The sequence below is a fragment of the Dromaius novaehollandiae genome, chromosome 23, assembly GCF_036370855.1.
Source record: "Dromaius novaehollandiae isolate bDroNov1 chromosome 23, bDroNov1.hap1, whole genome shotgun sequence".
NCBI classification, from domain to species: domain Eukaryota; kingdom Metazoa; phylum Chordata; class Aves; order Casuariiformes; family Dromaiidae; genus Dromaius; species Dromaius novaehollandiae.
Genome location: NC_088120.1, coordinates 11614700 through 11747018, shown reverse-complemented (window position 1 = coordinate 11747018; position 132319 = coordinate 11614700). Strand labels below are relative to the sequence as shown.

Sequence of the window (132319 nt, the reverse complement as noted above, 5' to 3'; positions counted from 1 at the left end):
AGCAGGACAGCTCCGCACCGTGCCCTCCCAGCACCGCCGCTCCTCCCAGCGGCTGCCTAACCGGCCCCAATCCTGAGCAAAGCTACGACCCCCAGGAGCCCGCAGCACCCCTCCTACTCTCCCCGCCCTCCCCATTTCCAAGAGGGACAGCCCCAGCCCCCGGGGACAACCCTGCCTGGTCACGCTGCTGTCCGAAAAGCGGATTCGTTGCCCGCTGTGCACTAAGCCAATAATGACACGCTCAGGAGAGACATTTGCTTATTTATTTCAGAGTTGTGCAAGCCTGGCTGCTCGGTGTTTTCCCCACAAATCAAGCGCAACTTCCCCCCCCCCCCCCCCGGGCTTTCCAAGTAGCTTTTACACAACTTGCAAGGTTTGCAACTTTCCCTCTTACACCGGTTGGTTAGTGATTTACATACAATTCTAATATTGCTTACACACCATTTTAAAACTACGCATGCTCAGGGGAGGGGTCTTCACCCGGGCGCGGGTCTTTCTGACCTATGGGCGTGATTTTCTTGTATTATAATGAGGACAGTTCAGTTCGGGGATACCTCGAATTCCTTTGCTAAATTGGCAACGTCTACATAGAAAACAAAACATTTTGATTTACTGTTTCTTTAAGGCTTTAGCACTTCTAGCATGGCCTTGATTAAAGAATTATTTCCTCCCAGGACAGAGAGACAGAGAGACAGAGAGACAGAGAGAGATTCTCCTCATCTGCCTAGTTGAAACAGCAGGAACACTCCTTCTGAGCTTCCAAGGTTGTCTTGCAACACCATCGGAGATGGAAAACGCTTCCTGCCCTGTACCGGGGAAAGACAGGGACATTCCACTGTCCCCCGTGACCTGTGGGGACTCAGGCATGAGTGACACACGTCCAGTAAGGAACAGACCCAGCGGGCCACTGCTGCAGGGCTGAGAAGGCACCGGCCCCTGGCACTACAGCTCCTGGCCTGCCACGTGGCCGGCTGCTGGGAACCCCGCTGGCAGGGACCTGCCGCCCCCCCCGGGGCCACCTCGAGAGGCGCAGCATGGTCACCCAGTAGCCCCCACTGTAGTGAGAAGACTACACCTCCCAGCATACCGTGCACGCGAAAATGGCGTCCCGGAAGCCCAGTGCCGGAAGACTACCGCTCCCGGCATGCCGCGCACAGAACAAATATGGCCGCCCGCAAGCCCAGTGCCGGAAGACTACTGCTCCCGGCATGCCGCGCCGAAAGCTACGGCTCCCCGCATTCCCGCACCCCAACTCCCGCCCCCCACCCGCAGCGCTGGGGCACCTTTGACCCTCTGCACATTCCGTTCCTTTCCGTCCCGCCCCCCTTCCCCTTCCCCCCTGTCCCCCCGGAAACCGCCGCAGAGCCCCGAGCGCGGCCCCGCCAGCCCCACCACCGGCCCGGGGCTCCCCCGACACCCCCGCGACCGGCCCCGCCTCAGCTCCGACACTGCCCCCGCCCCTCCCGGGGCCTCCCCCTGCGATCCCTCCTCCCCTCGCTCCCCGACACGCTCCCGAGCTGACACAGGAGACCCCCCCCCCGCCCCGCGCTCCTCCGACCGCGCAGTAAACCGCACCACAGCCCCGGCGCACCCCCTTGCTCCCCCCGCCTCCGGGGCCCCGGGACGCTCCCAGCCGCCGGGACCCCCGGCGCATGCGGGACCCGCAGCCTGCAGCGCGCCTCCCCCGGCCCCGCTCACCTCCTCCGCGGGGCAGCTGCCGGGCCGGTCCCGGCAGGCCATGCTCCACGGCAGCTCCGCTGCCCAGGTCCTGCCCCAGCGCCAGCTCCCCCCACCTGCGGCCCCAGACCCCAAATGTGGGCCTGCCCTTGCCATCAGCCCCACCTGGGGCCTGTCCTGCCACCCAGCTCCCCCTGGCACTCATCCCAGCCCCAGGGCCCACAGCTATGGTCCTGAAGGAACTGGGCAGGGGGCCTGGCCATCAGCCCCTTCAGGGACAGCTGGGGCTGCCAGGGCAGCAGAGGCACCCCCACTCCTGACAGCAGCTTGCTGAGAGCTGAAGGGAGAGCCCTGCCTGGGGTGTAGAGTGCGGAAAGGGGAGTATGCGGAGCACAAGAGAACAAATCGAGAGCTCTGGGTGCAACACGAGTCAAAAAAAAAAAAAAAAAAAAAAAAAACGATAGAGCAAACAGAGTGACTCTGGGGGCACCAAAAGGAGGGCCCTGGGGCACACCCAGAAGCACCCAGAAAACTCCGGGACAGGAGAAAAAGCTAAACAGAGACCTCTGCGGCGTGCCGCAAAACACACACGGGGCCCCGGGGCGCACCGAAAGGCACGCAGAGGGCTCGGGGGCAACCCAGAATGTGAACTGAGGGGTCCTGAGGGCATCAGAGGGCAAGTGCAGGGCTCTGGGGCAGACCAAAATACAGAGGAAGGGCCTTGGCGCACACCAGAGGGCTCACGAGGCACGCTGCAGGGCTCAACACGGCTGACAGGATGGCGCCTGCAGGCCGCCCCACGCACACGAGCGACACTGCGGAGTGCCAAAAGCAAATCCGGGAGCGGTTCGGGGACCTCACGCAGCCCTGGAGGGGCTCTGGCTGCCCTCGCGATGAGGGGAAACACCCCCAAGAGCCCCGAGGGTCCAGGCAAGGCAAGGGAAATTCCCTGCAGCTCTGGGAACAGCACCGGGCTCCCTGGCAAGCGCAGGCACTCCGAAGTACACGGGACTCGGGGACCAGCTCCCAGCCCCGGACACAACGCGTAACCTCCTCCCCCGGGCATCGTCTTCAGGCAAACCGCCCTGGAGCTCGGCACCAGCGTGCCTCCCCTTACCTGCGATACCCAAAGAGTCACCGCCGCACCAGCGTCTGTCTGTCTGTCCGTCCGTCCGTCTGTCCGTCCGGGAAGGGTCAGCTCCTGCCCCTGCCCTCGACGTGGCAGGTGTCCGAGTAGCCGACAGCCTCCCCCCAATGCTTTTTCCTTCGGGGCTAGGATTCAGCTCGGAGAGCTGAGAGGAAAATGCCTGATCCCGCCTGCCTGCACTTCTGCCCTAGCCCAGGCCAGAGCCCCTCAGGTTACTCAGTCCTCAGCGCTGCCTCGGGGAGGCCGAAATAACTACTAACGGTCATCAGCGATACTTACCTTAGTTACCCGTGCCAGAACGCCTCCTCCTGCAGCAGTTCCTGGTGATATCGAGGGGCCGCTGCATTCTGGCTTCCTTGTTTCATCCCGTCCCTTCAGTATTAACCACAAGAAAACGCTTGTCCGTCTCTTCTCTTCGTCAGCATTTGCTGTCCTTGGTTCCATCTCTGTAAGGAAGCGATACACTCGCGTTTTACTTCCAGTGAAACACTTAGGTTTACGCATGATCTTTTTCTCTTTACCCTGTTTTCTTTTTTCCCCTTTTTTTTCTTTTTTTTCTTCTTCTTTTCCTTAAGGGAAAGGTCTTAATACGGCACTTTGCGCCATACGTCACAGGGTAAACAGTCTGGAAACGTTACACACAGCAATTAGGGCTAGGTTATTAGGCAGGCGGGCACGTCGCCTCATACTTACCTGCGCCATCACCCACGAAACCTTATTCTTATTCCGCTTCAGTGTTATTGTTACTGTTCTCAAACCCTCGTATGCATGCGCTTAACCGACAATTCTCTCGGTCTTTAACTACATGGAGGGACGACAGCCCTCGATTTGCCTGTCTCCCTTTCAAACCTATTACCTTTTTGAGACAGCTCCTAGCTTCCTCTTACGCTCGGACGCTGGCCTCACAGGCGACGACCAAAACGAACAACTGGATCGCTAGGTCTAGCCGCCTCTCTTCAAGATGTGCCCTTTCGGTGCGTACCTTTCTTGGTCTCTTCAACTTCAGCCGTGGCAATTAATCTAAAAAAGTAAGGATGACATCTATTCCTTTCCGTAGCTGCCTGTACGATAACAAAACAAAAGAGAAACAGCCAAAGCAAAGCTAAGGCAGATACAGGCAACAGCAGCCACAGGGTAGGAACGGCTTACTCAGTCCTCAGCGCTGCCTCGGGGAGGCCGAAATGACTGCTAATGGTCATCAGCGATACTTACCTTAGTTACCCGTGCCAGAACGCCTCCTCCTGCAGCAGTTCCTGGTGATATCGAGGGGCCGCTGCATTCTGGCTTCCTTGTTTCATCCCGTCCCTTCGGTATTAACCACAAGAAAACGCTTGTCCGTCTCTTCTCTTCGTCAGCATTTGCTGTCCTTGGTTCCATCTCTGTAAGGAAGCGATACACTCGCGTTTTACTTCCAGTGAAACACTTAGGTTTACGCATGATCTTTTTCTCTTTACCCTGTTTTCTTTTTTCCCCTTTTTTTTCTTTTTTTTTCTTCTTCTTTTCCTTAAGGGAAAGGTCTTAATACGGCACTTTGCGCCATACGTCACAGGGTAAACAGTCTGGAAACGTTACACACAGCAATTAGGGCTAGGTTATTAGGCAGGCGGGCACGTCGCCTAATACCTACCTAACGCCATCTTCCACGAAACCTTATTTTTATTCTGCTTCAGTATTACTGTTACTGTTCTCAAACCCTCGTAGACGCGCACTTAACGGACAACTCTCTCAGTCTTTAACTATGTGGAAGAACGATAGCCCTCGATTTGCCTGTCTCCCTTTCAAACCTATTACCTTTTCGACACAGCTCCTAGCTTCCTCTTACGCTCGGACGCTGGCCTCACAGGCGATGACCAAAATGAACCACCGGATCCCCAGGTCTTGCTGCTTCTCTTCGAGATGTCCCCCTTTGGTGGGCTGCCCTGCCAAACAAACCAAAAAGACTGCCGAGGCCGCGAGGGTACCAGATTTTCAGACCGCTTCTCCGAGGCTTTCGGGGTGACCGACGTCACCGCTTCGCTTCACGTTACTCACAGCTACCTTCGTCTATTACTTCGGGCTAAACCTGTTTCTATTTGCAGAGGGGCTTGTTGCTTGTTTAAACTTGACATATAGTCCACAACCTGCTCTGCATGCTCCCTAGTCCCTTCTGCTTTCGCAACACTTGTGGTAATTCAAGGCGGTAATTAAGAGTCCCCATTGTCCCATAGGCTGGAGCGAGACATTGCTGCTGCTCTGAGGAGGTGCCTAAAAGCCACGCTGTTTTCGCTAGCATCACTGGGGCTTCCCAGAGCCCATCGGTGTTCTCTTGAGCTTTTCCCGAGCCTTTTAGGTTTTTTAGGCTATTCCTTAGCCCGCCATTTTAGGGCAATGTTCTCCTTAAGCACTGCGCACAGCACGATTATCCCAGATCAGCCACATCGTGCACATACAGAGGCTTCTCAGAGGCGGCTCAGAAGAAAAGAGAGAAAAATCTCTTTGTCATCTGCGCATCCACCCGTCAACACTCTTCACCAGGAAGTGCTCTAAGTTCCTGTTTCTCTAAAGCGGGACCGAGTCGAGGCGGAGACGCAGATCGCACCCCATCTTTGTTAGAACGCCTCACTGCTGCGGGGACTGGGTCTGGCAGCAGTCTGAGGAATGTTTGGGGCCTTGGACAGAGTGCAGGCGAAGGTCTGGAGTCAGTGACAACATTGCGGCAGGGCTCGGAGGCGTTTTGGGGCCTGTGGGGGCGTTGGGGCTGGATTTGTGGGTGGTTTAATGGCTTTGGAGGGGCTGGTTGCAGGAAGGGTGGGACTCTGTGGGGCCCTCAGGGCAGGGGTGCCATCCCAGATGCGTAGGGAGTGCATAGGGGTGCCCTACGTGGCTCTCAGCTCGGCGGGAGGAGCCACCGGTCTCCCACCCCACCAGACAGGGGAGCGGGGCGGGGGGGGGGGGCAGAGGAGGTGGAGGGATCTATGAGCTCGCAGAGAACGCCAGAGGAGGCAGCAGGGAACTCACCAAGGGCCCCGCATCCCAGAAGAGCTGCGAAGGACCCCGTGTCTCAGACGAGGCTGCCGTGCCGCTGCTGGAGACATCCAGATCCCCGCGCAGACACCCCCCCCACACACACTCCTCCAGGCTGCGTCCGCAGGGGCGAGCGCACGCCCCGGCCCGCGCTGGGGAGGAACCGGGGCCCTGCAAGCGACACACGGAAAAGAGAGAGTCAGAGCCGCGCTCCGGCAGACCCGGCGCCGCGCAGGCGCGGCGCGGCGCGGCGCGGCGCGGCGCCGGGCCCGACTCCCTCCCCCCCGCCCCGCCGCCTCCACACAGCGACGGCCCCGGCTGGCAGGACACAGCCCGACACCCGCGGGCACCCGAAGGCACATGCTCGACTCCAGCCCGCCTCTGCCCTCGCCCGCCGCCGTCCAGCGAAAACACCCACCCTGCTCGCCGCCATCTTGCCCGCCGCCGCACCGCGCGTGCGCCGGCCGCCCAGGGCTCGCGTCGCCGCACCGCGCCTGCGCCGCCCAGGACCGCGCGGGAGGGGCGGGGCGGGGGAGCGGAGCGCGAGGGTCGGGGGAGCGCGAGGGGCGGGGGAGCGCAGCGCGAGGGGCGGGGGAGCGCAGCGCGAGGGGCGGGGGAGCGGAGCGCGAGGGGCGGGGGAGCGGAGCGCGAGGGGCGGGGGAGCGCGAGGGGCGGGGGAGCGCAGCGCGAGGGGCGGGGGAGCGCAGCGCGAGGGGCGGGGGAGCGCAGCGCGAGGGGCGGGGGAGCGCGAGGGGCGGGGGAGCGCGAGGGGCGGGGGAGCGCGAGGGGCGGGGGAGCGCGAGGGGCGGGGGAGCGCGAGGGGCGGGGGGAGCGGAGCGCGAGGCAGGCCAGACCCGCAATGGCCCCACCCTCGCGTGGTCGCAGCGCCGCGCTGCAGCCGGCCGGCTCCCGCGGGCGAACCGCAGCCCGCCGCGCCACCCCGGCGCTCAGGCCGAGCAGCGAGCGCCCCGAGGCTGCTCTGCCCGCGCCCGAGAGAGCGGCGGGGATCAGCGAGCAGGCGCTGGGGCTGCCCCGGGGAGAGAGCGCCGCGGAGCAGCTCCGAGACGGCACTGCCCGTCCCCGCGCCCCCAGGAAGCACCGAGAAGGAAAAGCCCTCTCGGGAAAAGCGCTCCCGGTCCGTGAGCACCGGGCAGGGGGCACGAGCGCGGCCCCTTCGCTTACCCGTCCCCGAGAGAGCGCAGAGTAGCGGCGAACGCGGCGACCGGCAGCGCGCACGTGTGCGCCGGCTGCCCGCAACGGTCTTCGTACGCAGCGGTGGCCGCCGGCGGCTGCAGTGCTGCCTTGTCGACACGCGAGGGCAGCAGTGAGCGCGCCGGAACGCAATGCGCATGCGCGCCCCCCCTCCCGCGTGCAGTGCCGCCTTTCAGACACGCGAGGGCAGCAAGGAGCAGGGCGCAGCGCTTTCCTGCCCCCCTTGCAAAATACACGCTAGACAAAAGTGGCTTGGGCTCCTCCCGAACGCTTACCTGGCTTCATTACTACAGCTATTAGGAACCGAAGTGCATAGCCTTCTAGAAAAGGGAACGACCGTCTTTTAAAAACTTCCCTTGACTCCCCAGAATTGTCACTGCTTTGCATCAGCAGCCAGCTTCTTCCAACCCAGCCGCAAGAAACATTTTGCCTGCCAGGCAGAACTTTCTGCTCCCCGGGGGGGTCCAAAGGAAACCCGTCATTCGCTACTGTCTGTCAAAACGTACCGGAAGCCCTCAAATACAGGACAAGACGCCTTCTCTAAGGAAGCTGACTACTAGCTCTGCTTCACGGCAGCTTTTCCCCAGTATCAGGGTCCACTCAATAAACAAAATAGTACGAGAAATATTTTAATCCGCTCCAAGTGCTTTCGTATAAGAGAACAACATCAAAATGAGGTATTACTGCATTTAGCCTCCACTACACGTGCTACCCCAGCGCCACGGACTTGCTTTAAAGCATCAGTGACGTACGCGGTCTGGCAGTAATATTCACAGAATGAATACGCACTCGATCGAGTACGGGTGTTCATGAAAAGCTTTGCCAGTGCATCGCTAGGTAACAAACCTAGACAAGCAGCTATTTGCCCTGATCCTTCGGCTTGCATTTCTTCTGCCGGATGTAGTCAAACGTACCTGAACGCAGTGGCCTTGCGAGGCAGTGACACGGTGTCCGTGGGGTGGCTGTTCCAGGGTCTCTCGGGCTGTTCCAGGGTCCTCGGACAGCAACGGTGCTGGTCGACTTTCCCTTGTGCTGCACAGCAGGACAGCTCCGCACCGTGCCCTCCCAGCACCGCCGCTCCTCCCAGCGGCTGCCTAACCGGCCCCAATCCTGAGCAAAGCTACGACCCCCAGGAGCCCGCAGCACCCCTCCTACTCTCCCCGCCCTCCCCATTTCCAAGAGGGACAGCCCCAGCCCCCGGGGACAACCCTGCCTGGTCACGCTGCTGTCCGAAAAGCGGATTCGTTGCCTGCTGTGCACTAAGCCAATAATGACACGCTCAGGAGAGACATTTGCTTATTTATTTCAGAGTTGTGCAAGCCTGGCTGCTCGGTGTTTTCCCCACAAATCAAGCGCAACTTCCCCCCCCCCCCCCCCGGGCTTTCCAAGTAGCTTTTACACAACTTGCAAGGTTTGCAACTTTCCCTCTTACACCGGTTGGTTAGTGATTTACATACAATTCTAATATTGCTTACACACCATTTTAAAACTACGCATGCTCAGGGGAGGGGTCTTCACCCGGGCGCGGGTCTTTCTGACCTATGGGCGTGATTTTCTTGTATTATAATGAGGACAGTTCAGTTCGGGGATACCTCGAATTCCTTTGCTAAATTGGCAACGTCTACATAGAAAACAAAACATTTTGATTTACTGTTTCTTTAAGGCTTTAGCACTTCTAGCATGGCCTTGATTAAAGAATTATTTCCTCCCAGGACAGAGAGACAGAGAGACAGAGAGACAGAGAGAGATTCTCCTCATCTGCCTAGTTGAAACAGCAGGAACACTCCTTCTGAGCTTCCAAGGTTGTCTTGCAACACCATCGGAGATGGAAAACGCTTCCTGCCCTGTACCGGGGAAAGACAGGGACATTCCACTGTCCCCCGTGACCTGTGGGGACTCAGGCATGAGTGACACACGTCCAGTAAGGAACAGACCCAGCGGGCCACTGCTGCAGGGCTGAGAAGGCACCGGCCCCTGGCACTACAGCTCCTGGCCTGCCACGTGGCCGGCTGCTGGGAACCCCGCTGGCAGGGACCTGCCGCCCCCCCCGGGGCCACCTCGAGAGGCGCAGCATGGTCACCCAGTAGCCCCCACTGTAGTGAGAAGACTACACCTCCCAGCATACCGTGCACGCGAAAATGGCGTCCCGGAAGCCCAGTGCCGGAAGACTACCGCTCCCGGCATGCCGCGCACAGAACAAATATGGCCGCCCGCAAGCCCAGTGCCGGAAGACTACTGCTCCCGGCATGCCGCGCCGAAAGCTACGGCTCCCCGCATTCCCGCACCCCAACTCCCGCCCCCCACCCGCAGCGCTGGGGCACCTTTGACCCTCTGCACATTCCGTTCCTTTCCGTCCCGCCCCCCTTCCCCTTCCCCCCTGTCCCCCCGGAAACCGCCGCAGAGCCCCGAGCGCGGCCCCGCCAGCCCCACCACCGGCCCGGGGCTCCCCCGACACCCCCGCGACCGGCCCCGCCTCAGCTCCGACACTGCCCCCGCCCCTCCACGACCCTCCCGGGGCCTCCCCCTGCGATCCCTCCTCCCCCCGCTCCCCGACACGCTCCCGAGCTGACACAGGAGACCCCCCCCCCGCCCCGCGCTCCTCCGACCGCGCAGTAAACCGCACCACAGCCCCGGCGCACCCCCTTGCTCCCCCCGCCTCCGGGGCCCCGGGACGCTCCCAGCCGCCGGGACCCCCGGCGCATGCGGGACCCGCAGCCTGCAGCGCGCCTCCCCCGGCCCCGCTCACCTCCTCCGCGGGGCAGCTGCCGGGCCGGTCCCGGCAGGCCGTGCTCCACGGCAGCTCCGCTGCCCAGGTCCTGCCCCAGCGCCAGCTCCCCCCACCTGCGGCCCCAGACCCCAAATGTGGGCCTGCCCTTGCCATCAGCCCCACCTGGGGCCTGTCCTGCCACCCAGCTCCCCCTGGCACTCATCCCAGCCCCAGGGCCCACAGCTATGGTCCTGAAGGAACTGGGCAGGGGGCCTGGCCATCAGCCCCTTCAGGGACAGCTGGGGCTGCCAGGGCAGCAGAGGCACCCCCACTCCTGACAGCAGCTTGCTGAGAGCTGAAGGGAGAGCCCTGCCTGGGGTGTAGAGTGCGGAAAGGGGAGTATGCGGAGCACAAGAGAACAAATCGAGAGCTCTGGGTGCAACACGAGTCAAAAAAAAAAAAAAAAAAAAAAAAAAAACGATAGAGCAAACAGAGTGACTCTGGGGGCACCAAAAGGAGGGCCCTGGGGCACACCCAGAAGCACCCAGAAAACTCCGGGACAGGAGAAAAAGCTAAACAGAGACCTCTGCGGCGTGCCGCAAAACACACACGGGGCCCCGGGGCGCACCGAAAGGCACGCAGAGGGCTCGGGGGCAACCCAGAATGTGAACTGAGGGGTCCTGAGGGCATCAGAGGGCAAGTGCAGGGCTCTGGGGCAGACCAAAATACAGAGGAAGGGCCTTGGCGCACACCAGAGGGCTCACGAGGCACGCTGCAGGGCTCAACACGGCTGACAGGATGGCGCCTGCAGGCCGCCCCACGCACACGAGCGACACTGCGGAGTGCCAAAAGCAAATCCGGGAGCGGTTCGGGGACCTCACGCAGCCCTGGAGGGGCTCTGGCTGCCCTCGCGATGAGGGGAAACACCCCCAAGAGCCCCGAGGGTCCAGGCAAGGCAAGGGAAATTCCCTGCAGCTCTGGGAACAGCACCGGGCTCCCTGGCAAGCGCAGGCACTCCGAAGTACACGGGACTCGGGGACCAGCTCCCAGCCCCGGACACAACGCGTAACCTCCTCCCCCGGGCATCGTCTTCAGGCAAACCGCCCTGGAGCTCGGCACCAGCGTGCCTCCCCTTACCTGCGATACCCAAAGAGTCACCGCCGCACCAGCGTCTGTCTGTCTGTCCGTCCGTCTGTCTGTCCGTCCGGGAAGGGTCAGCTCCTGCCCCTGCCCTCGACGTGGCAGGTGTCCGAGTAGCCGACAGCCTCCCCCCAATGCTTTTTCCTTCGGGGCTAGGATTCAGCTCGGAGAGCTGAGAGGAAAATGCCTGATCCCGCCTGCCTGCACTTCTGCCCTAGCCCAGGCCAGAGCCCCTCAGGTTACTCAGTCCTCAGCGCTGCCTCGGGGAGGCCGAAATAACTACTAACGGTCATCAGCGATACTTACCTTAGTTACCCGTGCCAGAACGCCTCCTCCTGCAGCAGTTCCTGGTGATATCGAGGGGCCGCTGCATTCTGGCTTCCTTGTTTCATCCCGTCCCTTCAGTATTAACCACAAGAAAACGCTTGTCCGTCTCTTCTCTTCGTCAGCATTTGCTGTCCTTGGTTCCATCTCTGTAAGGAAGCGATACACTCGCGTTTTACTTCCAGTGAAACACTTAGGTTTACGCATGATCTTTTTCTCTTTACCCTGTTTTCTTTTTTCCCCTTTTTTTTCTTTTTTTTCTTCTTCTTTTCCTTAAGGGAAAGGTCTTAATACGGCACTTTGCGCCATACGTCACAGGGTAAACAGTCTGGAAACGTTACACACAGCAATTAGGGCTAGGTTATTAGGCAGGCGGGCACGTCGCCTCATACTTACCCGCGCCATCACCCACGAAACCTTATTCTTATTCCGCTTCAGTGTTATTGTTACTGTTCTCAAACCCTCGTATGCATGCGCTTAACCGACAATTCTCTCGGTCTTTAACTACATGGAGGGACGACAGCCCTCGATTTGCCTGTCTCCCTTTCAAACCTATTACCTTTTTGAGACAGCTCCTAGCTTCCTCTTACGCTCGGACGCTGGCCTCACAGGCGACGACCAAAACGAACAACTGGATCGCTAGGTCTAGCCGCCTCTCTTCAAGATGTGCCCTTTCGGTGCGTACCTTTCTTGGTCTCTTCAACTTCAGCCGTGGCAATTAATCTAAAAAAGTAAGGATGACATCTATTCCTTTCCGTAGCTGCCTGTACGATAACAAAACAAAAGAGAAACAGCCAAAGCAAAGCTAAGGCAGATACAGGCAACAGCAGCCACAGGGTAGGAACGGCTTACTCAGTCCTCAGCGCTGCCTCGGGGAGGCCGAAATGACTGCTAATGGTCATCAGCGATACTTACCTTAGTTACCCGTGCCAGAACACCTCCTCCTGCAGCAGTTCCTGGTGATATCGAGGGGCCGCTGCATTCTGGCTTCCTTGTTTCATCCCGTCCCTTCGGTATTAACCACAAGAAAACGCTTGTCCGTCTCTTCTCTTCGTCAGCATTTGCTGTCCTTGGTTCCATCTCTGTAAGGAAGCGATACACTCGCGTTTTACTTCCAGTGAAACACTTAGGTTTACGCATGATCTTTTTCTCTTTACCCTGTTTTCTTTTTTCCCCTTTTTTTTCTTTTTTTTTCTTCTTCTTTTCCTTAAGGGAAAGGTCTTAATACGGCACTTTGCGCCATACGTCACAGGGTAAACAGTCTGGAAACGTTACACACAGCAATTAGGGCTAGGTTATTAGGCAGGCGGGCACGTCGCCTAATACCTACCTAACGCCATCTTCCACGAAACCTTATTTTTATTCTGCTTCAGTATTACTGTTACTGTTCTCAAACCCTCGTAGACGCGCACTTAACCGACAATTCTCTCGGTCTTTAACTACATGGAGGGACGACAGCCCTCGATTTGCCTGTCTCCCTTTCAAACCTATTACCTTTTTGAGACAGCTCCTAGCTTCCTCTTACGCTCGGACGCTGGCCTCACAGGCGACGACCAAAACGAACAACTGGATCGCTAGGTCTAGCCGCCTCTCTTCAAGATGTGCCCTTTCGGTGCGTACCTTTCTTGGTCTCTTCAACTTCAGCCGTGGCAATTAATCTAAAAAAGTAAGGATGACATCTATTCCTTTCCGTAGCTGCCTGTACGATAACAAAACAAAAGAGAAACAGCCAAAGCAAAGCTAAGGCAGATACAGGCAACAGCAGCCACAGGGTAGGAACGGCTTACTCAGTCCTCAGCGCTGCCTCGGGGAGGCCGAAATGACTGCTAATGGTCATCAGCGATACTTACCTTAGTTACCCGTGCCAGAACACCTCCTCCTGCAGCAGTTCCTGGTGATATCGAGGGGCCGCTGCATTCTGGCTTCCTTGTTTCATCCCGTCCCTTCGGTATTAACCACAAGAAAACGCTTGTCCGTCTCTTCTCTTCGTCAGCATTTGCTGTCCTTGGTTCCATCTCTGTAAGGAAGCGATACACTCGCGTTTTACTTCCAGTGAAACACTTAGGTTTACGCATGATCTTTTTCTCTTTACCCTGTTTTCTTTTTTCCCCTTTTTTTTCTTTTTTTTTCTTCTTCTTTTCCTTAAGGGAAAGGTCTTAATACGGCACTTTGCGCCATACGTCACAGGGTAAACAGTCTGGAAACGTTACACACAGCAATTAGGGCTAGGTTATTAGGCAGGCGGGCACGTCGCCTAATACCTACCTAACGCCATCTTCCACGAAACCTTATTTTTATTCTGCTTCAGTATTACTGTTACTGTTCTCAAACCCTCGTAGACGCGCACTTAACGGACAACTCTCTCAGTCTTTAACTATGTGGAAGAACGATAGCCCTCGATTTGCCTGTCTCCCTTTCAAACCTATTACCTTTTCGACACAGCTCCTAGCTTCCTCTTACGCTCGGACGCTGGCCTCACAGGCGATGACCAAAATGAACCACCGGATCCCCAGGTCTTGCTGCTTCTCTTCGAGATGTCCCCCTTTGGTGGGCTGCCCTGCCAAACAAACCAAAAAGACTGCCGAGGCCGCGAGGGTACCAGATTTTCAGACCGCTTCTCCGAGGCTTTCGGGGTGACCGACGTCACCGCTTCGCTTCACGTTACTCACAGCTACCTTCGTCTATTACTTCGGGCTAAACCTGTTTCTATTTGCAGAGGGGCTTGTTGCTTGTTTAAACTTGACATATAGTCCACAACCTGCTCTGCATGCTCCCTAGTCCCTTCTGCTTTCGCAACACTTGTGGTAATTCAAGGCGGTAATTAAGAGTCCCCATTGTCCCATAGGCTGGAGCGAGACATTGCTGCTGCTCTGAGGAGGTGCCTAAAAGCCACGCTGTTTTCGCTAGCATCACTGGGGCTTCCCAGAGCCCATCGGTGTTCTCTTGAGCTTTTCCCGAGCCTTTTAGGTTTTTTAGGCTATTCCTTAGCCCGCCATTTTAGGGCAATGTTCTCCTTAAGCACTGCGCACAGCACGATTATCCCAGATCAGCCACATCGTGCACATACAGAGGCTTCTCAGAGGCGGCTCAGAAGAAAAGAGAGAAAAATCTCTTTGTCATCTGCGCATCCACCCGTCAACACTCTTCACCAGGAAGTGCTCTAAGTTCCTGTTTCTCTAAAGCGGGACCGAGTCGAGGCGGAGACGCAGATCGCACCCCATCTTTGTTAGAACGCCTCACTGCTGCGGGGACTGGGTCTGGCAGCAGTCTGAGGAATGTTTGGGGCCTTGGACAGAGTGCAGGCGAAGGTCTGGAGTCAGTGACAACATTGCGGCAGGGCTCGGAGGCGTTTTGGGGCCTGTGGGGGCGTTGGGGCTGGATTTGTGGGTGGTTTAATGGCTTTGGAGGGGCTGGTTGCAGGAAGGGTGGGACTCTGCGGGGCCCTCAGGGCAGGGGTGCCATCCCAGATGCGTAGGGAGTGCATAGGGGTGCCCTACGTGGCTCTCAGCTCGGCGGGAGGAGCCACCGGTCTCCCACCCCACCAGACAGGGGAGCGGGGCGGGGGGGGGGGGCAGAGGAGGTGGAGGGATCTATGAGCTCGCAGAGAACGCCAGAGGAGGCAGCAGGGAACTCACCAAGGGCCCCGCATCCCAGAAGAGCTGCGAAGGACCCCGTGTCTCAGACGAGGCTGCCGTGCCGCTGCTGGAGACATCCAGATCCCCGCGCAGACACCCCCCCCACACACACTCCTCCAGGCTGCGTCCGCAGGGGCGAGCGCACGCCCCGGCCCGCGCTGGGGAGGAACCGGGGCCCTGCAAGCGACACACGGAAAAGAGAGAGTCAGAGCCGCGCTCCGGCAGACCCGGCGCCGCGCAGGCGTGGCGCGGCGCGGCGCGGCGCCGGGCCCGACTCCCTCCCCCCCGCCCCGCCGCCTCCACACAGCGACGGCCCCGGCTGGCAGGACACAGCCCGACACCCGCGGGCACCCGAAGGCACATGCTCGACTCCAGCCCGCCTCTGCCCTCGCCCGCCGCCGTCCAGCGAAAACACCCACCCTGCTCGCCGCCATCTTGCCCGCCGCCGCACCGCGCGTGCGCCGGCCGCCCAGGGCTCGCGTCGCCGCACCGCGCCTGCGCCGCCCAGGACTGCGCGGGAGGGGCGGGGCGGGGGAGCGGAGCGCGAGGGGCGGGGGAGCGCGAGGGGCGGGGGAGCGGAGCGCGAGGGGCGGGGGAGCGGAGCGCGAGGGGCGGGGGAGCGGAGCGCGAGGGGCGGGGGAGCGGAGCGCGAGGGGCGGGGGAGCGCGAGGGGCGGGGGAGCGCGAGGGGCGGGGGAGCGCGAGGGGCGGGGGAGCGCGAGGGGCGGGGGAGCGCGAGGGGCGGGGGAGCGCGAGGGGCGGGGGAGCGCGAGGGGCGGGGGAGCGCGAGGGGCGGGGGGAGCGGAGCGCGAGGCAGGCCAGACCCGCAATGGCCCCACCCTCGCGTGGTCGCAGCGCCGCGCTGCAGCCGGCCGGCTCCCGCGGGCGAACCGCAGCCCGCCGCGCCACCCCGGCGCTCAGGCCGAGCAGCGAGCGCCCCGAGGCTGCTCTGCCCGCGCCCGAGAGAGCGGCGGGGATCAGCGAGCAGGCGCTGGGGCTGCCCCGGGGAGAGAGCGCCGCGGAGCAGCTCCGAGACGGCACTGCCCGTCCCCGCGCCCCCAGGAAGCACCGAGAAGGAAAAGCCCTCTCGGGAAAAGCGCTCCCGGTCCGTGAGCACCGGGCAGGGGGCACGAGCGCGGCCCCTTCGCTTACCCGTCCCCGAGAGAGCGGAGAGTAGCGGCGAACGCGGCGACCGGCAGCGCGCACGTGTGCGCCGGCTGCCCGCAACGGTCTTCGTACGCAGCGGTGGCCGCCGGCGGCTGCAGTGCTGCCTTGTCGACACGCGAGGGCAGCAGTGAGCGCGCCGGAACGCAATGCGCATGCGCGCCCCCCTCCCGCGTGCAGTGCCGCCTTTCAGACACGCGAGGGCAGCAAGGAGCAGGGCGCAGCGCTTTCCTGCCCCCCTTGCACAATACTCGCTAGGCAAAAGTGGCTTGGGCTCCTCCCGAACGCTTACCTGGCTTCATTACTACAGCTATTAGGAACCGAAGTGCATAGCCTTCTAGAAAAGGGAACGACCGTCTTTTAAAAACTTCCCTTGACTCCCCAGAATTGTCACTGCTTTGCATCAGCAGCCAGCTTCTTCCAACCCAGCCGCAAGAAACATTTTGCCTGCCAGGCAGAACTTTCTGCTCCCCGGGGGGGTCCAAAGGAAACCCGTCATTCGCTACTGTCTGTCAAAACGTACCGGAAGCCCTCAAATACAGGACAAGACGCCTTCTCTAAGGAAGCTGACTACTAGCTCTGCTTCACGGCAGCTTTTCCCCAGTATCAGGGTCCACTCAATAAACAAAATAGTACGAGAAATATTTTAATCCGCTCCAAGTGCTTTCGTATAAGAGAACAACATCAAAATGAGGTATTACTGCATTTAGCCTCCACTACACGTGCTACCCCAGCGCCACGGACTTGCTTTAAAGCATCAGTGACGTACGCGGTCTGGCAGTAATATTCACAGAATGAATACGCACTCGATCGAGTACGGGTGTTCATGAAAAGCTTTGCCAGTGCATCGCTAGGTAACAAACCTAGACAAGCAGCTATTTGCCCTGATCCTTCGGCTTACATTTCTTCTGCCGGATGTAGTCAAACGTACCTGAACGCAGTGGCCTTGCGAGGCAGTGACACGGTGTCCGTGGGGTGGCTGTTCCAGGGTCTCTCGGGCTGTTCCAGGGTCCTCGGACAGCAACGGTGCTGGTCGACTTTCCCTTGTGCTGCACAGCAGGACAGCTCCGCACCGTGCCCTCCCAGCACCGCCGCTCCTCCCAGCGGCTGCCTAACCGGCCCCAATCCTGAGCAAAGCTACGACCCCCAGGAGCCCGCAGCACCCCTCCTACTCTCCCCGCCCTCCCCATTTCCAAGAGGGACAGCCCCAGCCCCCGGGGACAACCCTGCCTGGTCACGCTGCTGTCCGAAAAGCGGATTCGTTGCCTGCTGTGCACTAAGCCAATAATGACACGCTCAGGAGAGACATTTGCTTATTTATTTCAGAGTTGTGCAAGCCTGGCTGCTCGGTGTTTTCCCCACAAATCAAGCGCAACTTCCCCCCCCCCCCCCCCGGGCTTTCCAAGTAGCTTTTACACAACTTGCAAGGTTTGCAACTTTCCCTCTTACACCGGTTGGTTAGTGATTTACATACAATTCTAATATTGCTTACACACCATTTTAAAACTACGCATGCTCAGGGGAGGGGTCTTCACCCGGGCGCGGGTCTTTCTGACCTATGGGCGTGATTTTCTTGTATTATAATGAGGACAGTTCAGTTAGGGGATACCTCGAATTCCTTTGCTAAATTGGCAACGTCTACATAGAAAACAAAACATTTTGATTTACTGTTTCTTTAAGGCTTTAGCACTTCTAGCATGGCCTTGATTAAAGAATTATTTCCTCCCAGGACAGAGAGACAGAGAGACAGAGAGACAGAGAGACAGAGAGACAGAGAGACAGAGAGAGATTCTCCTCATCTGCCTAGTTGAAACAGCAGGAACACTCCTTCTGAGCTTCCAAGGTTGTCTTGCAACACCATCGGAGATGGAAAACGCTTCCTGCCCTGTACCGGGGAAAGACAGGGACATTCCACTGTCCCCCGTGACCTGTGGGGACTCAGGCATGAGTGACACACGTCCAGTAAGGAACAGACCCAGCGGGCCACTGCTGCAGGGCTGAGAAGGCACCGGCCCCTGGCACTACAGCTCCTGGCCTGCCACGTGGCCGGCTGCTGGGAACCCCGCTGGCAGGGACCTGCCGCCTCCCCCGGGGCCACCTCGAGAGGCGCAGCATGGTCACCCAGTAGCCCCCACTGTAGTGAGAAGACTACACCTCCCAGCATACCGTGCACGCGAAAATGGCGTCCCGGAAGCCCAGTGCCGGAAGACTACCGCTCCCGGCATGCCGCGCACAGAACAAATATGGCCGCCCGCAAGCCCAGTGCCGGAAGACTACTGCTCCCGGCATGCCGCGCCGAAAGCTACGGCTCCCCGCATTCCCGCACCCCAACTCCCGCCCCCCACCCGCAGCGCTGGGGCACCTTTGACCCTCTGCACATTCCGTTCCTTTCCGTCCCGCCCCCCTTCCCCTTCCCCCCTGTCCCCCCGGAAACCGCCGCAGAGCCCCGAGCGCGGCCCCGCCAGCCCCACCACCGGCCCGGGGCTCCCCCGACACCCCCGCGACCGGCCCCGCCTCAGCTCCGACACTGCCCCCGCCCCTCCACGACCCTCCCGGGGCCTCCCCCTGCGATCCCTCCTCCCCCCGCTCCCCGACACGCTCCCGAGCTGACACAGGAGACCCCCCCCCCGCCCCGCGCTCCTCCGACCGCGCAGTAAACCGCACCACAGCCCCGGCGCACCCCCTTGCTCCCCCCGCCTCCGGGGCCCCGGGACGCTCCCAGCCGCCGGGACCCCCGGCGCATGCGGGACCCGCAGCCTGCAGCGCGCCTCCCCCGGCCCCGCTCACCTCCTCCGCGGGGCAGCTGCCGGGCCGGTCCCGGCAGGCCGTGCTCCACGGCAGCTCCGCTGCCCAGGTCCTGCCCCAGCGCCAGCTCCCCCCACCTGCGGCCCCAGACCCCAAATGTGGGCCTGCCCTTGCCATCAGCCCCACCTGGGGCCTGTCCTGCCACCCAGCTCCCCCTGGCACTCATCCCAGCCCCAGGGCCCACAGCTATGGTCCTGAAGGAACTGGGCAGGGGGCCTGGCCATCAGCCCCTTCAGGGACAGCTGGGGCTGCCAGGGCAGCAGAGGCACCCCCACTCCTGACAGCAGCTTGCTGAGAGCTGAAGGGAGAGCCCTGCCTGGGGTGTAGAGTGCGGAAAGGGGAGTATGCGGAGCACAAGAGAACAAATCGAGAGCTCTGGGTGCAACACGAGTCAAAAAAAAAAAAAAAAAAAAAAAAAAAACGATAGAGCAAACAGAGTGACTCTGGGGGCACCAAAAGGAGGGCCCTGGGGCACACCCAGAAGCACCCAGAAAACTCCGGGACAGGAGAAAAAGCTAAACAGAGACCTCTGCGGCGTGCCGCAAAACACACACGGGGCCCCGGGGCGCACCGAAAGGCACGCAGAGGGCTCGGGGGCAACCCAGAATGTGAACTGAGGGGTCCTGAGGGCATCAGAGGGCAAGTGCAGGGCTCTGGGGCAGACCAAAATACAGAGGAAGGGCCTTGGCGCACACCAGAGGGCTCACGAGGCACGCTGCAGGGCTCAACACGGCTGACAGGATGGCGCCTGCAGGCCGCCCCACGCACACGAGCGACACTGCGGAGTGCCAAAAGCAAATCCGGGAGCGGTTCGGGGACCTCACGCAGCCCTGGAGGGGCTCTGGCTGCCCTCGCGATGAGGGGAAACACCCCCAAGAGCCCCGAGGGTCCAGGCAAGGCAAGGGAAATTCCCTGCAGCTCTGGGAACAGCACCGGGCTCCCTGGCAAGCGCAGGCACTCCGAAGTACACGGGACTCGGGGACCAGCTCCCAGCCCCGGACACAACGCGTAACCTCCTCCCCCGGGCATCGTGTTCAGGCAAACCGCCCTGGAGCTCGGCACCAGCGTGCCTCCCCTTACCTGCGATACCCAAAGAGTCACCGCCGCACCAGCGTCTGTCTGTCTGTCCGTCCGTCCGTCTGTCCGTCCGGGAAGGGTCAGCTCCTGCCCCTGCCCTCGACGTGGCAGGTGTCCGAGTAGCCGACAGCCTCCCCCCAATGCTTTTTCCTTCGGGGCTAGGATTCAGCTCGGAGAGCTGAGAGGAAAATGCCTGATCCCGCCTGCCTGCACTTCTGCCCTAGCCCAGGCCAGAGCCCCTCAGGTTACTTAGTCCTCAGCGCTGCCTCGGGGAGGCCGAAATAACTACTAACGGTCATCAGCGATACTTACCTTAGTTACCCGTGCCAGAACGCCTCCTCCTGCAGCAGTTCCTGGTGATATCGAGGGGCCGCTGCATTCTGGCTTCCTTGTTTCATCCCGTCCCTTCGGTATTAACCACAAGAAAACGCTTGTCCGTCTCTTCTCTTCGTCAGCATTTGCTGTCCTTGGTTCCATCTCTGTAAGGAAGCGATACACTCGCGTTTTACTTCCAGTGAAACACTTAGGTTTACGCATGATCTTTTTCTCTTTACCCTGTTTTCTTTTTCCCCCTTTTTTTTCTTTTTTTTCTTCTTCTTTTCCTTAAGGGAAAGGTCTTAATACGGCACTTTGCGCCATACGTCACAGGGTAAACAGTCTGGAAACGTTACACACAGCAATTAGGGCTAGGTTATTAGGCAGGCGGGCACGTCGCCTCATACTTACCTGCGCCATCACCCACGAAACCTTATTCTTATTCCGCTTCAGTGTTATTGTTACTGTTCTCAAACCCTCGTATGCATGCGCTTAACCGACAATTCTCTCGGTCTTTAACTACATGGAGGGACGACAGCCCTCGATTTGCCTGTCTCCCTTTCAAACCTATTACCTTTTTGAGACAGCTCCTAGCTTCCTCTTACGCTCGGACGCTGGCCTCACAGGCGACGACCAAAACGAACAACTGGATCGCTAGGTCTAGCCGCCTCTCTTCAAGATGTGCCCTTTCGGTGCGTACCTTTCTTGGTCTCTTCAACTTCAGCCGTGGCAATTAATCTAAAAAAGTAAGGATGACATCTATTCCTTTCCGTAGCTGCCTGTACGATAACAAAACAAAAGAGAAACAGCCAAAGCAAAGCTAAGGCAGATACAGGCAACAGCAGCCACAGGGTAGGAACGGCTTACTCAGTCCTCAGCGCTGCCTCGGGGAGGCCGAAATGACTGCTAATGGTCATCAGCGATACTTACCTTAGTTACCCGTGCCAGAACGCCTCCTCCTGCAGCAGTTCCTGGTGATATCGAGGGGCCGCTGCATTCTGGCTTCCTTGTTTCATCCCGTCCCTTCGGTATTAACCACAAGAAAACGCTTGTCCGTCTCTTCTCTTCGTCAGCATTTGCTGTCCTTGGTTCCATCTCTGTAAGGAAGCGATACACTCGCGTTTTACTTCCAGTGAAACACTTAGGTTTACGCATGATCTTTTTCTCTTTACCCTGTTTTCTTTTTTCCCCTTTTTTTTCTTTTTTTTTCTTCTTCTTTTCCTTAAGGGAAAGGTCTTAATACGGCACTTTGCGCCATACGTCACAGGGTAAACAGTCTGGAAACGTTACACACAGCAATTAGGGCTAGGTTATTAGGCAGGCGGGCACGTCGCCTAATACCTACCTAACGCCATCTTCCACGAAACCTTATTTTTATTCTGCTTCAGTATTACTGTTACTGTTCTCAAACCCTCGTAGACGCGCACTTAACGGACAACTCTCTCAGTCTTTAACTATGTGGAAGAACGATAGCCCTCGATTTGCCTGTCTCCCTTTCAAACCTATTACCTTTTCGACACAGCTCCTAGCTTCCTCTTACGCTCGGACGCTGGCCTCACAGGCGATGACCAAAATGAACCACCGGATCCCCAGGTCTTGCTGCTTCTCTTCGAGATGTCCCCCTTCGGTGGGCTGCCCTGCCAAACAAACCAAAAAGACTGCCGAGGCCGCGAGGGTACCAGATTTTCAGACCGCTTCTCCGAGGCTTTCGGGGTGACCGACGTCACCGCTTCGCTTCACGTTACTCACAGCTACCTTCGTCTATTACTTCGGGCTAAACCTGTTTCTATTTGCAGAGGGGCTTGTTGCTTGTTTAAACTTGACATATAGTCCACAACCTGCTCTGCATGCTCCCTAGTCCCTTCTGCTTTCGCAACACTTGTGGTAATTCAAGGCGGTAATTAAGAGTCCCCATTGTCCCATAGGCTGGAGCGAGACATTGCTGCTGCTCTGAGGAGGTGCCTAAAAGCCACGCTGTTTTCGCTAGCATCACTGGGGCTTCCCAGAGCCCATCGGTGTTCTCTTGAGCTTTTCCCGAGCCTTTTAGGTTTTTTAGGCTATTCCTTAGCCCGCCATTTTAGGGCAATGTTCTCCTTAAGCACTGCGCACAGCACGATTATCCCAGATCAGCCACATCGTGCACATACAGAGGCTTCTCAGAGGCGGCTCAGAAGAAAAAAGAGAAAAATCTCTTTGTCATCTGCGCATCCACCCGTCAACACTCTTCACCAGGAAGTGCTCTAAGTTCCTGTTTCTCTAAAGCGGGACCGAGTCGAGGCGGAGATGCAGATCGCACCCCATCTTTGTTAGAACGCCTCACTGCTGCGGGGACTGGGTCTGGCAGCAGTCTGAGGAATGTTTGGGGCCTTGGACAGAGTGCAGGCGAAGGTCTGGAGTCAGTGACAACATTGCGGCAGGGCTCGGAGGCGTTTTGGGGCCTGTGGGGGCGTTGGGGCTGGATTTGTGGGTGGTTTAATGGCTTTGGAGGGGCTGGTTGCAGGAAGGGTGGGACTCTGCGGGGCCCTCAGGGCAGGGGTGCCATCCCAGATGCGTAGGGAGCGCATAGGGGTGCCCTACGTGGCTCTCAGCTCGGCGGGAGGAGCCACCGGTCTCCCACCCCACCAGACAGGGGAGCGGGGCGGGGGGGGGGGGGCGAGGAGGTGGAGGGATCTATGAGCTCGCAGAGAACGCCAGAGGAGGCAGCAGGGAACTCACCAAGGGCCCCGCATCCCAGAAGAGCTGCGAAGGACCCCGTGTCTCAGACGAGGCTGCCGTGCCGCTGCTGGAGACATCCAGATCCCCGCGCAGACACCCCCCCACACACACACTCCTCCAGGCTGCGTCCGCAGGGGCGAGCGCACGCCCCGGCCCGCGCTGGGGAGGAACCGGGGCCCTGCAAGCGACACACGGAAAAGAGAGAGTCAGAGCCGCGCTCCGGCAGACCCGGCGCCGCGCAGGCGCGGCGCGGCGAGGCGCGGCGCGGCGCCGGGCCCGACTCCCTCCCCCCCGCCCCGCCGCCTCCACACAGCGACGGCCCCGGCTGGCAGGACACAGCCCGACACCCGCGGGCACCCGAAGGCACATGCTCGACTCCAGCCCGCCTCTGCCCTCGCCCGCCGCCGTCCAGCGAAAACACCCACCCTGCTCGCCGCCATCTTGCCCGCCGCCGCACCGCGCGTGCGCCGGCCGCCCAGGGCTCGCGTCGCCGCACCGCGCCTGCGCCGCCCAGGACTGCGCGGGAGGGGCGGGGCGGGGGAGCGGAGCGCGAGGGGCGGGGGAGCGCGAGGGGCGGGGGAGCGGAGCGCGAGGGGCGGGGGAGCGGAGCGCGAGGGGCGGGGGAGCGCGAGGGGCGGGGGAGCGCGAGGGGCGGGGGAGCGCGAGGGGCGGGGGAGCGCGAGGGGCGGGGGAGCGCGAGGGGCGGGGGAGCGCGAGGGGCGGGGGAGCGCGAGGGGCGGGGGAGCGCGAGGGGCGGGGGGAGCGGAGCGCGAGGCAGGCCAGACCCGCAATGGCCCCACCCTCGCGTGGTCGCAGCGCCGCGCTGCAGCCGGCCGGCTCCCGCGGGCGAACCGCAGCCCGCCGCGCCACCCCGGCGCTCAGGCCGAGCAGCGAGCGCCCCGAGGCTGCTCTGCCCGCGCCCGAGAGAGCGGCGGGGATCAGCGAGCAGGCGCTGGGGCTGCCCCGGGGAGAGAGCGCCGCGGAGCAGCTCCGAGACGGCACTGCCCGTCCCCGCGCCCCCAGGAAGCACCGAGAAGGAAAAGCCCTCTCGGGAAAAGCGCTCCCGGTCCGTGAGCACCGGGCAGGGGGCACGAGCGCGGCCCCTTCGCTTACCCGTCCCCGAGAGAGCGCAGAGTAGCGGCGAACGCGGCGACCGGCAGCGCGCACGTGTGCGCCGGCTGCCCGCAACGGTCTTCGTACGCAGCGGTGGCCGCCGGCGGCTGCAGTGCTGCCTTGTCGACACGCGAGGGCAGCAGTGAGCGCGCCGGAACGCAATGCGCATGCGCGCCCCCCCTCCCGCGTGCAGTGCCGCCTCTCAGACACGCGAGGGCAGCAAGGAGCAGGGCGCAGCGCTTTCCTGCCCCCCTTGCACAATACTCGCTAGGCAAAAGTGGCTTGGGCTCCTCCCGAACGCTTACCTGGCTTCATTACTACAGCTATTAGGAACCGAAGTGCATAGCCTTCTAGAAAAGGGAACGACCGTCTTTTAAAAACTTCCCTTGACTCCCCAGAATTGTCACTGCTTTGCATCAGCAGCCAGCTTCTTCCAACCCAGCCGCAAGAAACATTTTGCCTGCCAGGCAGAACTTTCTGCTCCCCGGGGGGGTCCAAAGGAAACCCGTCATTCGCTACTGTCTGTCAAAACGTACCGGAAGCCCTCAAATACAGGACAAGACGCCTTCTCTAAGGAAGCTGACTACTAGCTCTGCTTCACGGCAGCTTTTCCCCAGTATCAGGGTCCACTCAATAAACAAAATAGTACGAGAAATATTTTAATCCGCTCCAAGTGCTTTCGTATAAGAGAACAACATCAAAATGAGGTATTACTGCATTTAGCCTCCACTACACGTGCTACCCCAGCGCCACGGACTTGCTTTAAAGCATCAGTGACGTACGCGGTCTGGCAGTAATATTCACAGAATGAATACGCACTCGATCGAGTACGGGTGTTCATGAAAAGCTTTGCCAGTGCATCGCTAGGTAACAAACCTAGACAAGCAGCTATTTGCCCTGATCCTTCGGCTTACATTTCTTCTGCCGGATGTAGTCAAACGTACCTGAACGCAGTGGCCTTGCGAGGCAGTGACACGGTGTCCGTGGGGTGGCTGTTCCAGGGTCTCTCGGGCTGTTCCAGGGTCCTCGGACAGCAACGGTGCTGGTCGACTTTCCCTTGTGCTGCACAGCAGGACAGCTCCGCACCGTGCCCTCCCAGCACCGCCGCTCCTCCCAGCGGCTGCCTAACCGGCCCCAATCCTGAGCAAAGCTACGACCCCCAGGAGCCCGCAGCACCCCTCCTACTCTCCCCGCCCTCCCCATTTCCAAGAGGGACAGCCCCAGCCCCCGGGGACAACCCTGCCTGGTCACGCTGCTGTCCGAAAAGCGGATTCGTTGCCTGCTGTGCACTAAGCCAATAATGACACGCTCAGGAGAGACATTTGCTTATTTATTTCAGAGTTGTGCAAGCCTGGCTGCTCGGTGTTTTCCCCACAAATCAAGCGCAACTTCCCCCCCCCCCCCCCGGGCTTTCCAAGTAGCTTTTACACAACTTGCAAGGTTTGCAACTTTCCCTCTTACACCGGTTGGTTAGTGATTTACATACAATTCTAATATTGCTTACACACCATTTTAAAACTACGCATGCTCAGGGGAGGGGTCTTCACCCGGGCGCGGGTCTTTCTGACCTATGGGCGTGATTTTCTTGTATTATAATGAGGACAGTTCAGTTAGGGGATACCTCGAATTCCTTTGCTAAATTGGCAACGTCTACATAGAAAACAAAACATTTTGATTTACTGTTTCTTTAAGGCTTTAGCACTTCTAGCATGGCCTTGATTAAAGAATTATTTCCTCCCAGGACAGAGAGACAGAGAGACAGAGAGACAGAGAGACAGAGAGACAGAGAGAGATTCTCCTCATCTGCCTAGTTGAAACAGCAGGAACACTCCTTCTGAGCTTCCAAGGTTGTCTTGCAACACCATCGGAGATGGAAAACGCTTCCTGCCCTGTACCGGGGAAAGACAGGGACATTCCACTGTCCCCCGTGACCTGTGGGGACTCAGGCATGAGTGACACACGTCCAGTAAGGAACAGACCCAGCGGGCCACTGCTGCAGGGCTGAGAAGGCACCGGCCCCTGGCACTACAGCTCCTGGCCTGCCACGTGGCCGGCTGCTGGGAACCCCGCTGGCAGGGACCTGCCGCCTCCCCCGGGGCCACCTCGAGAGGCGCAGCATGGTCACCCAGTAGCCCCCACTGTAGTGAGAAGACTACACCTCCCAGCATACCGTGCACGCGAAAATGGCGTCCCGGAAGCCCAGTGCCGGAAGACTACCGCTCCCGGCATGCCGCGCACAGAACAAATATGGCCGCCCGCAAGCCCAGTGCCGGAAGACTACTGCTCCCGGCATGCCGCGCCGAAAGCTACGGCTCCCCGCATTCCCGCACCCCAACTCCCGCCCCCCACCCGCAGCGCTGGGGCACCTTTGACCCTCTGCACATTCCGTTCCTTTCCGTCCCGCCCCCCTTCCCCTTCCCCCCTGTCCCCCCGGAAACCGCCGCAGAGCCCCGAGCGCGGCCCCGCCAGCCCCACCACCGGCCCGGGGCTCCCCCGACACCCCCGCGACCGGCCCCGCCTCAGCTCCGACACTGCCCCCGCCCCTCCACGACCCTCCCGGGGCCTCCCCCTGCGATCCCTCCTCCCCCCGCTCCCCGACACGCTCCCGAGCTGACACAGGAGACCCCCCCCCCGCCCCGCGCTCCTCCGACCGCGCAGTAAACCGCACCACAGCCCCGGCGCACCCCCTTGCTCCCCCCGCCTCCGGGGCCCCGGGACGCTCCCAGCCGCCGGGACCCCCGGCGCATGCGGGACCCGCAGCCTGCAGCGCGCCTCCCCCGGCCCCGCTCACCTCCTCCGCGGGGCAGCTGCCGGGCCGGTCCCGGCAGGCCGTGCTCCACGGCAGCTCCGCTGCCCAGGTCCTGCCCCAGCGCCAGCTCCCCCCACCTGCGGCCCCAGACCCCAAATGTGGGCCTGCCCTTGCCATCAGCCCCACCTGGGGCCTGTCCTGCCACCCAGCTCCCCCTGGCACTCATCCCAGCCCCAGGGCCCACAGCTATGGTCCTGAAGGAACTGGGCAGGGGGCCTGGCCATCAGCCCCTTCAGGGACAGCTGGGGCTGCCAGGGCAGCAGAGGCACCCCCACTCCTGACAGCAGCTTGCTGAGAGCTGAAGGGAGAGCCCTGCCTGGGGTGTAGAGTGCGGAAAGGGGAGTATGCGGAGCACAAGAGAACAAATCGAGAGCTCTGGGTGCAACACGAGTCAAAAAAAAAAAAAAAAAAAAAAAAAAAACGATAGAGCAAACAGAGTGACTCTGGGGGCACCAAAAGGAGGGCCCTGGGGCACACCCAGAAGCACCCAGAAAACTCCGGGACAGAAGAAAAAGCTAAACAGAGACCTCTGCGGCGTGCCGCAAAACACACACGGGGCCCCGGGGCGCACCGAAAGGCACGCAGAGGGCTCGGGGGCAACCCAGAATGTGAACTGAGGGGTCCTGAGGGCATCAGAGGGCAAGTGCAGGGCTCTGGGGCAGACCAAAATACAGAGGAAGGGCCTTGGCGCACACCAGAGGGCTCACGAGGCACGCTGCAGGGCTCAACACGGCTGACAGGATGGCGCCTGCAGGCCGCCCCACGCACACGAGCGACACTGCGGAGTGCCAAAAGCAAATCCGGGAGCGGTTCGGGGACCTCACGCAGCCCTGGAGGGGCTCTGGCTGCCCTCGCGATGAGGGGAAACACCCCCAAGAGCCCCGAGGGTCCAGGCAAGGCAAGGGAAATTCCCTGCAGCTCTGGGAACAGCACCGGGCTCCCTGGCAAGCGCAGGCACTCCGAAGTACACGGGACTCGGGGACCAGCTCCCAGCCCCGGACACAACGCGTAACCTCCTCCCCCGGGCATCGTGTTCAGGCAAACCGCCCTGGAGCTCGGCACCAGCGTGCCTCCCCTTACCTGCGATACCCAAAGAGTCACCGCCGCACCAGCGTCTGTCTGTCTGTCCGTCCGTCCGTCTGTCCGTCCGGGAAGGGTCAGCTCCTGCCCCTGCCCTCGACGTGGCAGGTGTCCGAGTAGCCGACAGCCTCCCCCCAATGCTTTTTCCTTCGGGGCTAGGATTCAGCTCGGAGAGCTGAGAGGAAAATGCCTGATCCCGCCTGCCTGCACTTCTGCCCTAGCCCAGGCCAGAGCCCCTCAGGTTACTTAGTCCTCAGCGCTGCCTCGGGGAGGCCGAAATAACTACTAACGGTCATCAGCGATACTTACCTTAGTTACCCGTGCCAGAACGCCTCCTCCTGCAGCAGTTCCTGGTGATATCGAGGGGCCGCTGCATTCTGGCTTCCTTGTTTCATCCCGTCCCTTCGGTATTAACCACAAGAAAACGCTTGTCCGTCTCTTCTCTTCGTCAGCATTTGCTGTCCTTGGTTCCATCTCTGTAAGGAAGCGATACACTCGCGTTTTACTTCCAGTGAAACACTTAGGTTTACGCATGATCTTTTTCTCTTTACCCTGTTTTCTTTTTCCCCCTTTTTTTTCTTTTTTTTCTTCTTCTTTTCCTTAAGGGAAAGGTCTTAATACGGCACTTTGCGCCATACGTCACAGGGTAAACAGTCTGGAAACGTTACACACAGCAATTAGGGCTAGGTTATTAGGCAGGCGGGCACGTCGCCTCATACTTACCTGCGCCATCACCCACGAAACCTTATTCTTATTCCGCTTCAGTGTTATTGTTACTGTTCTCAAACCCTCGTATGCATGCGCTTAACCGACAATTCTCTCGGTCTTTAACTACATGGAGGGACGACAGCCCTCGATTTGCCTGTCTCCCTTTCAAACCTATTACCTTTTTGAGACAGCTCCTAGCTTCCTCTTACGCTCGGACGCTGGCCTCACAGGCGACGACCAAAACGAACAACTGGATCGCTAGGTCTAGCCGCCTCTCTTCAAGATGTGCCCTTTCGGTGCGTACCTTTCTTGGTCTCTTCAACTTCAGCCGTGGCAATTAATCTAAAAAAGTAAGGATGACATCTATTCCTTTCCGTAGCTGCCTGTACGATAACAAAACAAAAGAGAAACAGCCAAAGCAAAGCTAAGGCAGATACAGGCAACAGCAGCCACAGGGTAGGAACGGCTTACTCAGTCCTCAGCGCTGCCTCGGGGAGGCCGAAATGACTGCTAATGGTCATCAGCGATACTTACCTTAGTTACCCGTGCCAGAACGCCTCCTCCTGCAGCAGTTCCTGGTGATATCGAGGGGCCGCTGCATTCTGGCTTCCTTGTTTCATCCCGTCCCTTCGGTATTAACCACAAGAAAACGCTTGTCCGTCTCTTCTCTTCGTCAGCATTTGCTGTCCTTGGTTCCATCTCTGTAAGGAAGCGATACACTCGCGTTTTACTTCCAGTGAAACACTTAGGTTTACGCATGATCTTTTTCTCTTTACCCTGTTTTCTTTTTTCCCCTTTTTTTTCTTTTTTTTTCTTCTTCTTTTCCTTAAGGGAAAGGTCTTAATACGGCACTTTGCGCCATACGTCACAGGGTAAACAGTCTGGAAACGTTACACACAGCAATTAGGGCTAGGTTATTAGGCAGGCGGGCACGTCGCCTAATACCTACCTAACGCCATCTTCCACGAAACCTTATTTTTATTCTGCTTCAGTATTACTGTTACTGTTCTCAAACCCTCGTAGACGCGCACTTAACGGACAACTCTCTCAGTCTTTAACTATGTGGAAGAACGATAGCCCTCGATTTGCCTGTCTCCCTTTCAAACCTATTACCTTTTCGACACAGCTCCTAGCTTCCTCTTACGCTCGGACGCTGGCCTCACAGGCGATGACCAAAATGAACCACCGGATCCCCAGGTCTTGCTGCTTCTCTTCGAGATGTCCCCCTTCGGTGGGCTGCCCTGCCAAACAAACCAAAAAGACTGCCGAGGCCGCGAGGGTACCAGATTTTCAGACCGCTTCTCCGAGGCTTTCGGGGTGACCGACGTCACCGCTTCGCTTCACGTTACTCACAGCTACCTTCGTCTATTACTTCGGGCTAAACCTGTTTCTATTTGCAGAGGGGCTTGTTGCTTGTTTAAACTTGACATATAGTCCACAACCTGCTCTGCATGCTCCCTAGTCCCTTCTGCTTTCGCAACACTTGTGGTAATTCAAGGCGGTAATTAAGAGTCCCCATTGTCCCATAGGCTGGAGCGAGACATTGCTGCTGCTCTGAGGAGGTGCCTAAAAGCCACGCTGTTTTCGCTAGCATCACTGGGGCTTCCCAGAGCCCATCGGTGTTCTCTTGAGCTTTTCCCGAGCCTTTTAGGTTTTTTAGGCTATTCCTTAGCCCGCCATTTTAGGGCAATGTTCTCCTTAAGCACTGCGCACAGCACGATTATCCCAGATCAGCCACATCGTGCACATACAGAGGCTTCTCAGAGGCGGCTCAGAAGAAAAGAGAGAAAAATCTCTTTGTCATCTGCGCATCCACCCGTCAACACTCTTCACCAGGAAGTGCTCTAAGTTCCTGTTTCTCTAAAGCGGGACCGAGTCGAGGCGGAGATGCAGATCGCACCCCATCTTTGTTAGAACGCCTCACTGCTGCGGGGACTGGGTCTGGCAGCAGTCTGAGGAATGTTTGGGGCCTTGGACAGAGTGCAGGCGAAGGTCTGGAGTCAGTGACAACATTGCGGCAGGGCTCGGAGGCGTTTTGGGGCCTGTGGGGGCGTTGGGGCTGGATTTGTGGGTGGTTTAATGGCTTTGGAGGGGCTGGTTGCAGGAAGGGTGGGACTCTGCGGGGCCCTCAGGGCAGGGGTGCCATCCCAGATGCGTAGGGAGCGCATAGGGGTGCCCTACGTGGCTCTCAGCTCGGCGGGAGGAGCCACCGGTCTCCCACCCCACCAGACAGGGGAGCGGGGCGGGGGGGGGGGGCGAGGAGGTGGAGGGATCTATGAGCTCGCAGAGAACGCCAGAGGAGGCAGCAGGGAACTCACCAAGGGCCCCGCATCCCAGAAGAGCTGCGAAGGACCCCGTGTCTCAGACGAGGCTGCCGTGCCGCTGCTGGAGACATCCAGATCCCCGCGCAGACACCCCCCCCCACACACACTCCTCCAGGCTGCGTCCGCAGGGGCGAGCGCACGCCCCGGCCCGCGCTGGGGAGGAACCGGGGCCCTGCAAGCGACACACGGAAAAGAGAGAGTCAGAGCCGCGCTCCGGCAGACCCGGCGCCGCGCAGGCGCGGCGCGGCGAGGCGCGGCGCGGCGCCGGGCCCGACTCCCTCCCCCCCGCCCCGCCGCCTCCACACAGCGACGGCCCCGGCTGGCAGGACACAGCCCGACACCCGCGGGCACCCGAAGGCACATGCTCGACTCCAGCCCGCCTCTGCCCTCGCCCGCCGCCGTCCAGCGAAAACACCCACCCTGCTCGCCGCCATCTTGCCCGCCGCCGCACCGCGCGTGCGCCGGCCGCCCAGGGCTCGCGTCGCCGCACCGCGCCTGCGCCGCCCAGGACCGCGCGGGAGGGGCGGGGCGGGGGAGCGGAGCGCGAGGGGCGGGGGAGCGCGAGGGGCGGGGGAGCGCGAGGGGCGGGGGAGCGCGAGGGGCGGGGGAGCGGAGCGCGAGGGGCGGGGGAGCGCGAGGGGCGGGGGAGCGCAGCGCGAGGGGCGGGGGAGCGCAGCGCGAGGGGCGGGGGAGCGCAGCGCGAGGGGCGGGGGAGCGCAGCGCGAGGGGCGGGGGAGCGCAGCGCGAGGGGCGGGGGAGCGCGAGGGGCGGGGGAGCGCGAGGGGCGGGGGAGCGCGAGGGGCGGGGGAGCGCGAGGGGCGGGGGAGCGCGAGGGGCGGGGGAGCGCGAGGGGCGGGGGAGCGGAGCGTGAGGCAGCCCAGACCCGCAATGGCCCCACCCTCGCGTGGTCGCAGCGCCGCGCTGCAGCCGGCCGGCTCCCGCGGGCGAACCGCAGCCCGCCGCGCCACCCCGGCGCTCAGGCCGAGCAGCGAGCGCCCCGAGGCTGCTCTGCCCGCGCCCGAGAGAGCGGCGGGGATCAGCGAGCAGGCGCTGGGGCTGCCCCGGGGAGAGAGCGCCGCGGAGCAGCTCCGAGACGGCACTGCCCGTCCCCGCGCCCCCAGGAAGCACCGAGAAGGAAAAGCCCTCTCGGGAAAAGCGCTCCCGGTCCGTGAGCACCGGGCAGGGGGCACGAGCGCGGCCCCTTCGCTTACCCGTCCCCGAGAGAGCGGAGAGTAGCGGCGAACGCGGCGACCGGCAGCGCGCACGTGTGCGCCGGCTGCCCGCAACGGTCTTCGTACGCAGCGGTGGCCGCCGGCGGCTGCAGTGCTGCCTTGTCGACACGCGAGGGCAGCCGTGAGCGCGCCCCCCCTCCCGCGTGCAGTGCCGCCTTTCAGACACGCGAGGGCAGCAAGGAGCAGGGCGCAGCGCTTTCCTGCCCCCCTTGCAAAATACACGCTAGACAAAAGTGGCTTGGGCTCCTCCCGAACGCTTACCTGGCTTCATTACTACAGCTATTAGGAACCGAAGTGCATAGCCTTCTAGAAAAGGGAACGACCGTCTTTTAAAAACTTCCCTTGACTCCCCAGAATTGTCACTGCTTTGCATCAGCAGCCAGCTTCTTCCAACCCAGCCGCAAGAAACATTTTGCCTGCCAGGCAGAACTTTCTGCTCCCCGGGGGGGTCCAAAGGAAACCCGTCATTCGCTACTGTCTGTCAAAACGTACCGGAAGCCCTCAAATACAGGACAAGACGCCTTCTCTAAGGAAGCTGACTACTAGCTCTGCTTCACGGCAGCTTTTCCCCAGTATCAGGGTCCACTCAATAAACAAAATAGTACGAGAAATGTTTTAATCCGCTCCAAGTGCTTTCGTATAAGAGAACAACATCAAAATGAGGTATTACTGCATTTAGCCTCCACTACACGTGCTACCCCAGCGCCACGGACTTGCTTTAAAGCATCAGTGACGTACGCGGTCTGGCAGTAATATTCACAGAATGAATACGCACTCGATCGAGTACGGGTGTTCATGAAAAGCTTTGCCAGTGCATCGCTAGGTAACAAACCTAGACAAGCAGCTATTTGCCCTGATCCTTCGGCTTGCATTTCTTCTGCCGGATGTAGTCAAACGTACCTGAACGCAGTGGCCTTGCGAGGCAGTGACACGGTGTCCGTGGGGTGGCTGTTCCAGGGTCTCTTGGGCTGTTCCAGGGTCCTCGGACAGCAACGGTGCTGGTCGACTTTCCCTTGTGCTGCACAGCAGGACAGCTCCGCACCGTGCCCTCCCAGCACCGCCGCTCCTCCCAGCGGCTGCCTAACCGGCCCCAATCCTGAGCAAAGCTACGACCCCCAGGAGCCCGCAGCACCCCTCCTACTCTCCCCGCCCTCCCCATTTCCAAGAGGGACAGCCCCAGCCCCCGGGGACAACCCTGCCTGGTCACGCTGCTGTCCGAAAAGCGGATTCGTTGCCCGCTGTGCACTAAGCCAATAATGACACGCTCAGGAGAGACATTTGCTTATTTATTTCAGAGTTGTGCAAGCCTGGCTGCTCGGTGTTTTCCCCACAAATCAAGCGCAACTTCCCCCCCCCCCCCCCCCCGGGCTTTCCAAGTAGCTTTTACACAACTTGCAAGGTTTGCAACTTTCCCTCTTACACCGGTTGGTTAGTGATTTACATACAATTCTAATATTGCTTACACACCATTTTAAAACTACGCATGCTCAGGGGAGGGGTCTTCACCCGGGCGCGGGTCTTTCTGACCTATGGGCGTGATTTTCTTGTATTATAATGAGGACAGTTCAGTTAGGGGATACCTCGAATTCCTTTGCTAAATTGGCAACGTCTACATAGAAAACAAAACATTTTGATTTACTGTTTCTTTAAGGCTTTAGCACTTCTAGCATGGCCTTGATTAAAGAATTATTTCCTCCCAGGACAGAGAGACAGAGAGACAGAGAGACAGAGAGACAGAGAGACAGAGAGACAGAGAGACAGAGAGACAGAGAGACAGAGAGACAGAGAGACAGAGAGAGATTCTCCTCATCTGCCTAGTTGAAACAGCAGGAACACTCCTTCTGAGCTTCCAAGGTTGTCTTGCAACACCATCGGAGATGGAAAACGCTTCCTGCCCTGTACCGGGGAAAGACAGGGACATTCCACTGTCCCCCGTGACCTGTGGGGACTCAGGCATGAGTGACACACGTCCAGTAAGGAACAGACCCAGCGGGCCACTGCTGCAGGGCTGAGAAGGCACCGGCCCCTGGCACTACAGCTCCTGGCCTGCCACGTGGCCGGCTGCTGGGAACCCCGCTGGCAGGGACCTGCCGCCCCCCCCGGGGCCACCTCGAGAGGCGCAGCATGGTCACCCAGTAGCCCCCACTGTAGTGAGAAGACTACACCTCCCAGCATACCGTGCACGCGAAAATGGCGTCCCGGAAGCCCAGTGCCGGAAGACTACCGCTCCCGGCATGCCGCGCACAGAACAAATATGGCCGCCCGCAAGCCCAGTGCCGGAAGACTACTGCTCCCGGCATGCCGCGCCGAAAGCTACGGCTCCCCGCATTCCCGCACCCCAACTCCCGCCCCCCACCCGCAGCGCTGGGGCACCTTTGACCCTCTGCACATTCCGTTCCTTTCCGTCCCGCCCCCCTTCCCCTTCCCCCCTGTCCCCCCGGAAACCGCCGCAGAGCCCCGAGCGCGGCCCCGCCAGCCCCACCACCGGCCCGGGGCTCCCCCGACACCCCCGCGACCGGCCCCGCCTCAGCTCCGACACTGCCCCCGCCCCTCCACGACCCTCCCGGGGCCTCCCCCTGCGATCCCTCCTCCCCCCGCTCCCCGACACGCTCCCGAGCTGACACAGGAGACCCCCCCCCCGCCCCGCGCTCCTCCGACCGCGCAGTAAACCGCACCACAGCCCCGGCGCACCCCCTTGCTCCCCCCGCCTCCGGGGCCCCGGGACGCTCCCAGCCGCCGGGACCCCCGGCGCATGCGGGACCCGCAGCCTGCAGCGCGCCTCCCCCGGCCCCGCTCACCTCCTCCGCGGGGCAGCTGCCGGGCCGGTCCCGGCAGGCCGTGCTCCACGGCAGCTCCGCTGCCCAGGTCCTGCCCCAGCGCCAGCTCCCCCCACCTGCGGCCCCAGACCCCAAATGTGGGCCTGCCCTTGCCATCAGCCCCACCTGGGGCCTGTCCTGCCACCCAGCTCCCCCTGGCACTCATCCCAGCCCCAGGGCCCACAGCTATGGTCCTGAAGGAACTGGGCAGGGGGCCTGGCCATCAGCCCCTTCAGGGACAGCTGGGGCTGCCAGGGCAGCAGAGGCACCCCCACTCCTGACAGCAGCTTGCTGAGAGCTGAAGGGAGAGCCCTGCCTGGGGTGTAGAGTGCGGAAAGGGGAGTATGCGGAGCACAAGAGAACAAATCGAGAGCTCTGGGTGCAACACGAGTCAAAAAAAAAAAAAAAAAAAAAAGATAGAGCAAACAGAGTGACTCTGGGGGCACCAAAAGGAGGGCCCTGGGGCACACCCAGAAGCACCCAGAAAACTCCGGGACAGGAGAAAAAGCTAAACAGAGACCTCTGCGGCGTGCCGCAAAACACACATGGGGCCCCGGGACGCACCGAAAGGCACGCAGAGGGCTCGGGGGCAACCCAGAATGTGAACTGAGGGGTCCTGAGGGCATCAGAGGGCAAGTGCAGGGCTCTGGGGCAGACCAAAATACAGAGGAAGGGCCTTGGCGCACACCAGAGGGCTCACGAGGCACGCTGCAGGGCTCAACGCGGCTGACAGGATGGCGCCTGCAGGCTGCCCCACGCACACGAGCGACACTGCGGAGTGCCAAAAGCAAATCCGGGAGCGGTTCGGGGACCTCACGCAGCCCTGGAGGGGCTCTGGCTGCCCTCGCGATGAGGGGAAACACCCCCAAGAGCCCCGAGGGTCCAGGCAAGGCAAGGGAAATTCCCTGCAGCTCTGGGAACAGCACCGGGCTCCCTGGCAAGCGCAGGCACTCCGAAGTACACGGGACTCGGGGACCAGCTCCCAGCCCCGGACACAACGCGTAACCTCCTCCCCCGGGCATCGTCTTCAGGCAAACCGCCCTGGAGCTCGGCACCAGTGTGCCTCCCCTTACCTGCGATACCCAAAGAGTCACCGCCGCACCAGCGTCTGTCTGTCCGTCCGTCCGTCTGTCCGTCCGGGAAGGGTCAGCTCCTGCCCCTGCCCTCGACGTGGCAGGTGTCCGAGTAGCCGACAGCCTCCCCCCAATGCTTTTTCCTTCGGGGCTAGGATTCAGCTCGGAGAGCTGAGAGGAAAATGCCTGATCCCGCCTGCCTGCACTTCTGCCCTAGCCCAGGCCAGAGCCCCTCAGGTTACTCAGTCCTCAGCGCTGCCTCGGGGAGGCCGAAATAACTACTAACGGTCATCAGCGATACTTACCTTAGTTACCCGTGCCAGAACGCCTCCTCCTGCAGCAGTTCCTGGTGATATCGAGGGGCCGCTGCATTCTGGCTTCCTTGTTTCATCCCGTCCCTTCGGTATTAACCACAAGAAAACGCTTGTCCGTCTCTTCTCTTCGTCAGCATTTGCTGTCCTTGGTTCCATCTCTGTAAGGAAGCGATACACTCGCGTTTTACTTCCAGTGAAACACTTAGGTTTACGCATGATCTTTTTCTCTTTACCCTGTTTTCTTTTTTCCCCTTTTTTTTCTTTTTTTTTCTTCTTCTTTTCCTTAAGGGAAAGGTCTTAATACGGCACTTTGCGCCATACGTCACAGGGTAAACAGTCTGGAAACGTTACACACAGCAATTAGGGCTAGGTTATTAGGCAGGCGGGCACGTCGCCTAATACCTACCTAACGCCATCTTCCACGAAACCTTATTTTTATTCTGCTTCAGTATTACTGTTACTGTTCTCAAACCCTCGTAGACGCGCACTTAACGGACAACTCTCTCAGTCTTTAACTATGTGGAAGAACGATAGCCCTCGATTTGCCTGTCTCCCTTTCAAACCTATTACCTTTTCGACACAGCTCCTAGCTTCCTCTTACGCTCGGACGCTGGCCTCACAGGCGATGACCAAAATGAACCACCGGATCCCCAGGTCTTGCTGCTTCTCTTCGAGATGTCCCCCTTCGGTGGGCTGCCCTGCCAAACAAACCAAAAAGACTGCCGAGGCCGCGAGGGTACCAGATTTTCAGACCGCTTCTCCGAGGCTTTCGGGGTGACCGACGTCACCGCTTCGCTTCACGTTACTCACAGCTACCTTCGTCTATTACTTCGGGCTAAACCTGTTTCTATTTGCAGAGGGGCTTGTTGCTTGTTTAAACTTGACATATAGTCCACAACCTGCTCTGCATGCTCCCTAGTCCCTTCTGCTTTCGCAACACTTGTGGTAATTCAAGGCGGTAATTAAGAGTCCCCATTGTCCCATAGGCTGGAGCGAGACATTGCTGCTGCTCTGAGGAGGTGCCTAAAAGCCACGCTGTTTTCGCTAGCATCACTGGGGCTTCCCAGAGCCCATCGGTGTTCTCTTGAGCTTTTCCCGAGCCTTTTAGGTTTTTTAGGCTATTCCTTAGCCCGCCATTTTAGGGCAATGTTCTCCTTAAGCACTGCGCACAGCACGATTATCCCAGATCAGCCACATCGTGCACATACAGAGGCTTCTCAGAGGCGGCTCAGAAGAAAAGAGAGAAAAATCTCTTTGTCATCTGCGCATCCACCCGTCAACACTCTTCACCAGGAAGTGCTCTAAGTTCCTGTTTCTCTAAAGCGGGACCGAGTCGAGGCGGAGACGCAGATCGCACCCCATCTTTGTTAGAACGCCTCACTGCTGCGGGGACTGGGTCTGGCAGCAGTCTGAGGAATGTTTGGGGCCTTGGACAGAGTGCAGGCGAAGGTCTGGAGTCAGTGACAACATTGCGGCAGGGCTCGGAGGCGTTTTGGGGCCTGTGGGGGCGTTGGGGCTGGATTTGTGGGTGGTTTAATGGCTTTGGAGGGGCTGGTTGCAGGAAGGGTGGGACTCTGCGGGGCCCTCAGGGCAGGGGTGCCATCCCAGATGCGTAGGGAGCGCATAGGGGTGCCCTACGTGGCTCTCAGCTCGGCGGGAGGAGCCACCGGTCTCCCACCCCACCAGACAGGGGAGCGGGGCGGGGGGGGGGGGGGCAGAGGAGGTGGAGGGATCTATGAGCTCGCAGAGAACGCCAGAGGAGGCAGCAGGGAACTCACCAAGGGCCCCGCATCCCAGAAGAGCTGCGAAGGACCCCGTGTCTCAGACGAGGCTGCCGTGCCGCTGCTGGAGACATCCAGATCCCCGCGCAGACACCCCCCCACACACACACTCCTCCAGGCTGCGTCCGCAGGGGCGAGCGCACGCCCCGGCCCGCGCTGGGGAGGAACCGGGGCCCTGCAAGCGACACACGGAAAAGAGAGAGTCAGAGCCGCGCTCCGGCAGACCCGGCGCCGCGCAGGCGCGGCGCGGCGCGGCGCGGCGCGGCGCCGGGCCCGACTCCCTCCCCCCCGCCCCGCCGCCTCCACACAGCGACGGCCCCGGCTGGCAGGACACAGCCCGACACCCGCGGGCACCCGAAGGCACATGCTCGACTCCAGCCCGCCTCTGCCCTCGCCCGCCGCCGTCCAGCGAAAACACCCACCCTGCTCGCCGCCATCTTGCCCGCCGCCGCACCGCGCGTGCGCCGGCCGCCCAGGGCTCGCGTCGCCGCACCGCGCCTGCGCCGCCCAGGACCGCGCGGGAGGGGCGGGGCGGGGGACCGGAGCGCGAGGGGCGGGGGAGCGCGAGGGGCGGGGGAGCGCGAGGGGCGGGGGAGCGCGAGGGGCGGGGGAGCGCGAGGGGCGGGGGAGCGCGAGGGGCGGGGGAGCGCAGCGCGAGGGGCGGGGGAGCGCAGCGCGAGGGGCGGGGGAGAGCGAGGGGCGGGGGAGCGCAGCGCGAGGGGCGGGGGAGCGCGAGGGGCGGAGGAGCGGAGCGCGAGGGGCGGGGGAGCGCGAGGGGCGGGGGAGCGCGAGGGGCGGGGGAGCGGAGCGCGAGGGGCGGGGGAGCGGAGCGCGAGGGGCGGGGGGAGCGCGAGGGGCGGGGGGAGCGCGAGGGGCGGGGGGAGCGCGAGGGGCGGGGGAGCGCGAGGGGCGGGGGGAGCGCGAGGGGCGGGCGAGCGCGAGGGGCGGGGGAGCGCGAGGGGCGGGGGAGCGCAGCGCCAGGGGCGGGGGAGCGCCAGGGGCGGGGGGAGCGGAGCGCGAGGCAGGCCAGACCCGCAATGGCCCCACCCTCGCGTGGTCGCAGCGCCGCGCTGCAGCCGGCCGGCTCCCGCGGGCGAACCGCAGCCCGCCGCGCCACCCCGGCGCTCAGGCCGAGCAGCGAGCGCCCCGAGGCTGCTCTGCCCGCGCCCGAGAGAGCGGCGGGGATCAGCGAGCAGGCGCTGGGGCTGCCCCGGGGAGAGAGCGCCGCGGAGCAGCTCCGAGACGGCACTGCCCGTCCCCGCGCCCCCAGGAAGCACCGAGAAGGAAAAGCCCTCTCGGGAAAAGCGCTCCCGGTCCGTGAGCACCGGGCAGGGGGCACGAGCGCGGCCCCTTCGCTTACCCGTCCCCGAGAGAGCGCAGAGTAGCGGCGAACGCGGCGACCGGCAGCGCGCACGTGTGCGCCGGCTGCCCGCAACGGTCTTCGTACGCAGCGGTGGCCGCCGGCGGCTGCAGTGCTGCCTTGTCGACACGCGAGGGCAGCAGTGAGCGCGCCGGAACGCAATGCGCATGCGCGCCCCCCTCCCGCGTGCAGTGCCGCCTTTCAGACACGCGAGGGCAGCAAGGAGCAGGGCGCAGCGCTTTCCTGCCCCCCTTGCAAAATACACGCTAGACAAAAGTGGCTTGGGCTCCTCCCGAACGCTTACCTGGCTTCATTACTACAGCTATTAGGAACCGAAGTGCATAGCCTTCTAGAAAAGGGAACGACCGTCTTTTAAAAACTTCCCTTGACTCCCCAGAATTGTCACTGCTTTGCATCAGCAGCCAGCTTCTTCCAACCCAGCCGCAAGAAACATTTTGCCTGCCAGGCAGAACTTTCTGCTCCCCGGGGGGGTCCAAAGGAAACCCGTCATTCGCTACTGTCTGTCAAAACGTACCGGAAGCCCTCAAATACAGGACAAGACGCCTTCTCTAAGGAAGCTGACTACTAGCTCTGCTTCACGGCAGCTTTTCCCCAGTATCAGGGTCCACTCAATAAACAAAATAGTACGAGAAATGTTTTAATCCGCTCCAAGTGCTTTCGTATAAGAGAACAACATCAAAATGAGGTATTACTGCATTTAGCCTCCACTACACGTGCTACCCCAGCGCCACGGACTTGCTTTAAAGCATCAGTGACGTACGCGGTCTGGCAGTAATATTCACAGAATGAATACGCACTCGATCGAGTACGGGTGTTCATGAAAAGCTTTGCCAGTGCATCGCTAGGTAACAAACCTAGACAAGCAGCTATTTGCCCTGATCCTTCGGCTTGCATTTCTTCTGCCGGATGTAGTCAAACGTACCTGAACGCAGTGGCCTTGCGAGGCAGTGACACGGTGTCCGTGGGGTGGCTGTTCCAGGGTCTCTCGGGCTGTTCCAGGGTCCTCGGACAGCAACGGTGCTGGTCGACTTTCCCTTGTGCTGCACAGCAGGACAGCTCCGCACCGTGCCCTCCCAGCACCGCCGCTCCTCCCAGCGGCTGCCTAACCGGCCCCAATCCTGAGCAAAGCTATGAGCCCCAGGAGCCCGCAGCACCCCTCCTACTCTCCCCGCCCTCCCCATTTCCAAGAGGGACAGTCCCAGCCCCCGGGGACAACCCTGCCTGGTCACGCTGCTGTCCGAAAAGCGGATTCGTTGCCCGCTGTGCACTAAGCCAATAATGACACGCTCAGGAGAGACATTTGCTTATTTATTTCAGAGTTGTGCAAGCCTGGCTGCTCGGTGTTTTCCCCACAAATCAAGCACAACTTCCCCCCCCCCCCCCCCCGGGCTTTCCAAGTAGCTTTTACACAACTTGCAAGGTTTGCAACTTTCCCTCTTACATCGGTTGGTTAGTGATTTACATACAATTCTAATATTGCTTACACACCATTTTAAAACTACGCATGCTCAGGGGAGGGGTCTTCACCCGGGCGCGGGTCTTTCTGACCTATGGGCGTGATTTTCTTGTATTATAATGAGGACAGTTCAGTTAGGGGATACCTCGAATTCCTTTGCTAAATTGGCAACGTCTACATAGAAAACAAAACATTTTGATTTACTGTTTCTTTAAGGCTTTAGCACTTCTAGCATGGCCTTGATTAAAGAATTATTTCCTCCCAGGAGAGGGAGAGAGAGAGAAAAACAGAGAGAGAAAGAGAGAGAGAGAGAGAGAGAGAGAGAGAGAGAGAGAGAGAGAGAGAGATTCTCCTCATCTGCCTAGTTTAAACAGCAGGAACACGCTTTCTGAGCTTCCAAGGTTGTCTTGCAACACCATCGGAGATGGAAAACGCTTCCTGCCCTGTACCGGGGAAAGACAGGGACATTCCACTGTCCCCCGTGACCTGTGGGGACTCAGGCATGAGTGACACACGTCCAGTAAGGAACAGACCCAGCGGGCCACTGCTGCAGGGCTGAGAAGGCACCGGCCCCTGGCACTACAGCTCCTGGCCTGCCACGTGGCCGGCTGCTGGGAACCCCGCTGGCAGGGACCTGCCGCCCCCCCCGCGGGGCCACCTCGAGAGGCGCAGCATGGTCACCCAGTAGCCCCCACTGTAGTGAGAAGACTACACCTCCCAGCATACCGTGCACGCGAAAATGGCGTCCCGGAAGCCCAGTGCCGGAAGACTACCGCTCCCGGCATGCCATGCCAAGCAACATGGCCGCCCGGAAGCCCAGTGCCGGAAGACTACCGCTCCCGGCATGCCATGCCAAGCAACATGGCCGCCCGGAAGCCCAGTGCCTGGAGACTACTGCTCCCGGCATGCCTCGCAAAGGGACATGGCCTCCCGGAAGCCCAGTGGCGGAAGACTACCGCTCCCGGCATGCCTCGCAAAGCAACATGGCCTCCCGGATGTCCAGTGCCGGCGGACTACCGCTCCCGGCATACCGCGCAAGACATCGCAGCCTCCCGGAAGCGCAGTGTCGGAGGACAGAAGCGTCTTTGACACGCGAGGGCAGCAGCGAGCGCTGTGGAACGCAGTGCGCACGCGCTTCCCCATTATGGGTGCAGCACTACGTTTTCCGACACACGGGGGTGGGGAGGCCGGGGGCGGCAATTGAGCTTCTGCGTGCCCGCTCGCTGCTGCCCTGCTTCGGTGACACGCCAGGGCTGCAGTTACCACAGTGAACCCCATGCGCATGTGCGACCTCGCTGTGTGTAGGACCGCTTTTTTGACAGCCCGGGGAAGCAGTGAGCGCTGTGACCCTACCACCCGTGGGCGCCTCATTTGAGCAGTATCCCTAGTTCGGGGGAAAAACAGTGCGCATGCACCTCTGTTTCGGATGTAGCACTGCTTTTTGGACACACGATGGCAGCAGTGAGCTTGGCATGTGGCAGTGCGCATGCACCTCCTTTTTGCTTCTGCAGTACGAGTTTTTTTTTGACAGGCCATGGCAGCAGTGAATATGGCAGAACACAGTGCGCATGCACATCTCCGTTACGGATGCAGTACTGAATTTTCGACACCCGATGGCAGCAGTGAGCGCGATGGGACGCAATGGCACGCGCTTCGCCGCCGCGGGCGCACTACTGCCTTCTGGACACACGAGTGCAGCAGTGAGGACAGCGGAACGCAGTGTTCAAGCACCTCCCATTCTCAGCTGCCGTACGGCTTTTCGGACACGCGATGGCTGCAGCGAGCGCAGAGGAGAGCAGTGTGCCTGCTCACCCCCCCCCCGATGTAGTACTGCATTGTTTTGCACGCGATGGCAGCAGTGAGGGCAGTGGAACACAGTGCGCTTAGGCCTCCCTGTTACAGATGCAGTACTATTTTCCGACATGCGATGCCAGCAGTTCCCATGCGCCTGCCCCTTCCCGGCGCAGTACTGGCTTTTCCACTTGCGATGGCAGCAGCGAGCACGGCAAGCGGCAGTGCGCATGCGCCTCCTCCTTACGGGTGCAGTACTGCTTTTCCGACACGGGATGGCAGCAGTGAGCTCGGCGGAAGGCTGTTCGCATGCGCTTCCCGCCCTCTGCTGCACTGCTGCCTTTCTGACACGCGATGGCAGCAGTGAGCGCCGCGGCACGCACGGTGCACACGCATCCCCCTTACGAGTGCACTACTGGCTTTCCTACACGCGAGGGCAGCAGCGAGCGCGACGATGAGCTACTGCGCATGCGCGGAGTCCCTCCCTGCGCCGCTGGCTCCTCACCCTCCGTGAGCAGCTGGGCGCGGGGCGGGGAGGGCACCGCGCATGCGCTCTTCGGCCGGCTGCAGTACCGCTCTGTAAGCGGGGAGGGCGGCAGCGAGCGGCGCTACCTGCCCCCTGCGCTCGCTCCCACGCGCAGCACCGCCACAGCCGCTGCCCCCGCGACTTCCCGTCCTGTCACCCCGGGCCAGCACGCGACTCCAGCACTGGCCTTTGGAGACATTTCACTGCCCTTGTCCAGTCTGATCTCCGGCTATTTACAGTGCCTGATGCTAGGCACAGACTCTCTCTCTTTCATACTCCAGCCCGGTAGTATTATACTAGAGGCTTTATTAACAAAGCTTTCATTCTAACCTTGCAAAATACTCCATAGACCAAAAACAGTCAGAGGCTGCTGTTAAAAAAAAAAAAATCAAACACACTAGTAATGGGACAGGTTGCAATCATTAAATAAGCTGTAGTCATCTTTAGGATTTTCAAACTCTTGCCTTTATTGTCTGATAAACAAAACAAAGAGACAAAGGAAAGCTACGCTATTATCTTGACAGACCGCACACTTTTTATTATTAAACAGTGAGAGATGTTTGCCCAGCATATGTCTACCATGTTAAAGCACAAAAACATTAGCATTCTGATCACCTTTTGCGGTACTACTGGAAACAAGCTAAAAAGGCTTTTTCAGTTTCTAAAATATCTGGACTTGTATAAGAGGGATCATAGCCTAAACGCTATTACTGTGTGAAAAAGACTAATGGGCTTGACCTCCTACATACCACTTACTTGGCTCGATTGCTACAGGGATTAGTAATTAAAGTGCATTGCCTTCCTTAAAAGATGATAATTGTCTTTTAAAAACTTTCAGTGACTCCACAGATTGGTCATTACTTTTGATTGGTAGCTGGTCATTTCTTTTGATTGGTAGCCAGCTTCTTCAAACCCGGCTGCAAGAAACATTTTGCTTTCCAGTCAGAACCTTCTGCTGCCCAGGGGTTCAAAGGAGATCGGTCATTCACTACTGTCTGTCAAAATGTACAGGAAGCCCTAGCGTACAGGACAAGACACCTTCTCCAAGGAAGCTGACTACTGTGTCTCCTTTGCTGCAGGTATTTCCAAGTATCGCGGTCCGTTCAATAAACAAAATAGGATGATAAATGTTTTAATCTGCTCTAACGTAACGTACGCACTCTTGCAGTAATATTCACAGAATGAATAGGCACTTGATAGAGTATGATTGCTCATAAAAAAACCTTGACAATGTGTTGCTAGGTAACAGACCTAGACAAGCAGTTATTTACTCTGATCCTTCGGCTTACATTTCTTCGGCTGGATGCAGTCAAAGGTATCTTTTCCACATCCTGCGGTCAGGGCCTCCCCAGCAATTCCTGCAGCAACTCCCCCCTCTGAAGAAACAACTGAAGGGCATCGATAACCCTGTTCAAAGAACAGGGAAACCAATGCCTGCTGTGCACAGCACTCCAAGTCCCAAGCTCTAGGTCAGAAATAAAACTCTCTGAAGTAGATTAGGTGGGCCAAAGAGGCAACTTCTTTGTGCCTCAGTGTTCCTTGAGCATATGTAGGCTGCCTCTCCCTGCTATAATGGTATCCAGTACCAGCAAGGACACAGTGGAAAATTCAGGAAGCTACAGGACTTACCAGAAGCATTTCCAATCCCTTGGGAAAACAGCGGAAGGAGAGGATCACACGGGGCGTGTGACTAGAAAGAATACTCTGCACAAAGGCCTAACGTGACCGGCCCAGAGCATGGATCCTGTGGTCATCGATTACAGAGCCCACTGCAGAGCAGGAGTTCTCATGTTCTTGTTGAGTATATCACTGCCTCTGAAACGCAATACACCACAGTGATACAGTTTGTCGGAGGTAAGCCTGGAATAAGAGCAATAGAGAAGTATACACTGAAGACAGATATGAAGTTACAAGCCACTTGGAATTCAGACAGGCCTCTAGATTTACCACCTATGTAAAGGCACACCTTCCGGAAGTCTGTACCATTTATTTTCCCAGAAGCCTGATACAAGGATGAAATGCATATCAAAGAAAGGTACAGCATAACTCTCTGGCCTATAAATTACTGGTTTCAACCGCTGCACAGTTAAAGTGCTACCATTCCTGCTGAGAAACAATGTCAAAGCAGAAGGATGAAGTAGGTCATAAATCTGAAACTGGACATAAAGGATCCTCTTTTGCAGTCACGAGTTGAAATGCAGCATTCTCATTCTCTCCATTAACCTGTTGTAGAGATTGGCAGCCGTGCAGTGGGTTCCACACGACACAAAGGAATTAGATACTGGGACAAAGGCCACATTCCGAATGCAGAACTATAGATTTGAATGCACAGATCTAAACAATCGCCTGTGGAGTACCGGAGGTCTAGCGCGTTTACATTTACCGTATATCAGCTCTCCTATGTGGTTAGGCTGTTCTGTCTTCTTTATTTCTTAGCTGACAAACAAGCCCTATGAGAAAGCAAAGAAAGGAAGAAATTCAAAATGAAATTAAACAAGAGTAGAGGTAGCCTCAACGGGTTGGACTAATCTCCCCCCAACCCAGCCAAACCACCTTTGGAAAAGCGCATCTCAAAATACATGTAGTTCTGTGCTCACTGCATTCCTGAGAGCCTAATAGTAGATGGTGCTTGTTAAACAGGAATGAAATGGTAAAACAGATGTTTAACAGTTTCAAAGCGATTCACGGCATGTACATATTATGATAAACCAAAAAGGGGAAAAAAAGGTACTTTGGGGGGGGGGGGAGGAATCCCTAAAGCTTTCAACAACAGCATCTTAATATGGCTTATCTGCACCTTAATTCTGTCCCTTGGGCTGTGAGGGCAAGGCTGCATTTCACAAGTTACTGAAATCACGCATTCATTGCTCACAATAACCGTGTCAAGAAGAGTCCAGAGGAATACAGGTGTCCACCACCACATGCCCCCTGGCAGAGAGCGTTCTGCAACAGACAGAACCAAGAAGAGCAATTAATAACACCTTTAGTTTACACACACAAAAAACCTGTTTTAGAAACAGCAGGACCTGGAGACTTTGTGCAGCAGATTATGGAGAAGATACAAAATAAAAACTCAAAGAAATAAAAGAAATGGTTCATAAAAGAAATGGTTCAGGCTTTTGTAAAAGATAAATGTAGCCGTAAGTCATCTCAGATGAAATTGCTTCATCAGTCACAGTTAAAGCTCAGGAAAAGTCCTCCAAAAATATAAGCACCTAGTGGTGGTTATATTGCCTTTTTAAACTGAGTTCCTTGTCTTTTTAAATTAAGTTCCAGGGATGGCGTAAGGACGACAGAGGAGAGCAACTCAAAGAGAAGCTGCTAGACCTAGTAATAATACTGTTGCTTGTGATTTTCACATGACCGTGTAAGCATGGCTGGAGTCTGGGAGGAGTGAATAATGAACAGTAGAATATTATGACTGTACCAGAATAAGTCACATTGAAGGAAGATGGCAGAGATATGTATTGGAGAACACTCTGAGTGTTGGAAATACATTTCATAGACAAAGCTTAACCAGTGTGCAGGTAACCCCGCAGTGCACGAATTTTACTCAGACAGTGCACCCAGCATTTCTTTTAAAAGTAACAAAGAAAAAGAGCATAAAAATCTATACCTACATGTAGCAATTCTTACTTATTAAATCTGTCAGTTTCTTTTAAGGAATGGATGGAATTGATCGGTAACACGCACAGATGGAGAACTACCAAGTTACTGATTAAGAATAATGTGGAGAACTGCCAAGTTACTGATTAAGAATAACGAGATAGGTTGAAAAATTAAAAAGAAAAGGAAAAATGCTACCAGTTGGGACCCTTAGAGTCAACAAAAGTAGGAGGAGACGTTCTAGCAGGAATCACAAAGTCACTATTAATAGCAATTGCTTGTTATTTTTGCCTCGCAGGAGTAGCTTGGAAGTAATCCATTCCAATGCTGTTGGATTCCAATGCTGGATTACAATAGCTGTATCCTGCTTTTAGCTTGCTTTTGTTGCGGTTTGTTCTATTTTGTCATCACAGATGTATATGTAAAAAGGGAAAGATGCAATACTTTCTTTTAAGATTAATTTCCCTAGCTGAAGTTAAAGAGAAGTGCAAAATGTAAACAAACTGAAAGCAGAAGCAAGAAATGGATCCAATCTAAAGCCGTCTCCCCCTCTAAATAAGAGAAACTCCACTTCTCTCCCTAAGGACAGATGTCCCTCCCATTACTGGCTACTGTGATGAACAGACCACCAACACACAAAGCACAGAATGGAGAATCATATACACACACAGAGAGACAGAACTTATGAAACATCAGGTTTCTGAGAGCTATGAGAAGCCTGGGTGAATCTCTCATGCCTAGAAAAGCTTTCTGCAGCACGCTGTACATACCGTATGCCACTAAAGGCAGCTTTACAACACTGAGATCAGAAAGACTGCACCTGCATACAGTCTTGCTCTGCAAGGAGCAGATTTATTCACACACAGCTATAAATTACAAACAGCAGAAGCCGGGTTCCTTGATTACAGGCACTGCAAAACACAGCACATGTATGGTATGCATTCATGCATCAAGTTGATGACAAAGGGATTTTTGGTACTGATGAGATGACTTGAGTTGTAAAAATGTGCAACTACAGCATTCATGTCTTGGGAAAACAGCACTAGATATCCATCACCGCAAAGAAGTTGTCTGATCTGAGAACCATCTTCTTAAGCATGGAAAAATCATAGGCAGTATGCAGTATCTTTGCAAAAAGGAACACGCTTTGAATTTGAAAGCCCCACTCTAGAGAAAGGAGCTTGGTGTTCTGCACACCCAGTCAGAAGGACTCAGGTGCATATTGGCATATTGGCCTACATCAAAAATTATATTCAGTAGTTTTTAATGGAACCAACTAACTCTCAGTCCTACCAACACCAAAGTTGTTACTGTTTTGCCAATTAGCGTGCTACCAGTACTGTAGATTATGGTTTTACTGTGTACTACGGTGCTGTTGCTCATATAGGTGTAACCCCATTTCTGTGCTATAGCAAAGTCACTTTTGCAGCTGGCTCCTGAAAGGAGTAACCATAACTTGCGAAAGCAAAAAACTGTGGTAAAACAGCTGCACGCTTAAGACATCAGTTGTGAACGGCCTTTACTCTCAAAGTAAAAGCAACACTGGAGCCCCTGGAACCCCTTGACTTCAAAGGAGGAAGCTCTGGAAGGATTATGGCCCAACTAGAAGCAGAAATTGTTTGGAGGGACCAGAACAGCAAAGGGAAATGACTTTCAAGGAAAGAAACGAGCCAGAAGCTCTGTAAAGATTGCACTTGCGAAGACAACCTCAAAGCATCCTTCGTCAGGAAGCGATGGCGGGGGGGGGGGGGGGGGCAGTGTTGCAGTGTTGACAGCACAGTATGGCCCCTCAGGAAGCACTAAATCAACAACACAAGTTGAGCTGTAGATGTAGGAAAGACACCAGTTTGCATAAAGGCAGACCTGACAGAAAAGTGGGCTTGACGCCAGCATCACGATCGCGAGTCAAGCTGCACCGCGCGGCAGCCCTGGCTGCGCGCAGGCAGACAAAAGGCAGTGACTGCAGACCGTGCTGACGAGTAGGACAGACAACAACAGCAGCTCCAGACCGCCCTACCACAAGTGCCTGTCCTAACACCCAAGGACTCAGAGCCTCTGCTGCTCTCTGCCTCTGCGACACCTTTCCCAGGAGCCTCTTTGCTGTTGACCACGGCATCTCTAGCCCACTAGTGCTCCCCCGCCGCACACCCACAGCCCCGCGCCTCCGCAGGCAGAGCCACCGCGGAGGTGTCTGACGTGACCCAAACCAGGCCGATTGATGGCACCCTCTGGGCGCAGCCGATCACCAGCTCTGCTGAGCGCCAACTGCCTCTCGGCACCCGCTGCACCAGCCAAAACACACAGCAATGACAGACCTCCAGCTGGACACGGGGACAGGGAGCAGAACAGAAGAAAAAAGGGGTAGAGAGCTTGGCAGAGGGATGGAGAAAGAAAGAGAAGGATAGAGACCTGGCCCCAGGGTCAGGGCGCTGGACAAAGGAATAGAAAGAGAGGGAGAGAGGGCCACACAGATGGAGGGAGGGCTGCACAGAGGACCAGGAGCAGAAGAGAGAAAAAGAGGGAAGGGGAGGCAGGCAGAAGAGTAAAGAGGGGCAAGGAGGGAAGGGGAGGTTGGCAGAGGGACAGGGAGCAAAAGAGAAGGGGGGAGAACCGGACAGAGGAACGGGGACGGGAAGAGAGGGTCAGGGAGCCGGTCGGAGCGATGGGAAGAGAATGGGAATGATGAAGAGCTGGCCAGAAAGGTGGGGAGAGAACAAGAGGGAGGGGAATTTAGACAGAGAGATAGGACAAAACAGGGGAAAAGAGGGGTAGGGAGGCAAACAGATGGATGAGGAGCCAAACAAAGGGACAGAAATGGAAAGAGAAGGCCGGAGAGGTGGACAGAGGGCTGGGAAGGCAGAGGAGTACAAAGAGACAGACGAGAGTGGCAGAGGAATGGGGAAGCCTCACACAGACTTCGTGGCCCTGCTAGCAATAGCAATGCCATAGTGACTGGGCTACCAGTCACTATTCCCCTCCTCCTTTGCTGGTCCATAAAACGTGGCTTATTACTCACAAGTCTAGTAAGGACGTGGACAGCCTTCCCACGGCTGAAGGCTTCTCGTCGGGACCAGGCAGAGAACCTTTCCACTGGCGTTTGGGTTCTCCTGGCCGTTCTTGACACACAGTAAGTTACAAAGGTCTGAGAGCAGTGGTAGCGTGTAGTTCTTCATGGCAGCATATAGTCGTTCCCCAGTGTTCTGAACACCTAGGATTAACACAACTTATAAATACAAAAGTACTACCACTGTAGGGTGTAAAGTCAAGCTAAAATTTCCGCAACCAAAGAAAACCCCTTCGTGTCTGACAAAACGAGCTGTGCACACCAATGCCTATAGCTCAAGGCTAGCAACCCCTCCCAGGCAACATTCTTCTGGCAGGCTGCGGATCCAAACTCCTCCATCATGCCTAAGAGTCTCCATTGGGACATTATAACTTTGTCAGCCAGCACTCGTTGATGGAGGCATAGTAAAATCCATCGCCCTACAAAAGCAGGGGGGGGAGCAAAGCAAAATAAACAAATAAATAAACAAATAAATTCAAAGCTCTGCAGAAAACCGTAAGAATCCGAAGTGGTTTATAAGCACAAAAGCGGATCTAATACACACACAAGCAAGGTAAATGGGAATACTCAAGCCACAAATACCAGCCCCTGTTTTGGAAGCTATGAAGACAGTTGGGCTTGCTGCGAAAGGAAAGTTAGACTAAGCAGCCGCTGGAGATTAATCTTTCAGAAACCTTCTGCATCCACATTTTTGGCACAACTGTGCTCTGCCCCTCCGTCAATTCAGACATGCACAAGAAGATCCACTTCTTGTAGCCCTTGCACAGAACCCCCCTGCTCATTAAGATTAGTGCTCACTGTGCCACTTGGATAATGATACTCTGCTGTCTATTCATTTCCCTGACATTACTACTTTAGAGGGAACTGAGGAGATTGGATTGCCTCTGTGCTATCAAAGGTAAAACTCTCAAAGACAGTTACAGCCCAGACTGCTGCTAAACAGTTTTTTTCACAGCTGGAGAATTTTTGTTCTGGCCCCAAAGGGGATGCAAGGATAATACTATTGGCACCCACTTTCCCCTTACCACTGTTTTGTGGCAACGCTGCTCTCATGGAGTTGGCAGATGTGGGAATCCTTACTGAAAAAGGTTTTCCTTGTCCTGGGAATTTGAGGGCAGGAGATTTTACAGCCACTTCTCCCAGTTTAGTGAAAGTAGTGTCATGTTCCTTGTTTCAGCTCCATTCCCGACTCCCTTCTAGTAATTTCCACCATGCTGTGGTGATACCACCAAAAAATAAATCCTCCTGAAATTGCTCTAAGTTGGAACTGACAAGAAGGAGCCTCTATTCTGCAAAGCTTTAACCCTTTTTTCTATCTGTCTTCCTGTTTCCCCAAATACCATTCCCACACAATTAACCAGGGGTTGCACTAACTGAACCTTACTGAAATTGATCTCTCAATTTTACACTTCAGACACTTCTCTCTCTCGCTTCCTCTTCAGTAACTCTGGTCACTTGACCACCATTCCCCTAAGATAATAATTTGCTGTCTTGTAGCTTTTAAAATATGTTTCACAGATACATGAAGTCACACACAGAGAAATATATGTATGTAGCATACTTTCTGCAATGCATACAGACCTTCTGTTATATGTTGGTGATCTGTTATTCAGATCACTATTAATGGCAATCCTTACTCACCAGGAGGAATGGGCTTTTCCTTTCTGGCAGAGGGAGACAGCTTTTGCTTGGTTCCATTTGATTTTTTTACTTGAGCTTGCTTACATTTTTCTGGTCTCTTCAACTTCAGCCATGGCAATTAATCTAAAAAACTAAGTATTATATCTTTTGCTTTTTATATATGCATATAAGATAACAACACAAAGCAGAAACAACCAAACTAAGGCAGATACAGGTAAAAATATCCACAGGGTAGGAATGAGTTACTTAGTCCTCAGTGCTGCCTCTGGGAGACAGAAATAACAAATATTCATTATCAATAGTTACCTTAGTTACCCATGCCAAAACACCTCCTACTGCAGCAGTTTCTGGTGATATCAAGGGTCTGCTGAACTGCATTTTTGCTTCCTTGTTTCATCCCGTCGCTTAGATATTAATCACAAGACCCTTTTTTCTCTAAAGTGAGACTGAGCCGGGGGGTGACACACAGCACAACCGATATTGATGAGAACACCTTTTATAAATTAATGTGTAATTATTAATAAAACCAGGCTGCTATTACATACTGTGGATGACTAGTCACATAATACGTCGCATTGGAGGGACATCTGTGTTAACTGGGAATAACGTGTCTTCGCGGGACTAGCTTGCTGCTGTTGGGACAGTGTTTGGGAAAAGGCCTGGAATCAGTGACAGTGTGGGGGCAGTCTAGAAGAATCCTGTGGTCTTTTGGGGCGTCGGGGTGGGGTTTAGAGGTCGTTGGGACTAAATTTGAGGATGGTTAAAAGCTTCTGGAGGCTGGATTGAGGGGAACACCCGCGAAGAAGGAAAAAAACCTCACTCACATCGCCGCCATTGTGCTCCAGCCACTGCGCATGCGCTGCCCGAGACGGGGCAAGGGAGATGGGAGGGGATGGGGGGGAAGGACGGGCAATGACCGCACACCGGCACCGCACCCGGCCGCGCGCTCTGTCCCCCCCCCCCCTCAGGTGACCGCACCCCGGCACCGCACCCGGCCGCGCGCTCTGTCCCCCCCCCCTCAGGTGACCGCACCCCGGCACCGCACCCGGCTGCGCGCTCTGTCCCCGTCCCCCCCCCCCCGGGTGACCGCACACCGGCGCCGCGCCCGGCTGCACCGCGGCAGCTCTGCCCGCCCACTGGGAAGCGGAGAGAATGGCATTCCCGGCTTGAAAGCAACACGGAGCAACTCGGAGGTTTCAGTCCCCGGCGACACCGGGGAGCACCGACGAGCAAAGACAGGCTATGCCGACAGTCTCTGAACACCGGGAGTGGGTGGTTACCTACCTCACCTATTACGGAAACACCGGCGACGGCAACGCGGACGGAGAGCTGCAATAAGCACGCCAGAGCCTGCGCCGCGCACTGCTGTCGCGTCATCCGCCAGGGCAGCAGAAAGCGGGGCGCGCAGCGGGGCGCATGCGTGAGCCGCCTGGCTGCAGTACGGCGTGTAATGAAGGGAGGGCAGCAGCGAGCGCCCCGCCACAATGCGCTTGCGCCACCCGCCGCTCTGCAATGCACGCAAGGGAAAGCGGCGGTGCGCTCAGCCCGTCGCAAGGCGCATGCGCACAGCGACCCGCCGCAGCGCTGATTACAGTCCGTAATCAAGGCACATCTTCACTGAGACTGAAGCACTGTCAAATACTAGCTTGTGTTGGTCGTACTGGGACAGGCAGTGTAAATGCGAGGGGGCGCAGGGCAGGGGCCTGTGCCTCTGTCCCCGCACTGCCCGGCACCCGCCCGGCTGTTCCCGGGGCAGGCGAGCGGGCCCCCCGCCACCCACCCGGGCACCGGGGCCTGGATCCTGCCCGCCGGGGTCACGAGGGTCCGGGGGCAGGAGCCTGGGGTGGCTTGGGACTGATGGTGGTATCGGGGCACTCGGTGGTGGTTTAAGGGTGTCGGGGCAGAATTTGGGGTTGGGCTTGGGGGGGTATTGGAGGCACTGGTGGCCTTGGGGCAGGCTTTGGGGGTGCTTAGGGGGTAGTGGGGGCGGTTTCTGTCCAGGTTTGGGGGTGGATTTGAGATCCAGGGGCTTTGCAGGCTAGTTGTGCTCATTCCTTGGGGTACTGGACAGGTGTCAGGGTATAACATATTACTTGCCTCCCACTTGAAATGTTTTTTATTGCAGAGTCAGGAGGATTAATCTAAAGACACAACCTTGGCAGGGGGGATTCAACTGCTGACTTGCCTGTTGTGCTTATGACAAGCTCTCCAACCAAACTGGGGTCTGGACTCGCAGGCATCAAATTAGCTCCCAGTGCCATTGTTTAAAGCAATATTGTCTATGCAGAGAGATTATTTTCTCTTCTTTTTTAATGGATACCAGTACTAAAACTGCAGGCCACGTCCTGGATGGCCCTCTGCTGACTGAAGTTACAGACTGAAAATACGTATGCCGAGGGAAAGGCAAGCATCGAAAGTGACTTTAGCCTTGGTCTTGAAGAGCCGATAGCAATTTCCAATGTCCCTTTCAGTGCTGTGAGATTCTTGTTGTTTTTGATTACAAATTGCCTTGTTTTGCAGTCCTGCTGCTGTCAGGAGGTTTGTGGAGAAAGTAATTAGGACTTTAGAAGCTAAGTGTGTGTCTTATGCTCCACTAACTTCAAGTCCTCTCTTCACACTTTAAAAGTATTTCTTCTGTCAAGCCGCCCATCTCAAAGTGACATTATGACAGCAGTTATGTGTAGGTTCTGTGGAGAGCTTGTTGCAATAAGAATCTCAAGTTAGTGCAGAGACAAAAAAAACCATTATTTGCATTTCTGAAGTAAGATGCTTACAGACTGCACAGAAAATAAAATAGGTTTTGTCACAGCAGCGAGTGGTCTGGTAGACATCTTAGGGCTTTATCAGACTGTATGCTGTATATGTTTTGAATTGACTGTCAGTTGTTGGCCACGCTCTGCTTACAATTTCTTCCTTTGTGTTCGACTTCAGGGTTGCTTTTTTCTTTTTTTTTTTTTAATGTAGTTCACTTGTATCATCTTTTTAGCATAGGAAATTTACCGTAAGAATTTTGCTTCTCAAGTAACATGATTTTTTTTCTTCTTCTGCTAGATCTAAGAAACAATCAGCATAAGCTAAACTATCATCACGGAGTCGGGTTGAAATAAACTTTCTTGGATGCAAACGCTTGGCTTTTCTAAGGACTCCTTTAGACATTAGGATGTCACCTAGTGTTTTAGAAGCCAAGTAAAGCCCTGTTCTGTCTCTGTGCTCTATGCTGGTTTCCAGCAGTTCAAAGCCTTCGTAGCATTGGGATAGAAATTCACTGGGCTTAATCTCTGTCGAGAAAGAAATTATTATTTGCAAATGACTTTTCAATTGGCCCATCCCTTTAGCAAGGCTGCATTGTGTTCCTTGGCAATCTGTTTCCGAAAGGGCCTATTTTAGCAGAAGTGCCCTGGGAAAGTTTTGTCCTGTACTGCATGCAAGGTAAGGTCTTTGCCGTGTATCTTCTTCTGCAGTATCTTCTTCAAAGACTTTGGATTTATAAGACTGTTATTTAAGGCTTTCCAAAAGATAACCATAGCTATATAATTTCTTGGAAAAAAATCCTTGTTAGCATAGTCTCATTTTTATCCTAAGTCATCACAGATTAAAGTAAAATTGATATATGTGGAGAAATTTCAAATATACTGAAAATCTGGTATTGAAAATAAACAACCGCACTGCACTAATTTCCTGAGTTCCATTCACTGATTGCCAGGTTACGATTAGCCTTTTTGTGGTGAAATCTATGAAACAGTTTGCCCATCCGATTTTGGTGACCCCTTGTAATTTCTCTTACAGGTTTTGCACAGGGATGATCTGAGGTTTAGAAAGATTTTGCAACATCTAGTGAGACACCTGCCTCAACAAGAGGGGAAAGCAGCTGCTCGTGCTGAGATCTGGGTATATTTTGAAGCGGTCAAACACCACTCAGCGAAGGATTCCTGAAAGATTCGGGAACTGCTGTCTCAGGAACACAGGTGTGCTAATGTTCTTCCAGCAGCACAGCTCCAGCCTCTGTACCATGAGCAACTTCTTGGCTTGCTTTAACACTACTGCCTGCTGGTGCTGCTACACCCTCATGGGGCTTGTATTGGAAGAGGCCTTAACAAGCCACTATCCCACTCACTCCCTGGGGGCAGCTACCTATGTGCGTGGTGGTCTGAAATTACGACAGACTTTACTGTGTAAATGTGTAAAGGCACATGAGGAAAGCCCCAGCCTGCCCGCTCCACTCAGGGGGCTCTCACCTGAGGAGGGAAAGGCCTGGTCCCAGAATGTCCTATGAGACAACACAACCCATAGCACAACTCTGCCCTGGGTGGGGACTGCATATACATCACAATATTTTGCCTTAAATAATCACCAGAAAGATAACAGGACGTAAAAACTACTCTCACGCTCTTAGAAGACCTTGTATTACAGTAAGTACCACTATTTTTCTATACCCGTTTTATTTTGTATACTTATACTTGCTTTTTATGCTTATGCCGAAGACCGTAGTTACCTGAAGCAGACAACTGCTCTCTGTTCACAACTTTAAGTGCTGGTGTGCTGTTTGTCCAGAAATGAATGCCCTAAAAACTGTGTGTAAATAAGTAACACAAAAACAGGCTTTCCCTTCTCCACTCTACTCTCCCATACATGGAGGGAAGGGCAAAAACACTTGAATGGAAAGAAAATGTCCACTTTCAACTGTCTGGCTCAATGTAAAAGCTGCAAAATTTGCAATTGGACTTCCTTTGCCACAAATTCCAGTTTTCATTGTGGCAGGTACATGTGGTAAGCATTTAACTTCCCTCCCAAAGTGCCTTAGCATGAGCAGTGAGTCAGACCAAACATCTACATTCTTACAGAACTTCAGCTCCAAGATTCCTTAGTACTTATTTTGTAGTTATGTGTCCATGTTCTCTGGCAGACTTTGTCTAGGAACTTTCTGCCATGATTTTGTTTGGTATTTAAAGTGAAATGCAGTTTCTTCTTTGTGTGGTATAGTCATGCCCCCCCTCCCTCTAACTGAAGTTTGGGTTCCTTTCCCCTTGTTTGGAGAATTTATTATCTGACATTAATCCCCTGAGTCTATAGATTAACCATCCTGGCATATTTAAAGCCTAAGATTTGAAAACAATCAAATGAGCAGTAAAGGTGAAACATGACGCTATCTGAGAATAAAAGTTACAGAGAGAGATCCGCAGGCAACATTTCAGGATTTATATGAAATCCCATTTTTGTTCTCATTTCATAGTGGCAGTCAGTGAATCTTATCTTTCTCTTCAGAAGAATGACTGTGAGGAATTATTTGTTAATGTTAGATAGCTAAAATATACCAGTCTATCAGAAGCTGAACCTGGTGATCTAGTGCACTGCAGTTTAATTTTGTACAAGGAAAATTACTATCCCCTCAGGATGTTAACTCTTCAGAAATATCACTCTGTACTTTGCTATTTCTTGTCTCCAAGGACAAATGTAGACTCTGAGCAAAGGCAATGTCTTATGGCTAAAAAAATGAAGGAAGATTGCAGAATTCCTTTAATTAAACACTATAAGCAAAACATAAATTCATAGTATGCCAAGAGAATGAAAAAAAAATCCACAGTTGCTGTGTCTGGAAGGCTGCAGACCACAGAACAATTTCACCCACAGTAAAAAGATGAAATAGATTCCAGCGACCTATGATATTTAATCAAATATTTACACTTCAACCTAATAATTCTTGAAGAAGCACAGATATACTCTAGACAACAGATTTATCCTTTGCCAGAAACAGCATCCAAAGAAAATCAGCTTACTGGCTTATTAATGGCTTGATTGAATGGCTTGATTGAATAAAGACAGTGTACACCAGCTTTACTACACTTAATTTCCCTAATTGCTCTGACAGCATCTGAAATCACTCCATGTTTTATGTTGCTTCCTGTTCTCACTTTTAAGTATTTCAAGGGACAGTGGAATATTATGAAATGAGATTGTAATTGTAAAAAAATTAAAAGCAACTCCTTCAAAATATCATCTTAAATATCTATGTGACAGATGCTGGTGCATTGCCTAAAGGTTAAAATGGAAGCATTTGGCATCTGTTACAGCGTCACCATGATGCAGATTAGAACATTATGTTTGTGTTCAGAATATCTGCTATAAACACATCTGGGTGACTGTCCTGGGATTAATTTGTTGAAGCCCGACATTTGTGTACTATCACCTAATTGTTATCTGGTCCTCACAGGGTTTGTTGGCAATTCTGTTACTACCTCCCCCACTCAACTAAAGCAAGGGAAATAAGAAAAATTAAAAGGTCAGACTTCTGAAGTAACCGTGACCATGTGCTTAACATTTATATCACGAAAATAAGAGAATGTCTGTAACCACAGACACATGAGATAAAGGACAGAAACTTTTTTCCTTTTGCAGTGCAAACACCTTCTCATGCAGAATCTGGCACAGATTCTTTTCCCAACTGCATGAGATGTGTTCCCCATTCTCTTCCAGGATGCCAGCAACTCAGGCTCTAGCTAAAGTTCAATAAGACAAACTATTTTCGATTTTTCTTGATGAAACTGTTGCATTGCATTTTAAATAGTTACTCTGAATATCTGTTTATGCTGTTTCCCTTCCATAATAATTTCCAGTTTTGCCTACTGCCTCTAACAATCAACATAACCTGCCACTTTCTGCAGGCAGTAGTTATCATTTCCTTCAATTTGCAATGCAAAATGAAAAATGAGGGGAAAAAAGTAACTTATAAAGTCCATAACAACAAGAATAAGAATTTATATGATGGATTAGATTCTTCTCATTTGATCCTAGGGAGAACAATATGATTCCAGGGATGCATTTTGGTCCAAAAGTTTCAATGTCACTGAAATCCAAACCTTTAAAAAATACTGGAATATGAACTTTGACTGTATAGCCCTTTAAATAAAAATAGCATTTTTACTACTATAGTCTTCCCAAGTGCCTGCTTCTTCCTAGTATGCTTCGCATCCTAATACTGTATGTTTTTGCAGCTGGCAATTGCCACTGACAACGAACCTTTGTGTTCAATGTTATTTAACACATTCCCACCAGAAAGTTATTTTCACTATTCAATTTCAATATCTTAAAGTGTCTTGCATATAAAGTTCATATCTTAATTTGTCTTTTCCCCAAAGAATAAGGAAATAAAGATTCAAGCAACAATATTAAAAGAGTTTAGGTTTGTTTGCTGAGAGAGAGACAGTTTTATGGAACAGAAAACTGCTTTTTACTGAAAATAGAGTCACATTTGTTCCTTTAAGTTTCAGACAACTATACTGGAGATAACTAGTATAGCAGCATCATAATGGGATGGTGCTTTAGAACTGCATTTGCATTTAATTTTTTAGGTATGGAAAAGCAACATGCTCAGTTATTATACATGATAGGATGGAAATTCCTCAAAATTATTGCCCCATTTTACAGAACAGTCTCTTACACAGCTACAGCTGGCCCTTCAAGAGGCAGTCTGTGTGGACCTGTGAACACATGCCCTTTTTCCATGAAACTGGCATTTCCTGGCCTAGCATTATGTGCTGTGGCTGTGATTTTGATTCCGTGTTTGGAGAGTAGATGTCATTTACATGCATCTGCTCAGGACAAATCTGCCATTGTTGCATTACAGTGAGAAGATGAAAATATCCTTCCTGCTATAGCTTACTAAGCAAGTGTACTCTCTCTCTTCCCCTGGACCGAGAAAATTTGTATTCACACACAGCCAGTATAAAAATACTATGACCTGTTTAGCAATCTTCGAGCCAATACTTTCTGCTGAATTGGAGAAATAATCTTGTGGGGCTATAGAAATGTTTGTGTTTTATCACTGTTGCTCCCACCAAAGGCTGGATTATCTGTTTCACATCCATTTAAACACAAGAAGGTTATAACAGGGCAAACAGCAATCTGGACATTATCGGCTGGGAAAACTGACCTCATAAATCTGTCTCGATTCTTCTGTCCTTTCGGCCATCTGCGTATACGCCCATGCATTCTGTTGACCATGTCCCTGCTCAGTGGTGGATCAGCTGCTGTGGCTACTGCATCAAGGATTTTCCATCTGCCTCACTTCCCTACAAAAATAAATATATTGTAAGCAGTGCAGAAAAAATGACAAGTTTAGGATTGCTTGTGGCTGCCAAAAAAAGCCAATGTACTGTTATGATAAATGGTCAGGAAGCCACTGAAATTATCAACAGCATCAAACCTTCATTATGTCTGTCTGTTTCTCTAGACAGACACTGATACTACTCTCATCACTGTGCTTTCTGAGCACACGAGAGAGCCCATGAATGAAGTACATCACTTTATCATGTTGCAGACCATCTGACATAGCTCCCACTTCAGGATCAGAAGATTGGTATGTATCACTTGAACTCAGTTAAAACCACCAAACTTTCAAACAGACCAAGTTTAAAGTAGGGGAAAAGGGAGTGGAACTAGCACTGTATAAATGAAAAATAGATATTATGATAAAACATTTATTCCAGGTCCATGAAATTGCTGAACTGCATTTTCTAGAGAGAAATGTTTCAGTTTATTTACTACCAAAGATGCATGAAGCCTGTGGCTGTGCAGCATAACAATGACTTTTTTGAATGCAGTCACCAACAATCCCTTTCACCTGCAGCATTCAGTGATTTAGAACCATCCATACAGGTTTATATAATTTGTTTTCCATCAGTAAACCAATTTAGTACAATTAGTGAAAACAAGGGAAAAAAAAAGAGCAAAATTTTCTCATTGCCTTCCTATAGGTTCAGGATGAGGACTGTCAATCTATTTAAATTGAAAAATGAAAAATAAATCCCTATACCAGTAGGCAGTTTTTAAAAGAGCTCATACCAGCTCTAAAACATATTCTCTTCACTCTGTTGACTGACACTGCTCTCTAGGAGCCTTGATATGAAACTTCAGGAGAAGTGCTGCTATTATACATTACCTGGAAAAGTGACACTATATGATAGAGATAGGGAAGAATGAAAAATTAAACACCCATTTTAGAAAATCTCTGTCCTGCCTGAGATTTTCCTTTTTGCTAGACACAGGTAATTCCAAGGCTGATAACGATTTTCATTGCCAGTGTCTGACTTAGCTGCTAGATGCATATAACAGCAGTAAACTAAATGCCTATGAAGCCCAGTATCTGCACTGATCTATGCTGGTTTCAGGCATTGCTGTTTAACTTCATAGTGGGACAGCAGAAGATTAAAAAACAGCTTAGTTTCCATACTACAGATTAATTCAGCAATCCAACTGCTTAGCAAAGAATGGGCTCATGCTATTGATCTAATTTTCTACTACTTGTTCAGAGGACACAGCAGTCTGATCCAATGTTAAAGTGACTCCATCTCCCAACAGCTCTTCCCATAGTTCAGGATAAGATAAGATGATCACGGGAACAGCAGCTGACAGAGAAATCCACAGAACCCATCGATTTCTCCTCCCTGTTTACTCCCTGTGCTTTAATTTAATTTTGTGGTTCAGCAGCGGTTGGAGGCTGTGCTTTCAGAGTCAGCTAAAGTACAAAGTAAAAAAGTTAAAGCAATGGAGAAAAAAAATGAAATTCTTGAGTTGTGTCCAGCTGGAACTGGACAAGAATAGACTCAAAGATTCTCATTGCAAATTTGACTCTGGAATGAAGGTTGTGGGGTTTTTTTTGTTGTTGCTTTGATCTGGGTTTCTCTTCTTTTCACTCAGCTTTTCCTTGCATTAAGGGGAATGTCAAAAGGTGAATACTGGGAAAGAGAAATTTTCTTGTTCCCAGCTAGCAGGTTAAAACTTTTAAGGGTGCTGGAGGCTTTGAGGAACTCAGTCTTGACCCGGTCCCAGAAGAAACTTAGCAGGGTAGGACAACTTGCTGTGACAGTGCAAAACTACCTCTGCAGCACAGAAGGTTACTTCTAAATACATGAAGATAAATATCTAAAGATTCTATTCCTGCTACTCAGCTGTGTGCTGAGGTTAAAGCAAAATTTACTGAGTGCATTTAAATTCTTGTGATTAGTGCTAAAACCCCATTACTTTGAAATGTAAGTTAAGTTTACTTTCCTTTTGGGGGGGGTGTCTTTTGTGGCTTATGTAGCAGGTGTAGCTGGGATGTCCATAGGCTATTTTATTTGCAGCTGCTTTGTTAAAAAATTTTATAAAGGATCTGAGATTTTGGGTCACCGTTCCTGCTTATTTTCTGTTTGTGATATTTGCTGTATTTCTCAATGTCTCTTTCTCTGGCAAACTAAGTTCCACCAGCCACAAGAGAACTATTAACAAAAATATTAAGGGAGGCAGCAAGCAAATCTTGCATAAAATATAAGTAAGCAAATAATGTCTCTAAATTCTTATATAAACTTTCAAACTATTTTATAGATTGGTAAGTTAAATGATGAATGTGGTTGCTTTTAAATAATCACTGTTGCTCATTTTGTATTACTAACTACCTTGTACAGTATCACTAAATATTATTTGGGAGTACTTTCTCAGTATCCTTTTCTTATTTTGGAAGATCCCAAAGAATAATCAGAAAAACAAAGGCTATTTTACAAGGTATAATGCGATATGCCACAGTTAAACAGCCAATGAAATATTTCTTGGTATTTTTCACGTCAAAGCCCCATCTGCTCAGATGTTGAAATTAGACAATTTGCTGCATTAAGTCACTGCAGTTGCTTGTGTTTCTCTAGATTCTCTGTCGTGCTGCAAAGGTCTTCCCCAATGGGACCTTGCAGTGACACCTGTCTGACCTTGGAGGAGGATCCAAAGCCTCTTCCTGCAGAGACCTCTCAGCCTGAGGTGCACATCTTGTACCCTTGCTTTTGAAAGTCAACATAGCCTCCATTTGCAGGATCCATTTTATTGCTCTATTTTATCCTTTTTAATAAGAAAACTCTGATCACAGAAGGATGCCTTTTACCTGTATAACTGAGAATTTCTAGTCCCCTCCATTGCTTTTCCTTACATTCTTTCTTTAGCTCTTCAGTGTTTTGTCTCTGTTTTCATCAGGCTGTAGTTATCTCTAGTGTTGTCTCCAGCCTCCTGTGGGGCTGTCTTTCTTTTTATAATATTTTCAGGTTTTGTACATTTCTCATACTCCTTTAGTGTGGCCAGGCTGTTTTACAGTTCTCTTCTCTGTTAACTAGTCCCTTCTGCTTTGTCTGCATGGTTGTTGGCTTTCGGGGTCCTACTTCAAACCTCTGGATCTGCTGTCTAGATACCCCTTTTCAGCAGGTGGGTGCATTTTCTCCTTCCCTCCCACATCCTTAAATCCTATCTGAATTCTCTTCTCTTTGTCTGCTTCTCTAGTCCTCAGGATCACCTGTGTTAGGTAATGGTTTTATACAAAAGAGCCTCTGGGTCCTTACGAAAGGGTGGAGGACTTCAGAGCTTTTCTTTGACTACTTTCATTGCCTCTTGAACTTTTCGGGTATTTTTTCTTCTTGTCCTGATCAGATATATATATATATTTTTTTCCCTTTGCCTTTGCTATTTTGGGGGAAATATCCAAACCTTTCTTACTGACTCTAAAGCAAACCTCACTCTTTTACAAGTTCCACACAAACTCATCCTCCACAGCTTCTCCAAAAGCGCCATACCCTATCATCTCCCATTCTCTCCTGCTCAAAAACAACCCATGCTAATGCAGTTATCCAGCTGCGTCTTTCAGTGAAAAGCAACAGTCTTTTCTTTAAATGTGCTTAGGCTCATCAGATTGGGATGTTTTGTAGTGGTACGGATGGGACTTTAAATGTCAGCTTAAGGGAAGTCTAAGTGGAAACATTGTGTGCCATATAAGTTTAAAAATAAGTCATTTGTGATGAAAAAAAAAACACTTTGGGATAAATGTTTGCAAGTCTTCGCAAATAATGCTTGTGTAAGTGAAAATACAAATCTGCACCTACCAAATTGCATGTATATCTTAGAAATAAAAAGTGATTTTATAAACTAGCATGGAAAACAGTCAAAGGTGAAGAATGTGTGCCTTTGCCTTTAAACGTTATTCTGTGATCTGCCTTCAAACACTACTGCTAGATTTTGTGCTCGTAAAGACAATATTGAGTTGTACGGTCATCCAAATTACTCATTATTGCAGTTTATTATTTGTGATCCTACATTCACTATTGAAAGAAAATGATAGGAGTGAGTGTGCATTATCCTGAATATATCAAACTGATGTTTGTGCCCCTAGTTATCTAGATGGCCATTGTGGGTCAGACAAATACAGCAGAAAATAAAAATCAATTGTACATATAAAGTGCACATTATTGATGAGCAGGAGCAAAAAGCTCTCGATCTTAAGAGAATTTTTCCATGACGGAATGATTTTTATGGTGTTTGACCTTGAGCTAAGAAAACATAATCGATATAGCAGTTAGATAAAGTTTGGGGGATATTTAATATCAAAAACAAGCAACCCAAAAAGTGAGCAAGCTAGCTTCTAGACCTGGGAGAAAACTGAGTGTTTTGTTCTTGCATCACTAAGTATTTTGTTAATAAATACTGAATGTTGGTATGACAGTTCCATAAATATTCACAGAATATCTGGGCTAAAGTAAAAGAGCAGCATCACCGCTATAAAATTGGCATTGGCACCTGAATTCATTTTCTGAATTCTCCCGCCGGACTTGTCAAGATGTCATTTGACCGAAATACCGTTTTAAATGAGATAATGCATTTTTGAATATTACGTGCACATGGTTAAATGTTCCTCTTAACAGAAATCTTTTACAAAACAAGTAGCTCCTCAGAATCCATAGTTCATTCTCATCTAATACTTAACATTTTCAAACAAAGATGGCTTCAGTGTCAGGGATGGGAGGGGGGAGAAGCCACTTCAACAGATTAAGAATCTTTTTAACCAACTGTAAAATTCTTCTGGCAGAAATATGTGTTTAAAAACTTGCTTTAAGCACTTACTAGAAATGGCTCTCCGTAGACAAACTGATAGCTTGCAGAAACGATCGATTACTTCTGGGTTAGCTTTCATTTAACTGTGAAATCGGACATGACCTATTGACTGATCTTCAGCACCAAAATTAAAAGATATTGATTCGCTGTTTAGAGTTCTCAGTAGAGGAAGTTTATTTATCCTATACAGGCTGTTTGTATCAGTAATACACTGTCGCAGTGCACTGATGAGAATAACCTAAAGGAGTGTTATAGTGGTAGATATACTTCTCAGCTATTATTGATCCTAGCAGCGGAAGTTACACATTATTACCAGGTTTGCGTAACAGGTTCATATCCTTGGCCCTTATGGTGCTGATACTAGCTCCAGGAACATCTTTGCACAGAAAAAAAGGAAATTTCCTTCCCTATCCACCCTTTTCAAAAAGGAGGCCTGTTTCCATCCCTTCCCCACAACATTTTTGCAAGCATTTGCCAGGTTGTGAAACATTCAAAAGCGTGTTCCCCAGCCTGCCATCACTCCCAAAATGTACTGTAATGGTCTGATCAGCTCAAGAAATTTTCAGTTAAAGCTATGTTAAATATATTTTTGCATCAGCTCAGCTTACAAGCTGCAGTCTATCCACAGCTGCCAGGAAGACTCTTTAAAGGTGTCGTTTACTGTAACAACGTACCTCCGATCTCCAAAACTTCTGCCACGACTGTTCCACTTCTTCCTCTTCCACATGAATCTTTTCCTTTTTAAACTCGGTGAAGGGCAATTTAGGATAGGGAGTATACATTCTGTTCCAGTAGCTCCCTCTTCACCATCCTGTATGGAGACACAATAGAATCGTACCATTATGAAGGGGGAACCTTGGTTCCATTTCTAATGACTTGCTCCTAAAAAGAAATACTGAATTAAATGGACTGGAACAATAGAATAGAACAGTTGTGATGTTTAGGGATATTTTAAGTCAGTATGACAAGAAAGATGGCATAAGGAGAATAAATGAGAGGTCAAGAACTGTAGAATAGAAGGACAGATGCTGTGTATGGAAAGCGAGGGAGCTTGGGGGGATCAAAAACACTATTGCTGAGTTTTTACATCACAAGTATGATGAGAAGCTGTTCCAATAGAAGAGATTTTCAGCAAAAATTTACATTGCATAGTATTTGTAAGGGTGTACCTTCTTAACTTTTGCACAGGCAAGCTGAGTGTTCTTTGCTGTTGAGATAGCAAATAAACTAAAATTTAATCTGAAAGTTAGTACTTTTATAGCCATTGATTAAAAGAATGAAGAAGAATACCGATGCCTTGATAGATGCAGTCACAGAAAATCTATATCTATAGTTGTGCCATTCATTAACCAAGTGAGTTTGGCTGCGGTGCATGTTCTGAATCCATTTGTGATGACATAAATTTTCATAAGAAATGTATTCCCTGAATAAAAGTATAAACCATCTTCTGTTGGTTGACAGCAGTCTGAAGCTGAGATTGTTCTGACAGTTTGGAAGAAAAGGGGTTGGAAAGGGGAAAGAGAAAATAATCTGAAAGAAGTTAGAACTCTGTATTTATTTCATTTCTAGCTTTCTGTTAACAAGATTCTTTCACTGGAAATAATAATTTGGCTATAATTAAATTGTGCTAGGAGCCATAGCAAACTGAACAACAGATTGATTTTCTCCTCCCTCCATCCCTAGCAAATATAAGTTCAATGTGCAAAGCTTGCATTCCTGTAATTGCTCCCTTAGTGAAATAAACTGTTTTAAAATACGAAATTGGCTCACACAGATGGAAGATGGCAAGGGTTATAACTTTTCATTGGATGCCACGGACCTTTAATTTTGCAGATTTTTGTAAAGAAAGGTATGTTTTATTTTTAAAGTGTCATTTTTTTAATTCATTTATGTTAAAAAAAGTTTAACTTGTCTATTTACATACCAATTTGAAAGTGCATTTTCATGTTTAATAGGCTCTTTTAACTTAAAATTTCCTCTATAGTCATCAGTATGGCAACCATATTATTTCAACTTCCATTTAATTTAATAATCATGTTTTATAAGGTGAAAACTACATTGGAACAGAAAGCTGTGTCTCAAACTACCTTTCTACTAAGAAAATTTATTATTCTGTTCTTAATATAACTGAATTCTATTAAATTGCACTGCACATACAATGTAAAGTTAAATATATGAACATAATAGTTATCCCTGCACATATAGAAGAAAAATATTTTTATAAGTGTTTACAATAACATAAATACTGAAACAGAATTTAAAATCTTGTCCACAACGTAGTGTCCTGAAACGGAGATCAGAACAAAAATATGAAATAAATGCAAGAGGTGTGATTACACAAAAATATTACCCGCTTCTTTGTACTCAGATGATAATTATTAATGAAAATACTAGTATATAATTTTTGCATAAACAATTTATTTGTAATAGAATCATGGCCAAAGATAGTACGGATTGACACCTATGCACTGTATGCTGTATTTCAGATACAGATTGATATTGATATTGATCAGAGGAAACTGGACTAATATTACAGCGATTTTGTTTATTTATTTATTGCTGTTATCCACAAACAAAAAGAAATTTGCTCCAAACTCTATGCTTAAAAGTATTTTTTTAATTTTAATACTACATTTTCAGTTAGATACTTTATTCCCTCACAAGATCATTTATATAACCAATTTTTCACCACAAAACAGTTATTGGACATTACCGTAGACCTCAGCTGCAACGCGGAGCTCAGAACATCTGAAAAGATGACCGGGAAATGTTTCTCTGTTTCCTTGCAAGCAAAATAAAACCTCAGTAACTTAGGAGCTGTCCTAAACAAAGATGCTGCTCTCACACTGCTATCCGTCAGATGATGATTCAAGCAGATCACATAATGCTCTTAAAACTCCTCTGAGTGTCACAGAGCAGCCTGCTCTGATGGCTGCCTCTACAAGGGAAACACCTTAACTATCAGCAGGAACTGTAACTGGTTGCTACAGTCTTCCTTCATAAAAGCTAATACCTCTATTTTTGCCATATTTTCACTCTTCTCTGTGACTTTTATGAACTTTTGGTGAGTATGATACTATTTAAGAGACTTTAAAAATAACTCTGAGCTTACAGTTTATGTAGACTGCATGAGAGATTTTGGTGTGTTTACATAGGAACTCTCTAAAAAAGGCGTATTTAAGTCGACTTACGCTAAGAACTCACTCCTACTAGAAGTTAAGCACCGCAGTTTCCACTGACTTTGATGCAGATTGAGGATGCTTAATACCTCCTAGTTATGTCCTTATCACGATATCATTTACTGATGCGTTAGACACGGGTGGATGATACACTTCTCCGTCTTGATTACCAGTGAGTAGTAGGTTATGCTTGCAGTGGTTACAATGTGAGATATGATGGTTCTTCTAGTGGAATTTTCTTGGTAATACATTAAGGAAGGACTGCAGCTTTTACAATATGTGATGTTTCTTTTTTCTCTCATACATTTTAGTGTTAAGATGGCAGAATGACCATGGGAGACTGGAATTTCCTTGGTGGCATTTTAGAGGAGGTCCACATTCATTCTACTATTATTGGAAAGATTTGGCTAACTATCCTCTTCATATTTCGAATGCTTGTTCTTGGGGTGGCAACTGAGGATGTTTGGAATGATGAACAATCAGAATTTATATGCAATACCGAGCAACCTGGTTGCAGAAATGTGTGCTATGATGAGGCCTTTCCTATCTCTCTAATAAGATATTGGGTCTTGCAAGTTATATTTGTGTCTTCCCCTTCCTTGGTGTATATGGGTCATGCTTTATACAGACTAAGAGCCTTAGAAAAAGAGAGGCAAAAAAAGAAAGCTCAGGTCAGAGTGGAACTTGAAAGCACTGAATTAGAAATGACCGAAAATCGAAAAAGGCTGGAGAGAGAACTCCGGCAGTTGGATCAAAGAAAGCTAAACAAAGCACCCCTGAGAGGCTCTTTGCTCTGCACTTACGTGATACATATTTTTACTAGATCTGCAGTGGAAGTTGGCTTTATGATTGGGCAGTATCTTCTGTATGGTTTTCAGCTAGATCCCCTTTATAAATGTCAGAGAGATCCATGTCCAAACATAGTTGACTGCTTTGTATCAAGACCAACAGAAAAGACAGTGTTCATATTATTTATGCAATCAATAGCAACTGTATCATTGCTCTTAAACATCTTAGAAATTATCCACCTAGGATTCAGAAAAATTAAAATGGGACTCTGTGGACAGGATAAAAACAAGGATGACCTTGATGACTTCTACGTAAATAAATCTAAGAAATACTCTGCAATACCACGCTCTTCTTTGGGAATATCTGCAACTCCACAAAAAGCTCTTCCTTCTGCACTTAGTGGTTACACCTTTTTAATGGAAAAGCAAACTGATGCCGCTGTCTACCCAGTTCTAAGTACTCCTGCTGTGTTTCAGTCTATTCAGAATAACCGTGCAGAAAGTAGCAACAATTACACCCATCACAATCAGGAAAATAAACTGCCAGAGCAGAGGCCAGCTACAAATGCTTTAGACAATCAGATTCAAAATACTAGCACAAATAATAATGAAGGCTTAATTAGGGGGCTAATTACTGAAGAAAATTATTCTCAAAAAGAAGCTGAAAAGAAACATTTCCTTGTTTGTACTCAGAGTGCAGATGCAGCTTCAAGCATGTGCTTGAGAAGCTTTGCTGAAATGCCATCTCAAACTTCACTGCAATCTGGTCCCCTTCCTATTAACAGTTTAAGAAGACAACGTGGAGTCAGCACCTCATGGAACTGCTCTACAGTGGTTGAGAGTGCAGGGCCCTCAACAAATTCTCTCCAAAAGAACAGCAACAGAAGACCGAGCAGTTTCAGTGCAAGCAAAAGCCATGCTACTTCCAAGACAGACTCAAAAAACCTCAGCCGACCAGACACTCCCAACTCCATCGGGGAGGTGAGCTCAGAATCCAAACAAAGTAGAAACTGCGATAGTCCTCAGCCTTTCCCTCCGTCTAGGCGAATATCGTTGTCAAGTAATGCCAGCAGCAGGCGCGCCCCCACTGATCTTCAAATTTAGTGTGAATTAACAAGTAAATAACACCAGTGAATGCTGCGAGAATGACTGGACATCGCAACATAAGTAATAGCTACTTTGAAGAGTAGCTAAATTATTCAATTTTAACCAGCTCTTTCACATAGATAACAAAGTTGTGTACACCTTTGCTTATTAGCTAAGCAACCTTTAAACAGTGTATTTACTTTTTTTTTTAATAAAAGGATGACTTAAACCCCAGTGTATAAGCTTTTCCATTACCCTTGCAGCTAAAGAGGAAAATGTAAATCCTATAAATCCACATATTAGGCACAGTAAGGAAAGTTCAAGTTAAAACTTTGGGCCTAGCAAAATACAAGGATTAAAACTATAGGTGATAATATTTAAACTGAATAAAATTAGACACAAACGTAGTCTAAAAATATATATCCGAATTAATACTGCTATTGTAGCCTTACTCTTTGCATCTTCTGGTGTAAAATTTTCAGTGGGCACGTAAATTTGTGTTAATGCATATTTGCATTTAATGTGCCTGTATTAAAAAGCCTAGTATTTAATGCAGTCTTCTTCCACTATCTAAATAATAGAAACATTAGCATTCAGATGCTCACAAATAGAATTTGTCATTCAAAGTTCTATTGGTTAAAGATGAGATACAAAATAATCTGTTTTCTTCCTGCTGTTGATAGGGGATTTTTATTTGCTTTTTTCTTTGGGGGGAGGGGACATGTGTCAAAAACTGTTTCATCAGTGCCTTGCCAATAGGAAATTTTAATTTTATTCCAGTGCAAACTGGAGACACTGAAGAAAAAAAAAGTGGAAAAAGACCCTGAAACTGCAGGCATAAGATTGTAAAATAGGTTCTTTTTTGTGATGACAGGAACTGGATTTTTGTCCGTTGGTATCGCTGTGTCTCACCAAAAGAAAAAAACATAACTATTCCTACTTTACAGATAGGCCCGGGGAAGTGGACTTGCTTTTGGACGGGAAGATTTCACGGCGCGTGGCTCTTCGATGCCCCTCGGAGCGGGGAGGGCGGCCGGGGCCCGCGCTGGCCGAAGCGCCGAGCGGCGCGCGCGGTCGGCGCGGGCGGGCGGAGTCAGGGCGAGGCGGAGGGCCGGGCCGTGGCCGCGGGCCCCGTCGCCATGGTGACCGCCGGGAAGCCCTCGCGCCGTAAAGGCCGAGGGCGCAGGCGCGCAGTCGCTGTTAGCGTTGGCGCTGGGCGGGCTCGATGGCGCATTACAAGGTAGGAGGGAGCGCGCGGGCCCCGGCGGCCGCCGCGTCGCCAGGAGGCCGCGGAGCGGGCCAGGTCCGGCCTAGCCCGGCTCGCCGTGCCGTCTCGGCGGCGGGCCGGGCCGGGAGGGGAGCGGGGCCCGGCCCGGTGCTCTGACCTGTGCGCATCCTTCCCAAGGCCGCGGACTCCAAGCGGGAGCAGTTCCGCCGGTACCTGGAGAAGTCGGGGGTGCTGGACACGCTCACCAAGGGTAAGTGCCGGGCCTGGGCCGCGCCGCGCCGCTTCCGCGCAGGGGGGGGGCGAGGCCCGGCCGCAGCTCCCTCCGCGGCCGCCAGCGGCAGCGCTCGCCCGGGAGCGCCGTGCGGCAGCGAAGCTGGGCCGGGCTGGGCGCCGGGGCGGCGCGCCGTGCGTGCGGGGAGACGTGGCCAGCCAGCTCCGGCGAGCTGACTGCGTTGCTGGGAGTTCGTGCGTTTATTGCCTTTGGACAGGCTGTTACGGGAAGGGTGAAAATACTGGAGTAACGTAAAGGCGGTTCCCTTTTCCTCTCCCTGTTGCGTTGGAGACTTCTCTCATGCGGCCAGAGCACTTCTCTCTATGCTTGCTCTTGGAAACAGAATTATTTGGGGGTCTTGCATGGCCAGAATGCTTGAGGCAAAACATAGAGTGGTCTCTATTCTAAGCGTTCTATTTAAAAAGATCCTTTTGTGAGCAGAACTTGGAGCTTCTCCCAAATCTTGTGAATTTAAATGACTAAGTATCCATATCTGAGAAGGGCAAATATTTATGCTATGCTTTAAGCCTCCTCTGACTTTCTCTATGGCCCAATATCCTTTAAGTTCTTCTGTTCTCTCTCTCTCTTTTTTTTTTTCTGTTGAGTCTTCAAATAGTCTGTTAAAGCCCATTAACATCTCTGCTTGAAAAGTATGCTGTTTAAAAAGAGAATGACGAATCTAGTGTGTCAAGCAAATGGGTTTTGTGCTTAAGACTGTTGGCCTAGAGCGTATGTAATACTTGATTTCTTTGTAGATGTATCAGTACTAAGCATCCTCTGTGATGGCAAAACACATCTTCCAAGCAGTGGCATCCTATTTTTGTTTCTACCTTAGGTGATTAGTTTAAAACCAATGTAGCTGTGCAGTTTGGACATCAGAAGCTGGGAGAAGGACACCTAAGTCCCCTGTAAATATTACTCAGAAAATATTTATAAAAGCAAACAGTGTCTATGGCTATGTGTGTGCATTTGGGGCAAGTATATATTTGGGAATTTTCTAATGATTCACGGGACTGAGTATTCCACATATGGAGTTGGTATGTATATGGCTTGTTTTATTTAAACTGTCAGGATACTGATGCTTGTGCCTGACCTGCCTGCACTCTGTCCAACAGAACCCAGATCCATAAAGATTATTACTGAAGTGATGAACCCCATGTACTCTGACAGTAGCCATTTAGTTGTCTAATTGTAGGTGTTCAGTGGAGGTTTGCTTTTATACTGAAAGTTACAGAAGTGCTGCTGATGTCTTGCAGTTCAAAGATCTAGCCTAAGCAGAAATAATAGTTTCTGAAGTGACAGTCTCAAAATAGTTGGAGTTCCCATTTTGGTGATGAGAGCAATGCTATAGTTGCATGTGGAAAATGCCACATTTGTCCAGGCTGTTCGTTTCTGTGTTCTGAGCTAGAACAGCCTAATGCTGTGGGTAGGGGAATCGATGCAACTTCTGAGTAGCTGTTACTGTACATCAGAGATGTTGCGGGTTCGGTTCCAAACCACCGCAATAAAACGAATATTGCAATAAAGCGAGTCACGTTAATTTTTTGGTTTCCCAATGCATATAAAGGTTATGTTTACTCTATACTGTAGTCTATTAAGTGTGCAATAGCATTATGTCTAAAAAAAAAAGTACATAATTAAAAATAATTTATCGCTAAAAAATGCTAACCATCACCTGAGCCTTTTGAGGTTGACACAGGGTTGCCACAAACCTTCAGTTTGTAAAGACCACAATATCTGCGAAGCGCAATGAAGTGAAGCACGATAAAGTGAGGTATGCCTGTACAGTCAAAGGAGATGGGTGAAAATCTAGTGAAATGGAAGTTTTTTATAAATGTGGAACTCAAACTTGTATGCTTTCTGACTGTTGGTACGTGCTCTGAAACTTAAGTTTCGTGTACTGCTTGCAATTGCTGAATGTTTTTTATTTCCAGTGTTGGTAGCCTTATATGAAGAGCCAGAGAAACCGAATAGTGCACTGGAGTATCCTTTTTCTCTTCTATGAACTGTTCATAGAGATTTAATGCAAAATTATTTTTGACTCCTAGATGGACTGGAGAGACTTGTATGGACGAGTTAAACTTAGAACGTAACTCTTACATGTTTTTAGTTAATAATAGCAGTCTTGCAAGTGGCTTTTGATCAGCAAAGTACAGCAGATGATTGGAAAGTCCTCTTAAGCTGAACTAGCTGCTTCTAACAACCTTAAGGCTGCTGATATTTCCAAACCAGTGTTTTTCTGTTGCTCGCTGCTGTTTATCACCAAACAGTTTTAGAAGCACATGTAAAATTGTTCTTGGCTAAGAACCTCTCTGGTCAGAGAGCTAACAGGAACTCTGGCAGGATGTAAGAAAGCCATGCACATCAGTATGCCAGCAGTTACAAAAATAAGTTTCGGGCTATTACAGAATGTTGTAGGAGACCCGCAACATCAGATTTGATTACATACTGTATCTGTGGTTTCTGACGTCTCTTCTATTTCCTGACACTGCTCTCTTGCGCGCTCTTGCGCGCTCGCGCTCGCTCTCGCGCTCGCTCTCGCTCGCTCTCTCTCTCTCTTTTTTTTTTTTTTTTTTTTAACACAAAAGGGCCAAAAATATTAAAAAAAGCAAAGCTTTTGTTTCTTGCTGTTTCTAAGCAGCCTGCTTTTTTGGCTATTTCTTCTCCTGTTGCTTTTTTCTTTTTTACACTCTTCAAAACATAAGCTGATATGCTACCATCCTTTGCATTAAAAAAAATAAGGTGGGTGTAGCAAAACATTCGCATTTGTCTTGTATTTAGTGATGCCTTTATTTTAGGAATTTGCTGACAAACTTTAAAAGTTTTCTTATTTTTGTAACTTACTCCTGCAGGATAAAAAATACTGTAGTAATGTAAATGGTTTAATGCAATTTCTGGCATGTTTATTCCAGCACCAACTTAATCGCACGTTAAAACTAAAATCCAGTTATGCTGTCTAACTGAAGAAATACTTAACATTTAAATATCAGCTTTCTGAAACATCATCTAGGAGCTTCAGCTCCTGAAAATGCAGAAATAGAGGCACTTCGCTTGGAAGTGGCAGAGATGAAAGAAAAATATGAAGCTGTGTTGGAAGAGAATAAAAATCTCAAAAGCAAGGTAAAAGTCTACTTAGTGTTCCTAAGTAGTTCCATATTTCACAACAAAAAGAATACTTTGATACTTACAATACAGCTAACTTTCTTTCAGTGTAGTAACCGATAATGTTGTTGCATTGTTAGCCTAGTGCCTGAGGAATATTAACTCTTTCCTGATTTCTACCTAGTGAAGACTTTTTGATGGGAAAGAGACTTTTTCTGTAATATGGCATTGCTAACATACATGTGTATGTATGTATATATATATATTTTTAAGGGTCAGTTAATCCCGTATCTTCATTTGATCCCATCTGGATGTTTTTAAGTTGTTTGATATTATATAGCTCATGCTTCCACAAGAGCTTTCTTTTAATAATAATAATAATAAAAAAAGCTAATATATAACCATAAAAGCTTTCAAAAGGCTGAGGGAGGAAAAGTATATATTCGTTTCTGTGCCCCTACACCTGATTTGCCGGTGGAGGCACCTTATCCATGCAAAACAGCTAACTTTCACTTCAACTAAAGCAACTTGGGTGTGCCTGTATCTGCAAAGAGAGTGGATCTGAAGTGCTAGCTAATGCAAACCTATGCTTTTATGGGTCTCCAGGCTGTCTGAAACAGTTCTGAGATGCGGACAACTTCCTCCCACCTCAGGGTACCAATTGTAAACCTGACAACATTAAAGAAGCAAACCCTTGCTTCTAGTGTTATAGTATAGTACAGGATAATAGCTGATGCTTATGTTCCACTATGGATTTTTGTGTGTTTGTTTGAGAAGTATGGCTGTTCTCATAAATGAACTTCCCTATAGTTTTTTATAGGAAAAGACCATCACAAGTTCTATATTTATGTAGGTGATAGAAAGTATGTGGGGGAAGGTCTTTTACATAGCTGCCTTAGGTTGGGGAGAAGGGGTTCTGGGGCATTACTCCTTTTTATTTCTCTTCTAGAGTGCCCTCTTGCTTTCTCAGTAGTTCTTTTCCTATTTCTGTAGTTCCAGGGAGTCCTCGTGGTCACACTTGTTTGTGCTGACTAGGAAAAATGTCCAAGACCCTGAAGTTTAGGGGGCGTTGCAATAGACCACGATGTAGTTGACTTAAAAATGCAACTGATAGTGGATGTGTGAAAGTACCATAACTTGGGTCTTCAGAAAGAAAACATCTTTTAAAGAAGTCAAAACTTGTTCCATAATCTTTGGGTTACTTGATATATGTTTTGAGGTATACCTGCAGTATTTGCTGCTGCTTTTTCAAAAGGGAAACTTTCTCCTTACAGCACGTCAAGATACATGTTGTTAGTGTTTCAGGAACTTTGGAACTTGCCTATCAGAGCACACACTGATGCTAGCTCCTGGTACCAAATAACTTTTTTTTGAACTGTTATTCCCCACCCCACAACCTCATTATTTTGTAAACGGTAGAACTAGCCTATGGCTTGTAATTGAAAAATACTGGTACCGCAAAACTGTTTCACAAGCACTATTCTCCTCTTACTTCTTATGTTTTGACCTTTGTCCCTCTTTGAATGTTCACTCTTGCTTCATTTGTTTTCCAATATTAATGTATTTGTGTTTCTTTCCATTATCTTCTACCTGTGTTCCTGAAACATAGTAGAAGTTCACACTGAAGGAACACAGAGTAGACCAGTGTTTAGCCTTTTTTCAGCAGTCCCGTCACACAAAATACGTCCCTTTAATCATGCATTTATTGGTAACTTGAGTCATTTCCTAATAGGTGTTCCACCTCAGTTGGATTGTTGTGTGATCTGTTCTTCTTCCTTACATTTACTGGTCAGAATCTCATGGAATTCAGGTGTGTGTGGGAGGGGGAAGAGTAGTTATGTCCTTCATGGAAAAGGAAACGGACTTCAGTTTGTATACTGGTAATCTTTTGTGGTTTCACAAAATGCTGATTTAGCAGCTCTTGCTAGTAGCATAGTGACTTGATCTAATTAAGTATTGCTGCAAGGAACACATTGGTATTTTAATCTGTTTTGATTTAATATTTTTTGACTTCCTTCTCCCACAAATTGCTAGGTGAAGAATCTTAGGTGGGGAAAACTAGACTGGCAAATTCCAGAGGCTCGGTCCTAACATTTGAGCTGTTTTTTGAAGCTTGGGCTTGTCTTTCATGAAGGTGTTTACTTGATTTCAATTGCAAATGTATTCTTGGCAATAACTTTCCAAGTAAAGGTCGTACTTTAATGCACACTTGCCTGGGCCATACTGTCCAGAAAACGTAGTGAAAACTGGAATGATTTCAGGAGATGTTGGTTTGGATACTGTTGCTATGACAACTGCTTCGTTCAATCATATTTTGGTAAAAATCAAAGAATATAAGATACTAATCAGTATCAGCTGCCATTTTTGATTAAAAGTACTTCCTAAGATGTAGAGCGAGAAACTGTTTAAAAACTAAGTGCAAGACTGATGTTTAAAAGTGTATTTGCAAAGCCTCCTTTTTATAGCTGCAGGATTAGATAGTGCAGCAAGTCAGTGTTTTGAGTGAAGGATTATTTTGTCGCCTAACTTGAAAATGGACTTGCATAAATACCAGTGGTGAATTAGAATGCACAAAATAAGTGCAGCGTTACTGGGAGAAAATGTTTTTTTCCACTTATCTTAATATGGAAAGCTTATTGAGAAAGCTGCCACTAACTAAGTTCCTCTTTTTAAATCCACAGCTGGCTCAGTATGAACCACCTCAAGAAGAAAAGCGTGGTGAATAGCCAATAGTTTCTCATTTAATGCCTTGACTGAATAAAGGGCTTCCTGAGAACTGCAGTCCGGACTTCTTTTGTGTGTGTGAACTCTGCATGCATACTTAGTTATCTCACTTTCTTAAAATAAAAAAAAAAAGTCAGTATCGTGAGTGTACCGCTATTTTTGTGTAGCTAAAGCAGCAACTGGTGGGTTCAGGCATACTTGCCAACCTCTTTTCTTTCATTAAGAAATGGTGGTGATTATGACAAACCTAAAGCTGGTAGGGTAACTGTCTGCTCAAGCGTTCTGTAACAGAATGGATATGGTTGTGTGAAGTGATGGATATACCACATTGCCAGAAATACAATACCAACTGAACTTGTACTTTTTATTTGCATAATGTGTACCTATTTCTATGTAGTTCATGTCTACAATCCTGTTTCAGAAACCAGACCTTGGAGAGTAGCTCAAGATACCACTTGGATTGTTCTTGACAGAATACAGAATTCTGACTTCTAACGGCTAGCTGTCCCGTGCAATTGGAGCGAGTGGTGCATACCATAGTAAGATATGGAGAGTTTGCCATATGATTCATATAATGTGGAAAAGAAAATCCACAATGCCATTTTTTTTTTAGGTACGGCAGAAAATCCAAGAGGTGTGTGTGACTTGTGATTTCTCATTTCCCTCCAGGTTCTGTGGCCCCTACTTCTCTGAATCAACTTTGTAACTCTTCTCAAATGTAAAATTATCCTTCACAAGAGAAAGACCTCTCAGAGAACAACACTTTTCTCCTTTCCTAAAACTGGGTACTTTAAAGGCAACCGATGGCAGGAAAAATAAATGAGCAAAAAACCCCCCCAAACTATAGTTGTGGTTTTTTTGTTGGTTTTTTTTTTTTTTTAAATGTATTGGATCTACTTGCTACTAGTTCATCTTTTTTCTAGGATGAGTATTGCTGCTAGTCTACAGGTGTGGCAGGATGCAGCAGAATTTTTGTTAACATCAGTGTGCAAACTGAAATCAAGGGCTAGTGAGTATAATTACTCCTCTGCCTCTTCTTGGCCCAAAGAGACCAGAAGAAAACAAAAGGAAGAATACTGTGTTCAATTAAGGAAAGACAGTACAAGAGCTAAGGCTCCCTTCTAAGTGAGGACATGTCCTCATCACCAAGTTGCAGCTTCTGACATGTGGAGAGGATAATACTGTAGAAAAAGTGTTGTACAGCTGAATGAGTGAGGGAAGCAGTGGCAAACTCTGGCAAGACAAATTGAGAAGGTGCATTAAGTAAAACCTGCTCTGAGCAGAGGCAGCTAGGTAAGGTGCTTAACTGATGTAGTTCTGGGTCTGGAAGGAAGCCCTGGTTCAGACATGAACCCAGAGAGCAGTAAACCCTGCTTATCCCTTTCATTGCTATATTCTGTTCCATGTGAAACCCAACCACTTCTGACCCTGCTGTCTCAACTACTTCCCCCCTTCCCCTGTGGAACTGGCTTTGTTACAACCCCAATTTGAGGCTTGGGAGCCTTACATGTGGATTGTATTCAATAGCAAATATTTGTTAGAACTTGTATCAGATGTGCCTGTCTATGCGAATGATGCTGGTAGAATACTAAGGAGTATTTAACGAACGTGCAGAACCTAGCTTTATCTGCGCACATCGCGTGCGTTTAAAACCGGCTCGTTCCTCGCTGCAGAAAACACCTCCGCCCACCTTCACGCTGCTTTTGCGCGCCGATGTGGGCGCCACAAGCGCCGCGCGGTGCCGCCCCCCCCGCCGGGCGCCAGGTCCCCGCCGCCCCGCCCCGCCCCGCGCGCTCACGTGCGGCAGCGCCGTCAGGTGATCCGGGTCGTCTGCCCAGCGACACCCTACCTCGCTGCCTCCCTGAGCCAATCAGCGCCGCGGAGCTCGCTGCTGGCCAATCCGCAGAGGGCTGCGTGGAGTCGGGTTGGGTTGGGCGAGCGGGGCGGCGCTGGCGGCTGGCGGTTGGGGGGCGGCAGGCGCGGGCGGACATGGCGCTGCAGTTCGGCGCGGCGGGCGCGGCGGAGGAGCCGGCTCTGGTTGGGGGTAGCTTCGGGGCCGCGGACTCGTTTCCCAAAGACTTCGGCTATGGGGAGGAGGAGGAGGAGGCGGAGCTGGAGGGAGGGCCGGGGCCCGGCGGGCCCGGCGGCGGCGCGGGCGGGCCCGGCGGCGGCGCGGGCGGGGCGGACTCCAAGCCCCGGATCCTGCTCATGGGGCTGCGGCGCAGCGGGAAGTCTTCCATCCAGAAGGTGAGGGGCGGCCGGCCCCTGCCGCCGCCGCCGCCGCCGCCCCGGCGGCGAGCGCTCTCGGTTTTGCGTTGCTCTGTCGGCAACTTCTCCTTTTCCGCGCGGTGGTGTGCGGCGGGGCTAGAGCGGAGGGCACCTGCCTCGGGTCGGCTGCCGTGGCGATGAGGCTGTGCAGCGTAGGTCGTAGCCTTTGTAGTTCTCCATCTTAACACCTTAAAAATAAAAAGCAAAGATGCTGGTGTGAAATTTATCATCAGGTATCGTTTTACGCCCATGAAAACTCGGTGCACTTCCGGTGAAAAGAAGGGTTGAGCTGTGGAGGAAAAGATTGTGTTTTATGCTACGGGTTTGCCTTTTAATTCTTTCAGAGAGTCCTGCTTTGTGTCAGCAGAAAGGCAGGCTCCAGTTTATTTGGGTGCTCTAGCCCAAACGAAGCTTTTCTTAATAAGACAAAACTGAACGTGCTCAGGTGCAGTATAGCTCAGGAAAAGTGTAGTGCTAAGAATGCTCCTTCTTTCTCTGTCCACCTTTTTTATGTACGGTCCCTATTATGAGGTTCTGTGATGCTTGCGGGAGGGAATTGTCAGTGAAATGCAGTGGCTCACGAGCTCTTGACTTACGGGCCTCGAACCTGCTTCTAATGGAAGTGCGGAATCCTTCAGAGCTTTCCTTAAAGGTGTTACCCAGAGAAGCTTTTTGCGGATATTGTAGTATAGCAGGTAGGAGTCTGCTTTTAGCCATCCTGTGCAGACTACTTAGTAATCCACAGACTGCTATACCAGTGGCTTCTAATCTGATGACCTCTATCTTTTGCTGTAGACATATCCTTTTCTTTGGATAAAGATTGCAAAATGTACTGTGTCTGTGAGAAGACTCTTCCATTGTGCTAATCTGAAATATGACAGACAGGGCTGTCATTGCTTTTTGGTCTCTCTAGTTATCTGTGCAGTATTTAGGCCTAATGCCCCCACTGTATGTAAAAATGTAGTGATTGCATTGAAACCGTTCCTGTAAGCCTCTAATCACGTGAGTATGACAGTTGTTTACTAACTCTCATTAGAGATCTTATTACATTGTCCACTTTTTTTGAAATGTGAACCCTAAAAAGGTAAAGCTAGGGGAAAGCAGTATCTCCAAATTTCAGCTAGATTCTTAGATTTTACAAGTAATCTTACAGACACAGTCTTTGTTTTCTTTTTCTAATGACTGAGGCTGGTAGCATCGGTTAGCTGAGCACCAGTTAAAGTAGGTGTATAGGAAGGGAACAGTGTGCCATTGAGTATACAATAAGGTGTGGGATTTAGCTGCTGTAAGGCTGTAGATCCAGCTTAGGAGTTAGAAGCTGCATTTCTCTTACCAGGAGTTTGTGCTGGTGCCTGAGTGAACTACCATGGGAATACTGTGAGAGACTCTTTTCTGGAACATGAAGAAGTTTCTCTTCCTTAACAGCCTCCCAGCTTTTAGATCTGTCTAGTCCGAAAATAGCCAATACTGGACCTGACCCTTCTGTCTGGGGACTAGTTGTTGTTCATCTTGTCAGAGACTACAGGAATGAGCAATAATCACTGTATCAGGAAGAGTATTTGCTTTGGGGGAATCTTGAAACTTGCGTGAAAGCGGTTAATTGCTATATCATTCCAGCCTTCTACTGAGTGCAGTATTATCAGGAGGCCTTTTACAACAGACACTGATGGCCCTGGGGAAGGACTTCTTGCTTTGCTTTGGTCAAGTGGATTTTCCAGACTGCATATTCATAATCAGAGTGAAGTTAGGAGATGATCTTGGGAATGTGACTGTTGCTTCAGTTCATAAAATGTTTTTTTGCGGAGAGGGGGCAGACTTGCAGTTTATGTAACCGGACTTAATGTTACTTAAAGTTACATAACAGGAACCTGGAGACGGTTAAGATGGAGTACCTGATTTTGAATTTGTCTTAACTCAGTCACCAAAGTTGCTGATCTACCTTCATTAGAATTATCACCAGTATATTCTTTTCCTTGTTTGTTTTTGGGGAAGGAAGGTATGTGTGGAAAAACCTAAAGCAGCAGCTTAGTTGGAGCTGCTGTATACCTTTCACTTGTACCTGTTTTTCTTTAAAGGTGTTAAAAAGACTTCACAAATTGGGGGAGCAGGGAGATAGTCAGAACAGGGCAATTATCTAACATCTGTTCTGTAGCAGTCTCTAATGCTCCAGGAAATCTTACAGCAAGATGTAATGTAGTGCTCCTTGTAACTAGTGAATTTCTGTAATAGCGGCATGTTTTCCTTCCACTGTCTCCAGCTGCTTCCATTCCTGCCCTCCTGCAGTGCCCCCCTGCCCCCGGGAAGGATGAAGCTGAAATTTCTGAGACCATCTGGTTGATTATGGCAGCCTGAGAAATCCCCTAAACTGAAACAAGGATTCTAGAAAGCATGAAAACGACAAAACATTGTACACCTTACTGCTGTTAGGGAGTCCTTTGGATGTTGCTTTTTGTTGTAACCTGTGAAGCAGATTTCACTTCCAGTTAGTAGAATCTCTAAAGAATCTTGCTGTAATACTGTGCCTTTTCTCTCTTTTCAGGGACTTTCTCTCATCAGCCTGAGCAAATTCTTTAATGGACATCAGGGCAATAGAAGTAGTCTTTTTATTATCTCAAGAAAAAGGGTTTTACAATGTCTGGGGAAAAAAAAGGAGTTTGCAAACCCATTCTGCATTTGGACTTATAGGTAAAGGTGCCTAGTGGCACCTGTAAAGGTGCAGAGTGATCCTGTGTTGCAGTGGAGAGACTGGCTGGTTATGATAGGCAAACTGCCCACTTCAGTTGTGTGGGATCTCATTGAGGCATACTTTGTGGCTGTTTGAGACAACTCCCAGTGGAGGGTTCTTTCCTACAGGTTTCTTGTGCTGTGAAAATTCCTGGAAAAGTTCTGGCTCTGTTATTGCCTCCCTTCTGAGGCAAAGGATATAGTTTTATCAACTCTAAGTCAGTTATTTATGTTTGCAGACAAAGTGTCTGCAAAGTGTCAAAAAAGGAAAATTATCCTGGATTTGTTACTTTTCTTAGTTCTCATCAACTTGCAATTCCTGTGTTATCTATTCTTACTTCTTGTGATTTATAGGTGTTGTTATAATGCACCTGACAAGGTCCCTTGCAATGGCAAGGTTGTTTGGTCATGTGCACTTGCAGTGTGGATGTTGTGGAAATCGTACCTCTCACTTGAAGTATGGGATTACTGTTTCTCTGGAGGTCTCGAAAATTTTCCTTTGCATGGATCCAGACAACGTTTCAGCTAGGGTGACCTTCTGATTATGACTGAGCTCTGATATATAAAAACAGGTGCTTCCTTGGGGAGTGCATTCAAAGTTGAATGCTGTTGGGGGGGAGTGAGCATGCCAGACAAGTTCACCTGGTGGGTCCCAGGGAGGGTAACTACATAAAAATTGAGACAAGTATTGATTTTAAAAAAGAAAAAAAAGCAGGAAAAAAGGAGAAAAGTTTGACACTCAAGAAACAAATCAAAAGCCCTGAAAACTTGCTGATCACAGCAGGTCAAACATGAACAGGAAATTCACAAGGCTTAAAAAAAAAGAAAAGAAAATTTCACTGTCAGCTTGAACACCCTTTGCAATACACTCTTTCAATTTCTTAAGTGCTGTAAAAGCAGGAAGACTTGTCAGGGAATTGATGAGACCGCTGAATGACAAAGATGTAAAATGAGCGCTTGGAATGGTTAAGTTGTAGCTAAGAAGCTCTACAGATTCTGGGGAGTTTTTCTAGGCTCGTCTGCTCTGCCTGCATATGCCTAGCGTGAACTGCTAGGTTTTAGTATTAGCTGCATGCTTCCGATCAGATTCTTCCACAGCCTTTCTTTGCTTTATCAAAGTTGCATAAGCTAGTAAGACTAGGGTTAGCTATTAGGTGACTAAAATGGAAGTAGATCAAAACTGTGCCCTGGTTCCCCTATTTAATGTAAAACCAGCTGGGGAATAGTCATCTGAAGAAACACTCTGCTTTGGGAGGGAGGGGAAAGGGGGATGATGGCATTGCTTCTCAGTTCCATCTGCTTTAAACTTGATTCACTATTTCTGTCCTGCTCCCTGTGATTTCCAAAGAAAGAATATTGGTTTCCAGAATCCTTTAAAACTGCTCTTCAAAGCCTGAGGAATTTCTAGCCCTTGTCATACAGCTGGTACCCATCTGAGAACTGTTCTCATTTTTCCATACAACTGTCTTGCTGTGTTAAACCTTGTTCAGATCTTGGGTTCCTCACATGTTTGCCTTGAGCAGGTGAATTTCCTTCCCCTTGTTCTTAAAAATCTAGTTTGATGTATTACTTTGTACCTCGCTAAACAATCCATTAACTGTCCTGGGTTTTTTTTGTTTGTCTTGTAGTATAGTGTTTGTTTGACAGAGATTGCTGCATTTGGTCTCTTTAATGGCTGACTTCTAGAATTGTGTGAAACATATATATAGAAAAAAGAACCAACAGTACTTCATAAATAGCATCTTGCTTTTTGCTGTCTTAACATTAAACCACCTCACTAGTTAGGGTGACTTTTGTAATATACAGTTCAGTTTCTTTAATATCATGTTTGCTGTTTAAGAAGATTGCTTTAATTACAGGCTGTTCTGCTATGGGGATACATGCTTGCATTTGTTCAGGAAAGGGCTAAAATCCCAGCTGAGGTTTTTGAGTACTAACAATTAGTACATTTAGTGTCGCTGCAGTTTAACTATTTATTGACTAGCATAGAAACGTCAATCTTCCATTTAGGACACTTGAAGGGAGAGTGTCAACAGGGATAATTCATTTGGCAACAGATGGCCAACTACTTAGTTATTCACATATCCAAAACTGAAATCTGTTATTTTTGTACACTTTCATTGTAGTTCAGGAGCAGTCTGATTACGTTGTGCCATAATACTCAATACCAGACTAAAAGCAATCCTAAAAAGCAACTTCTAAGGCTGGAAAGGAGCTGTTCTTAAAGCTTGCAGTTGCTTAACATAGCAGATTTATACCTGATGGTAATTGGCTATTATAGCAAAATTTGCAAATACTATGTTAGATTTACAAGGAAAAAAACAGTGGGTTGTCTTTGTCTTTAGGTGGTAGCATTGTTTAGACTTGTAACAATGTTTTACTGAATTCAGTTGCCTAGTTCTGGTCAACAGTATGTTATTTCCTTAGCTGATGCAAGAAGCTGTCTCTTCACCAACACAAAAAGAATAAGTAGCTGTAGGATAAAGCTGTACACTTTAGAGTGGACAAACCTTGTAAGATTGAAGTCACAGAGCTTTTGTAAGTCTCTTCTAGTAAGACAAAGTCAAGACTATAATTAGTGTTCTTTTAACAGGTAGTATTCCACAAAATGTCTCCCAATGAGACTCTGTTCTTGGAAAGTACCAACAAGATCTACAAAGATGATATTTCCAACAGTTCATTTGTGAATTTCCAAATATGGGATTTTCCTGGACAGATGGATTTTTTTGATCCAACATTTGATTATGAGATGATCTTCAGAGGAACAGGTGCTCTAATATATGTTATCGATGCCCAGGTAAATACAAATCACTAAGAACAGCAAAGTTTTCTTGTGGCTTTGTGTATGTGTGAGGAATGATCAGGAAACTAATAATTTATATTTTGAGATAAGTTCTTAAAGCATCTCTTGTGTATGAAAGTGCTTTGGCAACCTAACTTTTGGCATGTGATTTAGTTCTTGACTAGGTGGAAAACATGCTCCCAATGGAGAGAGTGGAAAAGGGCAAATACTCTGAACTTGTCCTCTTCCACTGAGTAGTGATAACCTGCTGTGCTAGGTAGTCTGATTACAGTAATCCCCTCCATCTTCCATTGACTACTACAGAATTCTTTTAATAACAGCACACTTCTGACCCCAGTCTCATAGAACTGGTATCGTTAGATATCTGGCAACTCCTAATGAACTTAGGAGGGAACTCTGTTAGAGGGTACCTGGTTATTGGGACTGTCTTGATGACCACTGCCACATTTTGCTGGAGCTGAAGTATAACCTGCCTGTAAGGAAAGCTTCTTTAATACCCTGTGGAAATTCATCTTGTACTATGAAGCCATAGGGCCTAGTTTTGTACGTCTGAGCCTTACGTAGCTAATGAAACTTAATTTACAGAACTGAACCTAAAACTTGCTAGTTCAGTTTCTGAATCTCCAAAGTATTCTTTTCTCCCATGCTTCTGTTTAGGTACAAAAGTAAAATGAAGTTCTAGTACTGAATTATTTTATCCCTGTGCAAAATGGAATAGTTACTGGAGCTAAAGCCATTTTATTATTTCCTGCCAAAACTGATTTACAGGATGACTACATGGAAGCTTTAACAAAACTCCATACCACAGTTTCTAAAGCCTACAAGGTCAATCCAGAAATGAACTTTGAAGTTTTTATTCATAAAGTTGATGGTTTATCAGATGACCATAAAATAGAAACTCAGAGGGATATTCATCAGAGGGCCAATGATGACCTTACAGATGCTGGGCTTGAAAAACTTCACCTTAGGTGAGTGAAACATTCTGGCATATGTGATCTTACTGTTGCTGATACGTATAGAGACTAACAGATCTTAGTTTTAACAGTGGATTGGAACAAGGTCTTGTTAGTTTCTTTAGACTGAGCAAACTCTTATATAAGAGTTTGGCCAAGTCTCAGCTGTTTAGCTGACTAAAATAAGGCAAGCTAGCATATCATATTGTAATCAACAGATTTATTCATAAACTCAATGATAATTCAGGGTCCTTCTTGTCTTGCTTTCATGCAGCCTAACAGGCCAAATTTGTACATATGACCTAGAGTGGCAGGGGAAAGGAAAGCTGTCTCTCTCTTCCGGTACTGGCTAGCACTGACTTTTCAGTATGATTATTTTTAAAAGCTTAGTCTCTTTCTTGATATTTGGCTCATTGCTTAAGAAATCTTGCACCGATAAGTTTAAAACAATGCATCTCTCTGTTTTTACTGTTGTCTTGAATCTCATAGAGCGTTAAAGTATTGCCAGTATTTCAGTGCTGTGTGACAAAGTGGAGAGACCGGAACAGGATTTTAAGAGATCTAGTTAAGCATTTAAGTCTTTTGCATTAAGTATTCTGTATGCAAAGTCTGTTGTGAAAATGTGCTCAAATTTTTCTGTCTCTTCTCCCATCTCATGGAGAGGGGAGAATCTGTTTCATGTAATTATTCAGCAAAGAGGTTCTTGATGTAGCAAGAGCAAAATACATTTGTGATATGTTTGGATCCTGGTTAAAACATCAGGCTTTGAGTGTTAGAAAACACAGCTTTAACACTTCTGTTTTAACTCTGATTATATTTTTGAGTCTTTTATTCTTTTTTTTCCTTTTCCCTCCCCGCTCATCTCAGCTTTTATTTGACCAGTATCTATGACCATTCAATATTTGAAGCCTTCAGTAAAGTGGTACAGAAGCTAATTCCGCAACTGCCAACACTGGAAAATCTACTAAATATCTTTATATCAGTAAGTGTTGAGCTGACTAATCTAACAATTCTAAGTGAAACCTTTGGAACAGTAGGGCAAGTCCTGCTAAGAAACACTGGCTATATCTGTGTTCGGGAGATTCAGGTGGCACTCTGATATTGGTGTATTTGTCTGGAGCCACTGTCTGCATTTGAAGGTCTCTATCAGAGCTAAATTGTACTGATGCATGCTTTTTCCAGGTTTCTCAAAATACTGACAAAGCATAATTTGACTAGTTACAACTGTTGATACAGCAGGTTTCTGCCAGCACAGTATACTAATTAGTCTGTTAAGGCACTTAATTATGTAACGTAGCTGTGGTGGCAAGAGATTTTTTTCATAACCTAAATTTGGCCTTAAGCTGAAGCGTTGATTTGATGTGGCCTGTGAGCCATTTGCCCTTGTTCTTATAGTGTTTGTGGAGGTTAATTGCGACATACGATTTTGCTGCGTTATGCTTTAAACCAAATAAAATACGAAGCCAGGGACAAGGCTGAAGTAGCCTGTCTTTCATCTAAGCTATGTTTATGAAGCTGTTGCAGGCACAGGGACAGCACAGAAAAACATAGTTGGGATTGAGATGTGTGGGTCAGAAGCATCACCCTATGCTACTGTAATGCTTGTTTCCCGTGTTGGTCGAGGACTAATAACCCAGCCCAGTAGATAATGGGAATGTTTATGGTACTGAGCAGCAAGAGCATTAGAAAATCAAGTGCGACTCTGATGCCAAAAGGATCAGTTGGATGTCTTCAAGACACTACCTTGGGTATACCAACTGGCTAGGCAGAAGTGAAAATAAATCTTCCTGGTACATAAACAGAAACTAAGCTTTGCCAGAAATCCATAGCGATACCTTGTGTGTGATAACTCACTTAACAGCAGAAGGCTTCTGAAATCATGAGCACATGCACTATGTCAAAGTGCTCAGTTACAAATGGGGTAATAGAATTGTTTTGGTGCTCTTCCTTATTCACGACTGCCATAATATACTCTTCCTGGAGTCATAAGTTTAGAAGCTGACTTTATTTGCTCTGCATGTCAAGCTACACAGCAGCTGCCTCGTATAGAAACTAAACTGCCAAGATACTACAAGTATGTGTTGACACTTATATTTTACTACTACAAAGTAACTCATCTCTGAGTTTGCTCCAGCAGGTAAATGTGAACGTGCATCTCTTCTGGTGCTAACAGAATCACAAAAGGTGAAAATTGCTGAATTTGGGTTCTGGAAATATAGTAAAAAGCAATGTTAATTATCATCTGGTAGCTTATAAACTAAAAAGAATTCTAACCAATCCCAAGTTCTATTTTGTCAACTAGAATGTGATGTTGGTATGTTCTGCAGCAACCAGGGCACTGTATAAACTATACACTTTGATGCTGTTTTAAGCCTCTAAATTGATTATGTTTAAACCATTACCTGCTTTAAGAATGTGAAAGTGTATGACTTCTACTGAAGATAAAATACAGTTATCTTAAAAATTCATCCAAATTCTTTCTCTTTCTGAAGAATTCAGGCATTGAAAAAGCTTTTCTCTTCGATGTAGTCAGCAAAATCTACATCGCAACAGACAGTTCCCCTGTGGACATGCAGTCATATGAGTTGTGCTGTGACATGATTGATGTAGTGATAGATGTTTCCTGTATATATGGGTAAGTGATGAATACTCTTAGGAAAAAAGTCCTTAAAAATCGTAGAATAGGTTGCAAACTATGCAAGTGGTATTGGCTTCATCATCCAGCAAGATGCTATTAATTGGTCTGTAAAGCACATTCTTTCTGCAAGTAATTAGAAAAAAGCTAACTGATTAGGTAGCTGGATCAAGCATTCGTCATCAGTTTGTTTCCTTCTTCTCCCTCCACTCATGTCCTTGGAAAACCATTTGACATTTCTAAAAGCCAAGTATTTAATGTAAAATGTGAATACTGCTGTGTCACATTTGGCATGGTAGATGTGTGTTAATACCTACGACAATTGGTAATGATAACATACCATAGCTCATTAGTATAACTTGCAGTGGCATTGCTCTGTTACATCCCGCTATCTGGACGGAGTACCTTTTGCCAGGTCAGCTCAGCTTTTGTTAACTTTCTCTGGGGAATGCATGTAGTGCTTGTTGCTTGCATTTTATGGCTGAATTGTACTTCAAAATGGTTTTTGAAGTGGCTCTGGAGAAGTGCTAATTTAGAACTGTGGTTGTAGCCTGAAAAATACAGTGCTGCTAACAAATTTTGCAGTGTTTAATGGCCTGTCTCCTGGATGGTCAACCCAGGGTTGAGTAGCTTTTTGTTTTGTCCTGTTTTTTAGAGGAGTGGGTGCTTAGGAATAGCTCTGCAATGCACCTATTGCTTCAAAAGTTATTTAACCAACATTAATAATTTGCAGATATGAAGCAGTATCCTAATCTTTACTTGTAAAAACAGGCTGCTTTAGCTTAATGGAAAAGCAGAGCCGCCCCCCCCCCGCTGGCTGTAAAGTTTGTGATCTTACTGTCCTTTTAGCTGCAGGTAGTCACTGTATGGCCTGAAGTGTAAACATTCTAAAAGTAGAAATGTATTGGCTAACCCTTTCTCTCTAGAATGGCAACTTTGAATCCTTTCGAGGGGTTCGTTCTCTCCCTGCTACTGCTCTTCCTTTGTGCTCCAACGATACCCAACTGAAGTAGTTAGGAGGGTAACCTGTGGAAGTATGTGGAACTAGCACCTTGTGTTTAACCTTTCTATTCACTTCTCTGTCATGCTGTTAGGTATTAGATACAGGGAAGCTTATTCTTTGTAAAGAGCACGCTTATATTTCAAGAGCTCACTAAAAACTTAGTAACAAGCATTGTATTAGCTATTTATTGTAATTTTGTAACATAAAAATTGCAACATAAGCTATTTATTGTAATTTTGTTTCTACCTTTTTCCTTTGCAAGGCTAGCACTTCCCATGTCAGACTAGTTCTATTAATCAAAGTTACAAGAGACCGGACAGGGCAGAGATAGTACTTGGACTGGAATCTCGACTGTGACCTCAATTATCAGTATCTTCATAAAGTAAAAGAATGTGGACTAAGAAAGCCTTTGGATTAGTTTACAGAAACTAACTTCACTGTGATGTCACTTTATTAAAATTGCATAGAACTCTTGTATTAGAATCTTCAAACCAATCATTTGATATTGTACTGTGGTCATGCAAATACAATGAGACAGGTGTGCTGCAGTGACTTTTTGGTTTGAAGGTAAACTATTTCATAACTAATGTACTATGTCCATTAAGAATGCTCAGCTGTAAGCTGGGAACAATATTGCCTAAATAGTCACAGCTTTTAGTTTGCTATCAAAAGAATGTGCGCTGAGAGCTTGCTCTTAATTATGTTGAGATAAGATATTTTATTCTAGCAAAGGTTTTTTTCTCTGTCTAGGTCTAGCTTTCATTTAATACTGAGAGACTTAAGAGAGGATAATGATCAGACTTATATGATAATAATGAGACCTGTACTGCAGGTTTTTCACTTGCTCACCCTTCTGTATGAGTAATATTCTTCCTGCTGTTTCTCTACTGCATTTATCAGGTATTAAATATTTGTCTCAAAGTTAATTAGGCATGCCTTACTATATGATAGCTTGGGGGTGCTTTAACTCTTTCTTTCTTAGGTTAAAGGAAGATGGCACTGGAAGTGCTTATGATAAAGAGTCAATGGCAATTATCAAGCTCAACAACACAACTGTCCTGTACTTAAAGGAGGTAACAAAGTTTCTGGCATTAGTCTGCATTCTTAGAGAAGAGAGTTTTGAGCGCAAAGGTAAGGACTTCCCTGATTGAATGGCTTTTATCCAATAAATGTTATCAACTGTAAAAATTTAATATGACTTTAAACAAATTCAGTCATACAAAACTAAGGTGATTTATAATTTCTTTTGGGGGGGGGGGGTTATACCTTCTTAGGGAGATAGGTATAAAGAGGTCTTATTTTTATTCTTGTGAGTCATTGCTCTAATCACTCTTCTCCTGCTATTAGATGACTTGTGTAGCTAACCTGGACTGTATCACTAGCATCTGCCATAGTAGACTGAATCAAATGGAGTAATGCTTATTTTGTTCTGCTGGACAGCTTTCATATTGTGACTAGGTATATTCTCTATTACACTAAAGTAACCTTTTTAACGTATGACTGAAGAAATCAACAGAGAAAGCTAGTGCAGCATATGGTAGGTACTTGCAACAGTGTCGAATGCATTTCAGATTTAACCAACTATGTAGTTGCTTCGACCTAGAGTAGATAAAAGGGATGGCTGGTCTTGCTTATATTACTGGGTAGAAATGAGAGCATAGCCTCTCATTTCAAAGTATATGACTTAAATGGGGGCAGTGCTTGCCTTGGCATTCACAGACTGTTCAAAAGAGGAGAAGTGGGTGTGTTCTCTTAATAACTTTGCTGTATTTGATCTCAACAGTTAGGACATATGTCAGCGTTGCAACGAAAAAAAGTACATGATTGTGTTCAAAGTGACAATCATGCTGCCATATCATACTGAACTGATTCATGTGTGTAAGACAGTTCTCTTTAAGGGTAGAGTCTTGTGTTGTCCCCCCATCTGCTGTTTAATATATGTGCGTATATACACACCTTGCCTTTCAAGTGAGTACCTTATTTCTAAACAATGAGAGAATCTAAATAAATATTGGCATAAGTAAAACTTGACTGTTAAATCTTTTGAACCCTGGTTCATACTAAAATAAGTAGTGAAATAGCTGTTTATTAAATGAAAAATGTTGTTAACTAGCTGTTTATTAAATGAAAAATGTTGTTAACTGTCAACTCTGATGATATAAATGTGCCAAGCTGAGCACACTTTTCCCTGTCCCCTTCCCCTCCTTCCTGACAGGTCTGATAGACTACAATTTTCATTGCTTCCGCAAAGCTATTCATGAGGTCTTTGAAGTAGGTGTTGCCTCCCACAGAACCTGCAACCATCAAGCAAGCACCTCAAATATGAAAGCAGTGACTCACAATGGCACACCTAGGAATGCAGTCTAGAGGAAAATTAAAGACATGGGACAGACTTTTGTCAGCTCTTCAATCCAAAGTTAAGTTTTTGTGGAACAGGAGAAGACCAGTCTGAAAGCCTGGAGTATGTTTCACAGGAGAAGAGCGACGCTAACTTTGGAACAGCAGCTTGTAACTTGTGTTGGACATCTGAAACTACTGTAAAAATGCTTTGAGGCCAGTGGCGTTAGAAATGTTAATTTGAGATGGGCTTTATTCCAAGTATGGTGTTTTTGCAGTTCGAAGTCCGATTTTAACAGTCTGGCTGTGACTGAAGGAAAGACCGCCTGGTCAAAGATTACAAGTGATTGAGTTGAGTTTAATGTGAAACACTGAATAGTCACTTGCTCAACTTTGTTAATTATTCTGTAGAATATCCTTTTTTTTTTTTTTCCTTGAGTTTAATCTTTTGTCATGTAAGAAAATTGGTGATGTTAATACTTAGGCTTGTGAAACTCATGCTTTTTTGTTTTGAGAGGCTGGTCTCACAAATCATTCCATAAAATTCTTTTTGCTCTCCCCAGTTTCCTCAGAGTATTACAGTAAATTCTGTATTTGTTAAGTGGATGCAAGATAGAGCTCTGTTCTGATGATTCCATGTTTGCTTGGAGGACTGAGCTGAAGCTTCATTTTAAGAAATCTTGATACTTAGCTTTCAGACAACACTTCTTTGTGCACGCTTTTCATTGGGAGGGAAGTAGTAAAACCAGAAATGGCCTACCTGCTCTGTTTTGCAAAAACGTGGATGTCTTAAATCTGCGTGATTAATTCTAGTCACAAAGCAATTGCATGGTTAACTAAACTGAAATGTCTGCCATCTGTTGGATTACATCAACCACTTTCAGCTATTTCTGTATGAAGACATGGCCAAATTACTAACTTGTGATAGAAGATCTCTCTTTACCCTCTGACTGATAATCAAGACAATTCCTAGGAAAATGTCTGAAGCTGTTACCTTTGCATAGCAATTAAATCTGAGTGCTACAGCCTACTAATACTGGTAATTCAGAGTACAGTGATTCCATATTGTGGTAAACAGCTCATTTGCCACCATGCAATCTGAATAGCATATTCTGTGATCTTGTGAATGCTGACTGTCATACTATGGGAAGTTTATCTGAACTGTTTTCATCTAACTTGTTGGTAATATTACTGCAGATGTCGTATTGTACATCAGTCTTGTTGAGCAGTAAGCTCAGCTACCGTCCCATACAGATCTTCCCTCTTTACCTATCCCTATGTATGCATGGGTGTTCAGAAGCCACTGGATCAACTGACTATACAAGTGCCACTATAAAACACTTCTGTAAGAAGATCTGTATCTGTAAGTGATATCTGCAGCTGATGTATTTCTATGGTCAGTTATATCCAGGATTCCTTCTATGTTTATAGAATGAATTTTCTTTGAACTACATAAAAATGAATAGACATGCATTTACATTAGGGTTTGGGCACATAGTATGTAACTATTTTTTTTTTTTTGCTTTGTTTTAAAGATGATGTATGATGCTCAATAGGTAAAGGATCTACTCCAAAAGTTACTCGTGTCACTAGGAGACTTGGGAATTCAAGTACTCTTGTTCAGGTCTCTAATGGCAGTTGTAGTTCTAAATCTAGCCTTGGCTCCTTTTTTGGTAATGGAACTGCAGTTTCTGGAAGTGCAGTTTTATGAAAGTGCTGCTGGCTTGTAAGATCTGGTTTGGTGGCTTGCAAGCTGTATCAGTGTTCAGTTACCTCAAGGTGAGAAAAGAAAGAATTGGCAAGATAACAGGAAGGAACAAATCATTCCCATTTGTGTGGTGAGATTTCCATGTTCTGAGTACATGTGTGTGTTCCCCTCTTTCTATCTTCAGTCTCTATGTGATTCTGTGCTAATAAAATAAAAAAAATCCTAGCACTATTGTTTCTGTTGGAGGGTGAGAAAATTCAATAAAAGTCTACTAAAATCAGCTGTATGCTTAAACAAATAAAAATACCTGTTCACTTCACTGATTTTTTAAGAAAGAGGTTAAATACATTCTTTCTACATGGGTCTCTAAACATTTCAGTCAACCCCAGCTTTCCTCTTCATTTAAAGCTGACTGTGTATTAAATATTCAGTTTTCAGAAGATGATTCTAGACTTGTTCTCTTGTCTTGAATTCTGAGCATTAGGTTGCATGCTGAAATTCTGCCTTCTGTTTTTTTGTTTTTTTCTGGCATTTCCTTTACTAACAGTAAATAATAGCTTCTCAGAACAGAACACTCCCTTGTACTATTAGGGTGATTATGCTTTCTTTTTCCCCTTGTGCAGGGCCCTATCTCCCCTTACCTAGTGCAGTGAGAGATCCTCTGAGGGGTAAGGGAGGGCAATGAGGCATCTCTCCAGAGAAGGGACTGACGTCCTAAAGGAGGAGATCAAGTGCGTACTTCACCCTTCCTTCCTTTTTTTTTCTTTTTTCCTTCTCCTTTTCACCTGGACTGTTACAGCTGTTCTGCAGTCTTTTACAGACAGCTGAGGAGCTTGCGTTTCTAAGGGAAAAGGGCAGAGAATGGGTGGGGGAGGGAGGCGGCCAGCCTGTACGGAAAAGGAACAACGCATCGTCCTGCTGAAGGCTGGGCCGCTCCCTTTGCTCGGTGCCTCTCGGAGCTTCGAGCTGCCCGGCGCCAGTCGGCGGGGGGGAGTGGGCGGCTCTCCCTCTTTTCCCCTCTGTCTTCCCGGCAGCCGCGCCGTGGGTGCTACTGAATTACTTACGGCAAGCGTCGGGTTAAAGCGAGCCGTGCCTCGCCTCGCCTCGCCTCCCCGCCGCGGGATGCGGAGCGCGGCCGCGCTGTGCCCGGAGGCGAGCGCTGCTCCCCCCGGGGCGCCAGCGACCTCGTCCGCGCGCGAAGAGGGCGGGGCTGGAGCTTCCCGCCTGCTCCCGTCGTTCCCCGCGGCAGCGCAGGCGCAGTGGACAGCGGAAGCGCGGCACGCGGTGTTACGGTGCGGGCGAGGCGGCCGCCGGCGGTGAGGTGGTCGCGAGGCGACGTCCGGCACGGCGGGACGAGCATTACGTTGCCGAAGCCTCGGAGCGTTCCTGTGGAGGCGCAGTGCGAGATGGGAGGTTTTCCGAGCTGCTGGTTCATCTGAGGACGTACAACCTGATACCGGTATGTGTGTGGCCTGCGCTTGTTTAAAAAAGATTTTGCATTCCATTTAGCACGGAGCAGTGTTCTTAGCTCTCAGTGTACACTTGCAGTAGATGGCAGCCTTGTAGCATGTCTGCAAGAAGCTTTTCAATAATGTTTCTTTTCTTAAAGCTGCTTCCTTTAATTTCTGTCTCAGGTAAGTCTTGTCAGGGACAAGCATGCACTGAGCTGCGGCTGTCCAGTCAGACAAACTCAGAGGTGCTTGAAGACTTCTCTGAAGGCTGTGATGACCCTAAGAAGAGAGCACGTGAGCAATACTCTTTTCTGTATTTTTTTCTGTTTTGTTAAGTGCTGTTGCTGTATCCCCGGTCAAGTGTTTCATACTATTTTTTCTGGCCTTATGTTGTCTGCTGCTGACTTGTGCCACCATGCATATCCCACTCCCTTTCTTCCCCTTTCCCTGGTTTTGCTACCACTGTGGTTTGCCTTCCTAGTACTGCTTTCTACCCTGAGAGTTGGAAGCAAGTAGTAGGAGAGCAGTATACTTTAAAAAGTGGATATGGAAGTACTGTTTCTGAATGCTGGAGTGTGTCTTGACAAGTTATATTTGTCGAAGTCCTCTTATGCTGTCTGGATAAACAGGATTGTTCTCCTGTCAGTTTGTTCAAGTACAGAGTGAATGTTTTCTGCTGAAAAGTGACTGTGTTAGGATTTTGTTCCTTGGCATTGTAAAAGGAGTGTTTTTGCATGTTCTAAAACCATTATTCCACTTCCTTATTTTCAGTGTATCTTTTCACCTTGTTTTCGTGACTATGCGCTTTCCTTTTTAACTTCAACTTTTGTTCCCACGACATGTGTATAAATGGACTGTCGAAGAGGAGTTACAAAGATGAGGGAGCCAAGCTCTTCTTGGTAGTGGCTCATGATATGGCAAGGGAAAGTGGCATCAGGCTGCAGCTTGGGAGGCCCAGACTGGATGTTAGGGAGAACTTGCTCACTGAGAAAGTGGTACAGCACTTAGAGCAGGTTACTCAAGAGAGGTATGGGATCTTCATCCTTGGAGGTCTTAAAGTTTCAGCTAGGTAAGGCCATAGCTGGCCTGATGTAGTGGTGTCAAGTCCTGCCTTGAGAGGGAGACCTGATGGCCTTCAGAGGTTCCTTACAAGCTGCATTTCTGTGATGCTGCAAATATTTCTAACTCTTCTGATTAAAGAGTATAAGCGGTAGGTAGAACATAGTATTTTGAACTGAATGTGCTGCAAATGAGACAGTGTCATTGAAGACGGACAGATCAGTGATAAGACCAGCAGAAATAGACATATAGTCTGTAACGTACACTGTGTTTAAGAACAGTGAGAAAAATGCTTTTCCTCTCTATACAGTGGTTTGGTATTATTTCCTAAGGGATTGTGAGATAAGTAAGCAAATGCTTGGCTACTGTTAAGAATAAAGCTGCAAACTGATGTAAACATGTACAGGATCAGCCAATAAAAGCAAAACAATGTGTATATCATGTTTTTTATTAACTTCTTACTTATAAAGGATAGAGCTTATAACTCTATTGGGACCTGAGCAAATATGTCCAGCTTTGTACTCTTGTCCAGACTTAATGAATTACTTGTCCTTCTTTACTGCTCCTGAGTTTCTTAGTTGCATGTTGCTGCACTACTTGGTCCTAATTCGTGAACATATGTCCCCTAAGCATAAGAAGGAAAGAACCACTAGTTTTCTCATTTTCAATTAGCCCTAAATTAACCCTATCTTGCTTTCTGGGCATGCTCTGAGTGAAATCCATGTAAAGATGATGCTAATGGTTGTGTATCTCTAGGTGTACATTTTTTTAATGGTACCTGTATAAAGATGCAGACCTTGTAATACCAGAGGGTAGAGCCTTATCACAGAGAGAACACCACACAGCCTTGCTATGATTTAATTTTAAATTCATAGTTTTTTTCCCAGTTCTAGTCAGGAAGTAGATCGTTGCTGAGTACAGAAGTGGTGTGTGGTGGGTTTTTTGTTTGTTTTTGTTTAAAGCATTATTGTGGTCCTGAACAAAATACATCTGGTGGAACGTCTCTTTCTACTTGGTAATTTGGAGATTTTCTTTTTCTTATTCTTGTCTGATATTTGTTTTGAAAGCTATCACTTTTCTGGGCATAAGTAGCTACTGTTTTATGTGATGTATGTCCCAGGTGGTTGTGTTTGGAATGAAATATTAGTTAATGCATTTATAACAGTTGAATATATTCAGCATGAAAAGAAGTGCCACTGAAACAGCAAATAATTTAAGATGTGCTTTTTAAAAATTCCAGTTTCATTGTTTCACAGAAGAACAGATCAATATGACTTTATTTAACAGCTGAGTTTAAAAACCTGCTGTAAAATGAAGTAATGTATCTTATATTGGCTTGAGACTACTCTGATGTTAATGCCCTGGTTTTGTGTCACTTCAGGGCAAATTAGCCTTTCAGCTCCAGTCATGACCCATTATGTCATTATGTTAGGCACTTACTGTACCTCCACTACTATGCAATTTACATCCAATAAGAACTGTGACAGCACTTTTATCCAGTTCATTAAACTACTAATTTCTTGTTTAAAAAAAAAATCCTTTATAGCTTCATGTAGAGTGGTTTATTTTTTGTCTTTAACACTGATTGGGGCCTGCCTGAGAATAGTTTTTGTGGTACTTTAAAATGTAAATAAAGTTACTGTGATTTAGTTTGTCAACATTGCTATGACAATATTGATCTCAGAATGAAAATGTGAGTTGTATTAAAAAAAAAAAAAAAAAAGCGCCACCCTGTACATTTAGTGATGGTACAAATTGCAAAGTGCTTAGTCTGCTTTAATGAACAAATACCTGCAACGCCTCAGTACTTAGCATTGTATGAATATTGTCTCTGTTTACTGGGCTAAAGATTTCTGTGTATCACTTGAAAAGTATTTCTCTTCTGGGTATTCTTGAACACATACCATGATGGACTGTTCATAGATTTCAGGATTATGGTAGGACTTCCAGGTGTCGTGAGAGTATTCCAAACTGTGTGTGTCTGGATTTGGATTACTTTTGCAGTTGTTGGATTACTGATGTGGCCTTTTGTAGTTATTTTTCACTTGTTTTCCATGTTAACTGAGCACAGCTGAGGATCTTAACCTGATGTCCTCCCTGCTGTAAAAGTTCCCCACAATGGAGGACAAAACAAATGGAGGTGGGTGATGGAGTGGGGGGAGGAATCTGAAATATGGTCTATCTTATGCGTGTTCCTCAGAACTGAACATCACGGAATGTATTAGAGTGCTTGCTGTTTGACACTGCTAGCTATGCCCTTCAAACAATTTATATTTCTCTGCTTATAGAAGTTGTCAAATAGTAGACCATTTAATGTTACATAGTATACTTAATGCTAACAATTTCCCAGAATTGTCCCAGATGACAAATAGATTGTTGATTTATTCCCTGCCTCTGTGTTTACACAGATTGTAATCTCTTTGGATGATCAGATAACTTACTAACATACTGTATAATCAACAGTGATTGCAGAGTGTGATACTACAGGATATGTGACCTAGGAAGTACCAAAGTCACTGGGCTTGTGGCACAGCAGCCTTTCTGTGTAGTTGTATTTGGTCAAAGTCTGGAAGGCCTTGGTTTTAAAATAGTTCACTCAGCAGGTTCAGAACTGTTTTATGGGTACTAACTGCGTATCGTTTTTTCAGCAAGTCTAAGAGGACTCCTAAACATGTTCGTTTGCGATCTGTGATGACGAATAATTTGAATAACTTGTAAGCAAATTCTTTAAAATAAACCACAGTTCTGTGTTGTGGATGAAAATGCAACATATCACAGGTACAAAGTGCACCAGGTTGTGACTCAAGAAGCATCCTTACTTCCTTGTCCGCTGACCTGAAAACAGGTTCCAGGCTCATGGAGCCTCCTAAAGATTAGTTTGCCGCTTTCTCACTTCTACTGATGATGAAGATAAGGTTCTCACACTTTTCAAATGATTGCAGTCGCAGTCAGTGAGTGTTGCTGTGTATTGAGTAGTTACAAGAGAAGGCTGCCTATTTAGGTTGAGTAGCAGATTTGTCTTTGGTAGCAAGGAGTATTACCACATTCACTATCCCACGTATGTGATGGAGAGTGAAAGACTGTTCTGGCTGCTCTCCTCCCTTCTGTCCTTTATGTGTTCTTATGATAAAATATTCTAAATTCCCTTGCTGCCTTTTTAGTTTAGACAATGTCACTATTTTCAGCAATCAGCTGGGTAAATCACAACTAATTATCCTGATTTATCCCTCAGACACCTGGTGAGGCAAGTGAAGAAAACAGTCAGGGACCATTCAGAAGGAAAAGGACCAATTAAAAATCAATCCGTGTTTAAGCAGGAGCTCAGAAAATTGCTGGAGGCTGTAGTTGAGGCATTTGAGGAAGTGAGTACTTGCATGATCCAGACCAAAGAATTTGAATTGTGACTTTTGTGGAGGCTGTTTTCTGTTCAAGAGAAGATAGACAGTATTCGAAATACAAGAGCAAACCTCAGCTTCAGAAGAGAAACTTTTCTTTATAAAATCCAGACCTGGAGCTAATGCAGCTCTTTCAATAGGGTTTTTCATCTTCTAGCAATTACAAGTGTCTCAAGGTCAGTACATTGCCTTTGTAATAGTATTATCTGAAGGTGAACTAACTGTTCCTCTGAAGTCTTTTACAGTTCTCAGGTAGGATTTTGCTTGATAAAATTGAGAATACATGGCAGACGTGTAAATTAGTTGGTTGTTGATTCTCTGGTGTTTATTTTTCATTCCTATGTTGAGTGGAGAAGCTATTCCAGTCTGTTGGCATCTTGCTTGTAACTGATTTCTGGGCCAGAGTTTTTGCTGATGATGCATCCCTTCTCTGCCTGCCTCCCAGATTTTTTCAGGCTGGTAAATGCTTATTCTTTATCAAAAATATAAAAGGAGAAAGAAAAGAAATACTTGCAGCTATGAACCTATGTAATCGTGACTGTTTTGAGAGGTTGATAATTTGATTACTGTCCAAAGCAAAGAAAAATCTTACTTCCCCACAGACACATTCATCCTTCTGAAATTCTGTGAGCCTCTGAAACCATGTGTCACATGTGCCATCCCCAGTGTCTCGCGCTAGCTTTTGTCACCTGCCTGTTAGCTGGAACTCACTAGCTAAAAACATGCACTAGCTTAAAAACTAGCTGGAACTACACATTGCTCAAAGCCATTTTCTGAACTGTTGCATTCACTGGTCAGTTCTTCTCATTTGAAGACTAAGCAGGTGCTAGGCCAGCAGTTTCTGACCTGGAAGGTGATCTGATTTGCAGTTCTCTCTTTTTGGTTTTGCTCCCTTCCCCCCCCCCCCCCCACCCCCCCTTGATATTTTGTACAAATATTGATGTCAGTGGCTTCTGGATAGTGGTACCATCTACAGCAGAGGTTTTATTACAATTATAAGTTACAGAGTGCTGGAAGGAGATATTGCCTTTGTGCAGGATGATATAAATGTTTAACAAACAATTATCTTATAGACAGTGGCTTGGTTGAACCTTGATATTTGGATTTGATGGTATATAATTTAAAGACTGATACAAGATCTAGAAAACAACAAAAGAACCTCCAAAACAGTGCTGCTTAATTTGAAAGATTTTTTTTTTTTTAACTAAAAATAATAATGGGCAACCTCTATCATTCTCTTGTCATGCAAGGACCAGGTATACTCTTCATCAGACTGTGCTCTAAAGGCATGACTTTGTAGCAACCTTTCAGTATCTGATCATCAAAAATCTACCTTTTACAGTTCCTGAGGGAGTTTTAGCTTCCTCCTATTAAAAATGAATAATAAAATTCTAAGCTTTCATCATAATGGGGCTTGGAGCAGGTGTTTTGCTTTTTATAGCTATACCAGTGATCGGAAAGCCAGTCTAAACCATCGCAAAATTAGGGAAGAGGTCATCATTAGAAGAACAGTGAAAAGAGGCTTTCAAAACATTTCCAGATTTATTTCAAAGGTTACTTCTTGCTGGTATCAGTAAGCAGGCCATGCATGTTTCATGTCTGAAATTAAACAAAGGGAAGGTGTGAGATGTCTTAGGCTCAGGAGTGAGAGAAAAACATTGTTGATCACTGACTTTCCTCCCCACCTTCTCCCCAAATCTCTTGCTCTGAATCAAAAATCGAGAGATTTTTCTCTATACTTTCTCAAGTAATAATTTTGTTTTTTATGCATTTTTCCCCTTCATCTACAATATCTGTTCCAAATGAGCTATGCTAATAGAGCCATGTTAAGCTTTCCCAGTGTCAGCAATTGCTCTGTGTGACCAGAGTAAGCAATGAATATTATCCAGAGTCCTTTTCCTAAGAAGCAGTAGTCCCCAAATTTATCCAATTCTCTGAAGCATCAGGAAATAGCTACTTACTATCATGCTCAGCTTAGAACTCCTGCTCCTTTGACTTACTGTGGTGGTTTGTACAGCGTGTTAGTAATGACCTGCTTAGGGCATTAAAGCTGTAAATGCTGTTCTATGATACTGTAGTGAGAAAGCTCATTGCCAGTTAGCTACCTTTAATGCTGTCTTGTTTTGCACCAGAGCCAATACTGGAGATGGAAATGATGAATACGGTAATGCAGTTAAGCTAAATAGAACTGCCATCTTCATCTCTAATTATGGGTAGGTGCTTGTACTTTTTTTTCTTATTCAGTCACTGGTCCTTGGTGTAAGGTCTGACTGAGTAAGGCCTTTAGTAAGTCTTGGTTGTTTGTGCCAAAATTTTAACTATTCTAAATTCTTTTAATCATTCTCAGTTTTATGAAGATAAAGGTAAAATAATGTACTTATATTACATATTCTTTATATGTTACTTCTTTTAGCTGGTGTCTGGAGAAACTGAAAATATAACTTTGAACCCTTATTTTTCTGCCTTACTCAGATTTTTGTCCTATGTGTGTTGGGACATTTTTCTAGAAAATACAGAAGTTGTCCAAACTTTTCAGAATGGTTAATTTACAAATTAAATTCACGTTTATAGACATGAGGTTTTTCCCCTATACAACTAACAGTGAAAATAAACTAAATCCAAATTTTAAAATGTAAAAATAACTAGCTCTGTTTCGAAGTCATCCTGTATCATAGCTGTTAATTCCTGGGATATGCAGAAATCCTATTTTGGCAAGAAGCATGAAGCATTTAAATGTACAAAAACTGCTTCACAGGATTTTTTCCTTTTTATTTAAATACTATAGAAAAGAAGCACTTCCCACGTATTTATTTTTCCCTTCAGTTAGTGAGAAGAATTATCTCATCTAAGTAAAGTACATAGTACAATGGTAGGGCAGACAGTATGTTGATCACTGCCATCCCAGTTATGTTTCACTTCAGGCCTTCAAAGAGCCGCCCATGCAGTTAGTGGAGAAGTGTTGGTAGTCGTCTTAATTTGTAGTTTTTTTGCTTAGCAGGTCAAGTGAGGACCATTTATTTCCTTATTTTATGATTTCGAATTAGGAAGTAAAACCTGGGAGAGAAAAATTAGAAGCTAATCCTTATGTTCATAATGGATACAGTTTTTTTCCTTCCTCACAGCACTCAGTAAGCAGATGCAAGTGTTTCTTAACTTTTTGTATGTAAACTCCTTCCAGCCAAATGATTGTTCTATCATCTTAAAGTTTATAAATTGCTTATATCCTTATTTATTTGATGACTGAAAGAACTATTTTATGCAAGTAGCTAACACTTTATGAAGTTAAAACTTATTCTCTGACAGAATTAAACATTTCTACCCAATTTCAGCGGTGTCAGAAGAAAGGATTCGTTTTAGTGTCTATAGGGTAGCAGAGAGAGCGGTGTCCCTGTTGTGGGGAATGGTGGTAAGGAAGAAAAAAGTCAAGTCAAACCACTGAAAATCTTTGATTTTTTTAACATTAATGTTCAAGGAGTTCATTTATGTGCTCCTTCTATTACTGTTAATTCCTCCCATTCAAAATGTTTGGGCTGATTTAAATAAATGTTTTAGAAAGTTCAAAAGTTTTATGAATACTTTTTTAGAAAATTTGTTGGTGTCATTTAGAAATTGACTGGCTGCAAATCTGTTTCCCAGTGCTGTTGCTTTTTTTTTTTTAAGTGTGATTAAATACAAAAAGGAAGTACACTTTACAGTATTTTCTTTTGAAAGGTATTTATTACTGCTTCCAAAGTTCTAACAATATTTACAGTTGTAGATGTCAATATTTCAAACTTTGTATCTTATAACTATCTTTTAAACCTTTAAGTAGTTGTAAAATAAATGACACACAATAGAGATGTTGAAAACATTTTACTTAACTGTATTACAAGATAGTGTGTGAAATGGGAAGATATTTGTTTTTAAGAAGCATAGGATTTCTCTGAAGAGCTCTCCTATGGGAAATCAACTGATAGAGGCTCTTTCTGGTAGGTTTTTAATTTCCAGCATTTTTGTACAAGCTAAGTGATAAATTTCTAACTAGACTTGTGGGCTACGTAGAAAAGAACACTATGCTTTAATAAAAATCTGTATTTTTTGGTATTAAGTATTACACCAAGGGGAACAATCACCACTTTTTGGTTTCTGGGTTATTGATTGAGTTATCTTGAAATATCGGGTAAAATTAAAATTCTTGATGGGTAACAGTAATGTGGATCTCTTTTAGGTTCACATCAATTTGGCTTATTTTTTTCATCTTACAGTGAATTGGTCACTTAGTGTTCCCTTGTGATCTAAAAATAGCTTCTTTTTCTTGCCCTCTAGATGGCTGTCTTGTTCTCTTCTAAAGAATATGCTCTACAGAGAGTCTAGTAGAGCTGGAAGAGAGAAGGTTTTTTCAATAGTCACTTTTCCTTTTTTTTTTTGGTTACATGTTTACATTTTTACAGTATTTATGTATTTACAAGCAAGAATGTTGGTTAGGGGTGAACAGATCATTGAAAACCTGCTATGAACAACTGTGAGCTGATATGCCTTCTACTACAGGGCAGGAGGAGAATAAGCTATAACTTGTTTCAGAGAATTGAAAATATTTCTAATGCATTTTTTATGATGATACCAAAACGCTGTTAATTTGTAGGTAAAGAATTTCTCATGGTTCTAGCAGGCACAGCAACAGCAGTATTTCTCCCTCTACTTACTTCTAAAGGAACTCCTCTTTGCAAGAGGTGAAATGATTCAGAATGCTTTGGCAGTTGTGTGGGCTTTTATAAGACTTGATCCAGGGTGCTGGGTGTATGAAAACTGTCACGGAGAGCGTTGTCCATCTTAGCCCCAGTGTAATGCTCCTGCTGCCAAAAGCTCTGTTGAGACTACCGATCATATTTAACTTGTAATTCCAGACAAACCCGAACCTAAGTCTCCACAGCTGATAGTGCAGTGAATTAATTATTCTAGAGTCGGTTTCGCTCCAAATTCTGCTCTAGAATAGTTTTTTTCTGCAAGAACTACCTTGCTTGGAGGAAAAAAAAAAAAAAAAAAAGAAAGAAAGAAATCAAGTTTGATTCAACTGTTTCCTCTGTACTATTTCATTCTCTCATATATAAAAGGTAACGTAGAACAAATAAGCACAGAAAAGATGCATTTTTCTATACTTTCTAAATTCCTTTGCTGTGTCTTAATTTTATCTGTGAAACTGGTAGCGGATGTTTCCTTCAAACATTTGGATTTATTTTTCAACAGAATATAGCAGTACTAAAAAAGAGAAGGGAGAGAAAAAGACTATTGAGTATTTACATGCCTTGCTGGGGATGTGGTTGAAGCAGTGTTTGTGAAAGTTGTGAGATGTTTTGTCTACTCTGCAAGTCCTGAAGAGTCAGGACAGCTGGAATAAAATTAAACTGAACCTTAACTGCAAAGTCAATTTATACATCTCAAACAAGACAGATATTTTCTTCTTCTTTCCTCAATTTATTACTTTTTAAAACTTTTTAAGACTTTTTAGTGTAGCCAGAAGTGGGTGGGGGTATAGGGAAGATAATGATGGAACATTGTTGTGGTATTTCTAATGCATTAGAGAACAGGATATAGCAGAGTGTTTGGTTTTTTTGTTTGTTTGTTTTCATTTTGAGGGATTTCTGGCTTAACTAAGTCTTTTCGGGAAACTTGTGTAGAGTATTATCTTTAAAAATTAATATACAGGAGTCTGTCTAAGCAATTACATAGATTGTGCCATGCACTTTATATGAAAGAAAGCCAGTGATACATAAAAAACAAAAACAAAAAAAAGAAAAAAACCCTCTGTTTATTTTGCGAGCGTTTAAAACAACCAACCAACCAACCCACTGATCGTATGTCTATCTGGGCTGCTTTAATCACTTGGAAAATGTAAGAAGTCCTTTATGGATATTAATGAATGGTCATGACAGTTTGCATGGGAAGTCAGTGTTTGGTTTATATATAGTTACAGGAGGACAATATGTACTGCTAACCGCCAGTGCCACACCCAGTGCTCAGACCTCTGATTTATAGGGTAACCTTAACTTTGTAATTTACCAAAACTGTGATTTGTTTGTGTGGTGTGTGCGTTTTTCTTTCTTTTTTTTTTTTTTTTAATATGTATCTTTTGTATGGGCATTTGGAAGTAGGCATCAGGGCCCACTCCCAATTACATTGTGAACTTTATGGCCAAGATTCTAAAAGTGATTTCTGGATCCAAGTTCTTGTAGCACATGCAAGATGACAGACCTTATGCGTTCCTAATGCAATGCATTTCTTTGAGTACTTAAATGATTAGTTACAAGCCTGACTTTTAACCAGATTTTTGTCTTTATAACTTTTTGTAAATCATACAATTAGTGCTAAACAGCGGTTTAATAAAAGAAAAACTTTAGAAATCATCCATCAACGGTGTGGAGTGAAAAGTGGGTCTGAAGTTGGTAGAAGCTGTGCATTAGTTTCAGAGAGGATGAGATCCCAGTTGTATTTTGCTAGTGCATGTCAGAAAATAAGCAAATATAAAATCATATGCAGTCATAGTGATGTTTTAACAGAGCATAGACCTCACTATAGGCTGGCCTGTTTTTACGAATGCATCTTGAAGTTTTCAGTTCTTCATTGGTAAGAATATTAAAATTTTTGATTTTAGAGGTCCTTCAATTTTTTTATTAGATATAGCTGCTTAATTCAGAAAAGAGCAAGCCCTGTGTTTATTAATCAGTTGGCATTTATGTTTATTCAAAATGATATCAACATAGGACATGAGTATCTTGTACAGTTTTCTGAATTGTGATGAAGATATTTCATTTTTATAGTATCTCTTTTGTTTGTAAATATCTAGATGTAATTTTTTTTTCCTCTGTACTATTGAAAATAGCATTTTCTCATTAAGTGGCAGACTGAGCAAGCAGTGTGGTCCTTTTGACTGAAGAGCTGATCTTACGGTGTTTAGAAACAATTGCATAGTTAACTGCTTGAGAAGACAATTTTTAAGAGATGTTGACTTACGATTTAAAATTAGTAAAATAATTCCTTTCTGGAAAAGAAACTCTCTTGTCTACTAAGTTAAAGCTTCTGAAGTAGAGATGGTTAAGATTATTGAACATCCTTCTACTTTCATGAAGAAAGATGCCAGTTCCCATAATTAGCACATATTCTGTTAGTAACTTTGGTTAGGCGGTGACTGATTTAATCTGCTTCTGCACGCAGCAGGTCATAATCTGACAGATAAGCAGTTATGTTTACTCTGTGATTAAGGATGAATCATGTTTGAAAAATCATGATGTAAAACGTTCAGTGATCTTATCAGTCATTCATAACAACTCCTATGTCATGCAGACTTTTTGTGAAAAGAGCAAAGTAATTGGTATCCATCACATGCATTTCTGTTAAAATCACAATTTTCATGACAGTACTGTACTTTAATAGAGTCTGTCAACCTAGCTTAGTCTGTGATGGCTCACAGCACATCAGTCTTAAGGAATATATGAATTTATTATTGAATTAGTTAACTGTAATTTTACACAGAGTTGTAGTGCAGAACTCTTAGTGACAAAACGGCAGATACAGGGGAAAGTCCAGTGCAATTAGGCCACGCAGATTCTCAGGTAGTAGGATGAGGATAAATGTTAAGTCCGCTAAAACACTCAAGAGCGAAATAAGAGTTTCCTGAGTTTAGGAAAAGGTAGCTATTTACTTTGTGGTTTACATTCGAGTTTATTAAATGACTGCTTTTATTTAGATGAGTAGTCTTGAAAGTTCTGTGCATCTCCAACCAAATAGATGACTTGGTAACACTTTAAAAGAACTCCAAAAGCTGCATTTTGTTTGGACATTCAAAAATGCATGGAGCCAGCCCATCTGAACTACGTGTTACAAAAACTTGGAAAACTCAAGGAGTAAGAGAAAGGTTACGGTTTTTTCATTGTGCATCTGTTGTAGTATGAAAAGGATGTGTCACCAGAAGTAGTTATTGTGAAAGCAATCATGTGTGAGGAGAGAAGATGATCCCAGTAATCTGTCAAAAGTAACGAGTAGAAAATTTGTGGCAAGAGTTTTCTTGTTTGGAAAACCTGTTTTCAAGAGAACGGATCACTTTCACTTAAATGTCTGTGGTAAAGTCCTTCAGTCAGAGGTTAGTTAATTTTTCTTTTCTTGTGTATTGTAGTCTTTTCTGGATAACAACTTCCTCAAATAATACTTGTTCAAAATGCCAAGCCAGCATATCCCCTTTTTACATTTAATTGAAAACACTATGAAATGCTCACTGATTTGTGAATTCACAATGTGAATTCAGCTGAAGTCCTGAATTTCAGGGACTGGCTGTGGACCCTGCAGACCAGCATGCTCTTGTAAATTGGGGATGGAAGGCTTATAAAGTTGATGACATCTTCTAACTTTTCTTTTTCCTTCCTTTTAGTGGTGTTTGGATAATGTGAGATGTGTCATACTGAAAAGATCAATCTCAAAACACTGTCAGTGTAGGATAGGCACAGTGAGCATTGATGCACTTTCACAGCCTCGAAAATTCTGGACATACTCTTGTTTCAAGCTTTTCTTTCCCCCCAAACATAGCAACTTTTGCTTTCTTATGTGCTGTGTCTGTGAAGCCTCCTCCATCCAGCCCACTGCTATATGCTGCTAATGTGACATAATGCTTGATCTTTTTTATTAAAAAAAAAAAAAAAAAAAAAAAGGAGAGGGGGAGTAAAGGTGTAACTACAGTTTAATGGCTTCTGTGACTACAGCTTATGTAGATACCCCTCAGCTACCTTTAAACTAGTAAGCTCTCACCCTGCTAACACTGTGACAGCAGAATGGAGTTGCAGGATATGCTGAAGAAGGGGAGGAAAATATTCAGGTATTTGGAACATGCTAAGATTTGTCTGAACCACGTGGTTAAAAGTTAGATTAAGTAAGCTTGATTGATTGGTAGGTTGCTATGTCCCATGGAAAGATGCGTGATTGGAACACTTGAGTTTTCCAATCATGTAAAATTAGGATGGATGTGAGGTGGTGCTGTCACATTCAGTGTTTCTGTAGTGCTATTTTCCCCAGATTACATAAAGATACTGCTCTTTTGAGATCCCTTATGTTGCTAGCTTAAGCTTTTTTATATTTAACACGTTCTCTCTTTTATTTGTTCCAATAGCAGTGCTGATAGGGTCTGTATGAGAAAATGTGCAAATTGTAACATGTACCATCCTTTTTTCTGCTTGGTTTGCAAGTCAGAGAAAATAGGATCTTAAGACTTGTGGCATTTGCTGTTATTGTAAATGAGCTGAGTGATTTTGTCCTATTCTTGTGTAATTGCCAGGTCAAAAATAAATGCAAGCCCAAAAGAGAAGAATGATCCAAGACTATGTACGCCAGTGTTCTGCATTTATAGTTCTGCAAAACCTTGTTTTCAGAGAATTTTGCTGTAAAGCTAAGGCTGGAGATGAATCTGTAGAGCTTCACTAGCCTTTTTTTAGACTAGTAGTGGCTATACTTTACATGGGTGCTTGTCTCTGTAATGGATCAGAACGTGTATGTGCTTTATGGGTCTAAGTAGTTTTCAAATTAGTTCTAATTCTCTATGGAATTTACAGTGTATAACTCATTTGATATAATAGGAAACTGTTCCTGCAGTTTCCTTGAAGTACATCACTGGAGTTCTTTAGTGTCTGATATTAGAACGATAAGGTACATGCAAACAATTCTCTACAGATTTGGCTGTTTTTAAACTCCTCTCTCTCTTCAGTTTTAAACTTAGAGAGTTACATTATCTCTATCTCTGATGCAACTTCAATTTTCCTGATGTAACAGAGTAGTCAAACTATCCATTTGCTCTGGAATCTCTTCCATGCTTCTCTGTATCTTTTGGGGATTCAGTTGAGCAAAACTGTATGTGCTTATTCTAAATCATTCATTTCTACCATAATGTTTCCTCTCTAGAAGGATGGTGATAAAGTCTGCTAACAAACTGCTAACAATCGAGCAAACAATCAAAGATCTGTTAAAATAACAAGAGATTCTTAGCTACACAAAAGATGAACAAGAAAAGTAGTAGTAGCAGTGCTACACTGCATGTAATCTAGATATGTCCCAAAACTAAATGGATTCTTTATCTCAGATTACTTTGGGTGCATTTTATTGGAATGGCATAACGGCATAAAAGTTGCAAGTCTGAAAGCAGGTTTGTTCAGGAAGTTTGTTGAACAGGGTGTTGCCAGATGATTGGTAAACAGCAAATTAATACCTGTGTGGGGAGGGGGGTGAGGGGTAAGTAATTGATGTAACTGCATTTCGGCTTCAGTAGCATTCATCAAATTCTGAAGGAACTGACCTTCTAAAAGATGCTTAAGAATATGGGTAGGGTTGGTTTATAGGTTGGAGCTTAATAAGTGAGTCAGTTCTTTTTTTCTTTTATTAATTTTTTTTATTCTTAATTCTGCGTAGTATCATTAATGAAAGAGAAATGTGATTTTTTTCCTTTGTAACCTCTGTTGGAATAAGGATGTCTATGCCTGTTTATTAGAAAGTGATAGAAGACAGCATCTTATCACATTTGATTCTTCCATGTAATACTCTACCTCATCATGAGTTTTATGAGTATCTTATACCATAAGGTTATTAAAAGAGGGCATATGGTTTCTGCCCTGTAGAACCACTAAGTACTCTGAATGAAATGCATCAAGCATTTGGGGGAAGTAGAAGGAATACAAAAGAAGGAATGAAAAAAGAAAAAAACCTATAAAATGATAATGAGGGAGCATGCAGTCCCTCTCAGCAAGCAGCTCGCCAGAGCAGAAGTGTGGCCTCAGTCACGGCACTGTGACTCATTATTAGAATCCTTTGCCTAAAGGCTTGGAGCAGTGATGCAGTAGAACTTCACGCTGGGAAGCTGATAGCTCGTTGGAGTGACTGTGAGACTAATCAGGCAGCCGCGGCTGCTGAAGGCTTGCACTTGTTTCATGACAGACATATTCAGAATCAAGCATTAAGACTATCAGGTTTGGTGCCTTTCTGGAAAGGCACAAAACATCCCAGCCTATTTGGTGTGAAATTTTTTTGTTGATAAAATAATAATAATTATTATAATCGTTGCCAGCCTCAGTTCTCTGGGGAATAAAAAAAATCTTTCTGCAGCCACTGTGACTCTGACATCTGGTTTGGTAAAACATTTCTCTGACAGAGCATGATGTTCATTTTCAACAGTAGAAGAATATTTTCCTGTTAGCCCAGGAAAGGCATTGCTGGAATGAATATTTTTTCTAGCACTGCTCTCCATCGCTATAGTGACAGCTTTGGAATTATATTAGCCCGTTACTAAAAACTTTGCACCTTTTGCTCATTAGCTATTCCTAATAGGTTCAGTATCTTTGCGTAATGTACCTGCCAAATAATTCTTCTTTTGTAATGATAATGTTCTTCAGTCACCTCGTAATATTGCATGTTCTTTATCATGCTACATGAAAGTCTGTTGAAATTTGAATAGCATTCAGATTTCCTTATGTTTTTAACTATGTCGTGGGTTCTTAGCTGTATATCAGTTTCTAAATTTATAGAGAGGAAAATCTGAGGTTAGATGGAAGCATGGGAGGCCTATGGAGAAAGGGAAACTAAAGCACAGACCCTTAAAAAAAAAAAGGGGGGGGGGAGGGGAGGGAAGCTAGCTTAGGCAATAGGACACTTATTTCAGTATTGTAGTGCCCATTTTTGTCTGTATCGCGCAATGCAATATGCTGTCCTGTATCCAGTGATGATGCTGGAAACAGTTACCTCAGATAACTTTATAAAGCATTAGTGTTGACTGGGGGAATCCACAGTCTTAAGTGTCTCACACTTGTTGAATGATGTGGAGAAAACGCCAGGTGCCTAAAACTGAGATCCACAAAAGTCTGCTTGCAGAATTGCTTGAACCAGCTGCTAGAAAATGCCGAAGAAAAGGATGGACTTAAGATTTCTTTTGTAAAGGATTCAGATGCCAGCCCTCATGAAACAATCAAGCCAGGTTAGTCCTACCTCATACAGAAAGGAGGAGGTTCACTTACACCTAGTATTGATATTGAAGGATACTCTGATCTGTCTGGGTTTAAAACACGCAGCTGGGTGGTGGAGGTCTGAGATCAAAGCCTTGCTCCTAGTGAGACAGAGAGTTTAAATTTGAGTGTGCCACCTCGCGTGGTTGGGTCCTCATTGCTGAACTTTTTAACGTGGCTCTTCAGGCATGACTGTAACTGCTGCTTCGTCCTCTCCCGCTTTGAGAGGTGCGCTTTGGTAGGCTGCCCTAGTGAATGTCTGCAAGCTTAGCTGTTGAGGGGGAAGTAGACAGAAGGCCACTGGTTTATGAACTCTGCTAGAACTGAGGTGCTGACTGGCAGGATTTAGATGGCTTTATGTCCAGAGGCAGACGTTAAGGTGCCTTGGGAATTTACCAGGTAGAAACTTAGATACATGGAGAATTTAGATACCTTCAGAGTTGACTAGCAAGTGAGTATGACATTTGGGAATTAGGCTTCCAAGTCCTTTTCTAAATTTATTGCTGAATGTTCTTTTGAGTTTCGTGGTTCACTTTTTGAAGATCTAGGAAGAGAACATGAAATTCTTTATGCCTGTTTACATGACCTAACTACTACAACTGATTCATGCTCAAAATAATGTTAGGGACAACAGTTATGGATTCTTGAGACTTTTATTTGTCTTGCTTGGAAACATAAATGGTCAAGATTCAGAAAACTTTCTTCTAAGCCAAGTTGTCATGATGCAAGCTTTTATGTAATCCTATTTCTCCCATTTATTATATTTGAAATGTAATGAATCCAGGAATGTTTTGAAGAAAAACACCGTAGATTGAGATGTGATGCAATCAGAGTATAAAGGAAGGAGTGTCTGAGATTTTAATTTCCTGCTTTTATTTGAAATGTATTTGAAATTTAGGACAAACTTGTGCCTCCCTACATTGCTGTGACAATCTACTTGACATAAACAGCAATTATACTTGAATATGAATTTGACCTCCTTGTGACTAGGTTTAAATGTAGTCTAAAGTCTGAGCAAAAGAACCACCTAGATTTGGACATATTTTATAAGTCTCTGTCATTCCGTTGTAACCCTGTAGAAGTATATGGACGGCATATTCCAATTCAGATACATAGAAGTCTAAATCTTAAATACTTTAAAATAGTACAGGGTAATTATTTTAATAGGAGGTTTGGAATTATTACTTATATTTGTTTGTGCTTTGATTTGTTGAAAAGTTCATCATGCTTTGGAATGGTAACTTCAGGATATAACGCTTGGCTAGAAAGTGTAGGTATTTGTGTACCTAGGCTCAATGACTGGTGAGAAGTAAATTGCAAGCGGTATGTCGAAAGTACTTGCAAATGATTTGCAGATTCCATAAAATTCTTCAGTATGTTTATTGCAAATTTCAAATACAGGCATTTGGATTTGAAATGAGTAAGTGGTTGTCTCTTTTTCAGATGCACTTAAGCTGCTGTTTGTACAGTGCAAATGACTTGTTGGCATGATATTAGAACATTTTGTTCAGTACCTGAATACTTGTAAATAGTGCCATAAGGAAAATTAGGTAAGGAGCATAAACATAGATGAAACCTAGGCTTAATGAAAACACAGAGAAACTGTAATTATGCATAGAATGAGAATACAGTGTTTGCAGAGTGTGGTGTTTTTAGGTTTATGCTCTGTGCTTGTGCCCTAAACCTGGGGTTGCTGCCAGACTTTTCATTGCAATGGCAATTATCTGTTCTTTTAATATAGAAATTTTTGTTACTTGGAATCTAATCACTGCTGGCCACAACAAATAATTTAATTGATAAATTTTGCTCTTTCTTTTCTGCACATTGTTCCTGGACAGATTTTGATTTTTTTACTTTTATTATCAGTAAGTGAACAGCATAGACAACATAATTATATTATTTGTGGTGTGTGGCTAGTTATTATAATAGGGACTAAGTAGATGTAGACAAGGGTGAAGGTTTTTGTTTTCCATTTCGTTTCCACTCTTAAATTTGTTCAGCTTTGCTGGTTATGTTATTTCCCAGTTTTCTTTTCCAGTGCTGTTTGTTTCCTAAAGGAGTATGATAAATGTTTTCCTTTGTTACTGATTTCTTATAGTAGGAGGTGTGGTAAATGCTTTATTTTTTGCCTTCACTGTATTTCCCACTCTTTATTATTTCCTTCTCTTCACTCAGTTTCTCACTTGCAGTCTCTTTTTAGAGACTTATTTCATTCCTTAAGAGCAAGCTTTAAAAAAGACAGTTTAAAAGTTTAAAATGCATCTCTCGACACTAAATGGTTGGAGCGTTAGTCTTTGACTTTCCTCCTACTCTGTTTATTGTAGTGGACAAATAATTTCGGTGAAAATACGAATGATTTAGTGAAGTGCAATATGCTGAAAGCGAATTACCTCTTAATTTTGAATATATACGGAATACAGGAAGAATGGGAGAATTGTTTAACATAATATTCCAGTTTAGTTATTTTGTAACAGAATAAGAAATCCCAGAGGAATTTTGTTAGCAAGGTAGAATAGGATCATATACATTTCTTATTATTGCAAAAGTTTCCTTAATCACATTGTTTAAACTTTTCAATACACTATAATGCTTATTAGTGGTTTTTCATTTTCAACTGTCAGATAATTCCTTTTCCTAACTCTGGATAAATAGGACTCTCAACAGTTTTGGTTTTAGTTATAGATGATGTATATATGACCAGACAGCTGATATAATAAAGAAGTATTGCGTTTTCCACAGTGTTGAACTTAGAGGTTCAAATGTGTTAATGCAATTGAATTGATTGTAATATTTTATAAAAGTTTCTTCAACAAAAATACTGTTAGTGATTCTTGTTGTCAAAGGTTATGAAAGCAAATTAAGTGTGCTTTTAGCTGTAATGACAACAGACTGTCAGGGTCTAAAGCAGAGAGGTGTTATATAGAAATGGTCTCTTTTGTCCCTGTTTTTTTCCATTAAGAGCTATACACTAACAAAAGTCTTTATAATGAGCAAAACTGAAAGGTATCTTTTAAATAGGCATGTGTAAGAACTGAGGGAATAAATAAGGCTTTTCCAAGATTGGAAATACCATTTTTCTGTGAGGTTTCCAGTAACAATTTCCCTTTTTGACTAGTTTTTCCTGTATTTCTTTTGTTTTTCAATGTGAAATTTGACTCGTATTTGAGTGGGAAGTATTCTGAGAAAAGTGAATAAGGATCTTGAAATTTTGTCATGATCTTACACCCCCCCCCCCCCCAAACCAACCAACCAACCAACAAACCATCTCATCAGTTTGTGGTGGGGGTGAAGGGGAGGAAGCTACTGAACCTTTGGCTCGTTGGGATGTATACTCTTTGATATTGAAAAGTTTTCTGGTTTTCATGGGGTAAGATAATGAATGAGAAATCTACTGTTTCAAACTTATGAGTGCATTGTGGCATGTTTCAGCAAGAATTTCAAATCTAACATCTTTTAACATCTTTAAGGTTTGAACTTTATTCGTTACTTTTTTTTTTTTTTTTTTTTTTTTGAAAGAAAGTAATTAAAGTGGTATAGCTAGCTATTGAGGTGTTGTAATCAGGCTAAGCGGTATTGGATATGATAGAATAGAATTAAAGGTAAAAACAGAATGTTACCTAGTCTGACCCTCCTGTATATCATAGACTATTGATTAAACTTTCATATGATTCATAATGAAGAGTAACTGAAAATTGGGAAGCTTAATACCGTATTTCAACCATTAACTCTCTCTTGAACCCATTAACTTTTCTAAGACACACTGTACTTAACTAAATTGTGTCACCTGGAGAGGAAAATGTTTGAAGAAAATGAGACTGTAGTCAATCCATTGCTTCAGCTAGATCACCTCTACTGTTAAAAAGTGGCATTGGAGGGCATTTGTTTTTTCACCTTATGTCTAATTTGTACAAGTTTAGCTCTGTTTTCTTTCTTTTCAGACCAGTGTTCAAAAGACTGCATAATATTTAGCATTTATTTCCATTAAGATCCTTATATATGATGATGAAGTTAACGTCTTGGAGTCTTTTCATAACCCGGAAATACGGAGTTGTGTTAGTCTGTTGTAATGGTGAGTCTCTTCCTGTAAGTCTTTGTTCTAGCGTTCCCCTTTGAAAAAAATAACTTGCATTGATTAATCGATGCAAACTAAAATAATGGATTAATTTCCACTTATCTTCTGTATGCTTATATGCATCCAGATATTGCTTTCATTCTTTTTTCCAAAACATCAGAGTGGAAGCTCAAATTGGATTGCTTTCCTAAGGCCTTCTCAGAAGCATTCTTCTTGTAAGATTTTGTGTCCTATTCTGTATCTGTGGCCTGAATCCCTTTTTAATATCCACATTTTTGCATTTGTTTGTAATTAGAATATCTTTTGTCATAGTTCATCAGAAATCCACACCAGTTTTTATGCCTGACCAATTATCATCATGATTAACAACTTTGCCAATCCAAAAAGGATGGAGAGGACTTAAGTCTGCAGAGGAATATTTTTGTTTAAATAAGTCTGTTTCAAATGTTGTTGTATGAATAACATTTTTTCCAATGCAGAGAGGCTTGAAGAAAAACTCTGAGGTTTTTCTGGTTTTATACAGAGCGTTTGGAACCTCTTGCCTTTATAAAATTTTAAGTACTGAAGGCAGTATAATTTCTTTTGTATTACAGACTGTATAATAAACACTTGACTAATCTTGGATTAACTGCCTTAAGTTTGGCTAAGTAGGCTTTCTAGAGAGGCATCCAGTGTTCACTTGAACATATCAAGAGATAGAGACTATGCTTTCTCCTACTGCAGTCTGTTCCGGTCATTAATCCTCCTCCTTTAGTGAGGATGACCAATGTTGCTACATAGAATTTTAATAAAAGTACCTACAGTTCTGAGAGAGAGTATCCAGGCAAACACAGGATCAGTCAGAAATTACTGATAATTTCTAGTCATTTTTCTAGCCTATGTAAAGGGAAGGGATGATCCTATTTATCTAGTCTGCCCCCTTCTCTCACAGACTGTGGTAAATAATTGCCATATAAAAAATTGTCTCCCTTCAAAATTAGTTTTTGAGCTAACTAATATTTTAGAAACTTACAGGGGGCAGCGTATCAGGTGAAAATATAAGTTATTTGGCATGTATTTAGATTCTTTACCTTTCCCTCATTTAAAACCTACCAGACTGGTATTTCCATGCTGCTTTAGCTTCAAAATGTTTACAGAAAATGAGTGACGGTTGCATTTGAACACAGAGCTCGTTCTTGTCGGCTTCTCCCTCTAAGGTTCTGTGGCTAGAATAGGTTTCTGCTGGAGCACAGAGTCACGGGCTGACCCAGCAGAGCGCTGTGTGTGTGACACGTAATGAAAGGTTGAGCTGTCTCTCTCTGAGGTGGCGCAGCAGATCAAATCACAGAGGATCAGGCGGAGGTATGTTGCCTTGCTCTGAGTGACAGAAGTTAATAATTAGTGACAATGATTGACAGATACACTCCATCTGCCGCTCTGACGCCTAGGAGCAGTTATTCCACAACTGTCTGCAGGCACAATGAACTCCTGTGGGAGAGAAAGATGGCCTGTGATTGACAGCTGCCTCCAAGAGAGACAGGCCACTGACAGTAAAGTCACTGTCAGCAAAAGTGCTGAAGTCTCCCCGTGTTCCCTGGAAGTCTCACTAGCTGTATACATTTATTCTCTTTCATTTGTCATGGCAGATGTGGTTTTAAATATGTTACTAGCTAGCTGTTTTCTTAACTGTAGGTTTATTTTCCAGTGGTAAAGTAGAGATCTGTATACAGTGAGACTGCGTCACCTGTCTCTGGCTGAACGAAGTGTTATACACCAGTGTACTGACATAGCTATATCTAATTAGCTCTTTCTGTCTGTCTGGGAAGGAAGAAGTCTTGTATTACTGCCTCTGTATAGTGGTATTTTGGATGTTCACATAAGAAAATGTTGCATTTTAAATATTTTCAAATGCAGAATAAATATTTGGAAAGACTTTGTAATTTAAGTCATGTGGTATTATCCCTTCACATCTACAATATTATAGTGGAATTAAAGATGACTTTTGACAGAGATAGTTAACTTTCGTTCATAGATTTTAGTGGTCCTTTTGTTATAACACATGCAATAGACTGGTAACTATGATTTGTAATGTGAAATGATACATGCACAATAAAGTCAAACTAAATTTATTCTGAATTCTGTAAGTCAGAAATGTGTAAGAGAAAGTATTGTAATATGCATGTGTTTCATCACTTTACCCAATTCTAGATTATTCATTTTATGAAAATAAGTGCAAATGGCATTTAACTCTGGTTAAATGGTCTCTCTCAAGATATTACTGGCAGTCTTGCTGTGTTTGGGAAGATTTAGGAGGGTAATGATTGTGATTTGTGTAGAGTGAATTGTTTGGGGGTTTTTTTAGTTACATTACTCTGTCTAGAATATGTTTAACCAGCCAATCCCTGTGTAAAATTGCAATTTTTGAAAATCTAGATTCTTTTAAATGATTAGCTAATCCCGAGGTACAGGTTGCATAGTGTGGTTGCTGAAGAAAGCTAACTAGATTCAGTTGTAACAGAAAGCTTGTCTGTAGAGAGGCCTGGTTAGCTTCTATCTTGCTGTAGCCTCTTGCTGTAGCCTCCTGCTACTCTCAAGCCTGGACAGAGTACAGTAGGAAGCTGAAATTACATGCTAGGTTCTGTGGAGTAGTGCCATATAGAAGGGCCCCACACAGCCAAGTTCAGGATATAAATGGTTCTAAGATTATTGCACTCGGACTTAGTAGGTTTTAGGTCGCTCTCGAGCTAAGCATCTTCAAATTGTGTTTTGGAATAATTTCCAACAAAACAGAAGCAGCTGCATTAATATGTTACAATGTGTTTGTAGTATTTTAAAATGCTGCTTATAACAAGGAAAGGTGTTTTATTTAAACTTAACTATTTTTTACAATGTCCCCCTAACAAGTCTTTTCTGTCTCTCATTTCTCTGGTTCAGATTTGTCTTCACAAAATGAACAGTATTCCTTACTCTGACCTTTTTCCTGTGGTTCTTTAAAGCTCAAGGTTATGAAATTCGTGTTTGGCATGCAGATTGACACTTGAAAAATATGATTAGGCTTTTTGGGGGTGGGGGGGCAGTGTCAAATGTTAGTCATTCAAGTGGCAGCTTTGTTTGACTTGGTTTTAAAGCATCTTTTCCAAAGATGCCAAGTTAAAATGGCTTCCGAATTGTTGTGTGTGTAAATGAAAGGGTTTGGTAGAACAGAGCTTTCTTACATTTCTGCATAGGTATGAAAGGGATCTGTTATACTATGCCACTTATTTAGTCTATTATAACAAAACAAAGCTAATGAAGTTATTTTTGTAGTTAAAATACAAGTGAATTAAAGGCCGAACTAAAGAGCCCAAGTTCATTTCAGTCACCTAATGTGTCTAAAGTTGTTCGAAAACCTTCTGTTCCACTACTTTTCTGATCTTGGATTTGCTTTCAAAAAGTTTTGTCCATCTCTTTCTCCCATTAACTTTAATGATTGTATGAGATCTGTCACTGAAAATTGTATCATGTAGGTTTTTCATCATCTGATTTGTGGCAACAGGAAAGCAATAATTACAAATTGAAGGTTAGATGTTACCTGAGGTTCAAGTATCTAAAGTGTTCATCTTACTTTATGGTGAGAGTATGTGGAATTACAGGACAGACAGGTGTTTACTCTTGCAGTACTTCTGTAACTCAGAGTGCTTTTTGAGTTTTTTTTTTTTTTTTTTTCTTCTGTTTCAAGCTAAATCTGTTGGGTATGTCTGATACAGTCCAGCGCTTATGTTTTTAGAGGAATGCAGTAATATGAAGCCTCCAGAATGTTACCGCTGGCACATCTTCAAAAGATAAAAAAAAAAATCCTCAGGATGGCTTTGTTTCATAAGTGACTTGAAGGTTTCTTCTGTCTTTAGCCTACGTGTTTTGTTTGAATTTTCACTTTAAGATGGAATGATCTGTTTCATTTTTGCCTAGAACCAAACATTGTCATTGCTGGACTTCCTTTTCTGAACTAGCATTTGTGTTTGAAATGTACATGGGCATGATGATACTGCATTATAAAGGAAGTTGCTAAACATCAGCTGGAATCAAGAAACAAAATATAAAATTTCACAGAATTATCAAATAGGGTGGTGTTTATGTGAACTAAAATGTCACAGTATCAGATTTAAGAAACTCTTGAAATAATAACAATCTCTTGGTTTAGAGCACTTGTCTACAGCAGCCTCAAGTAAGGAAAAGTAGTAGGCAATACTAATTTGTTACTTTTTGGTTAGGAGCACCAGGATACAGAAACGGGGTGATTTTCTAACTCTGAAATGTAATAACAATCTGGAAAGCCTGCTTAAGTGAGCATATAAGCTTTCCTTAGTTTGGTTGAAATTACAGCTTGGTCTTCAAATCTGGATGTCTGTCAACCTAACAAATTTGAATATGAGAAGTAGTATCACTGCCTAACAATTGCAAAAACTTACCCACCTTACTTCAGGTGCTTCTAGCACTCTCTGGCTTCTGTAAGAGGAAAAGATATTTGTGGATAATCACAGAGTTACAGTTAGAAGTTAGACTGGAGAGTTATGGCTGAAGTTATGACTATTACGACTATAGCATGATACATTAAGTAAATAGATGAAATGCTGTCACTTGAGATACTAAAACAAGTCTGCACAAAGAATTTAGCAGTTTGACTGTTTTGTGATAGTGCAGTTGTCTATAAGCAAAGATGAGACATTTTCTGGTGTCTTCTAAATCTTGTCCAAGGTATCTTGTACAATAAATAAGTGATAACTTATAAATACTAGATTAGGTTTTATTAATTAGATCAATTATAAATCAGTAGCATCTTTATGTATTTTGCATGTTTTTTTGGTATGTTGTTTTGCCTTCAAGAAAAAATTACGTTACAGTCAGCACTATTCTAAAGTTTTGAAAAAAACAGATATGAGATTTTTTTGCTGTTTCCTGAACCCCTGGAGAGCGTATCTACTGCTCTGCTTTTGAGGGATGAGGTGTTTTCCTCCAAGAACAGACTGTCAGTAAAAAATGGTGGTGAAGAATGGCATGTTTAATCTCTCTCAAGAGCACATGTCCGTTACAGTTGTGAACTCCTAATGCGAGGTTGTGAAAGAGGAAGTCTGCTTGTGCTCTAGTAAGAGCCATCCTTTGTTTATGTAACTTTTTTGGGGGAACGTCTGATCAGAGTTGTCAGGCCCCAGGTACCTAAAGTAGTAGTAGTTAGAACTCACAATTTAGATGAATTAACTAGGAGACGCTCTGTTACTGTGGAGAAATGAAGTCTAACATACGCAGTTATTTCTCTTATGCCAACATCTCTATGAAAAAGCTTTTACAGCAATATTATGTATTATGGAATAATATTGCAAAACTAAAGCAAATTTATTTCCTCTATTTTTAAATCCATTTTATTGAGGAATCAAATTACTAGTTTATTAATCAAAAACTATATTGGTTTTCCAGAAGGTTACATTTTTGACTCTCAGTAGTCAGGTTATGTGTCTTTTCCTACTTCAAATCTTTCTTTGATTCGCAATTTGAATCAAAGAACTGGAAAGAACAAGGCCAACTGAGAGAGCCGCTTTGATCAAGCTAAGAGGCAGAGACTACAGCTTGGAGTCTGAAGCTTTGGGCTTTTTGAACACGTTGTTTCAGTCTGAGGCTGCATTTGCGAAGTTCGATGTCCATGCCTGTTAGCAGTGAAAGTCAAGTCTTGTTGAGTGTCTGTTTGCTAGCGCAGCAGGAGGCACATCATCTGTCTTTGAATAGAGCTCCTGTCGTTTCAGCTGACAAGTACAAGGAACAGCATGCCTTGCAGAAATGAGTGTGTGATAACTATACAGTGAACAAAATATTCTTAAGGCACTAGGAAGCTGAACATATCTCACTGTGTTAGTCTTCATCTTTGCAATTCAAAATGACACATTTTTATAGGTTCAGCAATCATATCTGAATGCATGTTATTGGCCCTGTGAATGTGACCCGTGAAAGGTCCTCAAGTTTTATGGACTGCTTTGCAACACAGAACTCTGCAGAGATCTTTAAGGAGAGGAGAAAAACCCTCATTTGTTAAACTGGTTAGAAAAAAGTCCCCCCCATGTATGGTTTACCCACAGAACTTAATTAACAGAATGAGTAAGTGATGGCTCCTCCCTTTTTTTTTGTCTTCAATCTTTTCCTCTCCTTTTTGGGGGTTTATGCCATCTATTCTAGTGTGTGCTACCTCAGTGTTACTATTTCTCAGTTGATGTCCTTACCAGCAAGACATGTCTAGCTGTAATCTTTGTGGCATCATTAGCAACCTGCTGTGAATCTGTTCTTCGGTTGCTGGCCATTGATTCTGTAATGTACATTTCCTCAATGACCTTATCCCCTCGTAGTATTGCTCTTTCTACTTTCCGTTCTAGGATAATTAACCCTTTTGACCAGGATACTGAGATCTCTTCAGTGCCATACATGAGTCCTACAGGGATGTGAGGAAACAGATACTACTAGCACTCTATAGTTTAATTATGGTTGCAGACATTTTTGTAGTCAGGAGACTTGTCCCTCTCAGCAGCACATTTCTCGCCTCCTTCATTTGTCAGAACATGCAATATGTTTCTGGTTTGCTTTTTGAATACAATACTTAGTTACCTCCCAACAGGAAAAAATACACCACAATGTAAACTGGAGTGAAGCAGGTCAGGTGTTCTTCCTCCAATCAGAGTAGCGGCAAATCACCTGACTTTGTCTAGAGTTGATTCCAAACCTAAAATATTTTGACCTGAGACCCAGGTTATCTGAGGATGACTGCGTAGAACCATAGCTGTAGTGTTAATGTGTTTAAGTACTGAATAATTGGTTGGCTCATCCCTTGCACTTTTTTTGCTTTTTCTCCTCCATTTTTATCACTTTTAAAGCACATTTTTATATGGTTTTAAATGTTGGTCTATGCACTGTTGGGTTTGTCTTTTCAAATTAAACTGAAAGTTTAATGAGAGAGGAGTGAAAATAAAGCTGTGGTAAGGGCAATAACTCGCAGCAATAGTGAACATATGAAATGGCTCAGTTTAAACTGAGTAACAACTGGGAATCTGAGTTCCATGATACCTGGCTTTTCTGTAACATATTTGATTAAGCTGTTTCTAATCCTATTTCTGGAAGACACTAAGTGCCAGTCTTACAGCCATTTAAGTATTCTAGCAGACTTTCACTCCTCACTAACTTGAGATCCCAAACAATATTATATCCATGCTTGACTCCTTAAGATGGCATTTCGGCAAATAACTCTAGCGATGGCCACTGAATGATGAGGATACAGCTCTGCGACCAGATCTATTTTTCTCTGAAATCGGCTTCCATTTTTCAGTTAAGTTCCGTGGTGCATGATCACATGTACATCCTTTGCTTTGTTTTTGGGGTGGGCTTGTATCTCAAGAACAGTGGAAGCTAACCTCATTTTCTCTTAAGAGTTTTCACATAGTTCTGAGAATGCAACTTGAATAAGGAGATACTCATGTGTGTAGTTACTGTGAGTGTGGAAGAAAAACACATGTCGTTCTAAGATGTTATCAGTGGGAATTAACCTCTTATCTCTCTGTCTTCTCCTTGATTCCTTCTGCATTCCCAAAGCCTTTTGGTATGGGATTGAAAGCCTTTTTGAGAGTAGGAATCTTGTGAGAGCAGCACTGTCCAGAGCCCGGATTCTGTCCAGATTCCGTGTCAGAGATTGAGCTGCAGCGCTTAAGGGTGTTGCTGGCATGGGCTTGGCATGTTTGGGCAGGTGCAGACTCAGTGAATGGTGCCTGCTGTGGCTTTGGCAAGACACTTGCTCACTTGTCTCTGCTCTGCTGCCAAAGCACTGATAACTCTCTTAATTTGTAGTGCACTGATGCAAATTTTTCCATGCTGCTGCAGGAGGGAGGGACGATAAGACCTATACGATGGCTAAAGCTAAAGAAATTGATGCCCAGACTCTTTGCAATTCCAACCATGCTTCTAAAATGTCATTTTTTGTTACATTTAAAAATACATCCATTGCATAACTGAGAAAGCTTACCAGTAGTCCTATATGGAGGATCTGTAATGACTGTAAGATCTGACTGTAATGACAGATAATAACTCTACAAAACTTTTCATGTGAGAATGTTTAGCTTGCATGTAGTTCTTAGTTATCAGGACTGCTAGTATGGATTTTGTTAAATATTTAGGAATCATCAACATATGCAATTTCACAATAAATTTTGACCATTTTGAAGAGCTAAAGCCACTATTACTGAAGGTGCTGCTTTTTAATTTGAAATTTCAAGGCTATTGAGCCTTATCTTAACTAAGGTATCAGGGCAGAGACACAACTGTATGCAAATGAACAAGTAACTTTTTTTTCCCCCTTATTGTTATTTTTTATTATTATTTCTGTAATGATTTATAGTGTAAGTGGGGCATGATTATTGACTGAAATTTTTGTTTTTCCTGCTGAAGTTTGAGAGGGGGCTGAGTGAGGGGTGAATCTCATGACTAATCAGTCTGTTTTTGACAATCCGAATGTGGGTCTGACTAGAGACTGTCAATTTATATATGCCTTCTGTTTAAAGCGCAGCTGATAAATACTTGAAATTTTGCAGCCATCTACCATGCATCCTATTTTAGCTATCCTTTGTGACTTTGCTGTCCATTTGGTGCTTCATCTATACAATTTCTATGATTACAATATTAAGTATATAAACAGTTACTGAAATGTTTTAAAGGCATGTCCTTTTTTAAAGATAAAAATACTTAATAGAAACTTCTTCTCAACCTCAACTACCTATCATTTGTGTCTTTTAGAATTTTCTTCCTAAATTTGTATGATATCTTAATTCTAAAAGCTTACATTTAATAGCATCACAAAGCCTTGCGATGCTCCTGAAGACAACGTTTGTTATTTTAGCTTGCTATTTAGCTAACGGCATGGTATAGATAGACTGTCTTTAATAGTGAACATATTCAGCAGTCTTCAAGTAAATGTGTGCTGTGGCCTCATGTGGCTGCAGTTTTAATGAAGTAAAAATGCAGTGGAATGGCTTTTACATTATAGCTACACATGAAGCCTTTAGTGGCTGTGTTTTAGTCATTGATAAAGTTCACATTATGCATTAATTATTTTGTCTGCAGTAATCTATAATGTGAATTTATATGCTGGCTGAGACAGTAACATGCAAAACTCATAGGTATTTGACAGAAATGGCAAACTTCTCACTGGGCCTTCTCTACTGCCCCAGCCTTCAAAATAAATAGTATGCTTTGGTAAAATGGACAGATTTCAGGAACTCTAGTATTAGGATGAGCTTCTACCCTTAACAACCTTTTGTAAGACTTTCTATAATGATTATGAGACTATGCTTGCTGGCCTGCAATGTTTGGCTACCTCTGACCACTGAATGGAAATTTTTCATGCTGCATGCCTACCGGAGAAAATTTCAGCAAAAATGGCTCAGCAGTTTCTGTTAATTTAGTGAGGGGTAAATGTTCTTTTTCCATTGTCACGATAACAGAAACACCTCTAGTGCTCTGGTACAAAGATCTGAGGCTGAATGGAAGGGAGGGGAGTGAGGGATTAAAGTGGGATTTCACCATCCAGATGAAAATCTATCCGTATTGTAAACCTGTTACTGCAAAATAACTACTTGTGGATGCAAATGAAAGGAGAGCTGCTTGCTCGCTCAACAGCTGGCATGTACCTGTTGTTTTTTATGCTCTTTGATACCATTTTCAGAATTGTTTTGGTAAATTTTGATGCCAGAAATATCAGGTAACTAGCTAAGTTTTTAGAACTTAATTCCTCTAATCTTGTAATTTTGACTCCTTTTGGTTCATATCTCTTTGAAGGCCAAAATACACTCCTGTCATCTACAGTCTGATCTATTGACAGGGAAATGAAAGGAATCTTGCCATGGACTTCAATGTGTGGAGGTCTAATTTCTCAAATAGAACTTCCTTCCCTGTTCAAACCTGTGGATTATTTTTGTTTTTTATTTATTCAGGGCTTTATTGGTCTGATCTTAATATGTGAAGTGTTTTTACAGGTGCTTTCATAGCACAGTCTCATCAAATTTGGTATACGAGCATATGCAGTATGTTTCAAGATTACAAATATTTCTAAACAAGGGAAGATCTTTGTTGAAATGAAAATGATATGCTACACACAAGGATAAACCCTGCCTACTTACTAGAATGGGATCTTAAAACACAATGTTTCTTTCAACAGTGTTTCATTCAGCAGTGTTAAAAATGTATTATTTTTCACTTTTATTTTCCCATACACTCCCAAGCAGGGGAGGAGGAAAATGGAGGGGAGTGTTTGTCCTAAGAAGTTGCTAACTGTTCTGTTTGGCTTCAGGGAAAATTTCTTGAAAAGGGAAAAAAGGGGGGAAAAAAAGAAGCCAACTTCCTATTTTACATCTGTTGCTTCATTTCTGCCAGTCAATTGCATCTTTGTTAGCTAAAATGAGATTACTGGTAGAATTAAGGGGGAGGAGGGGAACCACCCCACCACTCTCACCACTCTTGATTTCAATTATTTCCTTCCTGAGGTCAGTAGAAGCTTTATCTTTGGTCTTGTTCTGCTAATATTGATGTTAATGGCAAGTGTTGTGAGGAAAAAAAATATTGCTTTTCTGCGTTACTACCTCTGAAAATTACATGATTTCTCTAGAAAATTCTTTTCATTTGGTAGCTGACTGAGTCTGCAGGGTTTGTGGTTTTTTGGTTTTGTTGTGTTTTTTCTTTGTTCCTGCAGTTCGTTGTAGGTGAAAAATTACAGCCTGTGAGAAAAGGTAAAGCAATTATCTTTTTTTTTTTTTTTTTTTTTTTTTTTGCCCCTGTGAAGAGATATAACTATTGAGTCTTGGGTTTTGGTTGTATGTGTTTAAAGAATGTAGCTGGAAATAGAAGCAATTAGTTCACAAAGTATCATAACTAATTTTACCAGGAAAGATGATGTGTTGAAGTAGCAAGAGTAAGGGGAAAAATACTTCTGATGAGTTTTGGTTAAGAGATCTTAAAAGGTAATTCAGAAATGATATCCTAGCAGTTAGTGTGTTTGCTTAGCTTGTTTATAGCTGGAGAATGAATGGTGACTAAATAGTTCTAGGCACAAGTGTTGCTGTCTACAAATATGCTTAATTGATTTTTAAATCTATGGGTTTTTTTTAACTCTCCATGTTACAGTGAAATGTTTCTGCTGTCAAACATTTTCTTAAGATGTTAATGCTTACACTAAGTATATGTCTGTATAATGTATTCATTTGTGAAATCAGTAGCCTCTCAACCCCTTCTTAGGAAGGGAAATAAAGGAAGATCACTTTCAGGCTAATTTTTTTTTTTTTAATCAGAATGAGTAAAAGCAAAACCATTTATCTGTCTTGACAGGTGATTCAAGTATGCCTATGAACCACTCCTACTCTTTCAGGTAGGAGTTATTAGACTTTTCTTTGAGATGAAAGGGCTGTGGCCTGCAACAAAGCTGCTCCAGTTGAAAATAAAGCTTCACATGAATTACATCGAAGACACTTCTCCTATTTTTAGCCTCTCCCATGAAGGGGAAAATTGGCTCATTAAAAGCAGGAAAAGCACACTGTTTACATTAGACATGCCTGATTTACAGCATACAGTGGCTGCCATATTTATACCACCTTGAGGTCTCCTGCCACAGGAGAGCACTTCAGCTATCATGTGATGGCTTCTTTGAAGGTATGTTCCCTGGAAAAAGGACGCCTGTGATCATCCTTGTTCATGTTCCTCTTTGTTTTCCTCACTAATTAGGTTGTTGCAGATTGAGCAATATCTAGTAGTTGAGGCATAAAACAATATAGCTCCATCTGCAAAGTTAGCTTCATAATTATGTAGATTAAGCAGTACAGTGTTAGAAGCATAGTCATACTTCACTGTTAAGTCCTTGTTCTTGTGGGACCGTCATGCTTTTTGGGCATTAGGCCAATGTTTGTGTAGCTGCTAGGTATATTTTTACAGAAATTGTATCGAAATAAATATGGTGCAATTATTACAGAATACTATTATTATTGTGAAATTTTCTGAAAAGGCAGAATGTTAATACATAAAAAAAAAAAAATCCTGGTCTGGGAAATACAAATCTAAATCAGTTTTTTGTAGATGTTTGTATTGGTGTTTCTGGTTAGTTGGTTGGTTTTGTCCCCCTAAATTCTTTCTGGGTACAGCTGTCAAAGCGAGGTGCACAGCTCTATTTGTTCTTTATCGGTATGCCAGTTCAGGCTAGAAATTTGGAGATACAAACCAGATTGTTTTTGCGTGTTTTTTAAGTTACTGGAACTGAAAGCTCAAGTACTATGGTGATATATAAACAAGTACTTATAACTGCCTAAGTACATGAGATACAAATCTCAGCGTGTAGAATACATCAAACATATGAGAAATAATTGCATTTGGGTGGATTGCTTCCCAGACAGATGATTTTTCAAGTCATTTTTTTGTTGTTGGTGGTGTTCTTGTTGCTTGTATGTGGTCATTTCAATATGTTTTAGGGAAGATTGAAACTGGAATTATCTGGAATTAATTTCTGTTCTGTGTTGATGATTTATGCTATCAACAGTAATGTCCCAATTAGAATCGCCTGGTTATGTGAGCTAACCAGTCGTTAACAAACTCACTAGCCTGTTCAACATGTAACTTGCACGGTTCTGATGTTTATAGAAAGCAAGTCCTGTGTTGGTTGGCATATAAGATTTCTGGTATGTTTGAACCCCTGCAATATTGCAGTGTTAAGTTGATATTTTAAGAACTAGTTTTATCTGTAGACTTTCTACTATTTCTGCATGCTTCAGCTGCTGACCTTGCACTAGGATAAACAGTATGCACTTCTGTCTGGTGACAGGAGTTTGTCCTGCATTTTAATTAGAAACAAGGTCCCCATCGCAACCACCGGAGCTTGCTGACAGCAGGCTTTCACTAGTTGAAAATCTTTTTACCAGACTTTAGAATAAAGAAGAGACATCTGAAGTGCCTAGTTATGATTCCTATTAGATTTGGAGAGTATTGGTCCTGCTTCAGTTGGTATAAACTGTAATGCAAAGGTCATGGAGATTAAATAACATATTTTGAAATGATAATGGTGCAGATAATAAAATAGTAGGGTTAATTCACATTTTACAGTCTGAAATTTTTGACTAATGCAGTGAGTCAAGAACTGTGTGTTAGAAGATAGAGGTCTTTGACCTTTCTTTGAGGTGATTAGCTGAAAGTGAGAAAGTAATTTTTAAGATTGATAGGACCAGTAGTTAATTTCTTCCAATATTTTGTTTATAATTAAACAGTAACATTTTAAATGATAATTTTAATCAGGCCAATCCAAAATCTCTTACTGTGCTTTCTCAGCCAGCCTTTCAAATATCAGTACTTACATGGTGTTTACAATGCTTAGTTTTCTTCACCACTTCTGGAATTGTCCTGTTGAACTAACTGAGGCTTTGTCTAAGACCTGTCTTCCAGAAAATGAAGATCTGAAGAAAGGCAGGAAGGTGGTAAGTTTGAATTAGAAGGGTTGAGTATTGGCAGAATGTTCAGAAAGGACATTCTTCAAAGCATTGTCTGCAGTATTGGTTGCCTTGAATTTATACCAAAAGTTCCTTCTCTGGGTAACAGTCACAAGCAATGTAGTTCATATGCTAGGATAGTTGTAACATACAGTCCTTTCCCAAAATCCACAATGGGCAATGCGCTAGTCAAGTGTAGGGCACCGGTTCACCCAGATATGATGACAGCTGTTGGTGTTTTAAGATATTGATACTTTTCAGCATGGAAATAGCCTTCTTTAGTGAGGCACACTAAATTTGCTTGAATATTCCTGTACGTTTAAAGTGATCAAAAGGAACATGTCTATGGCTTGCTTTCTGATAGCGTCAGTTGCACCAGTTACTGTTTTCAAACATCCTCTTTTACCATGGCCTTGCAAGTGAACGTGGAAGTTAGAGAATCCCTTGTAATCAGAAATTTGAGCACTTTCTTGAAACTGCCTGGGTGGTTACTGCAGTTCTGTAATGATTTTTTTTCTTCATCTGAAGAGGACTAGGAGAAGGTGTTTTTGTGTGTGGGTGTGATGGGATTTTTTTTTGGTTTGTTTGTTTTGCTTTTTAACACTTGTGCCAGCAGAGCTTTGGTATGGTCTGAAGGCTAAAGGCTTTCTCATGCACAACTAAAAGTCAACTGCCAAGTTCAAAACTTAGACTGTGTAGCATCAGAAGACAGTTAGCTTTTAACGGTGGCTTTCTTATTTTTATGCTGTTGACTAGTAATGCTGGTGTGCCCTAATGATGCTCATTGGCTGTTGCTTTAATTTCCATGGAATTGCCTGAATATGAGCACCTGTTACAACTCCAAATATGGATGCACTTCCCTGTTGGAAGGAAGTGATACGTACTTGGAGTAATTATTGAGGAACAGTGTGGCAGTTTGCGTTGGGTGCAGCTCTGCTTCTGAATACAGGTTGGCTGTATCATTTTAGCTAGTGCTCTCGTGTATTGAGAGACTAGATTAGTGGGAGGCTGAGACATGCCGTTGGTCAAATTGCACTCTGTGCCAAAAAGCTGTGATTCAATAAATGAATCTCCATATGCAACTAGGCAGGCTTGCTTCACTTCAGGCCCTCATCCCCTCCCTAATAAGAATGCAGTGACTTAAGCGTATCTGCCCTTATGGCTCTCCTAGAGGAGCCATCTCCTCACCTCTGCTCTGTCTTCAGTCACCCCTCTTTGGCTGTGAGGAAAGTCTTTTTAAACAGAATGTTTCTCCCTCTGCTGTTACAATCCACTTAGTGACACAAGAAATGTCACTCATGATGATTAACATTTTAAAGCAGTAAATCTTGAAGGTCAGTCTGAGAGGACAGGGAATGCTCATGGCTTTTCTTCCCCGTCTGCCTCCTGTGAGGAAATCTATTGCTTAAGAGTAGTGTTGGCAGGGTCATAATGACCCCTGGCTTTTCCATTGTTTCCCAATAATAAAAAAAAACATAGAAATTATTTTAGATACATTTCATTTGAATATAAAATAAACAGATCTATTTGTCTTACAGACAATGCACTGCTTTGATATATTCCAGTATTCTCGGAAAAGAGCTGCTGCTTAAAACTAAGCACCTTCCTGTTACATAGTATCAGATTGCTCTTTAGAGACCTTAATTAGACTATTGAAATGATACAATAGAAAGAAACATACAACCCCCTCCTCCAACAAAATAGGAATGGGCAATTTTTTAATATTAAAAGCTGCCCCCTCCATAAAAAACACCGTATTACAGACCTCCTCCCTTTTCCCCCCCACATTTCTAGCTAAGTGCATTCTGATGCCGCATTGAAACATAAAATAGGTAGAAACAAGCAGCCACCAAAGGCTATTTATATGCTAATATATATTCCCCAAGCTGAAGTAGGCACCTAAAGCCTATTGCTGCTACTAATGATGGCTATGCTTTAACCTCTGTGGAAGAAAGAAAAGTATTTTTTCTTAAGAAAACAACTCAGTTTCTTTAACATGAAATGTAATTATCTATTATCAGATGTCCTTTAAAATGCAAGGCCTATTAAAGCTGCTAAAAATATTGAAGCCCTAATTCTACCATAATAGCATTTTAATTTCAGCAAATCACAGCTCTATTGTTATAGGACGTTTTTCTGTAGGAATGTGGTAAGAGGTCCATCTTAGCTTTTTAAAAAAAACATTTCCCTTTCTTTTAGACATTCAATTAAATCTTTGCAATCATCTAACCTTCCATGACACAAAATTTTACTTATCAAGTGAGGAAACAATGGCCATTAGCATTTAAAAGAATTTGTTTTAAAAGTAGTTGAAGTTTAATTGCTTTGCATAGTCTCATCAGAATATTTTTGGCTGTTGGCTTACAGTTTACCTTAGAAAGCTAGTGTTTAATTTGTTACTATATTCCGTTTAAAATACTTACTTAAAGACTGGACAAAGTTGGTGTAAACTGCTATAACTGAGTCTGTGAGTTGATGCAGAAGATCATTTGAAGAATAATGTAAATGGTAGATGAATGGGAGGGTCACTGTTTTCTGTTATCATTAAATATATTTACTTTGCTTTTTGAAATTGTTTATCAACATTTTTATTATTATAGTGCATATAATATGTTACTCCTGCTTATCTTTAGCATTTTCCTTCTACAGCATCAGATGAAAAATTTCTAGATACCATTATCATATCCAGTGTGATTATATGAGACTCTTTCCTGGTGTTCAGCAGCATAGGGCTTTCTGGTAATCTGAAACAATTTTATTAATGGCACTGCATTTAGAGGCCAAAAATCAGGAAACAAACATCTTTTTCTCTCATCAGGCAAAACAATGATATATCAAGTCATTTTTCCACCTGTTTGTCTCATCTGAACTTCATATGGGATCGAGTGAGGCTTTTAATTTCGGAAAGTCTGCCTAGTTTTTGTACTGTTTTAGCATGGCATTCAGTACTGTTTAACATGTCCTTTGGTTGGAATCTTCACCTGCTGTTCTTCTTTTTCAGCCTCTCATCTTTCCTTAGTGCTTTCAAACGTATTTTCTGATCATTTACTTGCTGTCATACATCATCTTGCTAGTTTGTTGCTGTTCATGCCGCACTGCAAACTCTGACAGAGAAAAGGGAAAACCAGCACAATTGGCTGACTGTTCAAAAAAGTGCTTAATGCATCCTAAGTCTGAAGCATTTTATTGATAATGCCCCCTAACTCCAACCATCCCATATGTATCAAATATCTTTATATTTTATGGTTTTAGAATTAGAATTTGTCCTGTTATGAGTTGTAGGATGTATAATACCTACTTTACAGCAGTGCATGTTCCATGTAATATTGTGCACTGTAAACTGTGTGGTAACTAGTAGTAGCAGCCCTTTAAGGATGTTTAATTTCACTCGTTCTCTGCTCTGTGTTTTGGAAATTAGTTGTCCAGAGCCAAAGCAGCTGTGATAAATCATTAGATATAATGTCTTGTGGACATGGCAGGTTGATACAGCTGTACATATGTTTACT

At 46.5% G+C, this 132319-nt stretch overlaps 2 protein-coding genes and 6 long non-coding RNA genes across 46 annotated transcripts; 2 read left to right on the top strand and 6 right to left on the bottom strand.

The window, feature by feature from the left end:
* Positions 1-3221: 3221 nt before the first annotated feature.
* On the bottom strand, positions 3222-4731 carry LOC135330711 (uncharacterized). Of its 2 annotated transcripts, none has more exons than XR_010392755.1 (4): positions 4616-4731; positions 4037-4203; positions 3681-3885; positions 3222-3270 (listed from the first exon to the last, which is right to left on the bottom strand). It is a non-coding gene; the product is annotated as an uncharacterized LOC135330711 (long non-coding RNA). The 2 variants fall into 2 exon arrangements; XR_010392754.1 differs by having other exon boundaries at positions 3681-3844.
* Positions 4732-11310: 6579 nt separating this feature from the next.
* On the bottom strand, positions 11311-13767 carry LOC135330710 (uncharacterized). 3 transcript variants are annotated; one of them, XR_010392751.1, is made up of 6 exons: positions 13640-13767; positions 13061-13227; positions 12705-12909; positions 12126-12292; positions 11770-11974; positions 11311-11359 (listed from the first exon to the last, which is right to left on the bottom strand). It is a non-coding gene; the product is annotated as an uncharacterized LOC135330710 (long non-coding RNA). The 3 variants fall into 3 exon arrangements; XR_010392752.1 differs by having other exon boundaries at positions 11770-11933; XR_010392753.1 differs by having other exon boundaries at positions 12705-12868.
* A 6553-nt stretch (positions 13768-20320) lies between these two features.
* LOC135330709 (uncharacterized) lies at positions 20321-25089 on the bottom strand. Of its 6 annotated transcripts, none has more exons than XR_010392747.1 (6): positions 23346-23409; positions 22921-23098; positions 21715-21842; positions 21136-21302; positions 20780-20943; positions 20321-20369 (listed from the first exon to the last, which is right to left on the bottom strand). It is a non-coding gene; the product is annotated as an uncharacterized LOC135330709 (long non-coding RNA). The 6 variants fall into 6 exon arrangements; XR_010392746.1 differs by having other exon boundaries at positions 21715-21837; XR_010392749.1 differs by lacking the exons at positions 22921-23098; positions 23346-23409 and adding an exon at positions 24978-25089 and having other exon boundaries at positions 21715-21837.
* A 3260-nt stretch (positions 25090-28349) lies between these two features.
* On the bottom strand, positions 28350-33111 carry LOC135330708 (uncharacterized). Of its 6 annotated transcripts, none has more exons than XR_010392741.1 (6): positions 31374-31417; positions 30949-31126; positions 29744-29871; positions 29165-29331; positions 28809-28972; positions 28350-28398 (listed from the first exon to the last, which is right to left on the bottom strand). It is a non-coding gene; the product is annotated as an uncharacterized LOC135330708 (long non-coding RNA). The 6 variants fall into 6 exon arrangements; XR_010392740.1 differs by having other exon boundaries at positions 29744-29866; positions 31374-31416; XR_010392743.1 differs by lacking the exons at positions 30949-31126; positions 31374-31417 and adding an exon at positions 33087-33111 and having other exon boundaries at positions 29744-29866.
* Positions 33112-34835: 1724 nt separating this feature from the next.
* LOC135330707 (uncharacterized) lies at positions 34836-40597 on the bottom strand. Of its 5 annotated transcripts, XR_010392735.1 has the most exons (4): positions 38593-38688; positions 38168-38345; positions 36960-37082; positions 35099-36547 (listed from the first exon to the last, which is right to left on the bottom strand). It is a non-coding gene; the product is annotated as an uncharacterized LOC135330707 (long non-coding RNA). The 5 variants fall into 5 exon arrangements; XR_010392736.1 differs by lacking the exons at positions 38168-38345; positions 38593-38688 and adding an exon at positions 34836-35079 and having other exon boundaries at positions 36076-36547; positions 36960-38090; XR_010392738.1 differs by lacking the exons at positions 38168-38345; positions 38593-38688 and adding an exon at positions 40474-40597.
* Positions 40598-43766: 3169 nt separating this feature from the next.
* Positions 43767-71102, bottom strand: LOC112985211 (uncharacterized). 18 transcript variants are annotated; one of them, XR_010392725.1, is made up of 10 exons: positions 70968-71102; positions 65204-65340; positions 59563-59701; positions 52920-54913; positions 51636-52267; positions 49947-50138; positions 46122-46267; positions 45708-45774; positions 44954-45139; positions 43767-44731 (listed from the first exon to the last, which is right to left on the bottom strand). It is a non-coding gene; the product is annotated as an uncharacterized LOC112985211 (long non-coding RNA). The 18 variants fall into 18 exon arrangements; XR_010392727.1 differs by having other exon boundaries at positions 43767-45139; positions 51636-51766; positions 51942-52267; XR_010392729.1 differs by having other exon boundaries at positions 43767-45139; positions 51636-51758; positions 51942-52267.
* On the top strand, positions 68035-69816 carry GJA9 (gap junction protein alpha 9). Its single transcript, XM_026103669.2, has one exon. It carries the CDS (start codon positions 68035-68037, stop codon positions 69598-69600), a length of 1566 nt encoding a protein of 521 aa, XP_025959454.2. The 3' UTR covers positions 69601-69816.
* On the top strand, positions 70688-93657 carry RRAGC (Ras related GTP binding C). Of its 5 annotated transcripts, XM_064525301.1 has the most exons (11): positions 70801-70822; positions 70988-71060; positions 71917-71989; positions 73016-73064; positions 74072-74201; positions 84493-84696; positions 85471-85670; positions 86523-86637; positions 88148-88290; positions 90276-90424; positions 91509-93657. In XM_064525301.1, exons 5-11 carry the CDS (start codon positions 74148-74150, stop codon positions 91658-91660), a joined length of 1017 nt encoding a protein of 338 aa, XP_064381371.1. In that variant the 5' UTR covers positions 70801-70822; positions 70988-71060; positions 71917-71989; positions 73016-73064; positions 74072-74147; the 3' UTR covers positions 91661-93657. The 5 variants fall into 5 exon arrangements, with proteins under 5 accessions (XP_064381370.1, XP_064381369.1, XP_064381371.1 ...); XM_064525299.1 differs by lacking the exon at positions 71917-71989 and having other exon boundaries at positions 70707-70822; XM_064525300.1 differs by lacking the exons at positions 71917-71989; positions 73016-73064; positions 74072-74201 and having other exon boundaries at positions 70688-70822.
* Positions 93658-132319: the final 38662 nt, after the last annotated feature.

What these genes read in the sequence shown, in the direction of transcription:
- RRAGC (XM_064525299.1), top strand. An exon ending in ATAAAAATCTCAAAAGCAAG is followed by an intron (nt 74,202 to 84,492) that starts GTAAAAGTCTAC and finishes TTCTTTTAACAG; the next exon opens with GTAGTATTCCACAAAATGTC. An exon ending in CTTGAAAAACTTCACCTTAG is followed by an intron (nt 85,671 to 86,522) that starts GTGAGTGAAACA and finishes CGCTCATCTCAG; the next exon opens with CTTTTATTTGACCAGTATCT.
- GJA9 (XM_026103669.2), top strand. Translation starts at nt 68,035, where the DNA reads ATGACCATGGGAGACTGGAATTTCCTTGGTGGCATTTTAGAGGAGGTC.